At 55.0% G+C, this 142,217-nt stretch overlaps 1 protein-coding gene and 1 pseudogene across 2 annotated transcripts; one reads left to right on the forward strand and one right to left on the reverse strand.

Annotated features, from left to right (window-relative positions):
• Positions 1 to 14,404: 14,404 nt before the first annotated feature.
• PHF21B (PHD finger protein 21B) lies at positions 14,405 to 100,396 on the reverse strand. 2 transcript variants are annotated; one of them, XM_068971812.1, is made up of 13 exons: positions 100,343 to 100,396; positions 99,387 to 99,452; positions 32,723 to 32,815; positions 31,246 to 31,596; positions 29,845 to 29,985; positions 25,779 to 25,830; positions 23,456 to 23,532; positions 21,126 to 21,180; positions 19,501 to 19,523; positions 18,335 to 18,493; positions 16,787 to 16,862; positions 16,327 to 16,430; positions 14,405 to 14,623 (listed from the first exon to the last, which is right to left on the reverse strand). In XM_068971812.1, exons 1-13 carry the CDS (start codon positions 100,394 to 100,396, stop codon positions 14,405 to 14,407), a joined length of 1,470 nt encoding a protein of 489 aa, XP_068827913.1. The 2 variants fall into 2 exon arrangements, with proteins under 2 accessions (XP_068827913.1, XP_068827914.1); XM_068971813.1 differs by lacking the exon at positions 100,343 to 100,396 and adding an exon at positions 99,613 to 99,630.
• A 19,240-nt stretch (positions 100,397 to 119,636) lies between these two features.
• Positions 119,637 to 119,748, forward strand: LOC138079435 (small nucleolar RNA SNORA11; annotated as a pseudogene).
• The last annotated feature ends 22,469 nt before the right edge of the window (positions 119,749 to 142,217 follow it).

A 142,217-nucleotide genomic window follows, 5' to 3' on the forward strand; every position in this document is an offset into this window, starting at 1 on the left:
CTTCAGGACTTGCTTGGCAGGTATCAGGCACCAGGGTGGCTGGGGAGGCTCCACCCTCCCGCAGGCGCTGCGTTTCCGCTTGATGAATGGGCACGCATTCCCTGGACACGAGCCGAGCCCAAGCAAGAGCACCAGCACAGCGGCTTCCAAGCTTGGGTGGTGTCACTAACGCTCACACCCTGTCAGCCAAGCTGGCCTCAGGGCCAAGGCCAGGGTCACAGCGGAAGGGCAAAGCGTGCAGATAAGAGGAGGGGGAGAAACGGGGCCGTCGGCTGCCCGAGGGCTGCAGGACGTGTCCTGCCCTGGGCGTGGCGGGCCGGTCCTGTGTTCCCAGCGCCCCATACAGTGAGGAGCCCTGAAAAGTCATGGCTCCACATTCCCAGCAAAGAGCCCCCAGTGTCCCTGATTGGCCGAGCCGCGGTCTCACCCTGGACGGGCGCTGTGTCTGGGGCAGGCACCGGTGGGCTCCCAACAAAGGAGAGCTGGTGCCCGGTGGGTCAGTGTGGGCAGGCCCCCACAACATACACCACTGGCCAGGGTTTCAACAACAGGCCCTTCTTTTCTTGCCGTTGTGGAGGCCAGAAACCCAGGGTCAGCATGCCAGCAGGCTTTACTTCTGGCGAGGGCGCTCCCCTGACATGCAGACGGCCACCTCCTCTCTGTCCTCAGGAGCCAGAAGGGCCAGCTCTCTGGTGTCTCTTCCCGTAAGGACACACGACCTGGCGGGCCCGCCCCGCACTCGTGACCTCATTTAACTTTAACTACTCTGTGAGGAAGGCTTCCCTGGTGGCTCAGACGGTAAAGAATCTGCACAAAGCAGGAGAGCTGCGTTCCATCCCTGGGTGGGGAAGACCCCCTGGAGAAGGGAATGGAAACCCACCCCAGTATTCTTGCCTGGAGAATCCCATGGACAGAGGAGCCTGGCGGGCTACTGTTCACGGGATCGCAAAGACTTGGACACAAGTGAGCAACTAACACTTTCACTTTATCTTCCCAGGTGGAGCTAGTGGTAACGAGCCTTCCTGCTAGTGCAGGTGACACCAGAGATGTGAGTTCAGTCCCTGGGTCGGGAAGACCCCCGGGAGGAGGGCACGGCAACCCGCTCTAGTATTCTTGCCTGGGAAATCCCATGGACACCTGGGGCTACTTCCTGAATGCGGAGGGTGTGGGCGCCGTGCTCACCTCCTGCCTCTTCTCACCTCCGCATTCACTCCACTCACCCGCGGCTGCGGTCGCCTGCCTGCCTGTCCTTGTCTCTGTAAGGGAGGGGACGTGTGCCCACTGAGCCGTCTCCCAGCCCCCAGCAATGAGTGGGTGACACCTCGTTTCAAGGATCCAGCAGACTGAGAGCAGGGGAGCATCCTCTCGTTTCTCTGACGCAGGTTCCATGTCGTGTCCAGGCCAGAGCACAGCGTCCCCAAGTCCCGGCCATTCAGGTGAGGAGGACATTGGTCCTCCTGTGGCTTCTGGGGTGGAGGAGGGGGAGCTGGTGGCAGGTGCTGGAGAAGAGACCCTCCCACTGACACAGCACGTCCTCCTGGGGAGAGGCAGGCCCAGCCCCAGCAGGGTGGGCTATGGAGTCCCAGTCCAAGGTCACAGGTGCGAGGCCTTGCACCAAGGCCACAGACACAGAGCCCAGAACCAAGGTCACCTCTAGAACTGACTAAGCCCCTTTGTAACTGCTGCCAAAAGCCCCCCCTGATCATTACCAGCCGGTTTCCTGACCCCAAGTTAGGCAAAAATGCCCACCCTGTGCTCACCCTATAGCCCCTAACCATCACCTAATAGCACCCTTCCAGCAGGAATTTTCTTTGTCTTGAAGCTATAAAAATTGGCTACTAACCCACAAAAGCTGTGACAAACCTAGACAGTGTATTAAAAAGCAGAGACATCACTTTGCCAACAAAGGTCCATCTAGTCAGAGCTATGGTTTTTCCAGTAGTCATGTATGGATGTGAGAGTTGGACTATAAAGAAAGTTGAGCACTGAAGAATTGATGCGTTTGAACTGTGGTGTTGGAGAAGACTCTTGAGAGTCCCTTGGACTGCAAGGAGATCCAACCAGTCCATCCTAAAGGAGATCAGTCCTAAATATTCATTGGAAGGACTGATGCTGAAGCTGAAACTCCAACACTTTGGCCACCTGATGTGAGGAGCTGACTCATTGGAAAAGACCCTGATGCTGGGAAAGACTGAGGGCAGGAGGAGAAGGGGATGACAGAGGATGAGATGGTTGGGTAGCATCACCAACTCAATGGACATGAGTTTGAGCAAACTCAGCAAGTTAGTGAAGAACAGGGAAGCCTGGCGTGCTGCAGTCCATGGATTGTGAAGAGTCAGACACGACTGAGCGACTGAACAACAACTCACAAAAGTGTCGGCTCTCGCTGGAGCCGGCCCGCTGTTCAGACAGCATCCCGTCAGCTCTCCCTGACGGGTCAAGAGCTGGGCCTGCCGTGCTCGCAGTGCCCACATTGTCTCTGCTCTTTGTTCTTAATGAACTCACTCCGTTCTGCAGTGCCCCATGTCTGGAAGTTCTTTTCCGACCTGCGCTGGGACGGCCACCACACGGACACGGTCAGGGGCTGCGCCGGGTCCCTCCCGTGGGGCTCTGAGGATGACACACGGCCGCGCGGACGGAGACTTTGCCGTCCTCACTGGTCCCTGCGGTGTGGGGGCTGCTGCAGAAACACCTCCCACCTGCCTCCGCCTCCTGGTGGAGCCCAGCCAGGTGGGCGTTCATGGTTGGGGCTTGAGTGGCTTTAAGTAACAGCCCTCTCCCTGCCCAGACTGAGAACACTGAGGAAAAGGCAGACTCAGGAGCCACTCTGGGGGTCAAAGTGTCTGCTTCGAGCTGGCCAGGGCCCTGCCTGCCTGTGCTCTGTCTGTGGCCAAGGGCGCTCGCTAACTAGTCACCCTGATTTTGACAAACACCGCCTGATCGCTGAGCCTGGGAAGGATGCGGGCCAGAGGCCATGTGTTCTGCAGGCATTTGGCTCCAGACCTCCGAGTTCCACCGTCATAATATTCCCTCCTCTTCCCACGGGAGGGGCGAGGGGGCGGGGAGAGAGGCCGGGGGGATTAGTCCTCCCTGGTGAAGTCCCTCCCCAACCTGGGGCAGGTGGGGCTGCTCCGGTCATCTCATTTCTCTTCTACAGACGAAGACCTGGAGGACCAGAGAGATAAAGGAACTTACTCTAAGTCACACAGCTTGCGTGTGGCAGAGCAGAGATTCAGATCTGTGCAGCCCTGTGCTGTGGAGGCCAAAGAGAGGGGTCCGGGCCTCAGTCTCCCCACCTTACAGTGGAGGGGGGTGTTCACACTCCGCACTCCCCTCCAGCTGCCAGGACACCGGCTCAGAAGCCACAAGACCTGAGACTGAATCAGCTCCACCGCAGGTCTGATCAGATCCAACCTCCTGGCCCGGCTTCCTGTCTGAACACATTTGAACAATCCCATGTGGACATCAGGGTTTGTCTGCCCAGTGCTGGCAACAGCCAAGGCTTGGAAACCACCTGTGTGCTCCTTGGTGGATGAAAGGACCCGGAAGCTGTGACCATGTGCACAGGGGAGGATTATCTAGCTGTAGAAGCAAGGAAATCCTACCACTTTTGACAACGTGGATGGACGCTGAGGATGCTGTGCTAAGTGAAAAATTCAGGCAGAGGAAGAGAAAAAGTCCTATGATCCCATTTAATATGTAGAACAAAAACCGAACAAAAACCACCAGTGTCATAGAAAAAAAAGATCAGATTTGTGGTTACCAGAGACAGGAGGTGGGGAAGGAGGAAATGGAAGACAGTGATCAAAAGTTACAAACCTCAGCCGTAAGATAAATAATGCTAGGAATATAACTAACAATTTGATGACTAGATACTAAGCGTTCTCATTACACGGAGAAATTGTTTTCTTTTTATTGTGTCTATATGAGATGATGAATGTCAACTGAACCTATTATGATAGTCATATCATGATACACGTACCTCAGACCCACAGGCTACATGCCTTAAACTTAACCAGTGGGTGGGAGGAGGGTTCAAGAGGGAGGGGACATACGTATACCTGTGGCCGATTCCTGCTGATGTATGGCGGAAATCATCACAATATTGTGAAGTAATTATCCTCAAGGGCTTCCCTTGTGACTCAGTTGGTAAAAGAATCCACCTGCGATGCGGGAGACCTGGGTTTGATCCCTGGGCTGGGAAGTTCCCCTGAGGAAGGGAGAGGCTACCCACTCCAGTATTCTGGCCTGGAGAATTCCGTGGACCATACAGTCCTTGGGGTTGCAAAGGGTCAGACACGACTAAGTGACATTTACACACACAATTATCCTCTAATTAAAAATGAAATTTAAAAAAGAAAGGAAAAAGCTTCATGATGTATATCAGTTAGTTCTTAATAAAACTGGAGGAAAAAAAGGTTTGTCTGCTGCCAAACTGTATTTTGGACACTTCCTGGCTGGACAGAATCATCTACATCTTTGGGCTTAAAACAGGTCTTGGTCACCCAGGTGACAATGGACAGTCGTCCACGCTCCTCCCCAGCCCACACCCAGCCCTGGGCACACCTCTCCAGCAGCTGCAGTCACCCTAAGTAGATGGCGAATGTTCACAAAAGCAGCGGAAGTTCAGGCCTTCCGAGCTCGGCGGCCTTCCGCTCGGGGTGGACTCCAGAGGCTGCAGCCCGTGCTCGCTCCATGCCAGCCTCCCCGAGCTGGGCGGCCGCAGCCTGTGCCCTCATGGCCCCAGGTTCCGGCCCCATGTCCTGGGCTCCAGGAGCACCCCAGGGCCCGCTGATCTGAGCAGCATAGCCCGTCTCTTCCTAGCCCCTGTTTCTCACCCGTCTCTCCACATCCCTACTCCTGGTTCTGGTCTGGCTCCCCACTCCCTCGTGGCTCAGACAGAAAAGCGTCTGCCTGCAATGCGGGAGACTCGAGTTCGATCCCTGGGTTGGGCAGATCCCCTGGAGCAGGAAATGGCAACCCACTCCAGTACTCTTCCCTGGAGAGTCCCATGGACAGAGGAGCCTGGTGGGCTACATACAGTCCATGGGGTCGCAAAGAGTCGGACACGACTGAGCGACTTTCACCTTCTTGTTTTCTTTCCCTCCATCCTTCCTTACCCATCTTTGCTGTTCCTTCCAGCTTTCCCTCTCACAGCCAAGCACAGCCAGAACGGTGCTCTTAGACAACTTGAAAAGCATTATTGTTTCTTTTCTATCCCCTGCAAAGCTCTGTTTCTTTTCTCGCACATCCTTTTTTTAAAAACACAACCTTCCAGATCCAGCCAACCACAGTCAGGCACGAGGGGGTGGGGGGTGGGGCTCGGACCAGCCTGAGTGGGCTCCCCGGATCCCGAAGGGTTCAGTTCGGAGCCCAAGGCAAACCCACCGCCGGCCCCCCGGCCTCTGGAAGCACAGCTGGCATCTGCACCTCTCGCCCCCAAGAAGGCGTCTTGTTCTCAAACACTTCAGAACAACATGAAAACAGCCTCAGAGTTGTGCTGCCAGGAAAAGGAAAAAAAGTCTGAAGTAAAAAAAATGATGGCTCCCTTAAGAGCACACCACTGTGAACACCAGAATTAACAACGACATTAAATCAAATCTCATGCATTATGCAGAAAGGTTTACAGTGCTAAGCGCATTTGTGAAATATATGTTTCAAATTTTCTGACTCCGAGAGGTGGCCCCAAGACACTCTCCTGTGGCTGCTTTGATAGCAGCCTCCCTTTCACAAGCGATAATTGCGGAATCCCAGCGCCAGCACCGCGTGGTCCTGTCACCCTTCCCTTGTATCAAAGCACCATTTCCACGGCAAGAGAAAACAATTATGGTGATAATGTGTTGGAGACCCACGCGGCACGTATCAGCCTGAAACAATGAGACGTGATGCCGGAACGAGGGCCCCAGAGTGTCTCTATTGACAAGGACGTGTGAAATAAATTGCCCAAACATTCACTTTTGCAAAAATGACAGAGATTTTAAGTAACTCCAGAGATTAGGCAGGCTGCCCAGGACTTGTAGCTGACATCTACCAGGAATTAATGAATCCTGCCCAGAGTAGAAGCATCTGTAGGCAGAGAAAGTGGCTGGTCCATTCCAAAGAGCCCAGCAATGGGGGGCTGCCATCAGCCCAGACTGCCGTCACAGGGGGAGCAGGCACTGGGTTCCCCGATTCTGGTACATCTCAGACTCACAGACCTGTGACCCTAGGTGAGTCATGTTGCCCAGCAAGGGGAGTCCAAAGTGAGGAGGCTCAACTTGGGTTTCTGTCCTCCATGTAGGAGTGTGGCTGGGGTAAGTTCTTGGAGCTGTTTCTCGGTTGCATAATGGGAAGAACAGTCTCCACTCTGTGGGTCTCTGTGTGCTTTGCAGCATCTGTTTTGTGCCAGGAGTAACAGTCTCACAGTTATAGAGGTTGGGTGGTAGGGCGGTGGTGGTACACTTCTTGCCTTCACAGGGCTTGTAGAAGAGCTGGGGAGAAAAGCAAATAAAAACACAAAATATGCTTTATTTCTAAAATTATTTTTCATTTATATTTTTTCTTCCAATACCTTAAAACATTTATTTACTTATTTTTATTTTTCCATTTTTGTTTATTTGGCTGTGCTGGGTCTTAGTTGTAGCAAGTGGGAGCTTTAGTTGTAGCATGGGAACTTGTAGTCATGGCTTGTGGGATCTAAGTCCCTGACCAGGGATTGAACTGGGACCCCTGGGGTTGGGAGCTCAAGGTATTAGCCACTGGACCGCCAGGGAAGTTCCCAGCTATGTCTTTTTAGAGCTACCGCAGTATGAACAGGACTCAGGCAGGTGCAGGAGAGAGGTGGGAGACAGGGGACGGTCCTGGCAGCTCCCAGGCTTGAGTGATTTGGGCCCCGAAGTGGGGTCCTCCCCAGAAATAGACGGGGTGGAAGAGGCAGGGCAAGCCCTGCTGTTGGTTTGATAACAAAAAGCTTTCCTGTTTTGTTATCAGAAAAATAATTACTCAGGAGGAAAAAAAATTCACTGACAGAAAGTGCAAACAAAGGCAGTGAGCATCATTTAAAACTTTACCACCCGGGGAGAAGCATTGTTAATATTTTGAGGAACTGGCACTTTCCTACGCTGCTGGTAGAGATGTAAATTGGTACAATCACAATTTAGCAAGCTGGTGAAGTTAAAGCTGATCCAGCACCTGTGAGTCGAGAGAAATAAACCCGAAAGGGAGGTATGGAGCATTACTGCAGGGTTATCGCCAGAGCAGACAATCAGAGGCGACCTGAGTGGGTCCGTCAGTAGAAGAAAAGGCAGATGAAGGGAAGTTACTTCCATGAGAGTGAACAGTGTCCTGCAGGTAGAGTAAGTTGGGTCTGTACGTTTCCATGTGACTGAATCTCTGAGTATTATGCGGAGAGGAGATGTCGCAGGATGATAAATAGAGGGTGCTATTGCTTGTGTAAAGCTTTAAAACGCCCCAGTCCTATATAGTTTATGAACTGAAACTATTACACGTCTGAACAATATACAGAAGGCGTTTTCAAGTTTCATTTAATTTCTGACTGCACTGGGTCTCCGTTGCTGGGCTCAGGCTCTCTCTAGCCGCGGCGAGTGGGGGCTGCCAGCCTCTGGTTGAGGGGCACAGGCGTCTCACTGCAGCGGCTTCTCCTGTTTTCGAGCGCAGGCACTAATGCATGTGGGCTTCTATAGTTGCAGCGCATGTGGGATCTTCCCAGAGCAGGGATCGAACCGGTGTGCCCTGCGTTGGCAGGCGGATTCTTAACCACCAGACCACCAGACAAGTCCCAAAGGAGTTTTTAAAAAACTGAGTAGGAAGGTGGTCTTTAACTTTTACTTCGGTCTAAGTTTTTCTAAGGGGCTTCCCAGGTGGCTCAGTGGTAAATAATCCACCTGCCGAAGCAGGAGACACAAGAGACGAGGGTTCGATTCTTGGGTCAGGCAGATCCCCAGGAAGACGACATGGGGACCCACTCCAGCATCTTTGCCTGGAAAACCTCCATGGACAGAGGAACCTGGCAGGCTGAACCCGATGGTCCATGGAGTCACAGAGGGCTGGACACGACCGAGCCACCGGACACACACATACATACAAGCTTTTCTAAGGACTCAGTATAAATAAGTGCTCTGCTTCCAGTATGGCTGAATAACTCTCTTGGGACTTGACTTTTCCACAACAACGTCTGTAAACTCTAGACAAAATACAAAAGGACATGGGTAAGCAGAGAGAAGATCGACAATGTGCAGGCCCTGGGAAACGAGTGAGGATGGGCTGGAGGGAGGGACACGCTTGGAAAGGGACGGCCCGAGATGAGCGTCCTTTACGTGGCGTTTAATCTGATCTGGGCCAAAGTCGGCAGTTCCATTAGAATGGCTACATTGACGATAGGAAACAGCGGTCTGGCTCAAAGAGCAGAGGTTAGCATTTGGGACAGTCACTAGAAGGTGGGTAGGGCATTCTGGACAGGAGAGAGCCAGACAAGGAGAGTCTGTATTTTGACCATTTAAACCCTGTTTAAAGTTCTACCTGATCACTGAGTCACAAATGTGGGCTAGACACCAGCTAATGATAAAAGAACTGAACTGGGGTTTGAGCCACCAACTGAGTTTGCAGTTAGGGCCCAGTTCAATGCCTGCTAAAGCAAGCAAAAACCAGCACTCTTCAAAGGACTATAACAGAACCCAGGGTCTCTACAACATAATATCCACAACATCCAAGATGTAATTAAAAATTATTCATCATACAATGAAACAGAAAATGCAATCTAGTCTAAAATAAACAATGATGTGTGCACGGTAAGTCACTTCAGTCGTGTCTGACTCTTTGTGACCCCATGGACTGTAGCCCGCCAGTCTCCTCTGTCCATGGGATTCTCCAGGCAAGAATACCTGAGTGGGTTGCCATGCCCTCTTCCAGGGGACCTTCCTGACCCAGGGATCGAACCCACATATCTTATGTCTCCTGCATTGGCAGGAGGGTTCTTTACCACTAGCGCCACCTCAAAAAACAATCAATGGAGACCAAACTTAAAATAATGCAGGTGTTGAAATAGCAGTCAAGGATGTTAAAGCAGCTATTATACACACCTTCAAGTTCATAAAGGAAAATATGCTTAAAGTAAATGAAAAGAGAGGAAATCACACTGAAAAAACAAAAATAAAAATCTTTGAAAACAGGGAAATTCCCTAAGAGTGAAATACAGTATTTAAAACTATTTTTTACAAACAGAAAAGAAAAAGAAGCCCATTGGTGATGTTTAAGAGGAGAATGGAGGTGATAATACAGGAACTTTCATTATTTTTTTTATTTGAGGAACTTCCCTGGTGGTCCAGTGTTTAGAACTCTGTGCTTCCTCTGCAGAAGGTGCAAGTTCTATCCCTGGTTGGGGAACCAGGATCCCGCGTGCCACATAGCGAGGTCAAGAAGTAAACGTGAAGTCAGTGACTGTGGATTTGGAAGTGACGCACACAGTGATTCTCTGGGGCTGATGTGAGCCTGCTCTGACACCAGTGCCATGCTTCCAGAGGTGGCCCACCCCAGGCTGCCCCTGCCCCCCGCTTTCTGGGCAATGCCTCCACCTCGAGCCCCCGCAGTGGAGGTGGCAGGGACCCCTCCTCCTTCTGACTTAACCCCGTGTTGTAGGGGAAGCTGGGGGTGGAAGCACCTTTACACACACCCTCCTGGGGCCAGCCTTCCCCCGCCTGGCTGCCCAATCCCGCAGGGACCTGCCCGATGCTACTGGAACCAGTGGGTCTCTGCCACCTGACGACAACAGGGACCCGATCAGAGCTGCCTGTGGGTAGGTGGGAGTCCTTCTGTTCTGTCTGGAAACCAGGGATTCTTGGAGTGGGTGCTGGGGCCTCGCCAAGCAAGAGGTAGCCAGTGAGGGTAGCAGAAGCCACGGCCAGCACCTAGCTCTCTCTGTGGCCTGGTGTGGGGTCCTCCCAGCGGGACCAGAGGCAGGGGGTGGGGATAGGGTGAGCAGCAGCCGCCCGAAGCAGGACAGGCTGAGGCTGGGGTGGCCTGGCAGAGTGGTCTCACAGTCTTAGATTGCAGCCACCTCCTCCTCAGACTTCTCCCTGGGGTGTACCTGGGGAGCCCCCCAGCCACACCCTGAGCTGCTGCACAGGGGAGGGCAGGACATCGAGGTGGGGACCAGGAACTCCCGAGCAGCATCACCAGACCCTTCAGGCGCTGTTCTCGGGGAGCCCCGGGCGTCTGGGAGATGGGTGGGGGCACAGCAGAGTCTGGTTTAAGGAGCGCTGCCCACCACCATGGGACCCGCAGTCTGGGCTGAAAGTGCGGGGAGGGGCAGCGTGTGGTCAGAAGCACTTGGCCAGCCTGTGCCCCTTCATCTGTCCCCTCACGCTCGGTGAAGTCACCCGGGGGCCAGGTCGCCATCTGCAGCCCCCGACTGGCCAGCTAGCCAGGTCTGGAGTGCAGGTGCCTGCGACTAGGTTGGGGCAGCTTCCAGCCATCCACTCGGGCCCCACGTGACCAGTGTCCAGCGTCCAGAGAGGCAGAGTGTCCGGGAACCACGGACTGGGATAAAGCCACCTGCTGGCCGTGAGACCTGGGTGTGTCCCCCTTTAGGTCCTGGCACTTCAAGTCGCCTGGGAGGGGCTGACGTGTCAGAGCAGGTCCCAGGAAGGAGCCAGGTGGGGCAGGCACACAGTCGGGCATCGGGGAATGGGGTCTTGGGCAGGATGCCACTACGTGGGCTGTGAGGGGGTAGACGAGGCCAGGGAGGCAGCCCTGGCTGGTCCTGCGGGGAGAAACCTCCGAGAAGCAGATCTCAGAGGACCTGTGGAAGGTGTCTGTTATGGGTTGTGTCCCCCACAAAAGACGCTGAAGTCCCTAGCCCTCCAGTATCTGTGAACGTGACCTGATTCAGAAGTAGGATGACACAGTTTATGTGTGACCACTGGGGTGGAGCTTCATCCTGTACAACTTGTCCTGATGAAAAAGGATGATGTGGACAGACACCCACAGGGAGAAGTGTCAGGCGGAGCAGGGGACGGGTGATGCGTCTACAGCGGCCGGAAGCAGTCTGTCCCGCAGCCTCAGGAGGAACCAGCCCTGCCGCTGACACCTTCATCTCGGACATCCAGCCTCCGAGCTCCCTGCCTCCGAGAAGCGGACAAAACCACAGGAAGGTGACTCACGGCAGGTCAGGAACGTCCCGAGTCAGACCCAGGAAGGGGAGGAAATGCGGGGTCTTGGTCAGGAAACCTGGGGATGGCTGTCCTGAGAGGGGACTGTGGTCAAGTCCCCAAGTGGGGGAGCTACTCAGGGAGACGGCGGGGGGAAGGGGCACCAGGGTGAGCACACCGCATGTGCAAAGGCCCTGAGGCAGGAGCAGGCCCCATGGGTTCCAGGTGGTGTACAGAGGCCACGTGGCCAGAACAGAGCCGTGGAAGTGGAGCGGAGTGGGAGGGGACGCCGAAGGGGCTGGAGGAGGCGGGACCTGCAGCCTTGAGGACTTGAGCTTTTGCTGAGCAAGGAGGGAAAGCCGGGGTCTAACGGAGGTGCTGTCGCACCGGCCACGCGGGATGGAGGAGGTGACTGTGCAGAGGCGGTGCTGGCGGTGGTCCAGGCTGCAGACGGTGAGACCGAGGCGGCGGCGTGGGGGGCGAGGTGTTAATCAGCACATCCTGCTGCAATTCGGGAAGCGCACCTGACAGGTGGCCACTGACCGCAGTGAAGGGCCAGCCCCCGTTACTAGGAGGCTGAGCTCCCTGGGACGGAGGGGCTGGCCTCTGAGACGTCAGCTGTCCTGGCAGATGGCCTGGACAGCGGAGACCAGGCCGTCCGAGATGCCCGCTGGGGCTGGCCGTGGGCAGCAGGAATCCACGGCAGAGGTCTGGGCTGGAGACGAAGGCTGGGGAGATACCAGCACAGATACACGGAAAGCCAGGAGGTGAGGCGAGGCCCGTGAGAACACAGGAGGAGTGGGGGCCGCACACACGGGACCCACGCGCAGCGTTCAGAGATTGCCCCAAAGCAGAGCCAAAGCCGTCTGACCGGTCTGGGCCAGGGCAGGGCAGCGGGTGGGGGTGGGGAGCAGAAGCCTCTGGCTGCAGCAGACCCCGCTGGGGACTCCATTCTCTGGCCACAGCTGACTGTCCGTCAATGGGCTCCTCACCCAGCTGGACCAACCAGAGGCCTCTACATCAGATGTGGAGCAAGGATGCAGGCGGTCTGGCTTCCCGGTGTGACTAAGACCCAGGGCAGTTGTGGGACCCTGGGGCCATGCTGCCCAGGAGGCAGAGACAGCAGTCCTTTGGATCCTGATGGGCGGGGAGGAGGGGGGAACAGTGTGCACGTGGCCCCGGGCTCCGCACAGAGCCTGCTCTGGGCTTCTGTTACTTTCGATTGTCAATCCTGGCCCTAAAAGGGCCAGGGGTTCGGGGATCTGTGTGTGGTAGCCCTGCCCAGGGTTCTCTCTTCCCTCCTTCCCTTGAGGTGGGCTGAGGGCAGGACCCTGACCTTTACCCCCTCCAATCCCCACCTCCCTGCCCCCCAACCCCGTGCTCCCCGAGGCCTCTCTGTTGAAGGCAAGGAAACAAACCACAGGGCTCTGAAACCATCCATCGAGTTTAATGCATCGTATAGAAGGAAACTACATCGGGATACTCAAGACAAACACGGTTTCTCTATCCTCACTAGCCATCGGACGGTCCTCCCTGGTCCAAAGAAAACTAAGTCTCAAGACACATCGGCAGCTACCCCTCCCGGGTCCAACCTTTCACATCCTCCCATTAACAATTTTTCAAAAACATAATTCAATCCATCCGAGAAGAAAAACCAACCAACTGAAAAAGAAAAAAGGAACCTGAAGACATTTACATCTCAAGCCACGTGGTAATGTATAATTGGCATCTAGAGTAACCAATATATAAGACGTGTGTCTCACAGTTCACTTTGTTCATCAATAAAAGAATATAAAAATCTTGTTCCACCCAGTGTTAAGTGTATGAAAATAGATCTGTATCGTACAGCACAGTTTTCCCGGAATCATGGGAATGATAGGAGGGGCCGTGAGCGGACCGTGTGGGGCGCCGGCCAGCCCCCTGGCTGTGCAGCTGGCATCATGCGTGCGTGTGTGCGTGTCTGGGGCCACGTGTGCGCATGCACATGTGTGCACTGCGATCGGCACCATGTGATATGCTGGGGGTGGGAGCCCGTGGCTCCCAGATGCTCATCCTATTGTGCTAAGTTCTAAGTCCCTCGGGGACTGGAGAAGCTGCAAGGCTTGACAAGCCTGCACAGCCTACCCCAGATGCAGGAGCCCTTTGACGATGGCGGGCGCCCTCCCTCCACTTCTGGGGAGACTGCAAGAAGAGGGACCCTCCAGTCTCCCGAGGCCACTGGTCTCTCCCTCCCCCCTCCCCCCACTTCTTAAAAACCGCTCTGGGTCCCTCCAGTTTGGCAGCCTCCCCCTCCGCCCGAGGGGGCTCCTGTTCATCCCTGGCAGCGGAGACCCCGGTGAGCAGGAAGCAAAGTCACCAAGTCCCCTTCACATTAAATCATCTCACAATAAAAACGCCATACAAAAATGTAAAGTTATTTTTTGGCATAGTGTCTGTACTGGCAAGAAAAGAGGAATGGAATACTTTATCGGCTCTTCGAAAGGAGAAAAGAAAAGGCTTCGGTCGTTAGGGTGAACGATTCAACCCCAGATGGAAAACCTGCCAAACGCCTCCCCAGCATGGCTGCAGCTCCACCTCGCCCAGAAACTCCGTGAGAAAAAGACACCGAGGGCAAGAGGAATCCAAACAGTCAGCAAAGGCGGGGAGGAGGCGCGTGTTGAGGGTACCCCCCGAGATCAGGGGCCAGACAGAGGCCCGCCGACAGCAGCGTCTGACCCCTCGGGGGCGTCCTTCAAGTTAAACAGCTGCAATTCTGAAGGCTAGTAACACGGACGTGGGGGCGTCTGGAAGGCCTGGCGCGCGCCGGGCGGCCCGTGAGGGCGGACGGGCGGCGGAGTCTACCTAGAGTCTACCACCTCTCGCTCCAACTAGCTCTACTACTCAGCTACGTCGTGTCCCCGGCGCCCCTCCCGCAAGCACGTGGGGCGCCTCGGCCCTTCTGTCGGGCGCGGAGCTGACTCGAGGCCGAGGAGGCAGCTGTGCCCAGAAACCCGAGGCCTGGACAAGCCCCCCAGCAGCGGGGAGCTGACTGTGCGCCCCCAGCTGGATTCCGGGCGTCCTGTCTGACCGGAAGCGGGCAGGACTCCATCCCCAGAGTCCTGGCTCCGGAGTCTCATTCAGCTCCTCCTCCCTTCGTTCCTGTCTCTGTCTGGTTTGTCTGAAATTCATAGTGTGTATGAATTAAGGCTGACAGAACCCGCAGGTCTCGCGAGCAGGGTCCCAGTGACTTTCCTCGGCTGTGAAGACCGGTCCCTCGGGGGTCAGTTGTGCCCCTGGGGGTGCTGGAGGGCAGAGTGCATGGCTGCTGCTGAGGGCTTGGTCCAGGGCCCTGCCAGCAGTGGGGCGGGGCTGGCGGTCGTCATGGTGACCTGGAGCATCTGATCACCCTGAATCAGTCTAAGGAGGGCCCGCAGGCGGTCCAAGGACGACTGGGTGCCCCTCTGCCGGGCCAGCAGGCTCGTCTTGAGCTCCAGGCATTTCTGTTCGGGGAAGGTGTCAGAGAGAAAGGTCTCAGCATTTAGCAATGCATGCCACCCAGGGCAGCCCCTTCTCCTAAAGTCCCTCCCTTCCCTCGCAAAGGCTGAAAGAAACCAGGAACAGGGCATCACACACCAGCCAGAAGCAAAAAATGGAATACAATGGCAGTCAGATCCACAGGAGAAGCTGGTTTAAGATTCAGGGCTGGAACTGGTATGTGTGCAGCGATGTGGGAGCGTGCTCCCTTGTGGTTGGGGCTCCCAGCTGACCACACCGTTCCCTCCTCCTGCTGGAGGAAGCTCGGAGTCTGCTCTGGCTCAACTGCAGCCCCTCGGAAAGACCTTGAGCTTGCTGGCCAGTTCTCTGCTCTTTCTCTTGCCTGCTGTGTTCATGGCTTTTTCTAGCCTTTTAGGTTTCATGGCATCACAGTAAAGTGGTTAAGGACTGATGCCTCAAGTTAGAATTTGAATCATTTGCTGCTTGGGCAAATAACTTCAACTTCCTGAGACTATGTCCAAAATTCCAAGATAGGAATAATCACAGGGCCTCTTCATAGAGTTATTGAGAGGATTAAATGAAATACAACATTTAAGAAGTTTTTACCAGGTCCTGACACTGCTGTCACCATCATCACCACCAAATTCATCACATCACCACCAGCATCACCACCACCACCACCAGCATCACCACCACCACCATCACCATCATCATCACCAGCATCACCATCATCACCACCACCACCACCACCACCACAACCATCACCACCACCACCAAAACCACCACCACCACCAGCACGACCACCACCACCACCACCACCATCACCATCACCACCATAACCACCATAACCACCAACACCATCACCATCACCACCATCACCATCACCACCACCATCACCACCATCATCACCACCATCACCATCATCATCACCACCATCACCACCAGCACCACCAGCACCACCAGCACCACCAGCACCACCACCACCACCACCATCACCACCACCACCACCACCATAACCACCACCACCACCATAACCACCATAACCACCACCACCATCACCATCATCATCACCACCATCACCACCATCACCACCATCACCAGCATCACCAGCATCACCACCATCACCACCACCATCACCACCACCATCACCAGCACCATCACCAGCACCATCACCATCATCACCACCATCACCATCATCATCACCACCATCACCACCATCACCACCATCACCACCATCACCACCACCACCACCATCACCACCACCACCACCACCATAACCACCATCACCACCATAACCACCATCACCATCACCACCATCACCATCATCATCATCACCACCACCACCATCACCACCATCACCACCACCACCAGCATCACCACCACCATTTACCACCACCACCATCACCACCATCACCACCATCACCAGCATCACCACCACCATTTACCACCACTCTACAGAGAAGAAACCATCATGTTCCTTTTATACAAGAAGAAACTGAGGTTCAGAGATAGGGCCTTGCTGAGGTCACAGAGCTGAGAAGGAGCAGAGCCAGATGTCCGACGGCTTGCTAACTATGTGCTACTTAGCCACAGAGCTGCCCTCCCCACCTGCCGAGTCCGTCCCCTTCTGGGGCGTCAGTGACCAGACAGAAACACTTTGATCTGCGACACCCCGTGGCCCCGGGCAGACCCCGCCCGCCCCGCGCACCTTCACCGCCGTGGCCAGGCGCCGGTCTCGCTCCTCCAGTTGCTGGTGCTCGCTCTGCAGCTCACTGCCCCGCTGCAGCAGCTTCTGCTTCTCCTCTTCTTTGACTAGGAAAGAGGAAGGACTAGGAGAGGGCCTGGGTGCCAGGCCCCACTGGGAATGGCAGGTAGGCCGGAGCTGGGCCGTGGCTGAGCAGGAGGGGCAAGAGGAATCCTAGGTCCATCCCTAGGGGTCACTCTGGCCACATTCTCCTGCAGGAGCCAGAGGCTCTTGCCAGATGCTCAGGGGCTGAAATTCCACCTCCGCAGTAACTGCCCTGCACTCAGGATTAGTCCCAGGCTCCCTCTTTTCAGAGCTTTGGATCAGAACAGCCTCTGCTGGGCCCAAAGTGAGTACAGCAGTCCGAGGGCGGGGTTGAACAGAAGGGTGTCGCTGCCTCTTCCCAATTGCCCCGATGTCTCACCTGTCTTGTGGGTGACGTAGGAGTGCACGATGGCCAGCATCCCGGTCCAGGGCACACCTCCGTCTTTCTTTAAGGCCTGGAGGGCAGATGGGGGACTGAGCCAGCGGGCAGCCCAGGGCCTGCCATGCTCCGGCTGAGGAACCTGGGGCGGGAGGACAGGGAGACAGGGGCACGGGCACGAGCTCTCTGGGCTGCCACGCCCCCTCTCCTCAGGTCCCCACAAAACCCAGTATGATGGGAACTCAATGTTTTCTAAAATAAAGAGGATTCCCCCCGGCATTAAGAGTCTTCCTCACTGAAATGAAGAGGATTCCCCGATGATTTTACAAGTAACACATTCTATAGAATAGCACTGAAACGTCCCACCACCCAGCCACACACAATATTAACGCTTGCAATTATTTTCACCCAGGTTTTCTGTTCTGCACCCTGTTTTTCTCAGTCAGCTGGCTGATGGTCAAACTAAACAGCAGCTACAAAACCTGTTTTCTTTTTTTAATTTCTATTTTTTAAAAACGTAATCCCACATAGTGAACAAGTCCCAAAGAATTCCAAATACCTTTTAAAAAAAAATCATTTTCAGTGACCCCATAATCTCTTACTGAGTAAAGTGCCGGAATCTATTTCACCAACTCTTTGTGGGGAAGCCAGGTGTTCCTATTTTCTTCCCTTTTATAAAGAAAAGCTGAGGGACTTCCTTCTGCACAGAACTTTACCTGTATTGAACTATTCCGTAGGTTCTACTACTCAAAGCAAGACACTGGGTTTAAAAGGTGTACACAGTTTTAAGGTAACGTCTAAGAGTGCTCATTTCACCACATCATTGCCAGAAGGGAATGTTATCATTTCTGCTAATTTGATGGTTTTTCATCTGCATGTTGCTATCAGTGAGAACTGGGTTTCCCTTGTGGCTCAGCTGGTGAAGAATCCGCCTGCGATGCGGGAGACCTGCGTTTGATCCCTGGGTTGAGAAGATCCCCTGGAGAAGGGAAAAGCTACCCACTCCAGTATCCTGACTTGGAGAATTCCACAGACTGTATAGTCCATGGGGTCGCAAAGAGTCGGACACGAATGAGCGACTTTCTAACGTGTTAACTGGTGCTATTTTTTGTGGTTTGTGTTATTAGTACACTAAGCTGGAATCGCTAAATCAGCTGCAGAGGGACACCTCTGCTCGCTCCACACCCGTGGTCCTCAACTGGTGGTGTCTGACATGGCCACGATGGGGGCTGTGATTGGCATCTACTGGGTGGAGGCCAGGGACACCACTGAACACCCTACAGGGCACAGGACAGCAACCCCCAACAGATTATCCTGTTCCAAAGGTCAGTTGTGCTGAGGTTGCAAAGCCTAGTTCTCTACCCAGCCCCTCTGCCTCTCACCCCGCCCCAGCCTGGCCCTCCCCGTCTCCACGGTGGGGATGACCCAGGAAGCAGGGACGGTTTGAGAAGCCTCAGATGTTGTGCCCAGTGAGTGAGGGCCCTGCAGTTCAGGGAGATGGTGAAGCTGAGGGCTGGGTCGCCCACACACAGACACAGCCTCCCATACCTTCTGCTGGCATTTGGGGCACACCCACATGCCCTTGGGTGCTGTTTTGAGGGGCGGGTCCAGGCAGCTGAGGTGGTAGGCCCCTGGGCACGTGCCACACGGCTGCAGGTTGGCCCCTCGCTTGCAGGCAGCACAGAGCTCATCGTGGGTGATCTCATTCTGGAAGAGACAGGACAGTGGGAGGCAGGTCAGGGGGCTGGGAGCAGGGGCGGGGGGCAGGCAGCTGCCACCTCAACCTGCCTGGGACCCACCTCTTCCGCCAAGGTTTTCAGCAGCTCTGGGAGACAGGACTAAGCCCCAAGGACGGGGGATAATGAAGTGAGCGCGGGCCTGCAAACCAGGAAGAGGAGCATCCCGGTCTCCTGCCTCAAAGCCAAGGCCCCCCCAGGTCTGTGGGCTCCACGCAGCAGGACTCAGGCTCAAGGCACCTCCTGTCCCCATGCCCCAGCTGGCCAGGCACAGGGTGGCTGTGGACAAACGCTCCCCCTGCCAGCACAGACTTGCGACACCGCACAGTTAGGGCTGCAAACAACATGGTCTAATGGAAATGTCATCTCATGTTGCTTTTTAGTGGCTTGACTGTGGCATGAAGGGACTGGAAACTTAGAGTTAGGTCTGAAACTGAGTAAAGAAAAACACTGATTAAACCGTGAAGACATGCCCACAAGTAAGGCTGTGACCAGCAAGCATCCTGGGAAGCAGGGACGTAGTGTTTGCATGCTGTGTGGGGTTTCACAAGGTCATGGAAATGTAGGTGTGTGGCGTGGGACCCTGAGACCCGAGTCCAGTCCCTAATGGGGTGGGGAATGAGGCCCAGAGAGGGCCAACTCTGCCCAAGGTCACACTGTGAGGCCAGACAACCCCCTGGCACTCAGCATCAGCTGCTTCTATGCGGGCTGTCACAGCTCCAGGGGTCCCTGTGTCCAGAGGGCTCCTGCTTGAACTGTGGGCTGAGCCCTGTGGTTTTGCCCAACTCTGTGGGACAGGCTGGAAAGTGGACTGGTGCTGTACAAAGCCCTCAGCACCGAGCGTGGAACCCAAGGCCCTCTGCTCCATCTCAGAGCAGCAGGCCAAGGGGCCCCGGCCCCTTGCCAGGAGTGACCCTACCTGGACTCTGTGGAAAGCATGTCCCACCCACCCAGGTGTGAAGACCAAGGGACACATACCTTCCAGCAGGGGTCCTCATTGGCTAGCACAGGGAAGAAGGGCGGAGAACATGTTAGTGGCCAAGGGGAGCACCGATCAGGACTAGAGTCCACAAGGCCCAGGGTGGAAGGGAGTGTCTCAGGTCCCAGTGACTCCTGGGTCCTCACCCAGGGCATGCTGGGAGTATCTCAGGTCCCAGTGACTCTTGGGTCCTCAGCAGGGGTATGCTGGGAGTATCTCAGGCCCCAGTGACTCCTGGGTCCTCACCTGGGTCATGCTGGGAGTATCTCAGGCTCCAGTGACTCCTGGATCCTCAGGGCATGCTGGGAGTATCACAGGCCCTAGTGACTCCTGGGTCCTCACCAGGGGCATGCTGGGAGTATCTCAGGCCCCAGTGACTCCTGGGTCCTCACCAGGGGCATGCTGGGAGTATCTCAGGCCCTAGTGACTCCTGGGTCCTCAGGGTATTCTGGGAGTATCACAGGCCCTAGTGACTCCTGGGTTCCCAGGGCATTCTGGGAGTATCACAGGCCCTAGTGACTCCTGGGTCCTCACCAGGGGCATGCTGGGAGTATCTCAGGCCCCAGTGACTCCTGGGTCCTCACCAGGGGCATGCTGGGAGTATCTTAGGCCCTAGTGACTCCTGGGTCCTCAGGGTATTCTGGGAGTATCACGGGCCCTAGTGACTCCTGGGTCCTCACCTGGGTCATGCTGGGAGTATCACAGGCCCTAGTGACTCCTGGGTCCTCAGGGTATTCTGGGAGTATCACGGGCCCTAGTGACTCCTGGGTTCCCAGGGCATTCTGGGAGTATCACAGGCCCTAGTGACTCCTGGGTCCTCACCAGGGGCATGCTGGGAGTATCTCAGGCCCCAGTGACTCCTGGGTCCTCACCAGGGGCATGCTGGGAGTATCTCAGGCCCTAGTGACTCCTGGATCCTCAGGGCATGCTGGGAGTATCACAGGCCCTAGTGACTCTTGGATCCTCACCAGGGGCATGCTGGTAGTATCTCAGGCCCCACCAACTCCTGGGTCTTCACCCAGGGTATCATGGAAGTAAACATCTCTGCCCTGGTCATGGCCAGAACCCACCAAAAAAGAGGTTCATCATGGCCTCTAAGCTTCCTGAGGAACATGGCAGCAGCGAGCTGTCCAGTGGAGAAAACATTGTTCCAGGGATCCCTCAAAGTGGCTTACTGTCAACTCATTTTCAACCATAACCCACTTCCATTCCAGTGAGGGATGGCCAAACCACATAATTTAATGATCACAAAAATAGTTTTCCTTCTAATTTCTGGAAATTATATAGTCTAGTGGGAAGAACAGCTCGTGTGTGTGCACTGCACTCGACAGTTACACAGAGCTGGCACGTTCACCCTATTGTCCCTGGCCCAGCTCGGAGAGGCCAGCACTGTCACAGGCCGGTTTTATACAGACCAGCAACCCGAGGCTCAGGGAGGTCACGTGGCAGGTGAGGGTGAGGGCAGCGGGGCGCAGAGGGCCCAGGGAGCCGTGACGCGCTGCCCACAAGAGCAGCTGTCCGGCCGCGGCTCCGGACGGGACAGGCTGGGTAGCCAGGCGGCAGTCAGGGGAGCAAGGTATGGCCAAGCCCAGCCCCACAGCAGCCCTGCAGGAGAAGCGCTTACCTCTTGCTGTGAGGAACAGGGGTGTGTTGAGATAGTTGGATGCCAGTCGCTTCCTCTGCAGAGACAGAAAATCAAACCTAATCACAGGGGGCCCTCCTCGGTTGACACAGACCCAGCCCAGGACTCACCTGGGACGGGGTCCCCACCTTGGGCTCTGGACTCCAGCTGGACACCCGAGACCAGGGGCAGAAATGGGGACAGATGTGGGCATGGGGGAGGGAGAGGCAGGTCAGCCAGAGCAAAAGCCAGCAAAGGCTCTGCCCGACAGCCGCAATGGCTCAGCCCCATCTCGGCTCCTGTGGGCACGCCTGCTTCTTTCAGGAAGGATGGCTAGAGGTGTCCAGGTGGGGCAAATCAGTAACAAAGCAGGCATCTGGCCGTCCATCTGTCTGCCTCCTAAGTCTTCTTTCTCAGCAGCTTCTGGGCTCAGGTGGGAAACGAGGCATATTAGGGACTGACTCCCCAAACCCCACTTCTTAGCATGAGTTCCAGGAACCTAACAACAAACAGTGACCCTTGGCTCATCACGTGTAAATGAAGAAGTTTCCAGTACATTCCAGAAGGTGACTTTAGTCCTGGGCTTTAGCAACTACAGGCCACATGGGTTCAGACCCTGGTGGTTCAAGGTGGCTTTGGCTGTGGCAAGACAACGGCTATAGACTTGAATGACAGGTTGTAAACCCGTCTCCCTCAATGTGTTTGGGCCATGTTCAGGGTCGAGAGAGACCCACGGAACTACATGTTGTCAGGGCTCAAGGTCACAGGGCTTTGCACCAGCTCCTGATTCGTTAATCAGGTCATTTCTGGTCAAGGCCACAGACATCGGAGACAAGGGTATGGCCTGGCCCCCAGAGCAGGGGCCACATCCATCGTGAGCACAACCAACAGAACAGTGCCCGTCCTGTACAGAGGACATGTCGTTTCCGTGGCTGGAGCTGGAGGAACAGCTCAGCCCCTCTCACAAACGGGGCCCAGTGCTCAGAAAGTCAGGGAGGAAGTGAGCGGGTGTGAACATGCGTGTGCTCTGAGCAGGAGTCGGGAGGGTACCAGTGAGGGCAGGCAGGTGGGCTGGGGAGCATGTGACAGGGACACAGGGTGCTCTCCCCACAGGGTGCCCACGGGCGTCCCCTCCCGGTGAGGTCCAGCTGGTGAGCCGCAGATGTGGGACAACTGGCCCCCACTCAAGAATTCCCCGGGGGGAAAGCAAGCGCAGCATCTTCCTGTCCTCCTCTGGGCCCCTCAGGGCCTCGCTGGCCTCAGCGACGTGCCAGGGCCTGGAGCTCTGCAGACTTGGCTCCACTTCAGGAGGGCCACCCAACTCCAGAGCCCTCATGAAACAGCTTCCCTTTCAAGGCAAGATTCCAGGGCGTTTTTCACAGGAAAGCCCAGAGCATCTGCAGCCCCAGCAGACCTGGCTTCTGGGAGATGACATCTGGGTTCTAGCCGAGACTTCTGGACTCTGATGTGCACGGGCAAGGTGATCCCATTCTGGATTCCGTGCCTCCCTGGGAACGTGATGCTGACAGGGGCTGGGTGCTCCCTGAGCTGCATCCTTAAAGGGCATCACTGACTGGCGTTTGGTGACTCTCATCACCTCCTAGGGGGCTGCAGCCAACCTCGGGGCGGGGGGTGGGGCAATGGTGTGTGTGTTGCATGGGATTTGGATGCAGGGGGCATTCCCTCCTTTGGAGTTAACTGTCACATCCTATTTGACCAGTTTCGGCTATCTGAGGGGAGTGCATGCTGCCCATCATAAGAAGCAGTCTTAGAGCTGGGGTGCCACTACGTGACGGAACTGGGGCTCAAGGGGTTAGGGGGAGGGGAAGGTGGGCATCCCAGGCCGGGTCTCTCCTTGTTGGCCTCATGTCTCCACCCAGAGGGAACTCAGTGAAGTCACGGTCTCTCCCTCTCGTCCTCCAGCCAACCCTCTCCCCAGCTTCGCTTGGCCCAGCCCCTCCCAGGCTCTCCTCTCTGTGGCCTCTCTTGAGTCAGGAGCTAGGGCTGAGCCCGCCGGGCTCCAGTTGGGCCCAAGGGGTCCAGGAGGACCAGAGCCCAGCACTGCCTGCGACCAGACCTCATGCCGGATCGGCGGGACGAAGAATCAGGCAGCTGGCTGGGACCTGCCTCCCGCCCCAGCCCCAGGGCAGCCCGCCTGAGAGCCCACTGACACGGCGGTCCTCTGCCTCCGTCTCTCACCAGATTCTGAGCCCAGGAGGTCAGGGCTGTTCACTGCCATGCCCTGAGCTCTCATCAGGACGGGCAGGTGAGGAGGCCAGCCCCGCGGAGCCTCCCCCACCCCTCGCCCCGCGTGCGGCTGGCGGGCCCCTCACCTCTGGCTCCAGGAGGCCGCTGTAGGCGGGGTTGGCTGTGCTTCTCCGCTTTCGCTCCTGGCGTTTGCTCTGGATCTCTGGAAAGGCCCAGATGCAGCGGTTACGGGAGTCTTCCTGCCCTGGGAACCCTGGACGCTTCCTCTACCAGCCCTGGCCGCTGCCTCCTGCCCTGCAGCCCCTCTGCCCAGCATCTGGGCCCCAGAGTGGCCCTGAGTGGGCCGGGGGCCCCGGAATCATTCGCTCTGAGGCAGGACAGAGCTGCTGGCCTCATGGTGAAGGACCGACTGGGCAGAGGGTGGGGGATATCCAGAGTCCAGGCATCCACTCTCAGCACGGCCCCATGTGCCATCCTCCAGCCTGGGGACGCCTCTTTTGGGACCTTAGGACAGCTGGTGCCTGATGGTCAGACTGTGGCCAGACTGAGCTTCAGAGTGAGGCTGAGGGCTCCTGGGAAGGCAGGTGCCTGCTCTGCTCAGCCAGCCTGCCCTCACGACAACAAACACCGTCCTCCCTATGGGGCCTGGCGTGGCGAGCCTCCTGCAGTTCGAGAACTGGGTTTTCCCTCCCATTTTTCCCCCCTTTTGCTTTGACTGCCAGGTGGGCCCTGCCTCTCTGTCTGTAGCTGTTTTGACATTATATCCTAGTCTGTTTCTTGGATCTGACTTCTCCTTTGATACTGTCCCAATATTATTTGTGTGTTTCCCATAAGGCACCTCAGACCCTCTGCAGAAGAAGTTAGGATGCAAATAAACACAAATAAAAAAATATTTGGGGTATCATGAGCAGGGGGGAGCAGAGTTTGTAAAATGAGGACTGTTCGTACAAATTATAACAATCACAAATGGATTCGCAGAGTGCTTTTAGCTCAGTTGCCATGACAACCCTACAAAGTCCGAGGAAGTGGCTTTCCTCAAGTCGTAGATGAAGAGAGTGAGGTTCCGAGTGGGGAAGGAGTTGGCCCGAGGTCGCCCAGCTCTAAGCAGCACGGCCAGGACTTGAACACGGGACTTCTGACACGACTGTTCGGGCCAGTTCCCCCACCCCAGGCTGCCTCCACGGCTCCAAAGACAGAGCAGAAATGGCTCTCAAAGGCCGCCATGCACAGCCGGATTCCCTACACTCAGGTTCAAGCAGGAGGATTCAGACATGAACAGAACTCCTTCCAAGAAGGCAGGGGGGGGCATGAGAGGAGGGGTCCTTGCATGGGACATCCCCACCAGGGTCAGGTCCATGTAGCAGGGTATCTGAGTGGCCAGACCACGCCCCGTCCCTTCCCACCACCTACACCCCAGCTGCTTCCAGAGAGCAAGTCAGACCCAGGGAACGCAAGGGGAGGTGGACGTGGAAAGGCCTGGACCCACCTCCAGGGCACGTTTGACTCGGCCGTGCATGGGGTGGTCTGGCCAAGGCCCTTCCCTCCCCCGGCTTCACGTGCTGTCCTGGAGACAACCTTCACCTGAGGTGAGAGCTGGTCCGTGCCTCGGGCGCCGGGGTATTCAATTCCTTCCTGAATCCAGGTCTCTCGGAGGTGCAGGGGTATTCTCACTTTATAAAATGTCTTTAGCAATGAGGTTGGAATCGTGGAAAAACACTCTGGGTCATGAGTCAGGAGACATGGATGCCATCCTGGGCCTGATAGTGGCTAGTTGCATGACCTTGAGCAAGTGAATCAATGTCTCTGGCCTCTGCTTCCCCACACGTGCCACGAGACGGTTGGTTCTATGCTTTCTAGGCCCTGAGATTCTGTGACGACGCACAGAGATCATCTGCAATCGCTCTCATCAGTGAAGTCAAACGGCACCTGTAGTGCCACAATGATCTGTCTGTTCAGTGTGCTGATTTCCACCGACCGGTCTGGGACGGACATGAGTCCACAGGCCAACTTGACAGAAGGGGAGGTGGCTGCTGCTCCTCTTGGTTCTAGCCAACAACTCCAGGAGGAAGAGTTGGCTATTATCCCATTTTATAGATGGAGAAACTAAGGCCCAGAGGAGCTGGGTGACTTGCCCAAGCTTGAGCCGTCAGTCATGGCAGAGCTGGGCACCCCGATCTTATCACTTCACGGTGCTGCCTCCAACTGTGGGGCAGAGAACCCACAAAGTCCCTCCACTGACACACAGAGGTTTCTGTGCAGAGTCAAGCCGGGAGAGCGGGTGGGCTCCTTGGTCTCAGTGATGACAACCAGGCGCTCAGCACCGACCTCGCGGAAGGTGGGTCACATCTGACCGAGAATCTGAGACCCACTGCTTCTGTCTGATGCCCAGTCAGCCACCTGACCCACCCACCCGGCAGCCAGGCCCAGCCCCACTGCGGGGGTCCTCACCTTCCAAGTGTTCCGTCGTCACCAGGCCCAGTGCCACCATGAAGGCGATTTTCTGAGGGAAGGCAACAGAGAAGGGTTAACCCAGCTTTTCTATTTGGGGGTTTCCTTAGTTTTCATCTAATGCTCTTTCGCTGTTCCAGGATCCCACAGGACATGAGTCATCCTGTCTCCTTAGCTCCTCTGGGCTGTGACGGTAATGACAAACTACAAATTTCCAGTTGTGCGATAAATAACGTACAGCATTGTGGCTAGAGCCAGTGGTACCATACCGTAAATGTGAAGGCTGCTGAGAGTAGATTTGAAAAGCAGGTGTTCATCACACAAAAATAAACAACCGTGGAGGTGACAACGGATAACACAAAAATGGATAACAATGGATATGCTAACTGCAATTCCTGCGGTGCTCCTGTTGCAATATATACATATCTCAGATCATTATATTGTGAACCTTAAACTTATGCAAGGTTATATGCCAACTACATCTCGATAAAGCTGGAAAACATTTTTAAAAACAAAGGGTGGTGACTTGGTTATTTCTGGTGAATTGTAGGAAGATCCTTCTAGCTGCAGAGGGGAAACATCTAGGGGCTGGGAGCCTGGGCAGAGGGGAGGCAGGGACAAGGGCTGTGGCAGCAGGGGTGGCAGAGAGGGAAGGAGCATTTGTGTGCATGGGTCTTGCGAGACAGGTGGCCCAGCTGTGGCTGGGGGTGTGGCCTAGGCTGTGGTTGGGGGTGTGGCCTAGGCTGGGGGTGTGAGCTGGGGCATGGCCTGGGCTGGGGCTGGGGGTGTGGCCTAGGCTGGGGCTGGGGGTGTGGCCTAGGCTGTGGGTGTGAGCTGGGGGTGTGGCCTGGGCTAGGGGTGTGAGCTGGGGGTGTGGCCTGGGCTGGGGCTGTGGGTGTGGCCTAGGCTGGAGGTGTGAGCTGGGGTGTGGCCTGGGCTGGGGCTGGGAGTGTGACTGGGGTTTGGCCAGGGCCGGGGTTGAGTTGTGGCCAGGGCTGGGGCTATGTCTAGGGCTGGGGCTGAGGCCAGGCTGGAATGGGGCCAGGACTCCTACTCTAGCTGCCATTCCATGGGGAACAGACTAATCTGAGAGTGACCAGCTTGGTCAGATGCTGCCCGAGGCCAGGGAAACGAAAAGCACAGAAAAGGCCAGGCTCTGTCCTGAAGAAGGCAGGGACTCTGGGACAGGATGGAATCTGCTGAGCCTGGGGCAGGAGCCGGGCGTCCAGGGTCTGTCCCGGCTGAGTGCACAGCCCAGAGACCGCAGACACGCCGACCTCTCTGAGCCCATCTTCTCGTCTGTGTAGTGAACGCTGTCATTTCTGCCCGCTTTGCAGAGCGGTTGGGAGGATGAGGGCGAGCAGGGGAGGAAGCGTAGTTAGTGATGGAGGGTCGCTTGTCAGGGAAGCGGGGTGTTACTGCCCCGGGTCCCTTCGATGCCTTGTGTGGGTGCTGTCCCGTCGTGTGCCCGAGCCCAGCTCATCTCACAGGCAGCCTGGCTCCTGCCCCAGGCTCGGCGGATTCCATCCTGTCCCAGAGTCCCTGGCTTCTTCAGTCAGAGCCTGGCCTTTTCTGTGCTTTTCGTTTCCCTGGCCGTGGGCTCCAAAGAAAGTGTGTATGTGGGTGTACAGACACTGGTACCTCAACGGCCACCGGAAGCCACCACACACCTGAGCCTTACCAGCCCCAGTCAGTGTCTCTTTAGCCCCAATCCACGCCCACCCCTGGCCCCCCAAGTCCGTGACTGGTGCATCTGAGGACATTTCTGGGGCAGCTGCTGCTCTGGCTTAAAGCGCTCTTGACTTAGGTTCTTCACAAACAGGTTCAAAGGCCACTGGGAAGCCTGCGTCTATGCAACACAACAGCTCCCAGCCTTCTTCTAAAAGCAACTTTAATAAGGATTTTTACACCAGGACGTGTTGTGACTGCACGTTCTATTTAAACCATTACATGTATTTATGCTAATTATGTAGTTAGATGTAATTATACTAATTGTATAAACGCACAATAATTGACTAAGATATACTTTGAAAGAACAAAGAGAAGCCACCCAGAAATCCTTCCTGAATATTAAGGGTGCAGAGAACCTCATCGGAGGACAGAAGGGTGCTCATGGGAGCTTGACCTGTGAGCTGGCCCCTCAGCCCCACCTCGCACACAGTGGGTGCTCATTCATTACCACCAAATAGAATGGGCTGTCTCTCTTGGGACAAGATTGGGCCTGAAGCCAAAGAGAAGACTGGCCGCATCTCAACCTTGGTGAGTAGTCCACTCTACCAACTCCCAGCAGGCTTTCTGGATGTGTCAGAGGACAATAGCCAAGTCACTCTCCTGCTCAAAGACATTCCATGGCTTCCTACTACTCAAGGAATGAAGTTCCCCCTTGGCCACCTGCATCCGGGTCTTCCAGAATCAGCCTCCGCTGTCCATCTTTAACCCCATGTTGAGAAGTTCTCTGTAGCATCACTGACTCTGGACGAGTTTGAGCAAACTCCAGGAGATGGTGAAGGACAGGGAAGCCTGGTGTGCTGCAGTCCACAGGGTTGCAAAGAGTCGGACACGACTGAGTGACCGATGAACAACATCTAGAAATTCTCACCCACACGTGCTACCCGGGGTCCAGAGACCGGCCAGTCTTCCGGGCGTGCTGAGTCCTCTCCCCACGTCCACGTGACTGCCTGGGCAGTGTCCTCCAGCTGACATGCCACTCGTCCTTCTCCTGAAACCCTCTCTGTTCCCATCTCCGTGATCACACCCCTCCCCTCCAAGGCCTCCTCCCTCTCCCTGTGTGTTAAGTCGCTTCGGTCGTGTCTGACTCTGCGATCCCACAGATTGTAGCCTGCAAAGGCGCCTCTGTCCATGGGATTCTCCACGCAAGAATACTGGAGTGGGTTGCCGTGCCCTCCTCCAGGAGATCTTCCTGACCCAGGGATCACACCCGCCATTCTTGATTTCTCCTGCACTGGCAAGCAGGTTGTTTACCACCAGCACCACGGGAAGCTCGCCTTCCTGGATCTCCCACAGCTCAGAATTTGTAATTCTCTGACGACACCTGCCATTTATTCTAACCCAGATTCACGTCCGAATGGCCGTGCCTGTGTCTGGCGGTAGGAGTGAGCGTCCTCGTGCTCGGACTAACTACGTCTGCCCTGTCTCACCGTCGCCATCCTCAGCCCAGAGCCTGGCCTGCAGCAAAGGCTGAGCTGTGATTGACAAATAAGCGACTGGACGAATGGATGAATGACTTCTTCAGATGACAGCACTCTGATAAACAGAATCAATGGGAGCTGGAGGAGCCCAGGGGGATCTGTTGGTGGTAGGTGGTCAGGGAAGGCTGCCTGGAGGAGATGGTTTCTGAAGGTGATCTTGTAAGACGGAACAGTCAGTAGGGAGAGGAACAGGGGCCAGGTAGGGGCAGTCACAGGGAAAAAGGCCCAGAGGGGGTGATTTTGGCCCAGGACAGCTGAGGATGCCAGCAGGAACACAAGGACACCACCTGCTGTGACTAAAAGTTCAATAAACAGCTGACTTTTAGGGCCTGCAGGGTCGTCCTGGGCTGCCTTCAGTCGTTCAGTGAACAGTGGGGTGGAGGGAGGAGCAGGACGGCCTCAGGGTCACGTGCTGCCAAGAGGAGGACTGTCCCCTGGACAGGGGGTCCTGAGGACAGGGGGACGGGATGGGGGGGACAGCCGGGCTCGGGAGTGCGGGGCAACAGCCAGCAGCGCCCAGGCTCACTTCCGGGACCCCAGTGGACACAGACCGTGAGATCCTCCCAACAACGCTGCCGGGAAGGCAGACTCACCCCTCCCATCTCACAGACGAGGAAACGGACGTGATGCCCTCCCCTCACCCGGCATCAGGACTGGGAGGCCTGTGGGGCCCCATCCGGACTGGGAGGCCAAGCCAGGCAGACTGGTCCAGGGTTGGAGCTTAGCACTGCCCCACACGGCCCCTCAGCCAGCAAGTCTGGGGCACGCAACAGCGGGACCTCGGCTCCCGGGGCCAGTCTCCGCCCCAGCCCCTGCGGGGCACGTCCTACAGCGGCCCATACACCACCGCCACCCACCTCGGGGTTCTCCTGGCTCGAGGGCAGCTCTTCCTTCCTCTTGCTGCTGGCCTGAGCCCCCCGAGACGGCTCCTCTGTGGGCGCCTGCGACTCTGCGGTGTTCTCGGGCTGCGGCTGCACTTGAGACTGAATGATGATGACCTAGAAGATGGGGTGGAGGTGTGAGGGGCCGCTGGAGGGGCCCCGCGGGCAGGGACTACGGGGTGGAGGGGTGAGGGGGGCTGGAGGGGCCCCACAGGCAGGGACTATGGGGTGGAGGGGTGAGGGGGGCTGGAGGGGCCCCGCGGGCAGGGACTACAGGGTGGAGGGGTGAGGGGGGCTGGAGGGGCCCCGCGGGCAGGGACTACGGGGTGGAGGGGTGAGGGGGGAGCCTATGGGATGGAGGGTGAGGGGAGCTGGAGGGGCCCCGTGGGCAGAGACTCCGGGGTGGATGGGGAGAGGGGAGCTGGAGGGGCCCCACTGGCAGATTACAGGTGGAGGGGTGAGGGGGGCTGGAGGGGCCCCGTGGGCAGATTACAGGTGGAGGGGTGAGGGGGACTGGAGGGGCCCCACAGGCAGATTACAGGTGGAGGGGTGAGGGGGGACTGGAGGGGCCCCCACGGGCAGGGACTATGGGGTGGAGGGGTGAGGGGGGCTGGAGGGGCCCCACAGGCAGGGACTATGGGGTGGAGGTTGAGGGGGAGCTGGAGGGGCCCCCACGGGCAGGGCTGCGGAACTGGGGGCCAGGTGTGTCCACCCCCTTTGGGCACGGGGCCTGGAATTGCAGGATCATAGAGGAATGAGGAGGGGGGCATCACAGAGTGGGCAACCGGGGCCTATAAAGTCCTCGACTCCCTCCCTCCATCAGCAGGGACTCTTCCAGCCACCCACTCGGCCACACATTTTATTAGCTAGTTAATTATTCCAACGAATGAAATACTTCATCCGTCGAGGCATTGTTCTTTTCCCACGGGTACTGATTCATTCAGCCACACGGTCTTTTTTTTCCTTTCTTGGGGGAGGGGGTGCACACCGCAAGGCATACGGGATCTTAGGTTCTGACCAGGGATCGAACCTGTGTCCCCTGCGGTAGAGTCAAGGAGTCTCAACCCCTGACCACCTGGCAAGTCCCTGGTCACACAGTCTTCCACTCACACTCACTCCCTTTGCAGCCCACCTTCTTCCCACACCGATTCACTCGCTTGACTCCTCTTTCATACACCATTTATCCTCCCACCGGCTCACCCACTCACATATAACCCCACCCCATCCGTTCCCTTACCGACTTGTCCAGTCTCACTGTCCATTCACTTCTGCTCTCACTCCATCCATTCACTCGGCCACTCGATCATTCCGCCAGCCGGTCGCTCATGCTGCCCAGCCCCCCTCCACCTGGCCCGCGGGGAGCCTGTCCTCCCTCACCTTGTTGTCGGCACTGATGAGGAGGGGCTGGACTTTGACGCTGTCGCTGACCACGGACACGGCGGTGCTGGGGGCCAGGGCGGCGGCATTGCTGGGGGCGGTGGAGATGATGGCGTAGGCCACCCCGGCACCGCTCAGAGGAGAGCTGACGGCGGCGGGCTCAGGCAGGGCCCGCGGCTGGCTGCCGGGCGCTGGCACATGGCTCACGGTGTTGTTGGCGGTGGGGAGCGCGGGGCTGGGGTTCTTGATACTGACCACGGTGGCCTTCTGGAATGTTGGGGGCTGCTTGGGTGGCCGGTCCCGGCCTGGGGTGACGGGGAGGCTGTCTGGGATCAGAGTCTTTGGCCTAACCTGGGGAAGGGAGGGTCGGGGACATGATTAGATACACAGGGGGTTGCTGACAGGCCCAGCCAAAGAGCAGTCCTGAGCAGAGCCAGGACTTGGGGAAGACTCCAGAGCAGGGGCAGGGACGTGACCTGGCTCAGAGACCCCCGTGTTAGAGGAGAGGGGATGGCGGTGTAGAGACTGGGGACCTGCTTCCAGTACCACCTCCTCCAGGAAGCCCTCCCTGACCCTCAGGCAGGCTATGAGGTGCTATTCCCACAACACCCCGGGAATCCTTCTAACTCAGGCCAGTCACTCTGGGTTCACAGCGTCTTGACTCCTTGTCTGTCCCCCTCCTGGAATCTGAGCCTGCTGGGGACAGGATCCTGGTGAATTCAGCACAGATGGGCATTCAGAGGGGCTGCCACGAGGACAAGAGGGCCCTGGGCCCCTGCCCCTCACTGGGTTCCAGCTGAGGGGGTCTGTGCAGCCTGCAGCCCCAGGACAGGCAGGAGCCAGCATCACCTGGGCAGCTGGCAGCTCAGCAGCAGGTGCCCCACTAAGCTGAGTCCCCACCGGCAGGCTTCTGCTCCAGACCTGGCCCAGCTACAAAGGCTCTTGTGTCCCGATTCAGCCCTCAAGGCCAGGGAGGCACTGGCAACACCCCCTCTGCAGAAGAGGAGACTCTGCCCAGGAAGGTTAGAGGTCAGTCGACTGGTCCAGAGTGCTGAGCCCAGTCTCAGAGGCCCCAGACTGAGCCGGGGGCACCTGGCCCAGCGTCTCCCAAAGGCACCTGCTCGTCCAGAGTTTCTCACGCTTTTCTTAACCGTGGCCCATACTCAAAAGTCTTCATTACATCGTGATCCAGTCCGGAAACAAACTCTGCCCACAAAACAGTGTTTCCGATGCATCTGCTCTATTCTAGTCAAGCACAGTTTATTCCATTAAAAAAAAAAATCCTGGTCATGACCCACTGAACTGATTTCTCAGTTCTTCAGTGTGTGAAAAATGGGGTCTAGTCCAAACATCTCCTCTGGAAGGTGGGCAGAGGAGGCAAGAGAGGAAAGGGACTCCCTTGTGGTTGCACCTAAAACCTCAGTGCTGAGGGGCTGTGGACAGACAGACACCCCAGGGCCCGCCGCAGGCTGCTCACCTGAGGTAGCACTGCTGCTCCTTGCCCGGCCAACCTCTGCAAGGAGCTGACCTGAGGACCGGTGACAGGCACTGCAGTGATGGTTCCCAAAGCCTGGAAGACAACGGAGGGCAGCACTCAGATGGGACGGGGCGCGGGGACGCGACATGGGGGGAAATCTGGGGGCTGTGGTTCAGGCACAGAGTCTTGGATACAACACCAAAGATACACCCCACATAAGAAGAAATTAATCAACTGAACTTCAGAAACAACTGAAGTTGGAAAGACAGTTTTTAAGAGAATGAAAAATGAGTCACAGCCAAAGGGAAAAAAAACACTTTGCCAATCACCTATCTGATAAAAAGACTTGTACCCAGAATATATAAAAGAACTGCCAAAATGCACTAATCAGAAAACAACCCAATTAAAAACTGATTCGAACAGAACAGTTCACTAAAGAAGATACGCTGATGGCAAATAAGCCACTGAAAAGATACTAAATATCATGAGTTATTAGAGAAATGCAAATTAAACGATAGTAAGATACCACGACACACCCATTCAGAGGGTGACGATAAGAAGAGCTGGCCGAGCCCAGGGCTGGTGAGGACGGGACGCAGTCCGACCGCCACTCTTGGGAGCATAAACTGGTATAAGGAACAGTTTGACAGTTTTGTAAAAAGTTAAATATGTGTATATTGCTATGGACTGAATGTCGGTGTCCCCCGGAACGTGCGTGTCGAAACACTAATCCTCAGTGTGATGCTTTCACGGATGCAGCCTTTGAGAGTGACCAGGTCATGAAGGTGGAGGCCTCTTGATGGGATTGTGCATGCTCACTTAGTCATGTCTGAGTCATGAGACCTCGTGGACTGCAGCCCTCCAGGCTCCTCTGTCCATGGGATTCTCCAGGCAAAAATGCTGGAGAGGGTCGTGATCACCTCCTCCAGGGGATCTTTCCAGCTCGGGGATCAAACCCACACCTCCTGCATCTCCTGCATCGGCAGGCGGATTCTTTACCTCTGAGCCACTGGGAAGCCCTTCAGACAGACACAGCAAGAGGTCTAGCTTCTTCTCTAAACCTAGTCTTGAATCAGATGTCACAACATAAAACTAATTGTAAATAACAATTGAAATAAGAACATTTTAAAAGGCTTCGTTCCCTCCCCCACTTCAGTTTCAGGAATTAGAGATGGTCTAGATAAGCACTCCAGAATTAGTGCCCTCGTAAGGAGAGATTTGAGAGGGTTTCCTTCCCGTCTCTGCCACGTGAGGACACAGCAAGGAGTCTGCCGTGGTTTGAATGTTGGAAGTGAAAGTGTTAGTCACTCAGTCATATCTGACTATTTGTGACCCCATGAACTGAAGCCTGGCAGGCTCCTCTGTTCATGGGATTCTCCAGGCAAGAATATGGGAGTGGATAGCCATTCCCTTCTCCAGGGATCCTCTCAACCCAGGGATCGAATCTTTGTCTCCTGAATTGCAGGCGGATTCTTTACCGTCTCAGACATCAGGGAAGACTTTTGAATATTAGCGTCCCCTTAAAATTCACTTGTTCGAATTCTAATGCTCGAAGTGATGGTGTTAGAAGGCAAGGCCTTTGGGAGGTCCTTCAGCCAGGAGGGTGGAATCCTGGTGAAATGAATGAGATTCCTGCCTATAAAAGAGGCTGCAGCAACTCCAGCCCCTTCCTCCAGGCAAGAAGTCTGCAGCTGGAAAAAGCCCTCACCTGGCCAAGCTGGCACTCTGCTCTCCAACTACCAACCTCTGGAACTGTGAGCAATAAGCGTTTCCTTCTTTTTTTTTTTTTTTTAACATCATCTCCGCTGGATGTCTCAAAGACACTTGGTGTAGTTTAATACTCATTCAAAGAAACACTTGTTTTTTGTTTTTGTTTTTGTTTTTCAGTTTTGGCTGCACTGTGTAGCATGTGGGATCTTACTTCCCTGACCAGAGATAGAACACAAGCCTCCCACAGTGGAAGGGCAGAGTCTTAACCACCGGACTGCCAAGGAAGTCCCAGTAAGTTTCTATGTACAATAACCACCCAATCTGTGGCATTTTGTTCTCGCAGCTGAAATGGACAAAGGTAACATCCATCTGCAAATCAGGAAGAGGGTTTGCACTGCAAACCAGATCAACCAGCACCTTGATCTTGGACTTTGCAGCCTCCAGAACTCTGAGAAATACGTGTGTGTTGTTTAAGCCCCCAAGTTGATGGTGTTTTTCTTGCAGCAGTCCCAACTAAAACATGCCGCCTCTAGACATTACTCAAGGGAGATGAAGGCACATGTCCATACAGAGGCTTGTTCAGGAACATTCCCAGCAGCTCTACTGGAAACAGCCCGGATGTTCATCAACGGGTCCACAACAGGTCCACAGATGAGCAAACTGTGGCATATCCACCCAAAGGAATATTACTCAGCAATGAAAAAGGAATGAGGAATATGCACAGCATGGATGCGTCTCAAAGTGGTTTTGCTGAACGAAAGGAGCCAGTCAAAAAAGGGAGCACATATTATTGTATGATGTCATTTACATGAGATTCCAGGAAATGCAAACTCATCTAAAGGGATTAGAGATTGTATCAAGATAGGGGATGAAAGGAAGGGACTACACAGGCCTAGGGAAACTTTTGAGGGTCAAGGGTGTGTTTTCTATCTTGATTCTAGTGATGGTCTCACAGATGGACGTCTATGTCAAACGTCTTGATTCTAGTGGTGGTTTCACAGATGGATGCCTATGCCAAACACCTTGCACTTTCATTTTATTGTATATATTGTTCTAATATATCCAATATAGCTGCTAAAAATAAAATCCCTCCCTATTTCCCCCTTTAAAGTTCTCTGTCCCTGGAAGGAGTATCATCCTTCCCCAGATGAGACGACAGAGGCCCCACAACCCACAGAGCTGGTTCTCCTGGTCACGATGGGGTGGTCCCTCCCTCCTCCGGAATTTCCCACCTGCCCCAAGTGGACAAGCTCTGAGGTTCATGTCCTTCCAGCCAGCTGCCTGCCTCTCTGCATGGAGCCAAATTATCCACATTTAACTGGAAATTCACCGTGGACATTTGCTGGAATAGAGCTTTATACGCAATGCAGAGAGCATCCACGCAAACACGGTCACTCTATGAGGGAGTGTCTCAATCCACCGTGCCGTTTTTCCCTCTCCAGCACAGTGTAGCAAGACCTGTCCAATGCCCGTGTCTTAGATTCTGCCCGCCTCTCGCAGAGGGATGCACATAGAAGGCGGTGCCCTCAGCTGCCCCTGGACCCACCATTGCATCCAGCATCACCTGTGGAGTCTGTCTGCTGTCAACCCTGGGCCCCAGCCCAGAGCGGCACAGGTGAGCGGCAGGCACAAAGGGGGCAGCATTTGATTAAATAAACTCCCAGGTGATTCTGCCAACCTGGGGACTGTGGGCCGAGAAGAAACCAGCCTGTCCCTCCAGCAGGTTCTGCCGTAAAAGGCCCACGTGGGCACTCAGCTCCATCCGCGGGTGGGGCCGTGCTGCCCCCTGGAAGCAGGGGTTCCTGCGCGAAGACCCCAGGGCCTCGGGACCACAAAGGCAAATCCACGCCCAACGCCTACAGAAGCCAGAGAACAGACACAAAGCTGCCTTTCCTGGGGACTCCCTTCTGGCTAAGATCCCCGAACAGGCTATCCAGGCGAGTGCTGCACGCCACCTGTGTGTTTTTCCAGTCCATGCGTATCTGCACGGAAAGGCGTGAGGGTTGCCGTGCATCCGATTCTGAGTGTGTTACTGCACCAGCTATTTGATTCTCTGGCGTCCACTTGGGCACATGCGTCCTGTGTTTCTATATTAATTCCTCTCTGGGTTCCTCTTTTGCTCTGTGTCCGTGTGTCTCACATGCACCACCGTCCATCTACGCCTTCATTGCAGGTCGATGCTCAGCCCTCTCTCCTGACCTGAGACACACTGGTGACTTCTGTCCACGCACTGAGAAATTCACAACCAGGGAGGGGACTTGGGGGAGGGGACCACGATGGGGACGCATGGGCAGAGGCGGCTGGAGGGGCAGAGCCTCCGAGGCTGGGGTGAGTCAGAGGATGAAGGAGACGGGGAACTTTACTTTGACCTCACTCTCAAATACTCGGTGAGCAAGAAAGAAACCTGAGCCGCCACGGGGGAAACAGTGAACACCTGTGGGACAATCACAGAATAAAGGTCATCCACTCGCTGACTCCACGTTTATGCCACTGCCTGGGACTCGGGGTGCCCGCTGACTCTTCAGGGAGCACTCTGCAGGGTGTCCTGGGTGCCAGGGGAGCAGGAGAGGTAGGGAGGGAGGCTTTGACTCCCTAAGTCAAAGTCCGAAGTCCTAGCCTTTGGGAAGGAGTTTATCAAACAGGCTGCTGAGCAGGTTTCCGGGAACTGCGGGTTTCCTCCAGGAACACCAGAGCCCCCTTCCTCCCCTGTCCATCCCCCCATCGCCAGGTATCTGTCTGTTCCCCTTCGCTCCAAGGCTTAGCCCAGAGCACGTTCTTCCACGTCCTTATAAACCTTTAATTAACAGGCTGAAGAGACAGTTTATCTGGCAGGGGCTGACCTTTCTGCTCCGTGTTGGAATTTATCGATAGCAGCAGAAACAATCATCTCAGGGGCTATTCCACCAGCCCCGGATAGTTTATGGCCGCACTCTGGCCAAGATAAATGAGCTCCTTATGATGACAGTTACAGCTTTAAGCATTTTAATAGGGAAAAAGGGGCCATAAAAGTCAAAGATAACTTCATGTGTTTTCCTGCATCGGTGGCGTCCCCGGGGCAGCCTGGGAAGCCTCGGCCAGGCTCAGTCCTGGCTGAGGTGGGTGGGAGGCGCCCAGCAGACAGGTGTGTCTGACGGTGCCTGGGCACGGACGGGCTGGGCTCGGGTTCTGGTACCAGGTGCATGTGGCCCCCAGCTCTCTGCGCCGTCTTCTTGTCCACGACGGGGAGCGTCTCTGTGGCAGGGGGCTAACGGGAGTGGGCGCCCAGGATCCGCACAGAGCCTGGTGCACGCTTGGCTCTGCGAGCGCCACGTAGAGGGAGTGGGTCACACCTGGCTGGGCTGGCGCCTGGAACCGGGACACCGAGCGTGGGAGGGAGGTGCAGCCTGGCACTCCAGCAGGGACGGCCTTGGGGTCAGCCCGTCCAGGAGCCAGTCCTGCAGAGGCCCCTCTGGTTGGGCCGACCTGTGGAAGTCCGCTCTGCTCGCCAGCATCGGTCTCTCCGTCTCGCACGTGGGGCACACGTGCTCGTCTCCCCGCAATGACGAGAGGGAAGCACAGGAACGTGAGGAAGTGTGACGATGCAGAAAAGGAGACCAGAGCCCGGTGTCCCGCGCTTCCCGCTGTGTTCGTTTCAACAGCTCTTCCTCCGCGTCAGGGGACAGACCCCGGAGTGTCTGGGGACAGTCTGCATCCGGGGCTCACACTGAACCCCCAGCACCCTGCACGGCCTGGGAACTGGGGTGCTGGGCAGGATGGGAAGCTCTCACCCAGACTCTGACCGGATGGATCAGGAGACTGGCAGTCCCAGCCAGCGGGACAGGAAGCAGCAGGACCGGAGGGCATGCGCAGCGGGTCAGGGCACTCAGTCCTCTTTCCTGGCGGCAGGAGGGCAGGAGCAGGGTGGGGGTCATCGCGAGCCGCGTGGGGGAACAGAGTGCACGGGGTGGAGCTGAGGCAGAGAGGAGCGTGCACCCTCTAAGACCCCACCCGGACGCCCTTTTCCAGAACTTTCTCCACTCACAGGACTCAACTCAGGGCTGACCTTGCCCCTGAACTCAACTCCAACCCTGAGCACTGTGGGGGGCTCCTAAGCCCCTCTGTGCCTCAGTTTCCACAACTGCCAACCAAAGACAACCCCACACCCCCCCTTCCCAGGACAGCTGTTGGCGTGTCACAGCGAGCGGGAAGGCACCGGGTAGACCCAGCTTAGCCCTGGGTCGAGCACGCCACGCATGGCCTCTCCCGAGGCCTGCAGTGAGCGTCCACTGCAGAACTGGAAATGTTCACAGGTTTCCAATTCAATGCCGGCCGCACAGAGGGCTTCCCTGGAGTGTGAGTTTGGGAGGCTAGTGGATGGTGGGTGGGTGGGTGTGTGGGAGGTTCCTACAGACTCCAGGGCTTCCACACGCTTTTCCCCAGCCTGAGCCCCCAAACCCAAACCACCAACCCTCAGACAGGTGCCCCAGAGGTGACCCAACCCTGCCTCCGGTTGCACTCGGGACATCAGAAGCTATTTTTCAAAACTCCTCTTGTTCCCACTCAGGACCGGCAGGGCCCGCCTCACAGAAGGGTCTTCTCATGTGACAGCACCAGAGGGGTTGCCATGGCAACGGCTCCTGGGGGTGCTATGCGGGGCAGATGGCTGTGTGAGTACACATGCGGTCTTGCACTGCCTTCTGCCGGACACTTGACCCTCCTGCTTCCTGGGGGGCCCTGGGGTCCTGTCCACACCTGGAGGGGGCGGAGTTCAGCGACTCCACAAGCTCCAACCTTGTGAAGGAAGTGACCGTCCTTCCCCATGGTCACCAGACACTCCTGCCCTCTGACCCCCCACCTGCACGTCAGGACCCAACCCCTGGGCACAAAGGACCACAGGCCACCACTCAGAGGCTGCGGGATCAGGGTCCAGGGAGCTTTTCTATCTTAAAAAGTCTGAACCCGGAGGAGAGACCCTTTCCAAGTTGGTGCTCAGGGGGCTTGCAAAGGGAGCTCCGCTCTCCCTCGAGAGAACCGGACGATGTGAAGCACGTGTCTGAACCTGGGCACCATGCAGCTTCCCCTCGGTTTCCCGACAGAGCCACGTGGGCCCAGAAGCTGAAGGCGTTCTCCCCCAAGGCCACGTGACTCTCAGCTGAAAGCTCACGTCTCTTCTGGGTTTTGCTGGCCCAGAGCAGATGGTGCCCACAAGGAGAGAAGGAATGTGCCTCTGCAGCAAGGCCGGGCCCTGCCCTGCCCCGAACGGGCCACGCCAGGGTGCAGGACACACAGCAAGCCACACCGGCTCCTTGCCCTCTGACCCCACTCAGACCCGAGCGCCTGCAGACCCGGGAAGCAAGGCCATCAGGAGGCTACGATGATTGGCCAAGCAGTGGATGATTCAGGCCTCAAGCGATCACCCAGCCAAGGAGATGCTCGGGTGGGGATGGGAGGAGCCAAGGAGGGCTGAAAAAGGCCCGCTCCCGCAGGATGCTCCCAGGTCCTGGACACGAGTGTCCAGCTAGGCCAGGTCCCTCCTAAAGGACTCCTGTGGAGAGGGTGCAGCCTGTACTCCAGTCCCCCACCCTCAAGGGCTGCCCTGGTGACCTGGGACTCAGTTTCCCCATCACAGAAATGGGAGCATGGCCTTCCCTCTCATCAGGCTTCTGAGGACTTGGGAGTGATAGCCGTCAGTGTTCAGAGTGGGTCCCAGGCTTCCGCGGTGGCTCAGGCAGTAAAGAACCTGCCTGGAATGCGGGAGACCCGGGTTCGATCTCAGGGTCAGGAAGATCCCCTGGAGAAGGAATGGCCACCCACTCCAGTGTATCCTTGCCCGGAGAATCCCATGGACGGAGGAGCCTGGAGGGCGGCAGCTCACAGGACTGCAAAGAGTCGGACACGACTGAGTGACCAACACACACGTGGGTCCCAGGGCCCCTCCGTGCAGGGGCAGTACCAGCACGGGCGTGGTGATGAAGCCACAGAAACTGGCCCCCAGGTCCTGGGGAGGGAATGGACAGCTCAGTGCCCCTGGTCTCCAGAGCGCCCCACCCTGGGCCGCCACCTGGGACACTCAGGACAGCTGGGTTTCTCTGCGTCTGTATGAAGACCATGTTGACATCCACACAGATAAACGGATGGAACTCTAGAAACACTGACAGGGAGCCCTCCTAACGACATGACACCCACACGGCACGTTTCTTGTTAAGAACAAGGTGGACGCGGCTCCTTAGGCGGCTCACCTGCCATGCCGGGGCAGCCCACAGCGCATCTCTATCCACCGAGGCCCCAGGACTGGACAGGGCGCCGTGGCCCCACTGCTGACCCAGAGCATTTGCCCTTCCCTGAGGAGTTAAGGGGAGGTCCTCTGTGTCCCCAGGATCACCCCAGGATGTGGCTCCCGGTTCCTCCGGGAAAGCCCGCACTCCAGGCGAAGGAAAGCAGCTGCCGGGCTGGCCACCTTCAGTCACCCCCCACCTAAACCTCCAGAAGCTCAGCCCCAAATCGGCGCCCGTGAGAGGTCTGCATGCTGAGCGGCTGGGGATACGGTCTTGTGCCTGGGAGCGGCTTGTCTTTGGGTCCAAGCAGCAGCATTTTTGTCCAAGCTTGACTCAGGCAGGCGCTGGGCCGGGGCTTCTGTCTCCTAGTCACTCACCAGGAAAGAGAAGCAGAAGCTCACTTTGGCTATAGGGAGCCGTGCAGGTGTTGCCAGTTCCCCTCCGGGTTGCCAGAACATTCCGCCAGGCCTCCCCCACCCCCACACCGAGGCATGAGATGGGGGCTGGTGTTACACGGCCAGCCTGCGGTGGGACCCGGCTCTCGCCACGGCCTGAGCCCTTGGCCGCCACGTGCAAAGCCAGACATCTGGCCGGGGGTCGGGGGGTGGTTTCTGGGCCCACCATGTCCTGAGCCCCTAAACGTTCCCATAGACCCGTCTGCTGGCTTCATCCTGGGGGCTGCCGCCCCTCCCTCGCATCACCCTGCTCAGATGCCCACTCACACCCTTGTGATGCGAGCTGAGTCCTGAGCTGAGACTCTCAGCCAGAGGGGAGGGTTTGGGACTCGGAGTTCAGGACGTAGGAGGGGCCAGGGAGCACGGCCTGGGAGCCAGGTGCCCATGGCCTGACCGGCAGGCGCTGGAGCGTCTCCGGGCTGGGCGGGGAGGGCCCAACCTTACGGAGCTCAGACTCCAGCACTGCAGTGGCGGTCCCCGAGGAAGGAGGCTACCCTGTTGATAGCACACATCTGTCCGTCCGTCCCCTCCATCTGACCCGTGTGGCTGGGCTCCAGCCAGCGCCGTGGACACAGAGCAGGAGCCACCTGACAGCCGGGCTCCCGGCAGGAGGAGGAAGCCCCCTGTGTCCGGGCACAGTCCCTGTGACCTCGACAAGCCTTGTCTGGGAGGCTCGTGGGGTCCCTGGGGTCGGGGCAGGGCAGCTGTGGCCCCAGACGCTCCCCGGACGCTCACCATCGGCTCTGCAGCGGCTTCGAGAGCTGCGTGGAAGGGAGAATCCGCTTCCCCAGCCCCTCTTCCCGGCCGGGAAGGTGCGTGCTGAGCTGACCAGAGTGGGGGCCCCTGCTTTCTGCACCCCGTGAAGCTCCCGTCTGAAAGGGGTGCAGCAGCCCCAGGCCCCCGAGAAGCATGAAGGGCTCCCCAGAGAAGGTGGCCAACTGCCCGCTCTGCGGCGGCCAAGCGGCTTCCCAACTTGCAATTTTCCTCACATCTTTATGGAACCGCTGTGACAGTTCCATAACAACGGAGCTCCAACATCCGTAAGTGCCAATAAACATTAACGTAACCTAAGCACCACTTTTACGGTCGTGCAAAACCAGCTTGTTATTCACAGATGAAATCTGACTGCCGCCTCCATCACACTCAGGAATGCCGGAGACGTCCTTCCCTGTGCTGAGGCGAACTCTGCCAGCCCCAATCGCCCCCCAAGCCCGTGGCCCACCTCCCCTAACCCCAAGCTCACCCACACAGGACCATCAAGGGGCCTTTGGGGGTGCCTGTGAAAACCCAGGGAAAGGCACCCCCGCCTCTGCGGTCTCCTCCCAGCCTGCGTCCTGTGTCTACAGCTGGGACCCAATGCATACCCGGAGCCCCAGTTACTGGGGGTGGGGTGGGGGTAGGCAGCCAGCCTGCACTCGAATTCCACTCCCCTGCTGGCCTAGGTCATGTCAAGCACCCATCCTCACCCTCGAAGCTGGGGCATCGAGAACCGCCTCCCCTGTTCCCAGGACCAGAGGGTCAGACACTGGGAGGCATCTGGCCCTGAGCTGGCAGTGTGACTCACGCTGTGGGTCCTCCAGCTCACTCACGCACATCGGGGACCAGGTGTGGAGACAGGGAGGAGGAGGGAAGGATTGCAGGGGGACAGGGCTGGCGGGAGGGCCGCGGGGGCTCCTGATGGAGTGAGGATCAGCTCGTCCCCGCCTGGAGCCACTGGGCTCACATGCATGGGCACCATTCAGCGCCTTCAACGGGCAAGACTAGGAAGAGCCGACAGTTGGTCTGCAGGGGACGGATGGACGGAAATGTTCAGAAGACGGGAAACCTCCCGGCCGCCCGAGTGCGTGAACCACCGCATACGTGTCCACGAGCAAACAGGGCCTTGGATCCCCACCCAGAGCTTGGCTGTTCCCTGAGACCGACCGGGAGCCTGGGAGGGCTCTTGGCTGGTGTAGCCGGCCAAGCAGAGCTGCTGTGTGCAGGCAGGACCTGAGGTGCCCACTGTGGGTCAGGTGGGGACCTTCTGGGGGTGGATTTTCGCCTCTTGAGACGTGCCAGCTGCCCTCTGGAGGGGCAGGGTGTCCAAGTGGCCCATGTGCCGCAGAGGCCGCGGTGATCTCCCCTCCTGGGGCTGGCCAAAGTTTCGAGGCTGTTGCCCACAGGTATCCACTGGCCCCCCTGCCCTGAGCACCCTGCTCCTTCCTGGGCTTCAAGGGCTGGTCCCCAGGGCACTGCAGCTCCTGGGGGAGAGGAGGCTACACCCCAGGGTCTCTCAGGAGACCGGAACACTGGTTCTTTAAAACAAGAAACCTCTTCTAAAACCTGCGTCCTCACGCCCCACAAGGGGAGTCATTTTCTAAAGCCCTGTTAGGAGGCTCTGCAAACACCCAACTCGAGGCAGAGCTGTTGACTGCGTGCTTCCGGGGAGATCAGCTGCTGGCCCAGATCCTCTGGCCAGGCTGGGTCCCGGTGACCCCGACCGCACAGGGCTGGCCGAGGCGGGCTGCCCAGGGCCACTTAACCAACATAGAGGTCTTTACAGGCGAGGCCATCCTTAACCAGAGAGCCCCAGAGAACACACGCGGCTACTCCGCGCTGACATTTAAAACATCCTTTCAGCAGCCCCCAGCGTGGCAAAGTGGTTTAATTAACTTGAAAGGGTGTAATTTTATGCTATTTAGTAGGAAATACACACACTAAATGGCATTGTGGACTAAGTATCGGGGGCTGCGATCTTCAGAGTGCAGGAAAAGAACAGCCCCGAGTCCCGGGCAACCGCAGGTGTGCGGTGGGCGTGCGGGGGCGGGGGTACGCCGGCCGTGTCCCCGCAGACGGCAGCATCTGAAGCCACACAGGATCCGGGGTTGGGGGTGTCCACAAGGCCAGCGAGAATGGCCACCTCCCATCATCTCAACTGGGAAACCAGCGCTGTGTCTGAGAACCAAACGTGGGGGAGGCTGGAGCCAGTCAGGGCCCCTGTTCCCCTACTCGGGCGCTCTGGGTACCCGCACCCTGAGAAGGAGGCACCCCCGTGCTGCCCAGCTCTGCCTGTGGACACGTCCAGAGTAACGGGGAGGAGGTGGTCTTGGATGGCCGCCTCCTGACTGGAAGCTCCCCCCCCCCACCATCCCCAATGAAGGGGCTGCCTCTTCTAATGAGGCGCCTTAGGGAGGAGGCCAGCCCCTCGGCCCTGAGGATGGATGGGTGAGGCGGTGTCAGTGCAGAGGACCCAGGGGCTCCGGCTGTGGCCTCGCGAGCACCCTGGGAAGACCCTGCACCAGCTCTCCTTCCCCTGACCATCCCCTGGAATGATGGAGCAAATCCTGTGGGAAGGACGTGGGCCCGTGTCCAGCGCTGCAGGAGGCAGACACAGGGGTCACTTCCCTCCCAGCACAAAGGGGCCGCCTCCGGGGCCTGGGTGAGAAGTGGGCAGCGTGCTGGGCTCCTGCCTTCCCCGACCCCCGGCCCCCAAGGACCACCTGGCCCCCTCGCCTCATGCTCCCTGGCTACCCCCGGACTTGGGGCACAGTAGTGTCTGTCCCCCTAACAGGAGGCCCCAGAGCTGCTCCCCAGCCCCCCAGGTCCAGAGGCCGCCACCAACCTCCGTGCACCTTCAATACCAGCCTCAGTGATGGGAAGATGCCATCCACAGGCGTGTCCTAACTGCCTCCCGCCACCGACCCCAGGCTTCGGGAAAATAGACGGTCATTTAGGAAATCTAATTTCCACGTGTGATTGGCAGGCACCCACGCCCACTGGCCCTGGCCTCATTAGCCTGCCACCTCCGATGCCCTGGAATCTAATTTAAGGGGAGCGTGTCTGCGCGGCACCCCAGAGAGCCCGCTGGCGGCCAGGACACGCTCCCTATGGGGAGAGAGGTCCCCTGCGGTGAGCCTCTCATGGGCGCTGGTGGGGAGGGGCGGGCCCCGGGCCCCCAGAGGTGCCTGGCGCTCCAGAGAGGCCCCCACCCTGGTAAGACAGAGAAACGGTCAACTGATAGTGAGCATGAGGCCTGAGTGTGTGGCTTGACGATTTCAACAGGTGTCCACACTCAAGTCACCAACACCCAGGCGGAGACACAGAAAGCGACCCCAGAGGCTCCCAAGAGCGCCTCAAAGAGGGTCTGCCTGGGGGAGCAGGATCCTGCTCTTGGCAATGGGCTCCTGGCTTGATTTCCTGACCTTGCAGCCAATAGGAAAACAGGATTAACCCCCCACTACCTTTCACGTCAAGGCTGTATATTGTCACCCTGCTTATTTAACTTCTATGCAGAGTACATCATGAAAAATGCTGGGCTGGAGGAAGCACAAGCTGGAATCAAGATTGCTGGGAGAAATATCAATAACCTCAGATATGCAGATGACACCACCCTTATGGCAGAAAGTGAAGAGGAACTCAAAAGCCTCTTGATGAAAGTGAAAGAGGAGAGTGAAAAAGTTGGCTTAAAGCTCAACATTCAGAAAACGAAGATCATGGCATCTGGTCCCATCACTTCATGGGAAATAGATGGGGAAACAGTGGAAACAGTGGCAGACTTTATTTTGGGGGGCTCCAAAATCACTGCAGATGGTGACTGCAGCCATGAAATTAAAAGACGCTTACTCCTTGGAAGAAAAGTTATGATCAACCTAGATAGCATATTCAAAAGCAGAGACATTACTCTGCCAGCAAAGGTCCGTCTAGTCAAGGCTATGGTTTTTCCTGTGGTCATGTATGGATGTGAGAGTTGGACTGTGAAGAAGGCTGAGCGCCAAAGAATTGATGCTTTTGAACTGTGGTGTTGGAGAAGACTCTTGAGAGTCCCTTGGACTGCAAGGAGATCCGACCAGTCCATCCTAAAGGAGATCAGTCCTGGGTGTTCATCGGAAGGACTGATGCTGAAGCTGAAACTCCAACATTTTGGCCACCTCATGCGAAGCTGACTCATTGGAAAAGACCCTGATGCTGGGAGGGATCAGGGGCAGGAGGAGAAAGGGATGACAGAGGATGAGATGGCTGGATGGCATCATGGACTCGATGGACATTAGTTTGAGTGAACTCCAGGAGTTGGTGGTGGACAGGGAGGCCTGGTATGCTGTGATTCATGGGGTTGCAAAGAGTCGGACACGACTGAGTGACTGGACTGAACTGAACTGGACTGAACTGAACTGAACTGGACTGAACTGGACTGAACTGAACTGGACTGAACTGAACTGAACTTGACTGGACTGAACTGAACTGGACTGAACCGTTCTTACCAGGTAGTCCTAGTGGTAAAGAGCCCACCTGCCAATGCAGGAGACATTAAGAGGCCCGAGTTTGATCCCCGGGTGGGGAAGATTCCCTGGAGAAGGAAATGGCAGCCCACTGCAGTAGTCTTGCCTGGAGAATACCATGGACAGAGGAGCTTGGCGGGCTACAGTCCGTGGGGTCGCCAAGAGTCGGACACGACTGAAGCGACTTAGCAGGCTCCTTTCTGACCCGTGGGCAGTAACTGGGCTCAGCACCATCTATCGAGAGCCGCTCTGTGCCAGGCCCTGTGTGGACAGAAGCGAGCAAGGCAAGGTGGCTGTCCCCATCTTTGGGGTCAGGCTCCGAGCAAGTGCCAGGCCAGGATGTGAGGATGTGAATTGGGATCTGAGGCTGCTCAGACAGTGGAGACGCAGGTCCCGCCAGCACAGAAGGGCCGGGGGTGGAGTGCTTACCGTCACCGACAAAGCACCATCGTGTCTAGGCGGCTTCCATGCTTCTGGGAGCTGAGCTCAGGACCCCAGTGTGGACAAGGAAAGTGGCAGGAAGCAAAGTGGCCTGCCCCAGCGGAGCAGCTGGGGAGGCGCCAGCAGGAGGGGACCCCAGGGCGGCCCTGTCCCGCAGGATGAGACGCGGCCACAGGAAGGGGAAGGACACAGAGAGGTGCACCAGGTCCCCAGGGCTCAGCACGGCGAGTGGGGCCCTGCTGTGGCCCACGTCCCCCGGGCACAGGAGGCGCTTAGAGCCCATCCGAAGCAGGGCAGAGGGGACTGCAACACCTGGCAGTGCCTTGGGACCTGGGAGCCAGTGGCCGTGGTGAGTCCCGGGGATCCCTCTTCTGCACGTGGTCCTGTGCGGGGGAACCACACTCAGCTCCAGAAGAGAGGGGCCCAGCACCAGGCGGCCCCCCTCCTGCCCACGTGCCAGAGAAACAACCCAGACTCTAGACCAGAGCCTTCATCTCCGGACTCAGTTTCCCCACTTCTAGGACAGGGCCACTAGCACCCGGGGTGGGGGGAGATGGTCAGGCAGGTCCCTAGAAGGTATCTTCTGAACTTGACACTGAGGTGACCCAGGCCCAGGGCAGGGAGTGTGGAGGAGGCCATGGGAGGCTTGGCCGCAGGGCGCCCTGTGTGGCAGGTGCTTTGCAGACCCGCTCATTCCACAGGAGAGAAACCCAGCGATGCTCAGTCTTCCCCATGAGGTTGCTGGGTGCCAGACCCATCTTATGCTACGGGGCGGGGTGGTCTGAGAGCTCGCCTCTGTAAAGCGTCCTGGCCTGGCTGCAATTCGCGCAGAGCGCAGACGAGAGGACGCGGGCGAGGCCAGCCATGGTGGAGCCACGCAAATGGACGCTGGCTGGCTCTCAGCAGAACCAGCCTCCATGTCCTCAGGATGACTGTCTGCCCAGGGCAGGTTTGTCCTGTGGCCACAGGCACAGGGTGGGAGGAGACGCCTCTCAGGGAGCTTCACCGGGGCCAGAGGCCCTGTTGCCAAGCTCCCTCGAGGTGCTGCCTAACAGAGCCCAGCCCAGAGGGCATCCCGGGAGTGCTAATGACCCTGCAGCCCAGCAGGCAGCATGAGGGGCCAGGGCCACCTCTGCGCAGACAGACACGCGCCCAGACACAACGCGCTCTCCTGAATGGCTCCTTCCCCCACCGCCTTGGGGACGGCTGAGCAGACGTTTCAGGACCTTCCCTGTGTCGTGCACACCCTGATTCACCGTGGCCAGGCTCCACAATGCCCCCAGGGGCAGTGGTCTGCTCCATCCCAGTGTAAGTTAGTTACCTGCGTGTGTAAACTGTCAAAACTTATCTAACAGTACAATGAAGACCAGTGAATGTCAATGCATGTAAATTATATCTCAAAGCAAAAAGTTATATATTAAAAAAATGGCAAGGGCTGCAGCGCCAGCCCTTATGGGAAGGAAGGGAAAGGGGCGCCTCTGGAAGGGCACCTGCAGGAGCCCAGACCCACCCCCCAGAGGGGGGAACCTGGGTCCACACCCATCCCCCTGCCACCTTTCGGCAGCTTCACAGTCAGCGTGCTGCTTTGGGACAGGAATTCGCAGTCCTATCTAGGTCAGTTAAGGCCTGAAGAGCGTGTCCCAGCTTCAGGGGGCTGGGGGTTGGGGGGAAGGACTGAGATCGGGAGAGAAATCGGTATGCTCTCTGGGTAGCGCTGAGCAAAGTCCGGACTGGACAAGGTCATCTATGGAAATAAAGCGCGCACAGGCCTTACCACCTGGACAGGGTTTGTTGCTGTCCTGTTATAGACTTCTGTCCTCACATCTCTGAAAAGCACCTGGAACTTCAGGGAAGGGGTGGCCTGCTGCGGGCTACGAGGGACAGAGGACGTTCGCTAACCTCAGTCAGGCTCCTGGACCCGGCGCCACGGTGCCCACAGCAAACGCACAGAGCTGCTCCCGTCAACGGTGGTAAGCGACGGGCGGATAGCCTGGAGATTCGAGAGGGCCCGGAAGCTGCACTAGTGGAGGCAGGGAGGCCAGGCAGGAAGTGCAGGGGGCTCCAGGGAGGCCCTGGATATGAGTGACAAGGCATGAAGACTGGGACAAGGGGGCCGGTGGTTTAATCAGGGCATGACACGAGTTGTGAAAAGCCCAGAGGTCACTGGTGGGGAAAGCTACCTTAAAAGTGGGCTTCCCCAGTGACCCGGCGGTGAAAAGCCCGCCTGCCAGTGCAGGGCACACGTGTTCGATCCCTGGCCCGGGAAGGTCTCACGTGCCACAGAGCAACCAAGCCCGTGCAAAAACTACCGAGTCCACGTGCCTAGAGCCTCTGCTCTGCAACAAGAGAAGCCGCTGCAGTGAGAGGCCGGTGCACTACAGCTGAGAGAAGCCCCCAGTCACCGCCGACTCTTTGTGAGCCCGTGGACTGCAGCCCACCAGGCCCCTCTGTCCCTGGGGATTCTCTAGGCAAGAATACTGGAGTGGGTTGCCATGCCCTCCTCCAGGGGATCTTCTCAACCCAGGGATCAAACCCAGGTTTCCCTCATTGCAGGCAGACCCTTGATTCTTTACCGTCTGAGCCACCAGGGATGCCCGAGTCCCCAGCGCAGTTCTAACTACCAGCATTAGCACTGCTGATACCTGCCTCCTGCGAGTGACTTCCCAGGCCGCGTGGCCCAGACCGCATCCCTGGGTTAGTGAGCCATGACAATTAGGCCTCACTGAGCAGCAGGGCCCACAGGATACAGAGATATTTTAACTTCAGATTTGGGGTCTCAACTTATGAGGGAGGCCAGAGGAGGAGCAGGACAACCCTTCGGGGCTGGAGCAGGAGGCTGAGACGCTGTCCGGGTCAGTCAGGCTGCTGAGGATGGCGCAGACCAGGCTGGGATGCGGGCAGGGCCCTCAGGGTAGGGGGGCATTTCTGTTCAAGCTGCACAGGCATGCGGGCCTCTCACTCCACTCCTGCCCCGGGTTTGCCAGAGAGGCACGGCTCACAGGGAGCCCATCTCATTGGCCCTCACTCGGCAGGGAGAAGGAGGGGAGATTTCAGCCAGGAGCCCCCACCCTCGGCCAGAAGCCCCTCTGAGTGCGCCCACACCTGTCCCCAGTGCAGATGGCGGGCGCCCTGGAGTCCCCTGGAGTGCTGAGAATAAAAACAAGCAACAAGCTGCACTTGAGGAAGGAAAACGTCGGAAGGGAGACCAGGGTGGAACAGACAGACTCTCATGTGAGGCCTCCGAGCACCTGGACACCTTCTGAGGAGGCCTTGGCTGGGCAGGGGCAGCCGCAGACACATGGGGTTCCCTGCCCTCAGGGGTCATGGGCCTCCACCCACTCACATCAGCCAGGCCGAGGGTGGGGTGGGGCAAACCAGGGGCCGCATCCTCCAGGGAGGATGACTCATGGGTCACCCGAGGGCCACAGGCACAGAGGGGTGGCGGGGAGAGGGAGGGTGGAAGGTGTCCACCTGAGCTATGAAGTGGGGGCTGGCCGGCTTACTGCCATTCATGGAATTTAATTTCCAGCATTTGATGCCTTCCCTGGTGGCTCAGAGGGTAAAGAACCTGTCTGCACTGCAGGAGAAGCAGGTTCAATCCTTGGACCAGGAAGACCTCCCTGGAGAAGGGAATAGCAACCCACTCCAGTATTCTTGCCTGGGAAATCCCATGGACAGAGGAGCCTGGCGGGCTACAGTCCCTGGGGCCGCAAAGAGTTGGACATGACCGAGCTGTTAACACTTTTCACTTTCACATGTCAACTTCTAAACATTTCAGCTCATTCCAGTTTTTAAAAGCTCAGCAAATATGTGTTGGATGAGCAGAGGGATTAGAGAATGATGACTCCAGCATTATCGAGCCCTTGCTGTGCACCACACGGGCCTGACTTCAATTGACTCCTTCAGCACCCTGGACAGAGCTCACAGCTACTATTCCCTTTCAGGCAGGAGGACTGAAGGGCTGAGTGACCCGCCCAAGGTCAGTGAGCTTCGAGCCTGTGACCCACGCGAGGGAAATCCCTGAGACCTCGGTGGAGAGCAGGGGAGCGTGTGGATCACCAGGTCCTGGCTGCAGGGTTGCCTCCTGACCCCTCCCCATGTGCCCAGCCCCAGGCCTTCCCACAAGCTGCACAGCACTGGGCTCACAGTGAGTAAGGGCCAGGAGGGGCAATGACCTCGGCCGGCAGGGGCCGTCCGCCCGTGTGGGCCAGGCCAGCCTGCCCCCTTGTGACTCAGGCCCTGCTCCTGCGGGCTCACCCTCTCCTGCAGCTCTACTTTTCATAACTGCTCAGAACAACGGCAGACCCAGGCAGTGGGGCTAGAAGGTCCTGGGAATTACAGATCCCACGGAAGCGGAGAACGGCCTGGTTTTTTTGACCTTGTGGTAGGTGAGAGTGTAAAATGGTGAAACGCAGCCAAGTCCACCATCCAGGCTAATGGTTGGGTGGGAGTGTGCCTTCCAACCTGGACTCTCAGAACCCTTCTCCCAATCAAAGACCTGCACTGCCCACCTAACGTGTCAGACCCGGGGGATGAAGGCAGGTCTTTGGTCCATTCGGTGGTGATAGGCCAAGTTCAGGGCGCTGGGGGCCGAATCAGGGGCGGGGAGGAGGCCCACCCAGCCTTTGGAGCTGCACTCACGGCTGTATCCATTCCTTCCTTCTGCCACTTAGCATTTTGTTCCAGGCATGAATCTGTGAGGCCTGTCTTGGGGAGCTCACAGTTCAGTGGGGACAGACCGTCTGCCCTGTTCGTGGAGGGGCGGTGATGCAGAGGGGACAGGTCACCTTCTAGAGGAGGTGCCCCTGAGCCTGAAGAAGAGAGCACAGGTGAGCAAAGGCTTGGCCAGGAGGAGGGGCTTTGGGGATGGGGCCTGACGGAGACAGAAGCGCCACATGTGTGCTGGCACTGGCTGAGGGTTCACGCCCCTTTCCCAGCTGGACTCCAGAAAGAGGCCGACACTCACCTGAAACCTGGCCACGGGACCTGATCGCACAGAGCCAGCACCAGCCAGGAGGGGCAGCGGGCCGCCCCCACGGGTGCCCTCGGCCCAGCACCACAGAACAGCCACAGGGACAGCGGGCCCAACAGCGTCCATGGGGACACTCGGGACCGCGATGGGCATGGCTGGTCTCACACCAACAGCCCCGTCTCACAGACTCCTCCCCATGCACCACACAGGAAACTGGGCTGGGGCACTTGTCCAGGCTGGGAGGGGAAGGCGGCGGGGGCCGAGCCGGTGCCTGGCCATAGGGCCTGAGCTCCGACTCCCGTGAGGAGCGTGGGGCCCAGAGAACACATAGCTCACGTCTCTGTGGGCCAATGCCTGAGGTCCAACTTGAAGGCTCACCACAGGAGAAGGGGTGTGCCAGGCTCCCCGTCCACCCTCTGAACCCCAGTATTTCACCTTCGGTAGGTAACAGGCTGAGACCCTTCGAGCCCCGGTTTCCCCATCTGTGAATGAGCGACACCACCACCCACTGGCAGGAACCACATGGAGATGGGGTTGGTGAGGATGTTCTGCGGCCTGTGAAGGGCTGTGTACCCAGGAAGCTTCCACCTACTGCTTGCATCACTGGACTGCAAAAGCCCAGCAAATGTGCTCAGAAACCACATCTCTGCAAGGGAAGTTCAGGGAAGAGATGGGCTTAATTTCCACGTGCATCTCACTTCCAGGCCTTGGAGGCGTCAGGGGCACCCATACTGTGGCGGGGGGCAGGGAGAGGGCTGTGACTCCAGCCCGTGTGTTTGCCTCTGAAATCCTCTTGAAGCTGTTCCTCCTCCTCCCCAGTCACTTAAAAGGCTCTTTGGATTCTGGGAGTGGCCGTGGCTTAGTGATGGCCACCAGGAGGCCTTGACATGCGCCTGGCCATCAGTAACGTTTGTGTTCTTGCCTCAGCTTGGGGACAACCTGGGGACCCGCAACAGGCACCAGCAGAGTTGGAAGACGTACGCACCGCCACCCAGGAGGCCCAGCCAACCCCGGCCCCTGCCTGCTCCACATCCAGCCTGCCACCCAGCAAGCCGACCCGGCACCAGGCTCGGCTGGCACACCTGGCTCCCCATCGGGGACGTGGGCGTGGGGACACGGCCTGCCAGGGGATGTCCACGTCGGGAGAGCGTCCTCGGGGCAGGGCTCCTGAGAGCAGTGACTCGGGGATGACACCTTCTGAAGCCAGAAATAAGGCCGTGGATCCGGAAAGAAGCATGTGGGGAAGAGTGCGTCAGGCTCAGGGGCAGGCAGAGCAGGACCCTCGCTCACTCCCTTTCCACCTCCCTGAGCCTCAGTTTTCCTCTGCCATAAGCTGAAGAAAGACGCTCACCTCACGGGATGACAGATTTCTGTATCAAGGGTTGTCTGTGTGTCCAGAAGCTGCTTACTACTGGCCTGCTCCCTCCTCCTGCCTTAATTCCTGTAAATTCCCGGTGACAACACGTGAATAGACGTAAGTGCACACGCCCTCCGTGCGTGGAAAGAGGGCTGGGAGGAGGGCTTTTATCAAGCTCTAGTTCACAAGCAAATTCTTTCATATTTTTCCCACATCTTAGGAGGCCCGTGGGCTCCATGCTTCCCCGAGAAGAACGGGCAACCTGGTTTTTGCAGGAGCCAGAGGGTAAGACAGAGACAGGGGTCTGACCTGGCTTCTTACCCCACCACCTCGTGAAACAGGGCAACTTCATTCCAGCCAGACAACGTATCTGGTGCGTCCCATGCTAACACATGCCTAAATCACACAGACACTCACCTAAATCACGCAGACACACGCCTAAACCTGCACCCTTTCCACTCCCGAGAGGGAACGCAGAGCTCACGAAGCTTCTGCTTTCCACGAACCCCTGCTCCGTGAGTGAACATGGGCTGGGTCCCAGGACAGCGGCCGGCAGCTTGGGTTTGTCCCCTGTCCATGACCCAGGCCCCCGATCTTTGCTGTACTCAAGGCTCCTTCACCTTGGCTCAGGCCGAACCCCTGGGAGGGCGGGAGCCGGGGCACAGCCAGTGATGGGGGTTCCGGGCAACCTCTTGTCTCCTGCCACCCGACAAGGCTCCCCCCAAATACCGATGGCAGGATGGGGGTGGGTAACCAGTTCTCGCTTACTGGACCGTGGCAGGCAGCTGTGGGCAGGCACGGGAGGACGCACCAGAACCCAGGGCCTCCACTGAGGCTGACGGTCCAGGTGGGACCAGGACTCTCTGGGTCCCAGCAGCAAGCTTGGGGGGAGATGCTGGAGCCCCCTCTGGAGGCACAGACATCTTCTGCCCCTTCACTCCGTCCTTCCCCTCGGCCTACGTCACCCATTTATTCAATCCACGAGGCGGTGGGCTTGGTCCTGGGGACCCTGCACCTCTCAGGGCCCCCTTGGTCAGTCCTTGGGAAAGCTGACCAGCCCACTGACCTGGACCCTGCCCCCCCTACTCTGGAGATCCTGGGGTTTCTTCTGTAGCAGCTCAGGGAGGCTGGGGGGTGGGTGGGGTGGGTGTCAGGAGCCCACCTTCCAGGCCTGGTTCTGATCTCTGGAAGCAGAGGAGACAGGCCCCACCTCGCCCTCCACAGGGACCGTGAGGATCCCCACTAGGGAGAGACACTGCTCCCCGACACCGAACAGAAGGCACTTGCTGGTCTGGGTGTGGTTTCCCAGGTTTTTTTAAGCAGAAGCTCAACCAGTTTGACATTTGACGTTTCCAGTTTGACGCTGGAAACTATAAAGTGCAGCGGCTCCACCTTGGAAGCTCCATGGGCCCGTCCCGTCACCCCCAAGTTCTGCAGACTGGGCCAGTCACGGGCGCCACTGGGCTCTCATGCTGCAATCACGTCTTGCTTTCCCATGTTCTCTTTATTTCTCCTGCTCCAATTTATTAATTAGCCTCTGCTCACAACACAATCTCAGCCCTGGATCTTCTAACCCAACCATGGTCTCTCAATGTGTTCTCTTCCGGTGTGTCCTGGAGGGGGCGGGGGAGTGGCGTGGGAGCCTTCCTGCTACGATGGAGCCTCCCCAGGGAAGCCCCACCCCACACCCGAGACCCGCAGCTCCCAGGTGTGCGGGTTTGGTCCCAGGGGTCACACCGACCTCTGAGCTCTGACTTTATCGTATCTGTTTTGGAACTGAGGCTCTACGGGTGCCCCTCCCCCATCAGCTGGAGTTCCCACCAGAGCCACCCCCTGCCTCCTCCCGGGGACTGGCCCTCCTCTCAGGAGTCAGGCTGGGTGCTCCAGCTTCAGTCCCTCTTAGAAGGAGCCTCCCCCAGCTCAAGACCCCACCCCAGTGGGCGTGAGCCGCAGCTTGCTCAGCCCTGGAGGGTCCACGCTTTTGCGGGGGGGGTGCAAGTTGCTGCACAACCGACAAGGCTAAAGCAGTGGGTCAAGTTCTTCTCTGAACGCACCGAACGGCTACAGTTTCTTTCTCTCTTTTCAAATTCCCTTGGAAGACACGCAGAGGGCAGTGCTCATTCAGCACTTTCCGGCCCCTCGAAGAATCCGCAGCCACGATCGGCCCCCCTTCCCTGGGCCAGAACACCTTCCTCTTGAGATCCCCACTGACTTCCTGAGCCTCTCCAGAGCCTGAGTGTTCCAGAGACTCATCTTTCCCTCTGAGCCCCCCACACACTGGATTCTCACTGAATTCTTTCCTCCCATCCTGGGAAGATGCCAGTTATACTGTGTCAGGGAATGAAGATGCCCCCTCCCCAGCAGAGTCTCTGGGGCCTAGGTCTCTGGCACCAACCCAGCCAACCTGAGCCACTTGGGCTGTATCTCTGTGCTGGGTACCAGCTTTCATCTGGTCACACCTGAGTCCCTGCGAGCACCCATCTGGCCTCTCTGGGGTCACATCTGAGTCCCTGCAGGCACCTGTCTGACCTCTCTGGGGCCATTCAGGTCTCCACATGACCTGAGCAGCAAAATCACGACCCACAAAACCATCCCTGCACCAACAACAACGCCTTTCCATTGAGTTTATTGCTGGTCAGGTTCAAATCCTCCCGCAGTTTACCTGTGGACCACACCCGGGAGAGCGAGAGACCCTCAGTCTGATCTGCTCCTTCCGTCTTTAACAAGAGGGTCCAGCTCCCCGGAAAGCCCGCGGGCCTCTACGGCTCACTGGCCCAATCGAGCCTATTGCCTGTTTCGGTACAGCCTGCCAGGAGAGGAGATCAAATAGAGGGCAACATTTTGTGTCATGTGGAAATCACGTGACAGTCACACGTCAGTGTCCAGGAGCGAAGTCGCACTGGAACACGGCCACGTCCGTTTCCTCTGCACCGTCCACAGCTGCCCGACGGCTGCTGCACTGGGTGGCTACAGCAGACACTCTACGAGCCACAAAGCTCAGAAGACACACCGTCTGGCCCTTTCCAGGAAGACTGTCGAGCCCCCAGCTAGGCGATGACGAAGGCCGTGTCCATATCCAAGCGTGTATATACACGTGTGGATGCTGTGTTTCTTCCTAGGCCTGCCGGTGTCCCCAGAGGACACTCGGAGGTCGCACGGAGCTAAAGCTCATGTCACTAGAGCTCACTGTCCACCACATGAAGGAGGAAGGGCCTTGACTGGACCAAGGGCCCCAGAAAGGGCACCCAGAGGGACAGCTCCCCTACAGCGCAGGTGCAATTGCACAAAGGTCAGCTGACTCGGAACCCAGGGCGCTGGGTGTCAAGGAGGGACATGAGGGGCGCGTTTCGAAGGCAAACACTAGCACAGCTGATGAAGCTGGAAGCAGAGGCGGCTCCAGAGCAGAGGAGGGTGGTGGTCTTTTCACACAACAAGGGCGGCCGGGACCAAGAGGTGAGGGGGGCTCAGGGCCCGGGCTAAGCATCCCATGGGCCCAGGTCTGAATCCCAGCTCTGTCCTTCGATAACTGGGAGGCTCGGATGGGGCACATACCCTCTGGACCTCATCTCCCCCAGCATCTACTCTTGAGGGCTCCAGTCAGGAAAAGAGAAGGTTCGCGAAGCAGCCGGGACCGACTCCAACGCGGGGCACGTGCTCAGGACGTTGTGAGCTGGGTAATTATTTGCTACCGAAATATAACTGACATGTAATGTTACATTAGTTTCAGGTGTACACAGAATGACTTGATGTTTGTCTATATTGTGGAGGGGTCACCAAAATGCCTAGTGAACATCTACCACTACACAGTCAGTTTCTTTTCTTGTATCTCCAAAGTCATTCCTGTCTTTCCTACTCGGCTCCTCTCCAGGCAGACTTGCGAAGCCTGGTCCTTCTCCGGGGAGACGGCACCTCAGTGTTTCCCCGAGAGGAGCCTGGATCTCCGGCCCTCGGGGCCAGCCTGTTGGGACGTTGCTTCAGGACATACATGGAGCCTCTGCTCCCATTTCCACTTTTAAGGTCCACTCGGTTGGTATCTTTCATATATACCATACAGTAACAACATCTTTTCAAATAGACACAGAGAGGTGATATGACCTGCCCGAGGCCATCCAGCAAAATGCAGCTGACCTGAACAGACCTGGGCCTTCTGACACCAGATCCATTCACGCGTGTGCCCTGGGGAGGGGGCCTTCCACCCCCACTGAATGGGCGGTGGCAGAGCCAGCCTCCTGGAGGGGGGGCACCAGATCCGGCACTTCAGTCAGGCTTTGAAGAAGGGGCCAATCTTGACAGAAGGTGCAGGGGCTACCCTCCAGGGATAGGCAGAGGAAGCCCAGGGCAAGGAGGTGTAAGCGGCACAGGGGACAGCAAGGTCACGGGGGAGGTGGGCAAGCAGTCAGGGTGGGGCTTCCAGCCCGGCAACCACAGTCACACTAAGCTCAGAGCAGCCCCTGAATAGACGGGCAATCCAGCTGGGGTCAGGCCTGCATGGGCACAGGGTGGTGGCACAGTCCCTGCTCAGGAGCAGGGGTGGCTCTGGGCTTGGACGGCCTGGCACCGAGTCCTGCTCACTCCTCCTCGGCTGTGTGACCACGGGAAGGTCCAAAACCTGTCCGGGCTTCAGATCTGGGTAATCACGACCTGTGACCACAGGGCGGCTGTGACCACGAAGTGCGATATGGGAAACAGGGGCACAGGCTCCGTGCATGTCCCGAAGCAACGTCCCAACAGGCTGGCCCCGAGGGCAGAAGATCCAGGCTCTTCTCAGAGGAACACTGAGGTGCGGTCTCCTGGGAGGAGGAGGACCAGGCTTCGCCAACCAGCCTGGAAAGGAGCTGAGCAGGAAAGACAGAGAGCTGACCCAACCAGCCTGGGCACCAGATTGATGGGGCGGAGGCCTGACCCGGGGCCAGAGTCGAGACGTGTCAGCATCGCGAGGGCATCTTTTCCTCATCACTCAACTCCTAACGGGATGACAGCTGGGATTCAATACAAAGTCATCTCCAGCCCCATTACGGCCCCAGCAAGATGGCTCCAAATTAAATCTAACAGTCAATGAAATCGTCAATATTTAATTTACTCATTGCAGGTGGCAATTCAGCCCTTGCAACGCTATTGTTTAATGGCAGAAATATTGGGATTTATCACGCATTACGGGACTTGGAATTGCCAGGCTCTCTCAGTGAGGCTGCCGCCCAGGGTGTGGAGTCCCGGAGGACCCTCCAGGCAGGGCCACTGCTGGACCCTCCCAGGGCAGGGCTTCCCATTTCTGAATCCACTGGGCCCTTTTTTTGGCAAGAATTAAGGGGTGGGTGGTCCCTCCTGATCATCTCAGCCCCCGCCTCCATCCCCTGGCCTGGTCTCCCCTGAGCAGGGAGCACGGGAGGAAGTGCTCTCCTGAGGGCAGCACCCCAGGTGCCTGGAGCGTCACTTCATCACCCCACACTCTGCTTCCCACGTGGGAGCCGTGCCTGGAGGTGCTGCCCCTCCGCCTGGCACCCTCCCTACATCCTTCCTGCCCACTCCCTCCCTGGGCTTCCTCCCGCCCTGCCCACCACTCAGGCCGCTTCCCTGGACCTACAGTCACCTGCAGGCCCACCTCTGCCATTCCGCAGAGGGACCACACCCCAGGTCCCCGGGCTGCGAGCACAACCAAGTCCCCATCAGCGCTTTCGTGGGTCAAGCACAGGACTGAGTTCTTTACAAGGGTTAAAGTGAAAGGGAAGTCGCTCAGTCACGTCCAACTCTGTGCGACCCCATGGACTGTGGCCTACCAGGCTCCTCCATCCATGGGATTTTCCAGGCAAGAGTACTGGAGTGGGTTGCCATTGTCTTCTCCAGATCTTCCTGACTGAGGGATCGAACCCGGGTCTCCCACATTGCAGCAGGCACTTTACTGTCTGAGCCACCAGGGAAGTAACTCTCTTTAAAAAGGTTTTCCCCCTGATTGCGCACGTGCATGCTCAGTCGCTTCAGTCGTGTCTGACCTCTCGTGTGACCCCATGGACTGTAGCCCACCAGGCTCTTCTGTCCATGGGATTATCCTGCCAAGAGTACTGGAGTGGGTTGTCATTTTCTCCCCCAGAGGATCTTCCCGACCCAGCAATCAAACCCGAGTCCCCTGTGGCTTCTGCACGGGCAGGTGGACTCTTTACCACTGAGCCACCTGGGAAGCCCTTCCCTTGATTACTTGCACGAAAAGCCTTATGAACCAAAAGCAGGTTCACGCAGGGAGTGGTGGGAGTCTGGGGACGGGCTGGTGTGCAAGGCCCCAGGCGCTTTGCTCCTGCCCCTCCACGCCACCTCCGGGGGCGTCTAAATAAACTTCTGTTGTGGTCTGGTCACTAAGTGACGTCCGACTCTTTGCCACCCCATCGGTTGTGGCCTCTCAAGCTCCTCTGTCCATGGGACTTTCCAGACAAGAGTACTGGAGTGGGTTGCCATTTTTCCTTCTCATCTCCTGCGTTGGCAAGAGGATTCTCTACCACTGAGCCGCCTGGGAAGTCCCCCAAATAAGGATGTATTTGCATTTAAATAGCGCGTGTCCCCTCAGAGTCCCTGGACTGCAAGGAGATCCAACCAGTCCATTCTGAAGGAGATAAGCCCTGGGTGTTCTTTGGAGGGAATGATGCTAAAGCTGAAGCTGAAGCTCCAGTACTTTGGCCACCTTATGCGAAGACTTGACTCACTGGAAAAGACTCTGATGCTGGGAGGGATTAGGGGCAGGAGGAGAAGGGGACGACAGAGGATGAGATGGCTGGATGGCATCGATGGACGTGAGTCTGAGTGAACTCCGGGAGTTGGTGATGGACAGGGAGGCCTGGCGTGCTGCGATTCATGGGGTCGCAAAGAGTCGGACACGACTGAGCGACTGGACTGAGCTGAACTGATGATCAAGTCAACGCTCCCTCTCACAACTGCTTTTTTCCTGCCTTGAGTTTTCACTGCCTTGGTTTTCTATGATCCTCTTGCTACCTTTTCCTAAATTCCCTGACCGAATTCGAAAACCCTTCTCTGTACAACCAGGTGCCAGTTCCTTTTTTTTTTTTTTTTTTTCCCTTCTGGAAGCTTCCATCTCCTGCTCCAACCAAAATGGGCTTCTTTCTCCCAAGGTTACGAGGCCCCCCTCCCCTGCACTTAGATGTTCTGAAGATGAGGAAACTGAGTTCTCTGGTTGCAAGTTGCTCACTCCAGGCCTCACCTCACCACAGAATCGAGGTTTTGCTCGAAGCCAAGCGCCCCCTCCTCGGGGACCCTCTGCCAGCCCCTGCTTCATCTGAGGATGAGAAGGGAAGGGTCATGTCAGCTGGGACGTGGCCCAGGGAGTGAGGCAGCTGCTGATGAGCAGACGGTGGAGGTCACAAGGGAACACGGCCACGCAGGGCACTCTGGATACAGCGACTCGCTGTTCCAGCACCGACGGATTTGTTTGCATCCAGCAGGAAAGTACGAAAGCGCCTGCAGAGAGCTGGTCTGGTGGCCCCGAGGTGGCTTGATGGGGGTTTCTCTAAGCCTCTCCCGGCAATCATAGTCATCACCATCACGGCCACCGTCCTCCCAGGTCAAAAGGGCAGCTCATGGAAAGAGTGATACCAAGGTGCTTCCTAAGCAGCCAGGCAGAGTTCAGTCGCCACCCGCTCGTGAAGCACAGACTTCACTTTAATTTCAGTGCCCAAGGCCTTTCCCTGACATCAGGACCATCGCAGGGGGCAGGGTGGGGGGCAGGCACAGAGGGGGGTTTCTGACTGATGTCCCTCCAGGCCCAAGCCCCAGAAACATGTATGGGGTAAACACCCCCAAAGGTCAAAGAGGGCCCCCCAAGCCCTCCGCTCGGGGCTTCTCTCTCCACGTGGAGTAGGAGACAGAGGACCAGCCCCACAAGGCATTTTTAGAGATTAACTCTGTGATCGTAAGGGTGACCTGCCCTCAGCTCAACTCTCTGGATCCCTGGTGATGGAGAAAGGCCTGGCAGACTGAGGGCACCACAGTTCTTCCCTGAAAGGGCACTGGCTCCCACCCCGAGCCCCGCCGTGTCCAGCTGTGTGTCAGAACCCGGAGGGCCCGGCTTCTCTTTAGCACCAGGAAGTCAACGAGGAGACATCTGGCCAGACTGCGGCCGTATTCTACGATTCCTGACGGAGGTCCCGGCCCCTTGTCCTCCCTACATGGTGTTTACCGTTATTTTCCTTAAAACACAGACCACCCCCCACCCGCCCCCTGAGACACGCTCCACAGTCAAGCCGCGCTTCTAACAGAATGCTCCCTCCCCGAGAGAAGGTGAGGACCCTGTGTGGCCTGCCTGCAGGTCCCATGAACTGCCCACCCTCCCCACTACCCCGGCCCTCCTCACCGAGGCTCAGGCCTGACCCCTGGGCATCCCTCCCATACTCGCTTCTCCAGCAGGAAGACAACGACCCCTGCCCCACTCCACAGAAGAGCCCCGTTCCCTGTGCCCACATTTAAATGAACCCTTTATGCTAATGTCAGCCTTGATGATTAATAACTACATTTTAAAGGGAGATACCTCCCAGGGTGAGATCTTTGGGGGACAGTTCTTGCCTGCAGGCAAAGTTCTAATGTGGCTTTAGATAAGAAATGTGTCTTCTTGATTTATTCATTTGTGTGGGAGTTGGGGGGGGGGTGTATAACGGAGAAGGCAATGGTGCCCCACTCCAGTACTCTTGCCTGGAAAATCCCATGGACGGAGGGGGTGGGCTGCAGTCCATGGGGCCGCTGAGAGTCAGATACGACTGAGGTACTTCACTTTGACTTTTCACTTTCATGCACTGGAGAAGGAAGTGGCAACCCACTCCAGTGTTCTTGCCTAGAGAATCCCAGGGACGGGGCAGCTTGGTCGGCTGCCATCTATGGGGTTGCACAGGGTCAGACAGGACAGAAGCGACTTAGCAGTAGTAAGGGGGGATAAAAGCCGCCAGCATCTCCGGGTTTGGGCCTGAGTTACCTGCGGCCCCCAGGGAGAGACCCCCTGCTGGGCCTTTTGGACCCGCACTGATCGCTGAGCTTGCAGCCACCTCTCTGGATGGTTCTCACAGCACAGCTTGTCATCTGCACTCACTGCTTTCTGCTGTGTGAGCCTGGACAAGCGCCTTCAGCTCTCTGATCTGTTTCCTATCCGTGTGCTGGAGACAAAGTGACTGGGAAAGGATGCACCCCCACCCCACCCCCAACTGCCCCCCACCCCGCACACACCACTTCCTCCCACAGGAGTGGGAGCCCCAGCTGGAAATCTAATTTCCAAGGGCCTCGCTTAAACAGGCCCGTTCACCTGTCCATCAGAAAGGCAGCGCCGTCTTCAATGGAGCCAAGCCGCACGGGGCCGGGCTGGGCGATTCCAGAAATAACTTCACACGGCCTTTGAGGACAACCGGGCAGGTGTTTCGTAGGAGGCTCTTTGTCTGGGGTTTGTCTGCTCTCTCTCACCTCTTTATATTGGGGTCCCATGTATTTGGGGGATGAACAGAGATGAGGTGCCCTTCGCATCCCCTCCCATCAGGCACGTGCCGTCAACCTGACCCAGCTCTGTGATGCTGGCCTCACTCACCTGGCGGAGGCGTGACTGTCCGGCATCCGGCGCTGCAGAATCAGGAAGGGTCACGACACGCAGAGCTCGTGCTGTTAAGGGGTAGGGGGGCCCACCTCCTCCAGGGCAGAGTATTGATGTAATTTACTTGGCGTTCCTCTGCCTGGGGCAGAGTTGTCTTTTCTCGTTCACTGTTTTAATCTTTCTTTATTTGGCTGCATTGGGTCTTCGGGGTGGGGCACAGGCTCTAGAGAGTGGGCCCAGAAGCTGTGGCTCACGGGCTTAGTTGCCCCGCGCCACGTGGGATCTTCCCAGATGGGGATCAAACCTGCGTCCCCTGCATTGGCAGGGGGATTCTTAACCACTGGAGCACCAGGCAAGCCCCTCTCCTTCATTCCCTTATTTAGTCACTTACTAACATTAGCACGGACTGACATTTATTTCACACTGAGGTTTATGATCCCCAAACCGTATTTTGTTACTCAAACAGCCCCAGCAGTAGCCCCGGGATGCTCTGAATCAGCTCCTGCATCCCCTGGACACACCCCCATCATGACACTGTTTCTGGGACTGCACGATGCTCAGCTGCCAGATACCCATCGCCGGATGTTCTGAAGGTCGAGGAAACTTGCTGTGGTCCCAGTCACCCCCGGCTTCATGGAGGCGACGGACAAGGGTCTGAGCTCCACGGGCTCCACGCAATGGTTGTGTGCTCTGGCCTGGCTCCCATCAGGTAGCAGGAGGCCTCTAGACACCGCGTGTCTCCAGCACCAAGGACCCCCTGCAGGCAGTGGCACCAGCTAACGACTGAGGGGTTCCTGTGCCCTCGGATCCCCCACTGCCCACAGCGCCTGCTCCGTCACAGGCTGGACACGGCACATGAGCCATGGAGTCAGAGGGTCCAGGCTTCAACCTCCAGACCTCTGCTCACCAGCAGCAAACGGAGCTGCTTGAGGCTGACAAGAGGTCAGCGTGTGGCGGCCGGGAAGCCAGGAGGAGCTTGACGATAATCAACTTTAGTGTTTGCTTGCCTTGTGCACCTGTATGGGCTAAATCTCCACCGCCTTCTTTGTTCCTTGCCACAGTCCCACAGAGCAGGGGTCCCCGACATCTGGGGTCTAACATCTGATGATCTGAGGCAGAGCTGCTGTAATAATAATAGAAATAAAGTGCATAATAAGTGTAATGCACTTGAATCACCCCCAAATCAACGCTCCCCCATACCTGGTCCGTGGGAAAACTGTCTTCCACGAAACCAGCCCCTGGGGCCAAAACGGCTGCGGACCAGCGCTGCAGAGGCCGAGTCACAGACAAGGGAGGGGCACAGAGAGGCTGACCAGCTGGCCCAAGGACATCCTGCTGCTCAACGGCAGAGCTGAGACCTGAACCCTGCCTCGTGTCTCTGTGAGCTCTGGAAACCACTGGGGTCACGATTCTGTGGCCCTCACATACCCTGGCAGCACAAGCATCTCAAGGAATCGCAGGAAGTGAGCAGAGGCCTAGAGACCAGTGTCTGATACTCAGGAGCCCAGAGACACTGCGCGGCTAGCCCGAGGGCACCCAACCAGCACAGCAGAAAGCTAGGAGGGCACGCCTGCCTCACCACTCAGCATGCTCACCTCTAAGAGCGAAGATTAAAAGGGTCCTAATGGCAATCTGATCCCATCACTTCATGGGAAATAGATGAGGAAACAGTGGAAACAGTGTCAGACTTTATTTTGGGGGGTTCCAAAATCACTGCAGATGGTGACTGCAGCCATGAAATTAAAAGATGCTTACTCCTTGGAAGGAAAGTTATGACCAACCTAGAAAGCATATTCAAAAGCAGAGACATTACTTTGCCAACTAAGGTCCGTCTAGTCAAGACTATGGTTTTTCCAGTGGTCATGTATGGATGTGAGAGTTGGACTGTGAAGAAAGCTGAGCACCGAAGAATTGATGCTTTTGAAGTGTGGTGTTGGAGAAGACTCTTGAGAATCCCTTGGACTGCAAGGAGATCCAACCAGTCCATTCTAAAGAGATCAGCCCTGGGTGTTCTTTGGAAGGAATGATGCTAAAGCTGAAACTCCAGTACTTTGGCCACCTCATGTGAAGAGATGACTCATTGGAAAAGACTCTGATGCTGGGAGGGATTGGGGGCAGGAGGAGAAGGGACGACAGAGGATGAGATGGCTGGATGGCATCACTGACTTGATGTGAGTCTGAGTGAACTCTGGGAGTTGGTGATGGACAGGGAGGCCTGGCGTGATATGATTCATGGGGTCACAAAGAGTCAGACACGACTGAGCGACTGAACTGAACTGAACTGAACTGAACTGAATGGCAAAAAGGGGCTTCCCTGGTGGCTCAGAGGTTAAAGCGTCTGCCTCCAGTGCGGGAGACCCGGGTTCAATCCCTGGGTTGGGAAGATCCCCTGGAGAAGGAAATGGCAACCCACTCCAGTATTCTTGCCTGAAGAATCCCATGAACGGAGAAGCCCAGTAGGCTACACAGTCCACAGGGTCACAAAGAGCAACTTCACTCAATGGCAAAACGATTGGCAAATCCTGACCCACCCCATGTTCGAGCCCCTAGACTCCTTTCCTGCACTCTATTTTCTCAGAATGGACTCCAGCAGTCCCCAGTCCACTCTGCAAGGCTACTGGGAAGATGCTGGTACAACTCCAGAGTCAGCATCTGAGACAGGTGAGGGTGAGACTGGGCAGGGCCAGGTGTGCAGGGAAGCAGGCCCCCACTCCCCCCCACCCCGCCCTGCCGCCTGCTGCAGAACCACCAATGACCCAATGACTCACCAACGCTGGCCCGTCGGGTCAACTCAGGACGGCACCTGCAGGCCACCTCTCACTGCACAGACAAGCGACCTCTGTACCGCTGCCACGCTCAACAGCAGCAATTGCCCCGCTGGACTCACCCGCCCGACCTGCAACTGTGGACTCAACAGGTAGAGGTGGGCTGGGCACCTGTGTGGTCAAGGCTCCTCTGGACGCTCTGACACACCCACTCTCAGAGCAGCTCTGGGGACGACGCCCGACCTCTGCGCTCTGCCTCAAGAGTTCCCCGCCTTGCCCGGGGGCGAGTCAGGATGGAAGGGACTCCTAACACACCCTGGGAGACCTTCATTCACTGTGTTCCCTCATTCAGCAGCCCCACTCCGTGCCCCAAGGCCCATTCACTGTGGGTGCCTCTCAAGTCCCTGGGAAATGGCCGCCCCCTCCCCACACTGCAGCTGGTTTCAGGATTTCAGCCTCTTGCCGGGCCCAGTGAGGGCTGGCCAGCCTGGGGGCGGCTGGAGGCAGTGTGCCTGAGGTACCCTACGCCCAAGGCAGACCCTCCGGCGTCAGGAGGATGGAAAGAAGGGGTGAACCACCCTGAGCGGCGTGTCCACTGTGTGTCCACCACTGCCCCCCGGAACCCCTGGGGGCCTCCAGGACCCAATACAGCCCTGCTCACCTCCAGGATGCTCAGTGTCTTTGGGGAGTCTGCTCCCCCGCTGCTGGAGAACACAGGTCCTCCTGGGTCTCTGTCTCAAGAAACCCGTCCCTCTGCCACCATACGCCCAGTCGACAGTCTGTTCCCTGGGACACTGTCCCTTGTGTCTGCGCTGACCCTTCCCACACAGGGGCTGGGTCTGTCTCCCTGGCTGGACCGAGGGCACCCTAAGAGGTGCTCCATCCTACACGCCTTGCGCCCCACCTGGGCCCTGAACAGGTGCCCCACAGCTGCTGACACACAGAACCTGCGATGCTAAGCCATTGCCAGGTGAGGGTGGGGTGGGGGGTGAGGGGGAGGGTCCAGTGAGCTCACAAAGGGGAGCTTTGGAGCCCGATGCCATGTCGTTCACGTTCTCCAACTCCCTGAAGGACTGGGGCAGGCAGTGGGGTCTTAGGGGAGCCCCCAGAGCAGAAAACATTAATGAGAGAGAAAGGCTGGGCTTTGAAATTCAAATGCCTCGGCATTCTTCATCAACTTCTTCCAAGATGACTATGATTCAGATTGCTTTTTCCAGACCTAATCGCTTGGATGCTGGTAATGAAAATATGAAAAGGTGATTAAGAAGAATTCTTTTTTTCCCCTCTCTCTCTCTCTCTTTTTTTTAAACTTTGGGGAAACGTATAATGAGTTCTGGATGCGGGCATATTTTGGTCTATTCTGCATTTCATCATTTTGCTAAGGGCAGGGGGGTGGGGGGAAACTTGAAAAGCCAAAGAAGCCCGGACCCTAGCCCTGGCTGAGCTGACTTTCCGAGTGGAGGCAGGAAACAGGTGGGGGCTCCTAGGCCCACCTGGTTTAAGGCCCTCCACATGGCTCAGCTCAGGACTGCTCAAGCGAGTCGGTACAGAGCTGGCCTGTGCAAGCCTTCAGTCAGTCACTCAACAAACACTGAAAGAGCACTTCCTTGGTGCCTGGCCTTGGTGGAGCTGACCCCCTGGGACTAACATGATCCCAGCCCTTTCCCTCTCCATCAGTGCACACCAGAGTTGTGTGGGTGTTTGTTTGCTCCGACAGACAGGAAGCTCCTTACTCAGCAGTGATGGTTCTTTGCTGCCAGACAACTGGGGCCCCAGGAGAGGCTGGGTCCTGACAAGTCAAAGAATGGGGGGCAAGGGATGGAGGCAGGAGGCTGCCTGGACAGACATACAGGTAGCTCCAGAGAATCATGGCTTACCAGGAGCAGAAGCTGGGCAATTGGTCACTGGCAGGAACGCTTAAATGGTAACTTCAACAAATTGCTGGAATCTCACTGGAGAAGAACTTCAGAGTGAAAAGCTCCTAGGGGCCAGTCTAAAAAAGGAGGCCCCATATTTGGGGATTCTACCTCCAGGAATCCCATCAGGTTCTCACAGCAAACCTGAAGAAATATCCTCTCACGCCTGGTGAGGGGAGGAAAGAAGTAACTATCCTGAGACACAACATACGTAAAGCACCTACTGCGTTCCCAGCTTTGGCAAGGCATCTTGAGAGGGACGGAGTGTCATGGGAGGAGGGTGTGGCCCTGCTCCCAGAGCCAGGCAACCAGCTGGGGAAGACCTAGCCCAGCATGGTGAAGTCAGGGAAGCCTTCTCGGAGGAAGTGCCAAAGCCAGTTTTTAAAGGGTTAGCAGGAATGTTGGAGGAGAAAGGAAAGGACGACACAGGCAGAATGAGCAGAAACAAGACCAGGTGCATATGTTTTGGATACTGATGAACTGTCCAAGGCTATGGCTTGGCAGGAAGAGTTGTGTTCCTGGAGCCCTGGCCTAAGTTGACCCCTTCTTGGCCAGAAGCACCATAAGCGTCGGGTTGGGGTCACAGCAGGTGTGAGAACAGACAGGCATGAAACATCAGCTCCATCCTTGGCCCCACAGTGTTGGTGTATAATGGTGTTAACACGGATATGTGTAAGGACACGGGGTCTCATGAGCATGCCCTGATGTCACCCACACTTACACTCTCACAGACACAACCTGCACACCCAGATGCGCTGGTGCCATGCAGGATAGGCCCCCATAGCCCTGGACTCAGGTTGAGTTTTGTCGCCAGACAAATGCACTGTCCCCACAGCTGGTCGCTTCCAGCCCTTGTCACCACCTCCCCAGCTCTGACTCCAGTGTATGTTATGTCAGGCTAGAAATCAAGGAGAAAGAAAGCTAGTTCTCAAACAGCGGGAATCCTTCCATCCACGCTGGGCTCACAGTGCGAAACAGAGCTGCCCAGTGTGAATGTGACTGAGACTTAATAAGGCCAGGGTGGATATGGAGATGTAGCTGCCAACCCATCTTGTTTCAGTTAATGGTATGTGCTCCTTGTTATCGAGTTTAGATCACATAACACTCCCAGTACCCAACTGCTAAACAAATAGAAAAGAAACATGTCAACAAACGGGTGTGCCCGGGACTAGAAGCAAGTGCCCCAGAATTTATTTTAACTTTCTGACCACACCACACAGCATGCAGGACCCCCCGACCAGGGATCGAACCCGCACCCCCTGCAAGTGGAACCGCAGAGTTTTAACCGCTGGACTGCCAGGGAAGTCCCGAATGCCCCAGAATTTAAAAGGAGAGAATCCTCTCCTGCACGGACGGCTCCCCACGCCACCTCTGTCCTCAGGCCTCCTCCCAGCCACGCAGGAGACAGAGAGCTTGCTTCCTCGCGTCACTAAGGAAAAATAGAGCTTTTCAGAAGCCGCTGCCACCATCGCCACGCGCATCAAGCCACCCTCTCCAGAGTCTGAGGGTCAAGGGTCTGAGCTCCTGGCGGAGACACCTCTGCTCCCCGTACGTACCCCACACCTGGGACAAGCCTGAGGTGATGCTGCCACCTGTTTGGCTTTGCCCCCTCTGGCCACCCTGAAGCTGGTCCTGAGCAGGAAGTGCAGGTGATGGATGGGCCATAGTGGGGTTCCTGTTTGCCCAGCCCGCTGTGCCAGCAACCTAGGAAGTCTGTGACAGGCTTGATGACACCAGTCACCACTCATGGCACCTGCTCCCCCATGTGACATGAAACCCACAAGCAGAACGAATCTGGCCTCTCCCATTCTGACCTGCCCACCCCAGCCCCCTTGCCCACCCCCAGAGCACACGCTGGGGACCACGGCAGTAGCCTCCTTGCTCACAGCCCCCTACCAGGAAGGCAGGAGGGAACTGAGGCTCCAGGGCCCTGAGAATATGCCCGAGCCCACACAGCTAAGAATTCCAAGAGGCAGGATTCCAACCCCGGACTCTAGGCTCCAGCCGTCCTCCTCCGGCAAAGGGGCCCCACCCAAAGCGGCTGCGCGAGCGCTGTCCGCGGTGCTGAACCAGCGCAGTCACGGCCGCCCTCCTACCGGGCTTGCAAAGGTTCCTTCTCACCTTGCCCAGGAGGGGGCGCTAATCAGTTTTGCTTCATTTCCAGAATTCCTGTTGGTTAAACGTCTCAATTGTGGACTTCATGCTACTTTGGGAAAAAAAAGCAAATTGATGACTTATGTACCACCACAGGGCAGGTGCCCCACAGCTGGCTTCGTACACTTTTGACCATTCTGTCTTATCTCCAAAGTTACACAATGTTTTTCCTCTAGTAACCAGGAGCTGCCCTGTTCCCCAAGGTTTTATGGCCAAGGACAGCCCTGACCCGTTTGCATAAGTTCACAATCTCATAGTGGGTTTGAGGTAGGAAGCCCCATACGGCAGTACACGTTTAGAACACGTGTGTGTTTTTATTAAGCACTGAAGAGATATTAGAAATAATAAAATGTGTGGCATTTAAAGAATAACAGTATCATCTGTGTACAACATCCCAGCTTAAGAAAAGGAACACCAGTTTTGAAATACTCCTGCCTGCCTTCCCTACTTCCTCTCACATCTGAGTAACTTCCATATTTATCCTTCCCTGACTTTTCTTTAGAGTTGAACAAATACATTTATTTAAACATACATATATTGTTTTGGACGTTTTGAACTTTCTATAAATGGACTCATACCAAAGCATTTTTCTGCAACTTCCTTTCTGGACTCAAGTACAAATGTATTCTTGCCTGGAGAATCCCATGGACAGAGGAGCCTGGCGGAGCCCACTACAGTCCATGGGGTTGCAAAGAGTCTGACACAACTGAGCATGCGCATTCCTTAGTTCACTGTTATCACTGACGGCCTGGGAGCCACGGGGGACAGGGAGGAGCTGAGGACTGGGGGCTGCCTCTCTGGGTGGGTGCTGCTGCTGAGGCCAAGTCCACCTGTGATGCAAGGGAGAGGGGGCCCCACTCAAGAGGCTGCCGTGGTCTCCATCATGCCTGGGTAGCCTGGGGGCATCAGGGCAGCCTTCCCCTGGACATACAGATGGCACACACTGCCCTGCCCTGCAGTCCCTGGAGAGCAGCCAGAGGCAGACAGGAAGTGTGGTCTCACCTCTCTTCACCATCCCCCAAGGGCTGCTGCACCCGAGCCTGGGTCTTCACCTCACCCCAGGCATCACAGACACACCTCTCCCCTCCTCACCCTTCTGGCTCTTTCCAGCCTCAGAGGCAGACTCAGCATCCAGGATCATCTCCATTTACCAGCTCTGAGTTTTCAGAAACTTTGTCTCACTACAGATAAACTTATTCCACTGAATTCTCTGAGATGTACCCAGTTTACAGTGTCTGGGTTTCCAAACTTTCTTAGCACTTCGCTTTTTTTTAAAAAAATTGAGGTGAAATTGATAGGACATAAAAATAACCATTTTAAAGTGAACAGTTCAGGGGCATTTAGTCCATTCACAGAGCTGGGCAGCCACCACCTCCCTCCAGTTCTGAAACATTCTCATCGTTCACCACAGCGCCCTTGGCTACGTCTGCAGGATGGATGCTTGTCTGGCGTCCCCATTGAAGTCTGGAAATTCCTGGAGGACGGAGAGTGTCAGTCATTTCCATTCCATCCTCCAACCTTGTTCAAAGTCACTGACAACATACGCTCAAGTCAACTAACTTGCAAACGCGTGGTCACAGAGTTCCAAGTGTCTCCTGAGTCTATGCCAACACCGTAAGGCACTATTAGCGTGCACCACTCATTAGCAAAGTACCCCCGGGGTCCTTGCTGCAGCCCTGGCTGGGCGCTGGGCATGGGGAGCGAGGCCACAAGAAAACCTCAGTGAACAGGGCTGGGAAGGGCTGTGCTAAATCAAGGACCTGTAGAGAGATGCAGGTGTACAAAGCCAGCCACTGCTGCTGTCATTAGCGGTGCCGACTCAGGGCAGGCTGGGAGGGGCTCAGGCTCCCCGCAAGTCAAGCCCACTGTCCCCCAACATCACAAAGTCACTTTACACAGTACCAGGAGGACCCACACACACGTCTCTGTGATCCAATTAATCAACTATTACTCAAGACTTGCTGACAATAGGGCTGAGGTCTCAGGCACCACTCGCCCCCACCCCACCTCCACCCTGGAGCTGAGTCTCTTCACAAGGGTAAAAGTGCCCTCTCCGTCTAACCTGGGACCAGGAAGCAACATCTGCCACCCGACACTGCCACCCAGAGTCATCAGCACAGCTAATTACCACTAATTGTAATATCGTTTCTGTCTCGCTGCTAATACATTTAGACTTGCTAATCAAATCAAACCATTCCACCTTGCCGCGCTGCTTGCCAATAAACATTTCTGCAAAGCAAGAAATAAATAACCCAAGCTTTGTTCTCTCCTCTCTGTCGCCACTCTCTGCAGAGACATGGCGGGTGGGGGGGGGTGGTCATTTATTTATCTCTGGGACCAAAGGCACAGAAGGAATCGGAAGTGGAGCCAGCCTTTACTGTCCAGAGCTTCCAAAGAGAGAGGGAGACAGGGGAAGGCATGCCTGGGGACTTGGAAGAGAAGGCGGGAAGTAGACGGGGAGAGGGGGAGGAGAGAAACTCACGCTGGAGTGGCAAGGTCTGTTCCCATTCACCTCCTCCCTCGCGGGGGCGCAGTCTCCTGCCACCCCTGGCTGGACTGGTGGCTCCTTCGCAGGACCCCCTCAGCTGTCTAACCCCCCCTACTTCCACTCACCAAGTTGGGGTGCTCTGATCTGCCACCAGGCCCGCCCGCAAGTTTGTCAAGGGCAGGGGCTCTGTGCTGTGGGGCTGCTTCCCCAGCGTCTCACATCTCAGGAAACACTCCCAGGCACCCAACACACGGCCTCACGAGGAGACAGGTGCCACTCTCCTCGAGGCAACCAAGGCTCAGATGCCAAGCGCCCGCCGAGCCACCTGTGGCCAGTGAAAAGCACGACCTAAGAGTCAGTCCTGGGCCTGTGGTCCTCCAGCAAGCGGGCCGGGGAGGAGGCTAAACAAGAGCCTCACGGGCAGCCCCGAGAAAATGTGAAGGCCACAGAGCGCTCCACTCGAGGCCACGCCGGACTCAGTCTGAGAATTCTGGAACGGAAACTGACAAAACGTTGACCGTAAATGCAGCTTATAAATGCGTCCAGTTACTATAGCAGTCGTGCAGAAGAATTTCCTCGCCCTTCACACTGCCCCAGTGCTCAGAGAGGGGCTTGCTCCAGGAGGGCAGGCGATCGCAAGCTCTGCCAGCCCCCTTCACCTCGGCAAACACTGACCCTGACTGCCCTGCCAGCCTCACACACAGGGGCGGGGGAGCGGGGAGGTGGAGGAGACCCTCATCCGGGTCTGCAGGCCTGGACCAAGACACCTCCCCACCCCCAGGCCAGCGCTTTTGCCCAGATGACAGCAACTGCCTGGTGGCCCTGCCCTCTCTGCTTCCGGTCTGCTTCTGTTTATCTGGTGGCAGCAGCGAGGGAGGCAGGGAATGAATGAAGCAACTCTGGCAAGGTCGGTTTGCAGAAGGGAGAGCGAGGGGGAAGACGAAGGGAGTAACAAACCCTGAGCGCCGACTCCAAGCCAGCATATCCGCACCATCACGACCAGCGATTCTGGGAGGTGGCTGTTGTTAATAAAGGGCTTTCCCGGTGGCTCTGCCGGTAGAGAACCCACCTGCTAATGAAGGAGACACAAAAGAGGTGGGTTCGATCCCTGGGTCAGGAAGATCCCCTGAAGAAGGAAAGGGCAACCACTCCAGTATTCTTGCCTGGAAAACTCCATGGACAGGGGAGCCTGGTGGGCTACAGTCCACAGGGTCACAAAGAGTCAGATCTGACTGAGTGCACACATATGCACACTGTTCAGTTCCGTTCAGTCCAGTCGCTCAGTCGTGTCCAACTCTCTGCGACCCCATGAACCGCAGCACGCCAGGCCTCCCTGTCCATCACCAACTCCCGGAGTTTACTCAAACTTATGTCTATTGAGTCGGTGATGCCATCCAACCATCTCATTCTCTGTTGTCCCCTTCTCCTCCTGCCCTCAATCTTTCCCAGCATCAGGGTTTTTTCCAATGAGTCAGCTCTTCACATCAGGTGGTCAAAGTATTGGAGTTTCAACTGCAGCATCAGTCCTTCCAATGAATATTCAGGACTGATCTCCTTTAGGATGGACTGGTTGGATCTCCTTGCAGTCCAAGGGACTCTCAAGAGTCTTCTCCAACACCACAGTTCAAAAGCGTCAATTCTTCGGTGCTCAGCTTTCTTTATAGTCCAACTCTCACATCCATACATGACTACTGGAAAAACCATAGCCTTGACTACATGGACCTTTGTTGGCAAAGTAATGTCTCTGCTTTTTAATATGCTGTCTAGGTTGGTCATAACTTTTCTTCCAAAGAGCAAGCGTCTTTTAATTTCATGGCTGCAGTCACCATCTACAGTCATTTTAGAGCCCCCCAAAATAAAGTCTGACACTGTTTCCACTGTTTCCCCATCTATTTGCCATGAAGTGACGGGACTAGATGCCATGATCCCAGTTTTCTGAATGTTGAGTTTTAAGCCAGTTTTTTTTACTCTCCTCTTTCGCTTTCATCAAGAGGTTCTTTAGTTCCTCTTTGCTTTCTGCCATCAGGGTGGTGTCATCTGCATATCTGAGGTTACTGAGGCACACTGTTACTAAACCCATTTCACACATGAGGGGCCTGAGGCTCAGAAGGTCATCCAACAACCAAAAGAGGAGGCAGGGCTGCCAGCCAGGTCAGGGCAGCTCCAACCCACGTTCTCCCCGCTCCTGCACAGCGTCCTCCAGCAACCCCCTTCCTCTTCCCACCTGGAATCTCCGAGCCACAGTTTCGGCCCGAGCAATATCCACACACAGGCTCAGACACATAACTAAAAACATGAGAAGCACATCCTGCATCCAATGAGGCTGTCGATTTTAATTAATTTCAGACTTTGTGTGTTTCTGGCAATTATTTGTAACAAGGTTTACGGAGGGCATTTAAAATTAATTGTGATTTTTATCTAGAAATCAATGCTGATTTTTTTAAGTAGCTCATTAGGGGCGAGTATGTACTACAGGGGCAGCAGGCTCGGTGGCAGGAGGGAGGCACCTGGGGTGAAGGAGGAGCTGCCCACGGAAGACATCACAACGGCAGCGACAAGATCAAAGCCAGGGGAAGCAGGAGATGAGGTTCTGGGGGACAAAACAGAACCCGATTCGGATGGGGCCAAGTGGGAGGAAACTCATTTAATAACCTAAAATGGGAAAAGAGAACCAGGCTCCTTCTACTCCGTGGCCTTGGCTGGTGATTCTCGGGCAGGTGCAGCCACCCGGGCCACTCAGCCCAGGGAGCTCAGCGACCCTGGACGCCAGCGGCAAGCCTGGAAGAGCCAGGACTGGGGACCAGGGACCCGGCCACAGGGCCGGTGATGAGGACTCTGAGGTTATCTTCTGCCCTTTCTGGGATATATATATTTTTTTAAGTTTTAAAAGAAATATGCGTTAAAATTCATCCTGAAAGGATCAATGCAGATGAACAGAAATGTCTAACTACATCAAAAACAGGTGAAAACAGCCTGACACCAGACTATTCACCGTTAGCCCTCCCTCCACCTGGACATAGAGAAGTCACAAGACGAGAATCCAGTGTCGTCTTCTGAGTTTAAATAATAAAACCGCTGATATTTGCAGAGGCCTTACAGCTAGTAAAGGTGTTTGCTTGCTTCCACGTTGCAGGCAAGGAAAATGAGGTTCAGGAAGTTTCCATGTCTTATCCAAGTGTGTGAGATGAGTAATTGGGGCCGGGTCTCTCCCTCCAGGCTCCAATATTCTTAATCTTTCCCTGAGGTTGGCAAGGGCTGACAACCATCACCTCCAGCATCACAAAATCACTGTCGTCACCACCACCACCACCATCATCACCATCATCTCCACCACCATCATCACCAGCATCACCACCACCACAAACAAGAAAAGGTTCAATAAGGCTGAAGAAGCGTGCCGTCCATACCTCTCTGCTTGGACAGGTGGCCAGGGAAAGGGTGACCCTCACCCAGAGCCCTGGTCCTCGAACTCCAGGGGCCCCAGAATCTTGCGGGAGTGTGCCCTGGGCCCAGTGGCGGGGCTCCTGGTTCCACAAGTGCGGGGTGACGCCAGGTTTCTGCTGGCAGACGAGCTCCTGGGAGATGCAGATGCAGACGGTCGGGGGGCAGCCCCTGAGGACCCTGACTGAAGGTGGAAGCAGGGCCCGAGTCTTCGCAAAGTCTGAAATTACTAGTGGAGAGGAAAGGGCCACCCGAGGGTTTAAAAAAAATGTATGTTGCGTGGCCATTACATCCGTGGAAGCACTTCACACATAGACTTAACTGTATTAAAACTCACTCCACAGTTTACCACATACATTTTTAAGGTGGCAGGATTACTTAATCTTGTCGTTTTTCATTAAAAGTTTTAAATTTCAAGAAAAGTCATGTACCATCTCTGGCACCTGTGATTTCCTTCCCGAACATCAGTGGTACCTGCTGGAGGCCAACAGAACATAAGAGGAGCAGACAGCTTCCAAGAGCTGACCCAGGATGCTCAGACCTACGGAGTGACATCAGATGTCACAAAAATAACTGCCTGGAAAGACATACTTGTACTGAAATGTGGTATCTAAGCCTCACAGCTTTTAAAAGTAGTGTCAGCAGCATTTTGTGCCATCTTGTTATCAACTCTGGATGGGTTCCCAGCTGGGACACAAGGCGCTCTGCTGTTTGGGTACCAACTTCAGGAACTTCACGACTTTTAAAGCTTTTTGCTTCTTTACACAAGCATCTTGTCTTCTTGTCTTTAGGGAATAGCACCAAGAGCATGTCCATCCCGTTCACAGTTTTTAAGGCACATCCGCTATCTAGCAATTCAAACGTCACTGCCATGAGCCTGTGTGGAGACACAGACACGACCGAGCGGCACCGGCCCCTGGGCCACATCTCTGCTTCTCCAGGGTGTAGTGGGCATGGCGTGTCCTCATAGAGACGTGCTGTGATGGCAAGTGACACTGGAAACACTCAGACCTGCCACAGGAAGTGGCTGACGGTGAAAACCATGATCATCACTGATGTCATCATTGTAACCATTATTACCATTATTATCACCACAACCACCACAACCTTTACCATCACTAGCATCATTACATCAGCATCCTCACCACCACTTTATCACCATCAGCATCACCATGCTCACCACCATCACCATCCTCACCACCATCACCATCCTGACATCACCTTCATCACGATCCTCACTTCATCACCATCCTCACCTTCATCTCCATCCTCACCATCCTCGCCACCGTCACCTTCATCACCGCCCTCACCACCGTCACCTTCATCACCATCCTCACCACCGTCACCTTCATCACCATCCTCGCCACCGTCACCTTCATCACCATCCTCGCCACCGTCACCTTCATCACCATCCTCGCCACCGTCACCTTCATCACCGCCCTCACCACCGTCACCTTCATCACCGCCCTCACCACCGTCACCTTCATCACCGCCCTCACCACCGTCACCTTCATCACCGTCCTCGCACCATCACCTTCAGCTCCATCCTCGCCACCGTCACCTTCATCTCCATCCTCACCACCATCACCTTCATCTCCATCCTCGCCGCCATCACCTTCATCACCATCACCTTCATCACCATCACCTTCAGCTCCATCCTCGCCACCATCACCTTCATCTCCATCCTCACCACCATCACCTTCATCACCATCCTCGCCACCATCACCTTCATCACCATCACCTTCATCACCATCACCTTCAGCTCCATCCTCACCACCATCACTTTCACCATCCTCGCCACCATCACCTTCATCTCGATCCTCACCACCATCACCTTCATCACCATCCTCACCATCACCTTCATCACCATCCTCATCACCATCCTCACCACCAGCACCTTCATCACCAGCACCTTCATCACCAGCACCTTCATCACCAGCACCTTCATCACCATCACCTTCATCACCATCACCATCACCAGCACCTTCAGCTCCGTCCTCGCCACCATCTCTACACTTGTCACCCCTTTTTTCCCCATCATCATCATCATTGCTGCCACCACCACCACTGTGACCATCATTACCTCCAACCTAAATGAAGCCAGAGGTGTCTCTCCAGAGGGTAAGGATCTGACCTGGGCTTTGGGGGATGAGCAGTGTCTTGTTCAAAAGAAAAGGGTTAGTCCAGGCAGGAGCAATGCCCTTGGCTAAGACCAGTGACCCACAGGCATTTAGTATGTCGGGGAAATAGTCAACAGCTTTGTGTGAAGAGATGAGGCTGAAGAAGTGATCTGAACCCAGAACATGAAAGGTCCAGTCTACTGACTACAAACATTTTCTGAATCTTCTTCCTTAAGGCACTGACTTACAGACCGTGTTCCCTGGTGCCCAGGGTGTCTCCCACCTGCCAGTGGTCCTGGAGTTGAGGCCAGAGGGCAGACTGCAGGGTAGGGCTCCAGGCCTGGCCCCAGCTTCTGCACAGCGGCTCCTCTGACTCAACTCACTGGGGCAAGAGGCTAAGGCGGACGTGAAGCTCTTGCTGTGGGCGGTGGGGACCGGGAGATGGTTTTCAAGCACAGAAACCTCATGTAAGGGCTCTGCTTTAAAAAGACAATCTTAGTGAGAGTATGGAAGGCAGACCCGAGAGGCAGTTAGGAGGCTGCTGAGAGTGAACCAGAGGCGCAGAGGTGGAGAACAGGGAGGGGAATATGTAGCAGGCGAGACGGGTGAGATGATGGTAGGGAGCTGGGGGAGGGGATGAGAGCTGAGGCCAGGGGCACCCAGGGAGATGGGTGTCTCGGAAGCTTCGCAGTGGAGGATAATGGTCTGGCCTCAAGACACAGGGGGAGAACTCGCCTCTCTGGAGCCCCCACCATGCACCAAGCTCTGTGCTAAGCACCTACCACCCTTCACTCTGCCTCACCCTTCAAGTTCTACAAGCAAGTGTTGGGATTACCTCCACTTCTCAGGTGAGTAAAAAGGAAGCTGAAGGATCGTCAGTAACTTGCTTAAGATCATAGGATGAACAAGAGTCAGAGAAGGGATCTGAGAGCTGAAACCACAAAGAAATTTTCAGGGTCAGAGTTGCTGTAGAAAACAGAACTGCAGTTATCTGCGCGCGCACACACACACACAAAACAAACGGAACACTGGCAGACGTCCTCCGAAATCTTCAAAATAGTCACAGCCAACTGCACATTTTTGTCCACTACTCTTTATGTCATTTTGTCCTCTGTGGGAGCCCAAACGACAAAAGTTTAAGAAATATTAATCCAATGCCAGAAGAAGAAGTCTCACCAAGAAGAGTCCGCGGATCACTACTCTTCCTTGCACCACGGGAGGAGCCTGGGTTGATCCACCCCAGCGCCAACCCAGACCAGCAAAGAACGGGGGCTACTCACAGAGCTGCTTGGCTGCTCGATTGGCAGACTGGGGGAGCCTGTCAACAGACATCCTTGAACCCTTCGGGTCAGGGGATGAGGAAGACTCGGATGTGGTGGGGGGCAGTGGGTGACAGTGGCTCCAAGAAGCAGCCTCCCAAGCCCACAGACCTCCTGTCTCTGGGTTCTCATCCGTGGGGCCCATGGACATGGCTTTTTCACCCATGAAACATGACCTTCCAGTGGGTTAACGTACATGGAAATACCAGATACGCAAACACGCCGCTATGTAACGTGAGCTGTTAGTGAGTGAAAGGACTCCGGGGAATCGGTGCCACACCTGCATTGACTGACCATCATAAGAGACAAAACGGAAAATAAATCACACACTATGACACTACAAGGTCTGGACAAACTACCACGAGCAGGTTACACTGTTAGTGTCCATGTTTTTAATGTCAACACAAAACTCTACGGGAGCGCCTTGCAGCTGCGCCCACCCTTTTGTAAAGCTGTATATGAACCAGCAACAGGCTTGGTGGCTGCTTCTGCTGCATGTACGTGACCCACACCCACGTCACTCACGCCCACGCCCACAGGGCAGAGATCCGGCAGGAGCCGGGAAGCCAGCAGGGACACAAGTTCCCTGGAAGATGATGGTGTCAAAATTGGGGATCCCAGGGTCACGGGATGTCAGTCTGACGGAGGGGGCTAACCCTAGACTGTCTCCACTCGGGGACGACCTGGGAAACCCCACAGGCTTCTCTCTGCCACAGGCCTGTCTAGGGTGTAAAACAAACGTGCAACCCAGCAATCCCACTTCTGGATGTGCGTTCAAAATAAGTGAGAACAAAGACCCGAACAGACACCTGTCACCCCACGTTCACAGCAGCTTTATTCATATGAGTGGAAATGACTGCACTGCTGATCAGAGGGTGAATGGATAAGCAAGAGGCGGCGTAGTCACAGGTCGGAATGTTATCCAGCCACGGAAAGGAATGGAGCCCAGCACAGGCTGCCACACGGATGAGCCGCAAGGACACGGCTCAGTGCGGGGAGCCAGGTACAAGAGGGCAAGCACTGGGCGGCCCACTCAGATGAGGGGCCGAGGGCCGCCAGTTTCAGAGACAGAAAGCAGAGCGGTGGTCGGCAGGGCCTGGGGGAGGGAAACTAGGATTTGGTGTCTGTTTAGTAGGGACAGAGTTTCAGTTCTGGAGGAGAGGAGGGTGATGGCTGTACAACATGGGGAACGTACTGAACGCCACTGACTTGCCCACTCAAAAATGACTGAGATGGTAAACTTTATGTAATACGTACTTAACCACAATAGAAAATTCAGTGCTGCTTAACAAATCTATGCTGTTAAGAACAGAACAAGCAAAAGTCCTCTAACTGTTCATCCAAGATGAGCTCTGTGTGCCCCTGAATGGAAGCTCCAACAGTCAGTGGTGAAGCCAACAGAGGCTCCCCGCCTACGTCCAGGCCAGGCCGTCACAGGGGACCTTGGCCACTGTCCAGGCAACGCAGCCGGGCTTCACCGCAGCCGGGGCACGATTCAGTCGGGAATGCTGGTGCTTTTCCCCTCTGTGCAACGCGGAGGTGAAGTGAAAATGAGTGAACTTCCCCAGAGAAGGAGAGAGCCATCCCGGGGCCGTGTTCCGGCTGGCAGCTCCGTGTGCCGCTCATCACCTCCCCCACCTCCACGACCTCCACTACCTCCCTGACCTCCTCCACCTCCATCAGCTTCTCCACCTCCCCTCCACCGTGACTTCTCCCACCTCCATCACCTCTATCGACTCCCCCATGTCGCCCACCTCCACTAGCTCCCTGACCTCCTCCCCCTCCACGCCCTCCCCCTCCTCCACCCCCTCCCCCTCCTCCACCCCCTCCCCCTCCTCCACCCCTCCCCCTCCTCCACCCCCTCCCCCTCCTCCATCACCTCCCCGCATCTCAGCTGGGCCCCATGGACTGCAAGCTGCAGGTCCCTCCTGCCTCCAGGAGGCAGGACTTGCAGCCTGCCTCTTGGCTCTGCTGGCCTCTGCGCTTGCCCACCACAGGAGGACTCATCTGGGGACATGGGACGGCAGCCCCATGGGTTTTTCTGAGCTGGCCAGGGGGTGGGTGGGAAGGGGCTGCCAGAACCCTGAGCTTCACCTCCTTCGGGGCCTGCCTTCTAAAATGCCCTTCGTAAACGTGTCAGTGAGCAACCTAAAAGAGGGAGCCGTGGTCGGGTCATAGGACAGACTGCTGGGCCGAGTCGGAGAGGCTGACTCCTGGGCAGAGGGGACCTCACTTGGCCTGGTGAAACCCCCAACATGCAAACACCCCAGCATCCCTCACTCCCAACGGGAGCTTGTCACCTCCTGGGGCAGTGGGCTCTCTCCACACACTCTCTCCTGATCCTTAGAAAGTGTGCTTCCCTGGTGGCTCAGAGGTTAAAGCATCTGCCTCCAATGTGGGAGACCCGGGTTCAATCTCTGGGTCGGGAAGATCCCCTGGAGAAGGAAATAGCAACCCACTCCAGTATTCTTGCGTGGAGAATCCCATGGACTGAGGAGCCTGGTGGGCTGCAGTCCACGGGGTCACAAAGAGTCAGACACGACTGAGTGACTTTACTTAGAGGTTAAGCCAAAATTCAGCTCCATGTAACTCCCTCCAGCCCCACGCTCTCTGCGGTCTTAGGAAGGAAGCACCCACTCCAGGGGAGGATTCTGCAAGAGTTTGGACAGAGCCACCTAGCGCAACAGGTCAGGACAGTGCTGCCCTGCCTGCCGAGTCAGAGCAGAGGCTCAGGAGGATGGTGGTGATGGGTACAGAACGATGCTAACGAGCCAGGGCCTGAACCAGACTCTGCGAGCTGGTGGGAGGGGGGCAGCGGGAGGGGAGGGAAATGGGCAGTGGGACCCCCACCCGTAATCTGAGGCAGGCGTGACTAGCTCCCACTGGCAGACACAGTGGGTTAGTGTCCATCCAGAACCTCAGAGTGTGACCTTAGGGCATCAGGTCTTTGCACATATAATTAGTTGAGGTCATACTGGATGGAGGGACCCAAAATGTAAATAGTGGGGTCCTTGCAAGAAAGTGAGTCGCTCAGTCGTGTCCGACTCTTTGAGACCCCATGGACTATACAGTCCATGGAATTCTCCGGGCCAGAATACTAGAGTGGGTAGCCTCTCCCTTCTCCAGGGGATCTTCCCAACCCAGGGATCGAACCCAGGTCTCCCACATTGCAGGCGGATTCTTTACCAGCTGAGCCACCAGGGAAGCCCCCGTAAGAAGGGAGGACACAGACTCAAAGAGAGCTTGGCCGTGCGGAGACAGAGGCAGAGACCAGAGGGATGCCGTCGTGAGCCCAGGAGCCCCTGGAGCCCCCAGGAGCCGAAAGGGGCAGGAAGGAGCCTCCCCTGGACTCTGGAGAGAGCACAGCCGTGCTGGTGCCTTGATTTCAGACTTCTGGCCTCCACATTGTGAGGGAGTACGTTTGACCTGCCTGCCATAGGGCGCTCTGTTACAGCGGCTGCAGGAGCCTCACCCAGCAGACACGAGAGTTAAGACTTGGGAAGGGAAAGGCTAGCCAAGGTCCCCGGGCTCAGGAGCAGCCAGGCTGGAAGGTCCCTACCCTGGCCCTGCTTCTGCTCCTTGCCGGCCTCTGCCACACGCGTCTAGAACACCTCCCATCTCCACTTACAGGCCTGCTGATTACAAGGAAAGATCTGTAAATGTCCCCAGTTCCGCGGTAGCCAAATTAGTATCATTACAGGAAAGAAGTCCAGATAAAAATACCCAAACCCAGGGAGCACCAGGGAGAGCTTCAGCCCATCCCCAGGGCAGCCTGTAGCACCCAGTCAAGCTGGGCAGCTGCCCACCTTCCAGGCCGGAGCTACCGTCCCCCTCCTGCCGGCCAGCATCGTGCGTGCGCACCGGGCACCCCGTTTGCCTTTTCCATCAACTAAACAAAGCAGAAGAGATGCGAATACAGCCTTGGAGAATCGGGTCAGCACATTCCTCCCTCCAGTCGCCAAAGAAAGTCAGAGGGGGGGTGGGGGAGAGCTGGGGGTGGATAAATTACTGTGCCCGAGTCCAGCTGCACCAGGATGTAATAAAATGTGTTGCTAAGATACAAGTGCCAAAGAAGTTCATTAAAGGACACTTTAAACCGAGCTGCCAGACTCTTCTCCCTTTAAATGCTGCTTATTTGGTACCGTCCCTCGTGTTTATAATTAGATCCGCAATATGAGAGCGCGGCCTCCATTCAGGCCCACTCAGCAGACTCATTAATAAACTAACTTCAACAACCCACCGGCTTCGGCCAGGGCTTGGGAAGCCAGGGAGAGGGGGCAGGGGCAGGGGGGTGGGACTGTTTTTATTTACAGAAATAGATCTGAGGGCCACTTTTTATCTAAATGAGAAATGAAGACTCTTAAGGAACGTCAATGGCCCTCCAGCCCCACTATCAACTGTTTTGTTCTAACAGCGCTGGGGGTTCCAAGGTGGGGGTGTCAGGGGGAGCAGGCGGCTCGGGGTGGGGGGGCTCCAGGGTGGCGGGCTCGCTGGACCTCAGGGCTCACCATAGGACTCCGACTCACCCTGGAGCGCTGAACGTCAGCATCACACAGGAAATGACTAGGTCACGCCCCAGCCTGATGGAGCTGGCGGACGGACACCAGATCCCGTTGGGAGGTCAGGACAAGTGCCTGCTTCGGCTGGGCCTGGACGATGAGAGAGGAGCCAGGTGTCCAGGGCCTGGGGAGGGGCCGCAGAAGGGCAATCAGAAGAGGTGGTCCAGCCTGTGGGAGTGTCCTTCGGGCCAGCCCATTTAGAAAAAGCCTGAATGTTCCGCCCACATCTAAACTGCAGATTTCTTCTTAGCATGGGTTTCTGCCTCTCTTGGGGAGAAGGAAATGGCAACCCACTTCAGTATTCTTGCCTGGAGAATCCCGTGGAAAGGGAAGCCTGGGGGGCTGCTGTCCATGGGGTCGCACAGAGTGGCACATGACTGAAGCAACTTAGCAGCAGCAGCTGCCTCTCTTGAAAAAAAAAAAATTTAAGAAGCAGGCTGCCTGGGGCCCATGCCCCACGACACGGGTGCTGCCGGGCCTGGCTGTCCCTGGGCCCAGGGCGCTCACCAGCCCGCCCGCAGGGTCGGGGTCTTCACTCCCGCAAGAGTCAGGGCATCTCAGGTGGTAACTGGGCCAGGACCGGACTCCAGATGAGCCTGGGCATCTCTGAAACACAGAACCTCAGCACCAGCCCGGCCTCCCATCCAGCCGCTGCTGGTGCCCGCCCCTCACTTTACTGTGAGGTGCCGGACGGGTGGTCGAAGGTCTCAGAACAAACAATCCCCAGGCAGAGCCCTCAGGAAGAGAATTCTCCAGCCTGGGAGCTGAAATCCGCCTTCTAAACGTACCTTCCAGGTTCTACTCTACATTCTGCCCCTTGAAAGGGCAGCTTTGGGACTTCTACGGTGGTCCAGTGGCTAAGATTCCACGATTCCAGTACAAGGAGCATAGGTTCAGTTCCTAGTCAGGGAACTAGATTCCACAGGTTGCAACTAAGACCTGGGGCAACCAAACAAACAAATATTTTAAAAAAGAAAGAACCATTTTTTTGTTCTTCATGGCAACCAGTTGGTGGTTTAAAGGCAGGGGCAAGCTGTCTGGAGAGGTCGGTCCCTGCCCTGTTCCATCTACTCTGGGACCTCCTTGCTTAGCTGTCACTGATTTGCCTGGCCACACTGGCCTTGACTAGAAACGCCCGGCACAACCCGTCTCAAGGCCTTTGCAGAGGCTGTTCCCTCTGCCCGGGACACTCTTCCTGCAGAGAATCATAAGGGTCCATCCTCCAGCTTCTTCTGTAGGCCTTGAGCCACACCTGAGGGCCCTCTCGACCCCCCTCCCTCCCCCCGTCCCCTCTTCCGGAGCACCCATCACCTTCCCCCCGACCCTGGGACTCATCTATGACGCTTCCTGCCTGTTATCTGTCTCCCTTCTAGGACTGTGAGCACGCCTCTCTCCACCGCCGTGTCCCCAGCGCCCAGCACATGGCATGTGCCAAATTGTCACCATTCAGCCCTCAGCGGAGGCTGCCGCCCTTACCATCTGAGCGTTCTCTCCTGCACGTGCCAGTGGGCACGCCCCGGGAGAAAACACCCAAGAGCCCGAGACGCAGGGCTCTGCCTCCCTGTTCCCTTCCAGCCCCAGATGCCACACCTGCCTGGCCCCCAGGTCCAGCTCCTACTCTCAGCCCCAGGCAGGGGCTCCCTGCAACGTGTCCACCACCCAGCGCCTGCAGCTGTAACAATGTCCAGGGCCCCCCTGACCTCTGTCCACGGCAACACGGGCGACTGTTCTGCCCGATCTCTTGTCCATCCAGGACAAGCCCAGGGAAGGACCTTCCTGAGCCCATGTCCCCTTCACAGCGACAGCTGGGAGAAGGAGGTTGGGTGATATAAGCAGATAAGGCTCGGTGAGGGCTGTCAAACTAGCTTAAGGAATAATCCTGCGTTCATCTGGGTGCATTTATCACTCCGAGACGCATTCATCACAGAGGAGAGTTGGTACCACTGATTGCAGGGAAGGTGGCTTGTCACTGAGTAACCTGCATCTCACATTAAATTCTGGATCACAGTCTCTAATATGTCTATATTTTTAATTGCATTTTCAAGTTCATTTACATGTGCAGATTGGCTTTCCGCCTGAGTGACATCAAAGGGAAACGCAGCGCCCTCCCTTCCTCTTCCCAACCCCACCCCCACCCCCCACCCCCCCAACCCCCGCCTTGTTTTCTTTCCTGGAGCAAAAAGCTTCCCCCCAAGTTGATGATGGCATCCCCCACGGACAGCCTGCAGGTATGCAGCCCCCAGGGAGGCCCCAAGAGACACCCCACATCTGCCATCTCAAGAAACTTTCTGAGGCCTCCACCCAAGAGCTCGAAAGGAAGCCATCATTTCCCCTGAAGACTGAGCTACACGTCCCCCCTCTCCGAATTACTGTCTTTTATCGCCTTTTCTGTGTTGGAGGGTGACTTGGCAAACCCCGACAGACGCTTTCCTGTCTGTGAATGCTTCTTTACTTCCAAGAGCGGGGTTACATGCAGGCATGGACCTTTCTGCAATTTACCTCCACCTACAGATCAAAGGTCAATCTGATAAGACTGATAAGACTACAAAACAAACAGTTCCAGAATGCACCGTGTCCTGCGGAGCAACTGCTCTGAAAGTCTGATCACCTTTTGAACACCACCGCCTGAAAACCACTGCGTCGAGCTCCCCTCAGCCCAGCTGTTGGCACAAGGACATCATGTGTGGGACCCCAGAACGTCTCACCCAGCAGCCGCCCGTGTGGGCAAGCCGCCTCTGAAACAGCACCGAACAGAATTCAAAGCTTAAACAAAAAGAGTGGACTTCCCGTGGGGCTGCGCTGCAGTCAGGACGATGGGGGGTGCCTGAGTGCCATCACCCCCCTGACTTGGGACCAAAGTTTCAGCTGGGAGAAGGGGGCTTGGGGAGGCACTCTGCGAAGTCCTCCTGGTCTCGCCTACCCTACACTTTATGCCGTCAGACCACGTCTGGGGGACTCATGCCCTCAGTCTCTACCGAATCTCAAGTTTGGGTCCCAGTCCCAGCTGTGGACACACACAAATCCCAGCTTCATCCATGGAGACAAAGCACAACTCGGGGCTTCTGTGCCAACAAAAAGCCACAGGTGCCCGGCTGCTTACCCAGGCAGTAGTGTCTCGGGGACACCACCAGATTCCTGCTTCTCATATGACTGTTAATATCCTGTTGATAACATCTCCCTCTAACAGCTATCCCAGTAAAGGCAGGAATCACACCCAGCACACAAGACACGTGCCCTCAAGACCCTCAGGACAGCCTTGCCCGGGAAGCAGCATCGCCCCCATTTTAAACCAAGGACCCAGACAACTGGCTCCTCCTAGGCTACTGGGGGCTGACGACCACTCAACCCTGAACAAAAAAAAGAAAAATATCCCCCATGGACGTACTTCTTTATGCTGCGCTTTAACAAGACCACCACAGGTGCCAAGCAAAAGAAAAAAAAACAACTAAAAGCAAAACGCAGCCCATCTGAGACTTCAGGGACGCCCGCTGGTGGCACTCAGAGGTCATCACGGGAAGGAAGCTGTATCAGCAATTTCTCACCACACTCAGGAAACTGCAACACTCAGGAAACAATAAGTAATGAACCCAAAGAGGCGGGGGCAGAGGGGGCCGGGGAACCCAACTCAAGGAAACATGTTCGTTCCCTTCGAGAACAGAGGCCATTTCAAAACGAGAAGATGCCTCCCCCTTACAAAACAACAGCAATAATATTAAGAAGGAAAACTGAAGCGGCCAAGCAGGGAGGGGCTCAGGCCACAGCAGGATGAGAGGGCAAGGCTGCAGGTGCACTTGCTAGGGGTCAAGTCCAAACCTCCCACCGTGGACTCAGCTTCTCCACTGCGGAGACCCCTCTCTGCAGCCAGCCTGCCCCAGGCTGCCCAGCCCCTCCAATGTTCCATGACTTTCCACCGCAGTGTGAAGCTCCCACCCGTTATCACCAACGGCTGAGAACTCGCGGGCGGTTCCCTCTGACGTCCTAACTCCGTTTTCTTTTACTGGGACCTGCGCCCAGGCATGGCATGACTCCGAACTCTTCGTATGCAGAGCCAGAAGGGCTGTCCAGCATAGGGGCTAAGACTGAGAGGCCACAGTGACCCCGAGCTGGCCCACGGCTCCTCCACTTGCCAGCTGTGTGACCTTGACAGGCCACTCAACCTCTGGGCTTCCGCCACCTCCCAAACAAAAAGGCAGGCCCCCCTCCAAAGGGCGGGGCGAATAGGGACCCAGTTGGTCCATGGAGACCACTGGCAGGGTCTTGCCCAGGGTCAGCATTGGATGGGAAAGCTGCGACCTGTGATGCCCAGGTTCCGGTTGTTGAAGACTCACCGTGGCCAGAGCTTCACGTCTCGTCTCATTTAATCCTGGCGGGTGCTGCGGCCCAGTTTCCGGAGTGCTCCCCACACACCAGCACGTGGCTGCCTCCCACGCTGCGCTGTTGGTTATTTCATTTTACAGCCCTCGAAGCATGGAGTTGGGTTTACAACTCCAGCCCGCCCCATTGTAGAGCCTGCGCTCAACCCGTTTTTTACACGCCTCTTGGAGACAAAAGCTGAAAGCCTTCTGAGGACTTCCCTGGCAGTCCAGTGCTTAAGACCCTGCGCTTCCACTGCAGGGGGCACAGGTTCAATCCCTGGTTAGAGAACTAAGATCTAAAGAAACTCAGAGACTGCAAGGAAAATCAAATCCAGAGTCCTATTTCCTTAAAAGCTATAAATTCCAAACAGGGTGGGGGAGGTGAACAGTAGCTGCCCCCCCTCCCCAGAAAGCTGTCTGTTTCCCCAAAGTCCTTCTGTGTCTGGGGAAGGGTCTCAGAGCGCAAGCCAACACACAACCCTCAAGCTCCTCGTGTGTGACCTGAGACGCTGCCCCCGCGGAAGGGCCCCCACCACGAGCACGGCCCCGTGATGGGTTTCAACAGGCGGACCAGGTGGCGGCCACGTTCAACATCACTCACACAAATGGGGTGAAAACCTGCAGTGAGCCCACGATTCAGTCCTGGAAAGACAAAGGCGCTGGAGAAAAAAACTTGCTAAACCACAGAGCTGCTCATCGTAGCCAGCAGCTCTAATGAGGCATCGTGGGATTACCAAAGTTATTATCAGAGTCATCGCAGTGAAAAAAATTCCAAGTTAATTGAAATCAATGGTACCGTTCCGACAGCAGGTGTTTTAAGAGGCTCACGAAACAAAGTCGGCTCCTTGGACTGGGAGAGACGGCACCGCCATCGTCCACCTCTACCAGGAGTGACAAGCGGCAAGGCTCCAAAGGGCGACCAGCAACAGAGCGAAGGTTCCAGCCCCACAGACACAGGGCAGGGTGCGGCAGGCGTGTCCTGGGGGCACCAAGGCCGCCAACGCATCCTGAGTCATTTCAGTCGTGTCCGACTCTCTGCGACCCCTTGGACTGTAGCCCCACAGGCTCCTCTGTCCGTGTGATTCTCCACGAAAGACTACTGGAGTGGGTTGCCATGCCCTTCTCCAGGGGATCTTCCCGACCCGGAGATCAAACCCAGGTCTCCTGGCAAGAATACTGGAGTGGGTTGTCATTTCCTTCTCCAGGGGATCTTCCAGACCCAGAGATGGCACCCACGTCTCTCACGCCTCCCTGCATCAGCAGGTGGGTTCTTTACCACTAGTGTCACCACAGCCAACACAGTTCTCTTCCAATCAACTCCTTAGCTCTGCTTGTTCGTTTACATCCACTTGCTCATCTATGATCCAGATTCATTTCAACAACCCGGCGAGGCAGTTTTAACCACTACACCCGCTTTATGGAGGACACACAAGGACTTGCTGGAAGCTACTCCGCCAGAGGCAGGGGGCTGGGAGAGAAACCCTGGTGTCACCTCCAGCCCTCTGCTCTCCCGGCCACACCGTGCTCTACTCCAGAGGCAGGGAGCCAACTAGAGGCGGGGCAGGGGCTGAAACAGAGGGCACCCTCTCGGGGCCCCGAGCCATCTGACCCTGAGGAGCTGCCCTTCTCTGACCTGTGCCACAAGAAAGACCCACCCACCCAGCCTGAGCCAAGTCATGAGATGACCCCGACAAATCACAACATGTGTATCAAAGAGGTGTCGGAAAGGCTCGCTGGAGAACATGAGTGCTGGACACAGCCGGGTGCTGGGTGTGCGATCAGACTCTTGCTTCTCGCAGACGCGGATGTCACCTTCTCAGGATGACCCCGGGCACCTCATCACAGCACATCGCCACCGGCTGAGCCCGCTGTGAAGCCTCTCCAGTGCAGAGAGCTCCCGGGACAGGTCACGGGGGTTACACCTGTCTCCCAACTACCTGTGAGACTTGGTGTGAGCAGAGACCCAGGGAAACCACTTTGGAAGGGTGAAGCCTCATACCGTGAGATGTTGCTGTTACTAACAACATCACCCCCGCACCCTCACCAGGCAGGGGCTCGTGAAATGCTTGTGGAATTAAACCGAGCTGTTTCCAAGAGGTGCCCAGCACACGATGTCAAGGGTAACAAGCAAGCGTAGCGGTAGTATGCTCAGGAGTGTGCCCACGAAGCATGTTTCTCCGTGCTACACAGGCTGCATGTGCACAGACCGCAGCCTACAAACACCCCGGAGCCAGTGCTGCTCTGGTCCATATGCCCGGAGCGGGCAGAAGAGGGGTCACGGTCTACGAGCCTCACACCCGCACTGTGAAGTTTCCCCCCAACAAGCAGGTGTTGCTTTTACACTAAAAAGTTTGTGAAAAACAGAATTCTCCCTGAGCTCCTAATGTTACAGAGATGATAGGAAGGATGTTAACTGCTGCCTTCCTCAGTAAGAGTCTACTGTAGCGGGAGAAAGGTAGATTATTTTTCTTCACAAATCCTTCCTTTAATGTTCGTAATATAATCCTGGACAAATGATCAACTGATTTTATACAGACTGCATGGACAGCGTGCATATTTACTGGCGCAGATCAATATGGCCCCTGAACACTGTGGGTTTGAACAGCTTGAGTCCACTTGCACACATATCCTTTTCAGTAGTAAACACTGCAGTCCTACGTGGATGGCTGGTTGAACCCGAGGATACCGAGTCCCTATCTTATATGGAGGACCGACTACATGCTGACCCCCCTTGTTCAAGGGTCAACTATACTATTCCTTATTATACAATTTATAAATAGTTTAAATAAGATCAGTAATAAAAGTGCAACCATGTGTTATGTACACACATACGCACTTTTCCTCCTTAAACCAACTGAGCAGAGTTGCCCCAAGTCGCCTTCTAGAAACATCCCCCACTCACTTCTGAGCTGTAAGGAGCTCTGTGGAAGGCAGGAGGAGAAGGGTCCGCACACTGCCCCCTGCCCTCAAGCCTGTCAGCCTCCTCTCCACATCACACATGGGTGTCACTGTCCCCGCAAGAACCTCCCACACAGGTGACAGACACCAGGGTGCGCGTTTGGCCGGCCGGGCCACACAGGGAGTGAACTCAGCCCTCCTTCACCCTCCTCCCGACTTCCCTCGTGGCCCAGATGGTAAAGTTCAGTTCAGTTCAGTTGCTCAGTTCTGTCCGACTCTTTGCGACCCCATGAATCGCAGCACGCCAGGCCTCCCTGTCCATCACCAACTACCAGAGTTCACTCAGACTCACGTCCATCGAGTCAGTGATGCCATCCAGCCATCTCATCCTCTGTCATCCCCTTCTCCTCCTGCCCCCAATCCCTCCCAGCATCAGTCTTTTCCAACGAGTCAACTCTTCGCATGAGGTGGCCAAAGTACTGGAGTTTCAGCTTTACCATCATTCCTTCCAAAGAAATCCCAGGGTTGATCTCCTTCAGAATGGACTGGTTGGATCTCCTTGCAGTCCAAGGGACTCTCAAGAGTCTTCTCCAACACCACAGTTCAAAAGCATCAGTTCTTCAGCGCTCAGCCTTCTTCAGAGTCCAACTCTCACATCCATACATGACCACTGGAAAAACCATAGCCTTGACTAGATGGACTTTAGTCGGCAAAGTAATGTCTCTGCTTTCGAATATGCTATCTAGGTTGGTCTTAACTTTTCTTCCAAGGAGTAAGCGTCTTTTAATTTCATGGCTGCAGTCACCATCTGCAGTGATTCTGGAGCCCAAAAATATAAAGTCTGCCACTATTTCCACTGTTTCCCCATCTATTTCCCATGAAGTGATGGGACCAGATGCCATGATCTTCGTTTTCTGAATGTTGAGCTTTAAGCCAACTTTTCACTCTCCTCTTTCATCAAGAGGCTTTTTAGTTCCTCTTCACTTTCTGCCATAAGGGTGGTGTCATCTGCATATCTGAGGTTATTGATATTTCTCCCGGCAATCTTGATTCCAGCTTGTGTTTCTTCCAGTCCAGCATTTTTCATGATGTACTCTGCATATAAGTTAAAAGTATCTGCCCACAATGCAGGAGACCTGTGTTCGATCAGGAAGATCCCCTGGAGAAGTGATCAGCAACCCACTCCAGTATTCTTGCCTGAAGAATCCCATGGACCAAGGAGCCCAGCAGGCTATAGTCCATAGGGTCGCAAAGAGTCGGACACAACCCAGCGACTAACACACCTTCTCGCTCCCCCTCCTCTTAAACTGCCCTAAAGCCCCAGGTCGTCTCCCAGACCTGGCACACAACCCAGGCCCTTTGCTCGGCATTCAGCGTCTTCCTGGCTCCAGCCCCAGCCTTGCCCTCTCTGCTGTCTGCCTGTCTCTCTCTCTTCCGTGCTTCAACTGCTGGAAACTCGCCCACACCTGCAGGTCTCCTTGGGCCATTAGCTCTTAGCTGGGACACCGGCTCCTCCCGAACATGACCCCAGGCTTCCTGGAAGCCCCTTCTCCCCCAGGAAACTGTCTCTCATCTCCAGGGGCCTGCACAGTATGGTTTTCACAGGATTTTCTGGAATTCCCTTGACACATGGTCACCTATACCTCACTCTCTTGTGAGGCTTCCGAGACCAGAGGAGCTGCTGGTCTCACCTCTATGCTGCTCATTCCAAACGCAGGATTTTAAAAACCTGTTTCCTGCACGCCTACAGAGGACAACTCCTGGGACTCCTCTGGGGCTGGTTGCTGGTCCCCGCCAACCCACACACCCATCTTCTTAGTCATTTGCCCGTTCCACCAACACACATCCAGCACCACAAGGCACTGCTCTCGGAACCTGGGGAAGAGGGTGGAGAGCGCAGCCCCCGCCCCTCAGGGAGCTTCCGGTCTAGCAGGGACAGTGGACTTCCATGAAGAGATGAGGATGGTAATGGCCAGCGGTCTCCAGAGCGGAAGATGCTCATGGTACCCGAGGCCCCTGCTGTGGAGCAGCCCAGGAGCAGCACTGTGGGGGGGTGGGGGGCAGGTGAGGGTCCCAGTGCAGAGGTCGAGCAGGGGCGCAGGGCCAGCCCCCCATAGAGCAGCGGGAAACCACCAGAAGGGCTTCCTCAAGGAGCACTGTGATCTCGATCCGGTTCCAAGATGCTCACGCTAACTAAAGATGAACCAGAGACACACAAGGAAACGTAGTACACTGTTCCCAAGAGCCTGGGGGTGGAAACCACCCAAATGCCCATCAGCTGGTGAACGGGCACAGGACGAGATCTCCCGTACGACAGAAGGTCATTCAGACTTAAGAAGGAACCAAGTCCAACACGCTACAACTTGGGTGGACCTTGAAACATTCTGCTCGGTGAAAGCAGCCCAGCAGACAAAACCATATGGTATGACTCCACTCGTGCGCGGGTGCAGAACAGGCAACTCTGCAGTGACAGAAAGCAGGCCTGCAGACAGGAAGCGAACGAGTGGACGCCTGCGGCCTGGCGTGGGGATGCAAGGGGTGAGCCCCAAAGGCTTTCTCACTGAGAGGATGAAAACGTTTTTTCTTGATTTTTGTTGGTCGATCTACAACGTTCTGCTAGCCTCTGCTGTACAGTGAAGTGAATCAGTTATGCTGCTTTTGTGGTTTAGCCGTCGCTAAGCCGTCTCCAGTCCTTGTGACCCGTGGACTGTAGCCCGCCAGGCTCCTCTGTCCATGGGATTTCCCAGGCTAGAATACTGGAGTGAGCTGCCATTTCCTTCTCCAGGGGATCTTCCCAACACAGGGATGGAACTCGCGTCTCCTGCATTGGCAGGCGGATTCTTTACCAACTGAGCCACCCGGGCATCAGTTTTATATATATATATAGATATAGATATATATATATATATCTCCACTTTTTTTTAGATTCTTTTCCCACACAGGTCACTATAGAGCACTGAGTAGCGTTCCCTGTGCTATACAGCAGGCCTGATTAGCTATCCATTTTATACATACACTTCCCTCTCTAGTAACCATAAGTTTGTTTTCTACATCTGAGACTCTATTTCTGTTCTGTAAAGAAGTTCATTTGCATCAATTTTTTAGATTCCACATAAAAGCAATATCATATGTTTGTCTTTCTACTGATTTTTCACTATGACGATCTCTAGGTCCATCTGCGTTGCCGCAAGAGGCATTATTTTGCTCTTAGAGACATCACTTTACCAACAAAGGTCCGTCTAGTCAAAGCTAGTCATGTATGGATGTGAGAGTTGGACTATGAAGAAGGCTGAGTGCCAAACAATCACTGCTTTTGAACCGCGGTGCTGGAAAAGACTCTTGAGAGTCCCTTGGACAGCAAGGAGATCAAACCAGTCAAACCTAAAGGAAATCAACCCTGAAAATTCACTGGAAGGATTGATGCTGAGGCTAAAGCTCCAATACTTTGGCCACCTGATGCAAAGAGCCAATTCACTGGAAAAGACCATGATGCTGCGAAAGATTGAGGGCAGGAGGAGAAAGCAGCAACAGAGGATGAGATGGTTGGATGGCACCACTGACTCAGTGGACATGAGTTTGAGCAAGCTCCAGGTGATAGGGATGGACAGGGGAGGCTGGTGTGCTGCGGTCCGTGGGGTCACGGAGAATCAGACACAACTTGGCAACCGAACAACAACGGCTGCATAATACTTTGAAGTAATACTCTGGCCACCTGATACGAAGAGCTGGCTCACTGGAAAAGACCCTGATGCTGGGTAAGACAGAAGGCAAAAGGAGAAGGGCGAGGCAGAGGATGAGATGGTTAGATAGCAACACCAACTCAATGGACATGAATTTGAGCCAACTCTGGGAGATAGTCGAGGACAGAGGAGCCTGGTGCGCTGCAGTCCATGTGGTCGAAAAGAATCTAACATAACTGAGAGACTGAACAACAATATTCTGAAAATATTCTAAAACTGATGGTGGTGATCACCTGCAAATATCTGTGAAGGTATAAAAAATACTTGACTGTACACTTTAAATGGGTGAAGTACGCAATATCTGAATTCTATTTCAATAATGTTTTTTAAGTGGTTGCAGTGAGAAGGCTACTGCAATCTTCCAGCTAAGAGATAATGGGGGAGGGACCAGAGGGGTGGACAGATGGAGGGGAAGAGAGACTCCGGGAAAACGCAGCTTGGATAAAAGTGTGGGTCCTAGAGAAGTGTGGGTCCCCTTGGCTGTGGCGGGGGTTGGGGGGGAGTAAGGGGTCACGGCCAAGCAGGGGGCACTTGGGGAAAGCCAGGACTGAGCCCCTTCTGCCCCAACCCTGTGCTCGTTTCCAGACTGTAAAAGATGGAGAGAATATGTTTTCTTCTTCCCATGTAAAGGTGCTATTTGAAGAATGACATCTTGAACTCTAGGTGAGGGAGACTGACATTTAGCCTCCTGGATTAGCACAGACTCGGGGTCAGAGCCTGGAGAATGGAACATCCTTTAATGGAAGGGTTGAAAGCAACTGGGAAGCATTCAGAATAGACCCACCCTGCAGTTCTGTTCGGTGAACGCCTCCACCGTGGGACCCCTCGGGTGTCCACCAGAGCTAGTGAATCACAGTGAGGACGTGATTCAGCGCCTGAGCGAATGCCACATACATAATGCCTTTCAAGAAGACATATTTTTATTGCTGCACTTGAGGACAGCCCCTTGGAATCCAGAGTTCATCAAATCGATGCATCGGGCAGCATGCAAGGCCCCAAGTTCACTGGGCAGTGCAGTGGGGGGGGGGGGGGGAAGCGGGGGAGTAAGGTCTCTGCCTGACCAGCATGCCCTGCAGTTCATACTGGAGATCCTCTTACTCCAAGGTGAAGCTGAATTTGGGTGAAGATGCCTGCTTCACATGGCGTTTGTGTTGTGCTGAGAACTCCAAAGAAGGGAAAAAAAAAAAACCCTGCGGTATTTATGATGGGCCTGTTATTTACGCGGAAGTGCTTGTTGCTTGACAATTTAGATAAAAATGTTACTGCTTCTCTGCATGTGCTGCAAATTCATGGCGTAAAACCACTGGAGCAACTAATGGAGTCTTCACACATCATATCTTGTTAAAGACAAGAGGTCCTTCCTCCATGGGGGTCACAGCCCACTGGTGGGGGGGCCACCCCCGGAACGCAGCCTGGCCACCGAGGGCTGCTGACCAACTACCCACAGCTCTGGCTGTGTTTTTCAAAAAGAAAAAACATGAACTCTGTTTTCAATTAGCCTGGCCACCAAGGGCTACTGACCAACTCCTACAGCTTCCTCTTTTTTAAAAAACAAAAAAACAAGTGAACTCTGTTTTCAAACAGCAAGGTCCTACAGGTGCTGGTTTCCCATTTATCCTCTAGCCCAGCAATGGTGGGAGAAACGCTGGACACTCACACACAATTTGTATCTCTCTACTTCTGACCAAGGAACAACCTATCTACTCCTAGGAAGTCCTGGAAAAACATCTCCAAGCCCTCGTCCGTGCTTCCAGAAGTAACTGAAAAAAATTCCAGTGCCAAGGGCACAAATGGGAAATTGATGGCTAGGCACCAAAAGATATTACTCGATGCTATTGTATTTCTAACAAATGTGGATAATGAGGTCATCCGTCCATTTTACTATCCAGTTCATCACTTTCACGGGTGCACTTTTAATTGAAACTTAACCTTTATATGCCATCGTCCAAGCGGCAGCAGGACAGAAACACATCTCCGGAGGGGAAGATGGTGTGAGTTTTTCCCCCAAGCAAATCTCTCAAGCAACACTACCCTTACTTTTCTGTTGAGTTGAAAGCAAACTCTGAAACACTACTGGCTTTTTCAGCTCTGATCGTCCATTCCAGCTCCTTGGGCAGGTGCTGCAATAACCAAGCAGAGCCCATCACCCCTCTTCGAGAGACCCCCGGTGCAGCACTTAATCACCTCCAAGGGCTCATTCCTCCGACCCTTTCCCCAGCCAAGCTGCCAATCTCCACCAAACTCTCCCAAGGAGACAGAGGTGAGTAAATGTTAAGTCTACTAACTCATTTCATAGGTGACCTCTGAAAGATTCCACCGCGGAGCTCGGGAGAGCCGAGGCAGCTTTATTAGCATGCTACACCACGGCCCCAGCTCCCTCCCTCCCTCTTTTATGAGCCCCTGCTATATAAAATGCCACAAAGGAAAAAGGAAAAACAACCCGCTCACAGTGACAAACACAAGTTCCTATGGCCAGGACAAACGCTGGCCGCTTCCCAGACGTTATTTTTAGTCATCTCAGACAGAAATATTTTTAAAAGGTCAGGGAACAAAAGTTTTCCTTGTTCTCTTTCTTCCTTTTTTTAAACACACACTCACACACACAAAAAAGATGGAGGTACATTCCGTTCAGCAGCATCCTTCTCCGAGTTCAGATTTAAAGGCAAAGGCAGACCGGCGTAGGACGGCTCCTCCCCGCACCCCCCGCCCCCACCAGCGGCACCCGCAACCTTCAAACACGATTTTCAAATGTTTCTCTCCCCGGCCTCATCTAAATTCAGGCATGACAGATAATAAATAGCTACTCATTTACTATCATCATAAAAATTTAAACAGCCTGGAAATAGTTGCTACAATACAGAAAGGAGCAAACCTAAGCTCCGAAAAGCCACTCCAAATAGTGAAACTATTGCCACGTATTGTAGAAGCACACATAAAGAGACATTGTTGCGAGGAGAGCTGCCGGCTTCGTGGAATTTTCTCTTTTAAACCTTCTACTCGGAGCAGAAGAGTCAACAACTTGCCGTTTTACCCAGTGGGGGGGGGGGGATAAAAAAGGAGCTTAGGAACCCTCATCTATCACAAGGTACCAGATTTGGTGATGGATTTTTTATTTTTAAGTATGTGATTTGATTTCACACAGTGATTAAACATCTTTGTGCTCAGCGCAGAAGGGTCTCCCAACCCCTCCCCCTCCAAAAATGGCATCAAAGCAATCAAAATGGTAATGCAGGGCCTGGGTCCCCTCCCCCGCCCCCCCTCCCCCCCGCGAACTCCCCGACTTCGCCGGAGCCGCGCGCCGGGCGCCCCCCCTTCTCCGACGGGAATGGAAGCTTCCACTCCCGGGCGGGGGCGCGCGGCCGGGGAGGGGGGCCGCGGCACCGCGGGAAAGGGGTTAACGCGTTCGTCCCCACCGGCGCGTCCAGCCCGACGCCCCCGACCAGGAGCCGACCCATGGCCGCAGCCGTCTTTTTTTCCGCAGCCCCCGGCCCCCTCCTCCTCTTCTGCACGCCCCCCCTTCCACCACTTTGCAACTTTAAAAAGATTCGAAACGCACACCCGGCCTCCGAGTTCTCCCTCGCCGGGGTCGCCGCCAACCCCCGCCAGCCACGTCCACGTCTCGCCCCTACACCGACCATCCCTCCGGGGAGCAGGGGGTACTTCGGATCTAGCCCGCCCCCGACCCGGAGTTGAGGGAGCGAGAAGGGGACCAGATCGGGGGGCGGGGGCGGGGGCGGTCCAAGTTTGAAGCTGACGCCGGCGGCCGGCATTCCGAAGGAAGCGCGATCGAAGGCCCGGGGGGCAGGAGGGCGGGGGGGGGGCTCGGCGAGGCGGGGCGGGGCGGGGGGAGCGGGCCAGCGGGGCGGGCGGAGGGAGGGGAGGAGGGGGCCGCGGGGACGGAGCCGGCGCCCCCGCCCCCGCCAGCCTCGGAGCCCCGAGAGCGCCATTGGCTGCGCCGCTCAAAGTTCTCGGCTTGGGAAAGGGGCGGGGGTGCCAGTGTGGGGAGGGGGCGTGGGGGGAGGGGCGCTGAGGGGGAGGGGCGCGGAGGGGGAGGGGCGGGGAGGGAGAGGGGGCGGGGCGCGCGGCTGGCCGCGCTCCGGCGGCGGCGGCCTCTGTTCGCGGTGCTGAAACCCCTCTAGCGCTGAGCTCCGCGCAACTAAGTCACAATGGACAACTTTTCCTCACCGAGGGGGCCGGGAGGGGTCGGTGGCCGGGCCCCCCGCCCCCCACCCCTACGGCGAGCAGCTCCTCGCGGGCCCCAGTGGACACCCGATGCCCGAAGACCCAAAGTTGGGCAGAACCGAGGGGTCCCGGGGGCGCCTTTCTTTTGTTCCCCGGGAGCTGGCTGGCGTCAGGTTCCGAGAATAAAAGTGATGCCGGAGAAGTGGGAGGGGAGGGGGGAGCCCGGAGGAAGAACGATTTCTTTAAGATTTGCGCCGTAAACCACCCGCCCCCCAAATCCACTTCCAAGGAGTTTGGTGTCCAGGCCCGAATGACCGCCGCCCCCTCTCTCCGCCCCCTGATGCCCGGGGGAGGCCGGGGACGGGGGCGGTTGGGGAGGGGGGGGACACCGAGCGGGAGAAATGTCCACATTCCAAAAACATGTCCACCAACTCAAAATGGACGCCGGGCTGCTAGCCGCCTTTTAAGGGCAGCTTCTCTCCTTCGGCCACGGCAGGAGCCGCGCTGCCCCTCGCCTCGGCCTCCAAGACCCTGGCCCCTTCTTCCCAGAAGCAGGGGATGGGCGGGTAACTTTGAAGACCGCAGAGACTCCTTTGGGAGTCTGAGCGCGCGGCGCCGAGGCCAGCACTTTTTAGGGTGCTACCCAAGTGCCCGGTGACCCCCTCCTAGTCTCCCCACCCCGCCACCCTGGACGGGGGACAGGCTCTGGCTCGCTTACTTGTTTGTCGCTGAGCGCGGCGATCCGCGGCTGCCGCTCGTGCAGCTGTTTCTTGAGGTCGCCGTTCTGCGGAAACACGGAGGCGCGGGCTCAGGCCGGCCGCCCCGGGGTAGGGGGGTCCAGTGCGCCCGGGGCCCCGCGGGGCCGCCGCCCCCACCCCGCCCGACTTCTCCCGGCCGCGTCCCGCACGCGAGGTGGCCGGGCAGTGCCGCGCGGGGCCGCTTACCTGTGGCTGCCGCCTCATCGGGGCAGCTCGCGGGGCGGGGCGGGGGCCGCGGCCACCCGGCGGCGCGCCCCGAGCCGTGCAAGTTTGCAGGCCGGGGTGCGTGTGCGAGGGAGTGTGAGTGTGTGCCGGGGGTAGGGGGGAGGAACAAAGAGCCAAGTAAACACGGCGAGTCCGTGTCGAGCAAAGCTCATAAATATTCAAGTCGCGTCCTAATCTCCCCAACACATACACACACACGCGCGCGCGCGCGCACGCCGCAACACCGCCCGGGCTCCGGCCGCCGAGCCGCTGTTCACCCAAACAACAACTGCCAAAACTACTTTTGCAAACTGTGCAGGATTGCACCGGGGGGGTGGGGGCGGAGGGGGTGGGCGTACTCACTCACACTCACACACACACATACCGGGCAAGCGCACGCAGGGGGCCCTCTCCCGGGACGTCCCCCTCGTCCTGCAGATCCTGCCCGAGAAAGAGAAGACACTGGGTTCGGGTCCCACGTGCTCCCGATCCCTCAAACTGTGCAGGATTTCACGAAACGGAGGGGGGCGGCGCAGAGAGGAAGCCCAAAAGGGAGTCCGTTCATGTACACACTCCCCCCATCCCTGGGGCAGCAGGCTTAAAGGAGGGGGCTTCTCCAGCTCTGCGCGCCCTGCGACGAAAAGGACGCCGGGCTCCGGACCCCGGACCCCGGATCCCCGGCCCCCGAGGCCAGCAGCCCCCGACCGCCTACCTGGTGGCGCGCGAGTTCCACGGCGAGCGCCTCGGGCCGGCTCTGCAGCTCCATCTCGGCAACTTGGGCAGCACTTTGCGCTCACTTTGGCCCCGGCTCCCGGGGAGTTGCGCGGCTCCGCGGGGGTCGGCACGGACGCGGGCAGATCGGGTCTCCCTGGATGGTGAGGGGGGACGCGGGGGGTGGACACGAGCCCCCTCCCCCACGGCCGAAAAGGGAGGGAGGGGGGTCTGGAAAGCGGAGGGGGGAGAGAAAGGCGGCCGCGCGCCCCCTCAACTCCTTAGGCAGCCCGGCAAGTTGCGCCGAGTTCCGGGGCTGCGGGCGCGGCCAGCCGCATGGCCCCCCGACTCCCGGCCCCGGCGCCGGGAGCCCCCGCGCAGCCCCTGCGCGAGCTGCGGGGCGGCAGGGACTATATTTCCTCCGGCGCGCGCCTGGATCTCGCTGGGGCCTCGGCAAAGTTGTGCCTCGGCACGATGCTAATTCGGGCAGTGCCCGGATGCAGCGGGCCGGGGCGGCGGGGGGCGGGGCCCGACCGCGAGCCCTCCCCTGCTCGGCCCCGCCCCCGGGCCTCGCCCCGCCCCCAGCCGCCCCTACCCCGCCCCGCCCGCGCTTGCGCACTGCCGCCTCGCCGCGACCGGGCGCCGGGATCGCCGAACAAAAGTGGCTCCTGGCGGCGCTCCCGGCCGCTCTTCTCCGCCCCCACCTCCAGCCAAACCCGCGGGAAACGGGACCACGTCAGCCCGAGGTTAGGGACACTTTCCAATGGGACGGGAGATGGCCCACTTTCCCATTCCTGGTCTCCTCTGGCTCTCGCCTCATCCCTCTTTGCCCGTCTTCTCGTACTTCGTTTAAGTTGGCTTCCATCCACTCCTGCCCCCGGTACACTAAGCGCGGCCACTCAGGAGATTAACTTAGTCATGTCTCCAGATTCCTCCACCGCCTGATGGCCACCGTGTTGTTTAAACAGTCTGAAAATTGATCTCTTGACTGTACCTTGAATGAGTTTTTTTTTTACACTCACAATTAAACTCTCAACAGATGTCATTGGAATTTTTTAAGACTGGTGTTAAAAATCGTAGACGTGCCCGGTCAATGTGACATGAAACAATTATAACCACAGCTGCGGAGATCCCATTTTAGAACTCCCAGCCCCGCAGCCAGGAGGTTGACGTCTATGAGTGGACATAGCATCGTGGAGTTACCATCTTCATCAATTAACGTTGGAAAGCTTTGTGCCGTGTTGGTAGCATCCTACTATGTTTGAGAGAAGCTGGGGAGAAAAGGTGCAATTATATTACTCAAACTAAACTGTTAAACGTTTACACTGATAAATTACTGTAGGTTCACATTCCTCTGCAGCACACAAAATACCCCAGCGAACACAGGCAACAAATGCCCCTTTCAGCGTATGTCAACATGCCGCTCCCTTGCTTCTATTGTCAGCAGAAGTTGTTGGAATTTTTTTTCAAGTCAGGACCCTAAGGTCCTTCTGGCCTCCTATTCAGGGCATTTGGCGGTGACTTCTGTGTTTGTTGGGCCTTGAAAGTGTGGGGGCTTCTTCTCCCCGACCCCAGTACTAGCCTTTAGGAGGCCCTTAAGTGAGGAATCGCTGTGATTACTTCGTGAGCTTTGCTGAAGACTCACAAAACTATGGCCTAAGTACCATCATGGGTTTGGTCGAGCAGGGCTCACCAAATGCAATCCAAAAAGGCTGGCTCTGGCTCCTTCCATTCCAGGTTCAGCCCAGCTTGGATGGCGGCTACCTAGTGCTTTACCTGGGCAGCCAGGTAAAGTGGACTGCCCAGGCACCTGTGTTCCAAGAGCCAGAGTGACAGGATTCCTACTGTAATCTGTAAATGTCACTGGGTTTTAGTAAAATTTCATAATAAGTTCATTGGGCATGTATGTAATTGAATCAACAGAGAGGACGTTCAAGTTGTCCATAACCTGCACAGACTCTGGGAGATGCTGGTCCTGTTTACAAGTTTACATTATTTAATCCAAGTTACCGTGATGATCCTGTACATGCCCCTCTGTTGTTTTCAGAGTTACCCAGGTCCTGAGCCAGCAACAAATGCCAGGGGCTGGGTGCTCTCCGAGAGAGAGGGCATTGGTTACGTGGAGGGAGAGAAACTTAGCAAGAATCCTTGGCCGCTGCTGCATACGCACTTCACCCTGAAAGTGACCAGCACATGAGCCCATCCTCCCTGGGCCCATGTTACGTGCCCCATCAGAATGCTCTTTCTCTCAGAACCTGCCTTTTAAAGTCCTCTTGGTTCTCCAAGATTGACTTCAAATGCTGCCTTTTCTGGGAACTTCTAACTTCTACACATCAGTTCTTTACTCCTCCCTCTCACCATGAAGAACTTATGTACAAGGGGGACTTCTGCCCCATAACCGAGGTCATGGCTTCCCTCCTGTGGCCTGAGCTGAACCTGAGCCTGGCGTGTGGGCAGAACACAGTACAATAAGCCCCTACTTAAGAACCTTCATGGCGTGAACTTTCAAAGAGGTGAACATGCGTGCCATCAACATCAGGAATGAGCAAAATTGCAGCTTGCCCTCTGTCTTCTTTCCCAGGTGGCTCAGTGGTAAAGAATCCACCTGCTAATGTGAGACACAAGAGACTTGGGTTTGATCCCTGGGTCGGGAAGATTCCCTGGAGGAGGAAATGGCAACCCATTCCAGTGTTCTTGCCTGGGAAATCCCATGGACAGAAGAGCCTGGTGGGCAACAGTCCATGGGCTCTCAAAGACTTGGACACAACTGAGAAGGCACACAAGCCTCTGTCTCCTATTGCTGAAAATCATTCAGCTCCACCATCTTACTCTTCTTGACTGTTCGATGCCAGCCCCTGTGTGCCAGCTGTTGTACTGTACCACTGTACTTTTCAAGGTACTGTACTGAAAGATTAAAAATGCTCTTTATTTTTTTTAATGTATTATTTGTTTGATAAGTATTATCACCCTATTATAGTACAGTACTATGTAGCCGATTATGTTACTTGGGTACCTAGGCTAACTTTGTTCGACTTACTAACAAATTGGACTTACAGACATGCTCTTGGAACATAACTCATTCATGTGTAAGGGACTGACTATATATGGATATTGAAGAGAGGAACAGTAAGTAGGGGCTAGAGCCAAGTAGATGCTTCCCTGATGAATAAGTGAGTGAGGGGATGAGTGAATGAATGAATGCTAAAAGGGAGATGTGCTTAGTTGCTCAGTTGTGTCTGACTGTTGCGACCCCATGGACTATAGCCTGCCAGGCTCCTCTGTCCATGGGATTCTCCAGGCAAGAATACTGGAGTGGGTTGCCATTTCCTTCTCCAAAAGGGAGATACATTTCATTTTTGGAAAGGTGGGCTGTTAACCATGACCACAGATGTGAGCAGTGTTTGCAGTTCAACCCGGCCTCCAGATGTCTCTTCACTTGCACTGTGGTCAAGTGTACTGGGCACCTGAACAGGAGCTTGGATATCTGGGTTTGAGCCTTGGGTCTACTCCTTAAGAGGCTCCAATCTTGGGCAAGTTTCTCAACATCTCCTAGCCTTCGTAACCACAGCTTACCCCTAGACTCACTCAGTTTCTCCTGGCCCTGGATGTTGGCTGCTTGCTCACTGGAGAGCCCCAATCACAGCCCCCACCCCTTAACTGGCCTTAAAGTGAGAAAACAGAAAGAGAAATTAAGGCAACAATTCCATTCGCCATTGCAACAAAAAGAATAAAATACTTAGGAATATATCTACTGAAAGGAAAAAAAACGACCTATATATAGAAAACTAGAAAACACTGATGAAAGAAATCAAAGAGGACACTAATAGATGGAGAAATATACCATGTTCATGGATTGGAAGAATCAATATAGAGAAAATGAGTATACTACCCAAAGCAATCTATAGACTCAATGCAATCCCTATCAAGCAGAGCTAGAACAAGTAATTTCACAATTAGTATGGAAATACAAGAAACCTCGAATAGCCAAAGCAATCTTGAGAAAAATGGACCTGAAGGAATCAACCTGCCTGACTTCAGGCTCTACTACAAAGCCACAGTGATCAAGAGAGTATGGTACTGGCACAAAGACAGAAATATAAATCAATGGAACAAAATAGAAAGCCCAGAGATAAATCCACGCACCTATGGACACCTTATCTTTGACAAAGGAGGGAAGAATATACAATGGAGAAAAGACAATCTCTTTAACAAGTGGTGTTGGGAAAACTGGTCAACCACTTCTAAAAGAATGAAACTAGAACACTTCCTAACACCACACACAAAAATAGACTCAAAATGGATTAAAGGTCTAAATGTAAGACCAGAAACTATAAAACTCCTAGACGAAAACATAGGCAAAACACTCTCTGACATAAATCACAGCAGGATCCTCTATGACCCACCTCCCAGAGTAATGGAAATAAAAGCAAAAATAAACAAATGGGACCTAATTAAACTTAAAAGCTTTTGCACAACGAAGGAAACTATAAGCAAGGTGAAAAGACAGCCTTCAGAATGGGAGAAAAGAATAGCAAATGAGGCAACTGCTAAATAATTAATCTCAAAAATATACAAGCAACTCCTGCAGCTCAATTCCAGAAAAATAAATGACCCAACCAAAAAATGGGCCAAAGAACTAAACAGACATTTGTCCAAAGAAGACATACAGATGGCTAACAAACACATGAAAAGATGCTCAACATCACTCATTATCAGAGAAATGCAAATCAAAACCACAATGAGGTACCATCTCATGCCAGTCAGAATGGCTACTATACAAAAATCTACAAACAATAAATGCTGGAGAGGGTGTGGAGAAAAGGGAACCCTCTTAAGCTGTTGGTGGGAATGCAAACTAGTATAGCCACTATGAAGAACGGTGTGGAGATTCCTTAAAAAACTGGAAATAGAATTGCCATATGACCCAGCAATCCCACTGTTGGGCAGACACACCTAGGAAACCAGAAATGAAAGAGACACGTGTACCCCAATGTTCATCACAGCACTGTTTATAATAGCCAGGACATGGAAACAACTTAGATGTCCATCAGCAGATGAATGGAGAAGAAAGCTGTGGTACATATACACAATGGAATATTACTCAGCCATTAAAAAGAATACATTTGAATCCGTTCTAATGAGGTGGATGAAACTGGAGCCTATTATACAGACTGAAGTAAACCAGAAAGAAAAACACCAATACAGTATACTAATGCATATATATGTTAGAAAGATGGTAACGATAACCCTATATGTGAGACAGCAAAAGACACACAGATGTATAGAACAGACTTTTGGACTCTGTGGGAGAAGGGGAGGGTGGGAAGATCTGAGAGAATAGCATTGAAACATGTATATTATCATATATGAAACAGATCACTAGTCCAGGTTCGATGCATGAGACAGGGTGCTCAGGGCTGGTGCACTGGGATGACCCAGAGGGATATAATGGGAGGGAGGTGGGAGGGGGGTCCAGTATTGGGGAGACATGTACACCGTGGCTGATTCATATCAATATATGGCAAAAACCGCTACAGTATTGTAAAGTAATTAGCCTCCAACTAAAACAAATAAATTTTTAAAAAAAAATAAAATAAAATAAAGTGAGGGGTGGCCTTCAGCACAGCCTCCTCTATCCCATGCTGACCACAGGACAAGCTGCAGTGTTTCCATTACCATGTGGTCCAACTCTGGGGACCCCAGGTGACCCTGCAGCTCCCACCTCTTCTGGCTTTTGTTTCTTTTTTTTTTTTTTTTTTTCAGTTTGAAACAATTTGTTAAAACAGGAAAACATTTCCAGGAAAAGATCCAATCTGGAAAATGAAAAATGCAACCCATGGTAAGGAAAATAGAAGTCATACACTGAACACAGGAGAACAGAAAAGGCAATCATGCTTTGCAGAAATCAAGACAACACCATAGGCTTATTTAAAAAAAAGCTTCCTAAACATGTCCATATTATCATGTGTAGAAAACTGTAATTAAAGTAAGGTAGCTTTTATTTGTTGTATAATCTAAAAGTACAAGTAAATTTTGGACTTTATCTCCAAAAGGGCCTCACAGTTGTCACTGGAATACACGTTTCTTGAGACACTGGGCAGAGTTCCTATTTATGGGAAATACGTTCTTTTTTTTCCACACAGTGAAAATGAGAAAAATTATATCAAAGAGAAATCTTTTTCTCTAATCTCTTTCAATACCTCAGAAAGGCAGTACTTATAAATTTTCAACTCAGACTTGAAAAGTCTTATTGCTTGGCATCAGATTTTTCAAAAAGTGAAGAACTATTTGAACCCCCATACTATTCTCAAATCCTGTTTCAAACTTTTCCACATAGTGCTGCTTTGATTTTGTGAAGGTAGACATCAATCCAGTGACAATCTAGACTGGACTGGAAGGACATCAAACCAGTCAGTCCTAAAGGAAATCAGTCCTGAATATTCACTGGAAGGACTGATGCTGAAACTGAAGCTCCAATACTTTGGCCAGCTGATGCAAAGAACTGACTCATTGGAAAAGACCCTGATGCTGGGAAAGACTGAAGGCAGGAGGAGAAGAGGACGACAGAGGATGAGATGGTTGGATGGCATAACCAACTCGATGGACATGAGTTTGGCAAGCTCCAGGAGTTGATGATGGACAGGGGGGCCTGGTGTGCTGCAGTCCATGGGGTTGCAAAAAGTCAGACATGACCAAGCAACTGAACTGACTGAAGATACTCATCAGAGACCCCTAGGCACTGAGGCCAGGATGATACCTTGAAGGCTCTGACTTGCACAAAGTCTCTAGGGATCCTTGAGTGATTATCCTCTGACCTGTAAGGGTCCTTCCTGCACCAACTCTCAAAGGAAACCCTCGCTCAAGGTCAGGGGAGCTAGCCCAGAGCTCCGTCCTCCTGGGTTCCCCTCTCAGATATCAGCCAGACATTGATTGACTGCAGTTTGACATTTTTGTTTCAAATATGGTTATTCTAAGAAGTCTCAAAGCTTTTGCCTGCAGAAACTTTTGCTGATCCACATCGCATTTCTAAACTACACACTTATTGATAAGTTGGCTGAAGAGGAAGGATGGGCTTCCCTGGTGGTTCAAACGGTAAAGAATCCACCCGCAAGGCAGGAGACCCAGGTTCCATCCCTGGGTTGGGAAGATCCCCTGGAGGAGGAAATGGCAACCCGCTCCAGTACTCTTGCCTGGGAAATCCCACAGACAGAGGAGCCTGGTGGGCTACAGCCCATGGGGTCACAAAGAGTCGGACACAACTGATTGAATTTTACTTTCACTTTCATTTATTTGGCTACGATGAATCTTGGTTCCAGCATGCGGGATCTAGTTTCCTGAAAGTGAAAAGTGAAAGTCACTCAGTCGTGTCTGACTCTTTGTGACCCCATGGACTATACACTCCATGGAATTCTCCAGGCCAGAATACTGGAGTGGGTAGCCTTTCCTTCTCCAGGGGATCTTCTCAACCCAGGGATCGAACCAGGTCGCCTGCATTGCAGGCAGATTCTTTACCAGCTGAGCTTCCCCACAAGGGAAGCCCCTGACCAGGGATCAAACACTGGGAGCATGGAGTCTTAGCCACTGGACCACCAGGGAAGTCCCTCGCCTGTCTCCTTATTAAGTGCATATTTTCATTTACTTTTTGCTTTCATGGTGAGGACACGTGACACAAGATCTACCCTGCTGGCAGAACTTTGTTTTCAAAGCAGCATTGCTAACTACAGGTCCTAGGTTCCGCCACAGAGCTCACGTTGGTTCCTCTGTCTCAGCCCCAGCGAATACCTCTGTTTCACTCAAAGGAATGTCCAGTGGGCTGCGGTAGAGTATTGGAACCAGGAAGGTGGTGGCTGGGTGGCAGAGGAGACTAGAATTAGTGCTTGCTGAGGGCTTTCAAGTGCCTGCCCTGGCTTGGTGTGTTAGCTGCATTATTTGATTGTCTTTTCACAGTAGCCCAGGGAAATCGGGACATGATGCCCCATTTACAGATGGGAAAACTGAGGTGCAATGATGTTAAGTCACCCAGTCACCTCTCTTGTGTGTTGGGAGCCCTGTATTTGAATCCGGCCTGCTGGATCCCAAGATGCCAGTTCTCAGTAACTCAAGATAGGAAGCCCTGAAGGAAGACTTTCAGAACCCTCAACGGGAGGAGAGGGTGCTGAGCAGTGGGAACCTGCAAGCCTGCGGTAGTCTGGGAGGTGTGGCCCTGGTCTCCATGTCCCCAGTGGAGCATCTCTGCACCACCTCCCAGCATGAAGTTCTCTGGGAAGGATAGAGTGGAGAGGTGATAACTGGCCATCTAAGAAACCAGTTTCAAGGCCTGGCAGGTGCCCACAGGCTCCTGGTTTCACCTCTGGGAGTTTGGGGGGCTTCTCTGTTGGCTCAGATGGTAAAGAATCTGCCTGCAATGCAGGAGACCTGAGTTTGATCTCTGGGTTGGAAAGATCCCCTGGCGGAAGAAATGGCAACTCACTCCAGTACTCTTCCCTGGAGAATCCCATGGACAGAGGAGCCTGGCGAGCTACAGTCCATGGGGTCGCAAAGTCGAACACGACTGAATGACTTTCACGTCACACTTTACTTGGTAAAAATGGTTGCGGTGGCATCAAATGAGAAAGTGGCCGGGAAAGGACAGAGTCCCCCACCCCCGGGGTGTGTCCCCGATGGCCCAAGCCTCACTGTGGGTGCCCTGAAGGCAAATTCCACCCCCAGCTGAGAGTGCTTCTGTCCCAGAGCCTCTATCATTGGCGTCCATCCTAATTAGTGCTTTGACATCCACATCTTCAGCGGCTCTAAGTCAGCTGTGTGGTTCCTGTTGGAGACTGCTCGTGCATGAAGGATGCCGTTTGTAAGGAGGAAGGGAACACACAGTGTGGGGGGTGGGCAGGAAGGGGGACAAGCCCCTGGTCTCTCTCACCCTTGCAACAAACCCAAGAGTGGAATTTGTTCTCTGGTTTCCTCTCTCATTTGGTGACAGCTTTTGAAAATTATTTGTTAACAGTTGTGTGCAGTCTTTCTCCAGTTGCAAAGAGCAGGGCACAGTCTCTAGCTGCAAGGCAAGTGTTTCTATCGCAGCGCCTTCTCTTGTTGCAGAGCCCAGGCTCTAGAGCAGGGGCTCAGTACTTGCGGCTTCGTTGCCCCATGTGCCCTGAACTGGCAGGTGGATTCTTAACCACTGGACTACCGGGGAAGTCCCTGGTGATGGTTTACTTCCAGACTTCCAAGCCAGCAGTGATTCTGAGCCTGGAACCTTTCTGCAGAGCAAGAGTGGAAGTTATTTTTCACTTGTCTGACCCTGAGTCTGGTTGCTCTTTCCGTGCACAAGCCGAAGTGCACCCAGGGGAGTGAGGGGTGATTACTGGGGAACAGAGTGAGAAAGGGCTGGGCCCTGCTCCACGTGACGGAGGTCGCGCGGGAGGAACGACACCGCCAGCCCGCCACCCCACAGGAGGTTCCAGAAGAGACGCTAGAAGAGGCATACGCAGGGTGGGAGCGCCGAGGAGGGAGCCCCCCTCCCCACTGCTGGCTTCACACTCTGTCATCTCATTGGCCCCCACAAGACCCTGGGGTAGGGGTGGGGAGATTGCTATCACCTCCACTATACATGGGGAAGTGCAGTGAAGTTCAGTTCAGTTCAGTCACTCGGTCGTGTCTGACTCTTGCTACCCCATGGACTGCAGCACTCCAGGCCTCCCTGTCCATCACCAACTCCTGGAGTTTACCCAAACTCATGTGCATCGAGTCGATGATGCCATCCAACCATCTCATCCTCTGTCGTCCCCTTCTTCTCCCGCCTTTAATCTTTCCCAGCATCAGGGTCTTTTCCAATGAGTCAGTTCTTTGCATGAGGTGGCCAAAGTATTGGAGTTTCAGCTGCAGCATCAGTCCTTCCAATGAATATTCAGGACTGATCTCCTTTAAGATGGACTGGTTGGATCTCCTTGCAGTCCAAGGGACTCTCAGGAGCCTTCTCCAGCACCACAGCTCAAAAGCATGGGGAATACATGGTGGGGAAGCCAAGGCTCAAAGCAGCTGGATCACTTACAAGTCACCTAGTTGGTAGATGTCAGTGAGGATTGAGATCCTTGAGTCTGAGCTCTGTTGCTTTCCAGTTGTAGCTCTGGGGACAGGGCCTCGCAGGGCAAGGTCCCCAGTGAGCCCTGGAGCGGAGGCAGGAGTGCACAGGTAGGTGTGGACACGGGCGCGCCGGGAGAGGGGAGAGGCGGTAGCTTAGCTTGGGTTTGAGCCAGAAGCTGACCCTGAACTAGGATTCCCATGAAGGAGTTGAGCCGGGAGGTGATCCCTGGGGGTGATCCCCTGGGGATGATCCCCGGAAGTGCCTGTGGGGCGTGAGAAGAAATCTCAAACAAGGTGACTTAAGGAACAGGTTACCATGGAGGGCCACGGGGCTCCCAATGGTGAGAGAGCAGGGCGAACCCACAGGTCCTGAGACAGGGGCCTCCCCAGGCAGTCACAGAAGCCTCGGGTGCACCGGAGGGACAGAGCAGGGCGGCATCTCCATCCAGAGAGGATCAGAGATGTACAAGGAGCAGAGGCAAAGTCCAAGCGCTTCCCAAGCAACTGGGACGGTCGGCAAGCAACGGGGAGCCGTGGACGCACATGCAGTGATGGTGTCGGTGTCTGCAGACTCCAGATGTGGGGAGAGGCGGGCCAGGGCCCCTGGCGAGGATGCTGCCCCAGGAGGACGGGCCGGTCCCAGCCCAGGGCAGCTGGGCTGAGGATGGGGTAGGGGTTAGGGTGGAGGCCACCAGGCCAGACTGCTAGGACAGAAAGGGTTCCCCAAGACTCTTGTGCATCCAACCTGTGAGCCCGGGCGAACAGCGACTGTGAGACAAACCGGGCTGATGGGCTGAGGGGCAGGTCTGGGAGGGACTGCAGTCAAGGGGGCACCCAGGGGGACCTGGAGCAGCAGCTGCAGGTCTGAACACGTGGAGAGGAGCTCAGTGCATCTCCATGGCCCCTGAAGTGCTGCCCCAAGTCTGCCCGGACACTGGCTCTTGGAGGCTGATGATGGGGCCCCACGATGACCCTCTGGGGTCCCTTGCCTGTCTTTCCTGAGCAGGAAGGGCAGCTGGCTGAGGCTGGGTTTTTGGTTTTTTTTAATGTCTTTTTTTTAAGAAGAATTTGTTTTTTGATGTGGACCATTTTAAAAGTCTTTACTGAATTTGTGATAATATTGCTTCCGCTTTATATTTTGGTTTTATGGACTCAAAGTATGTGGGATCTTAACTCCCCGACCAGAAATCAAACCTGCACCGCCTGCATTGAAAGGGGAAGTTTTAACCACTGGAGTCCCCTGAGGTTAGGGGTTTGGGGCTTGGTTGTCCCCCACTGGCTGCATGGCGTAGTGCAAGCTATTGCTCTGGGTCTCCCCCTCCATATAAAACCGGGCTCATCCACCTGTAGACAGTTCCAGAGTGCTACATGCCAGCTGAAGTGAGTATTAAGTGAGTGAACTTCCTCCCTATTGGCAACACAAGTGAGCCATGTGGCAGGTGCTTGGACCGACAAGTGCCCAGGGTGTCACAGGGGGAGGCAGAACCTGGTCCCCCCAAACTGCCAATGCTGGGTTCAGCTGGGTCCCCAACACCCACAGGACACCATGGCAAAGCAGCCACCTGGAAGAGGTCCTGGCATCAGGCGCCAAGAGGAGGGGCCTTGAAGGTTTGGGGTGAGGAGCAGCCAGTCATCAGTGGTCACTCAGCCACCACTGGACGCAGGGGTCTCAGCCTCCGACCCTGGAGGCTGGGACGGTGACTCAGGGTGGAGCCAAGCAGTGGGGCCCTCGGGGTGGGAAAGGTGAGCATAATGCAGGTAGACAGGGGAAGGAGCGGGTGAGAAAGAGGAGGGCGTCCAGGACAGCCTCGGGTTTCCAGCCTGGGGCACTGGGTGCCGGAGTCGGGTAGGGTGAGCCGGAGAGGGGAGGCTGGGGACATGACAAGGTCGGCGGTGTCAAGGCCCCACCTTCCCCCAAGCTTCTGGGGACACTTTGTGAACCCCAAATGGCCAGGTCCAGTACAGGGGCAGGCAGGGGGAGTGAGGCTTGTGGTCAGCCCTTTCAATCTATCTCCCTTCACTTTCCTTCCTATATGGGGTTGGATACATCCTCGAAAAATTCACAACCTCCCCAGAACCTCAGAAGGTGACCTTATTTGGAAATAGGGTCATTGCCCATCTCACTGAGTCAAGATGATGTCATCCCAGGGTAGGGTGGGCCCTTCATCCAATAAGACTGGTATCATAATGATAGTGGGAGAGACACAGACACACGCATAGAGAATGAGAGAGAGGAGGGCGTGCAGGACAGCCTCACGTGACCGTGGGCCTAGGACTGCTGGCCACGTGGAAGCCAAGGGGGAGGTGTGGAGCAGATTCCTGCCTGGAGCCTTCAGAGGGAGCACGGCCCTGCCAGTGCCTTAATCTTGAACATCTGGCTCCCAGAACCTTGAGAGGACACATTTCTGCTATTTAAAGCTGCCCAACCTGGGACTGTTACGGCCACCCCAGGACACCAACGTGCTCCCCATCTTTCCTTCTTCAGTCAGGCCTCATCCTATTGTGAATTCCACCTCTTTCTCGGGACCATCCCAATTGAAGTCCTAAATCTCCTCAATTGGAGGGTTGAAGCTGGACCTAACTCTCCTAATTAGTAGCACCCCAGCCTGACTCCGTCTTCCCTGGTGGGTCAGACGGTAAAGAATCTGCCTGTAATGAAAAAGACCTGGGTCTGATCCCTGGGTCGGGAAGATCCCCTGGAGAAGGGAATGGCAACCCACTCCAGTACTCTTGCCTGGAAAATCTCATGGACAGAGGAGCCTGGCGAGCTGCAGTTCATGGGGTCGCAAAGAGTTGGGCACGACTGAGCAACTGACACGCACGCAGCCTGGCTTTATCAGATGGCGCTTCTCTTATTCCCCAGGGAGTTGAGTTTCACATTCTGCCTCAGGTCGTGATGGGGGAAAAACCTCTTCAACCTTGGTGCTCCATTGTCCTCAAATTCAACTACTCAGCCTTCAGTGGCTGGTGTCTGCAGGCATAGAAAGTGAGCTCAATTATTCATTTGCATGTTCAGCACAGATTTTTTTCCACAGTTCATTGAAAACTTTCAAGGACTTGCAAAACAAACCTCTTTTATTCTCCACCCTTTCAGCTAGCTGAATGCCAGAGCATCAGCAGAGCGCCTCGCTTTCTACCCTGCACCCACCCTGCCTCCCTGCATCTCATCTGAACCTATAGAGTCCAAATCAGAGAGTCCTTGTCAGCACCCTGCACGCGCCAGGTACCCGACAGGCATTTCAAGTTGTAATAACGAGGGGCTTGTGGGGCAAGTGCATATTAAACGGCAGACATCAAGATAAGGGCTTTCTGTGCTGTCTCATTTTAATCCTTCACCCTTCAACCCCATTATATAGATGAGGAAACTGAGGCCAACTCATCTAACAATTTAGCTAAGGAGGTACAGCTGACACGTAATGGCCGGGAGGCTGGCCACTGTGGCCAGTGGAAAACACTGTTGGCTGGGAGGCAGGGGTCCAGGCTTCCAGGCCCAGCTTTGTCGCCCTCTGCGGAGGACACAGGTGAAAAATCTTTCAGCCGTCGTGTGGCTGTCACTGGTGACATAGAACTTAAAGAATTATGCGTTATTAAGAACACTTGCAATGATGAAATGAGGATCATTACTATTGCAATGAGAGAGGCCAAGAACCAGTGTTAACGGCAATAATGACTCATCTATTGGGGAATTAGAAGATGGTTCAAGGTTTGTAAATCAGGGAGGAATGAGAAAGGTAAGGATGCAAGAAAAATGTGAATTTGAAAGTTCTGAAGATTTGCCTGATAGCGGCGAGAAAAGAATTTCAACACAGCTGTTGACCCAGGGCTAGACAGCTGCTGATGTATCCCGTCTCCTAAAAACGCAGAACAGGGCTTCCCTAGTGGCTCAGTGGTGAAGGATCCAGCTGCCTACACAGGAGACATGGGTTTGGGCCCTGGCCCGGGAAGATCCCGCACACCACGAGGCAACGAAGCCTGTGCGCCCCCATACTGAGTCTGTGCTCTAGAGCCCGGGAGCCACAGCTCCCAGAGCCCATGCACCTACGTTCCATGCTCCAAAACCAGAGAAGTCAGAGTGAAGAGCAGCCACCCACTGCAGCCAGAGAGCAGCCCCCACCCTCTGCAACTACAGAAAAAGCGCACGCAGCAATGAAGACCCAACACAGCCAAAAATTAAATACATTAATTAATCAAATTAAAAACAAAAAAGAATACTGGAGCAGGTTGCCATTTCCTACTCCAGGGGATCTTCCCAACCTGCATCCAGATCAAACCCGCATCTCTGGCGTCTCCTGAGTTGGCAGATGGATTCTTTACCACTGAGCCACCTGGGAAGCTTGAGGCTCTCAACTTTCTGTGAGGTAAGGCGTCTGGAATTCTTTCCTTCTACCCTCCCCCCTCATCCAAGGGCACTGAGATCCTGGGAGTTTGACACCTCCTCTAAGTGAGTGGACGGTGGAGTTGGGCCCTGATCTGGCCTCCCCTGACCCCATACCCCTGTCCTTCCCTTGGACCACTCCCCCCACGAACATCAGCCTTCCCAGAGCCTGGGTGAGTTTCCTAAACTTCCAGCCCTAGTGTCCACTCCTGCAAAATGAAGTCAGTGGGCAGGGAGCCTGTTGCATAAGAGGGTCTCATCAAAATGTCAGCTTCATCTCCCTTTGGGGGAGGGAGGGGTGCTGAACCCCATGGCACTCAAAGATGTGGAGCAGACGCTGAATTCACATCCTGATGCCCAGCAAGGGGGGAAGAAGGACTGGGAGCTGAGCCAGGCCATCTTGGGCACCCGTGCTCGTGGCATCTGTAGGCACTTCTCTTACCCAGTCATGGTGGGGTCTCACCTGGGGGCCGGGGCTCCCAGCTGCCCAGGACACTGCAGGAACTGGAACAGGAGCCTCTTCACCAGGAGCCTCCTTGTCAAGAGCTCTTTCTGCTCGGCGCACAGAAGGAAATTCAGCTCTGTCCACATTCTGCAAACTTCCTCCAAGGAAGCCGGATAGCTGGCCCCACTCCCCGTCCGTCTCCAGTCCCAGTGCCAAGAACACTCCTCAGCAGATGCACGCCGACCCCCGTTCCAGGCCCTCTGGAGAACGACCTTGATCTGGGCCATGTGTCCAGGCCGTTTTCCTTGGCGGCCACAGAATGTGCGTCATGCCTGCAACTTGCGGGGTGGCTCATCCTGGGTCTCCTTGACCTGTGGTTTGCAAGAAGAAAACGCTCTGGTTTGCCAGGGACACCCATCTCCCTCGGGAACAAATGTTTGCATTCTCTCTTGTTCGATTGCTTCTAATGGAGGACATGGCCGGTCCCCTAGTCCCAGCTGAGTGAGCCGGAAGCCAGTCCCTGAGAGGAGGACTGGATGGGTTCGATCTGGAAGAGGCACCTCACCTGGTCTGATCCCCACATGACCCTGTGAGGGCAGCAGAGCCAAGGGGCCTCTGAGCCTCTCTGCCCAGGTGAGAGCACCGAGGTTCAAGAGGTGAAAGTGTCTGCCAAGGTCCTTGCCCATAAGAGGTGTGGGGTGGAGCCACGTCCAGCTTTTGCCAGCTCAAGGCCACCGTACCTCCCACTGCAGGACACGGCTGAGGACGGAGGGGGCTCACCCTGGGCTCGAGTGCCCCTCGGGTCCCTGTACCCTCCTTGCTCTGTTCTCCTCCCCAAGCCAGGCTCCCATCTGTAAAATGAAGGGGAAGGGATCTCAGCCACCAGCCTCCCCTTGTCTGCAGCCATCCCGCCTTATTTTCCCAGACCAACCCGCCCCCTAAACGCACCTGCACTCGGAAAATCACTGGCTGCCCGCTCCCCAGCCCTGCAGACCAGCCCTTTATTTCTCTCACTGCCTGGCTAACGACAGGGAAACTGAGCTCAGGAACTGCCAAGGGGCACCCTGTGCTGGCCCAGTGGGACCCACAATAGCTACTTTCTAAAAATGTATTATTCAATTTCATTTTTACAGAAAGCATTGATTTCTTTTTTTTAATGTGCTTATTTTTAATTGGAGGATAATTGCTTTACAACATTTTGCTGGTTTCTGCCCCACAGCACCATGAAGCAACCATAGGTAAACATGCGTCCGCTCCCTCTTGAACCTCCTTGCCACCTCCCACCCCATCCCCTGCCTCTAGGCTTTCACAGAGCGCCTGTTTCAGCAAACTCCCACCGGCCCTCGGTTTTGCACATGGTAACGAGCACGTTCCCATGCCACTCTCTCCATGTGGCCCACCTCTCCTTCCCCCACCGTGTCCACGAGTGTGGTCTCTGCGTCTGCATCCCTATTCCTGCCCTTGCACATAGGTTCGTCAGTACCATTTTTCTAGATTCCATATATATGCGTTAATATACAATAGTTGTTCACTGATTCCTTATATCAAATTCTGGCCGCCCTGAGTTTTTTTTAAGTAGTTCGTTACTTGGGGCTGCGCTGGGTCTTCGCCGGTGCGTGGGGCTTCCTCTCGTTGGGGCGAGCGGGGACTTCCCACTGCAGTAGCTGCTCTTCTCGCGGAGCGTGGCCTCTAGGGCATGCCGTCTCAGTCGATGTGGTCCTCAGGCCTCGCCACCCTGTGGCACGTGGAGTCCTCCTGGGCCAGGGATCGAACTGGTGCCCCCTGCCTTGGCAGGTGGACTCTCAACCGCTGGACCATGAGGGAAGTCTAACAGCTATTTTTGAATGAAAAAGGAAAGGGAAGAGACACCACCCACCAGCCTGTCTCCCATGGCCAAGGAGGACAGCGCTGCTCCTACCCACCAGCATCTCTGATGATGGACGGGCCGTGGCCAGGTGCGGTCCTGCCCACCCAGGTGAAGAGATGGCCCTCCTTGTCCCCTGGCGTCTGAGGGTCCCCCACATACAGTCTCCCCGGGGATCCTCTGTGAAGCCAAGGCTTCAGTGGTCAGCCACGTGCCAACATCCCTCCAATCCCCAGAAAGCCTGCTGCTAACCATCTCTGTCTGGATGTCCTACACGAGTTTCAAGGCCAACCCATCCTAAAGAACCTCTTTTCCCTCTGTGCCTATTCCTTTGTGCCGGGGTTCCATTGGCAAGTGATGTTTCATCCATGGATGGTACCGGTCCATGGGTGGGTGTCAGTGATCTACTGGGGTGGGTGATAGTGTTCCTGGGGGCAGTGGTCCACTGGTGCTGGCAGAAGTGCCCAGTGCTGGAAAGGATCCCGGCTGGTCCTGAACTGGACAGGCTCAGCATGCAGTCCCACTTACCCCACGAGACTACAAACGAGGGACTCAGCCTCCTGGCCTTTTACCCGAAGATGCTGATGCCAGCTCACCCAGGGCATGATGGGCCTCAGTGGGGGCGTGTCAGCAGGGCAGAGAGAAGTTCCTGCAGCTGGGCCTTCTACTGAACAGCGGTCTGGCCTGGCCGATGGGGGCACAGCCCCAGGAGCTAGCCTGGATGCAGAGACGACACGGGTGGCAGCCTGCACACAGCAGTCCCAACGGGCACCTGCTGAGGGGGCACGGAGCAGCCCTGCTGCGCAAGAGCCTTGGTTTTTAAACTGGTCTCTTCCTCTTTTTTTAACTTTTATTTTTAATTTTTTTTTGGCCGCATCACAAAGCTTTCAGAATCTCAGTTCCCCAATCAGGGATTGAACTCAGGCCGTGGAGGAAGCGAGGAGTCCTAACCACTGGCCACTGGGGAGCTCCCAGGCTGGTCTCTTTACTGTCATCGCCATGGGCTTCTTCCTGACCTTGACCGTGGACTGTGCTCCAACCTCCGTCCCTCCCCAGCCTCACTTCCCATCTTCCCACAGTGCATCAGTAGCCACAAACCTCCCTCCCTCCAGGGCTGTGCTCCTGGCCTGCAGGGTCCATCCCCCCGGCCAGCCCTTTGCCTCAGCCTGTCCCTCCTGCCGCCAGGCTCATCCAGTTTCACATTTAACTTTTCTCTCCTGGCCTTCCTCCTGAGTAGTGTCTCCTTCCCCCACGCTAGAAGCTTCCAGCAGCATCAGCTCTCAGAAGCCTACTGGGACTGGCCGGGTCTCTCTCCTGGGATCCTCATGCCTGCACCCGGTCCAAGTGACTTGCCTGCACATTCAGCCATAGACCTTCCCTCCAGCTTTGATTTGGAGTAGGAAATGGTAGGATCCACTCCAGTCTCCTTGCCTGGGAGAGCTCATGGACAGAGGAGCCTGGTGGGCTACAGTCCATGGAGTCACAAGAGTTGGACATGGCCACGTTACACACGGGGAACCTTTCTCAGGGCACCTCCCGCCCCCGAGTCTCCCCGCGTTCCAGCTTTGGTGCCCCCTCCCAGGGCCTCTGCCTGCCCGGGTCCACTGCTCCGCTGTCTGACGATTGTTAGAGGGCCGCTCTGCCGCCCGCAGCTCCGGGATCCTGAGCTCTGACCTGCCTTCCTGTGGGCAGTGATCTCCCCACCTCGTGGCTCCGGGGCTGGCGCGCCTCTCTCCTCTCTTCCCTAGGCCTGGCTCCTCAGACCAGCAGGAGGGCCCATGTTGTGCTGCCAACCAGGCCTCTCCTCTGGGGACCCTCCCCCAGACGCACTGCCCGGGGCCTTCCCAGAGTCCCCCGCCCACCTGCCCACCTGCAAACCTCAGCCCCTTCAAGGATCTTCCTGTCTCTGGAATTCCCATTCCTGCCGCTGCTCCAGGGCATCCTACTGAATCTCATCTGCCTGCATCTTCACTGCTTTGGGTGACCCCCCAGCAGGCAGAGCTCCTCCGAGAGGAACCGCCTTCCCCCACCCTGCCACAGCACCTCCTGAACCCTGCGGGGCCGGACCAGAGCAGGGGCTCAGGGTGCGCTGGTTCCGTGCACAGACCTGAGAAGCCTGCGTGTAAGTAATTTTTAATACGTTGAAACACATTAAAAATGCATTAGGAAAGCCGGCTATTTAAGGAATTCCATACGGAATGCTTTTCTGAAAACAAGAACCTCTTCTTAATGGGAATAATCATTCCCTAATTCAAACGATGCCTGTGTTTGAATCTTCATCGACAATATTGCCTCTTTTAATAAAAAGAACATCTTACAAGGACATTCTTTGTTGCCAGAAACTTTATTCCCAGGGCAGTAATAATGCCTATGAATGGTTAGACCAGAAAAATACACTGGGATATTAGCTAAAATTATGTCAAGTGTCCAAAAAAACTATGAAGTCCATTTCTAGGTGTCTTTGCTGGAGGTGATAGGTTAGGGCTGAGTCAGAACCAGCTACATAATTTAGAGCTTGGGACAAAAAGAAAATGCAAGCTGCTTGTTCAAAAATGATAAAGATTTACAATACACTGAACAGGAATCTGGGTTCATTGTAAGAAGGGGCACAAAATTTGTGGGCTTCCTACGAACAAATATCCAACACGTGTCCCTCTGCCCCTCCACGTGGCTGCTAGGCGGGGCCAGCGGGACAGGGCTCGGTATTGGGAGTGTTAAGGGGGGGATTTGCCACTTAGAGCCTGTCTGGCGGCATGGGGGGACCAGGAGTGGTCTTGTAAAGGATTTGTTCCCTTGTGGCTCAGCTGGTAAAGAATCCGCCTGAAATGTGGGAGACCTGGGTTCGATCCTTGGGTTGGGAAGATCCCCTGGAGAAGGGAAAGGCTACTCACTCCAGTATTCTAGTCTAGAGAATTCCATGGGCTGTATAGTCCATGGGGTCGCAAAGAGTCAGACATGACTGAGCGACTTTCACTTTGCGAAGAAAAAGAAAAAAATAGGTTCTGACTATGTTCCATTCTGGAAAAGACAAGACTATGGAGACCATAAAAAGACCAGTGGTTGCCAGGAGTTTGCAGGAAGATAATGCACAGAGTACAGAAGGTTTCATGAGCAATGAAACTACTTCGATGACATTATAATAAATATATGTCGTTATACTGCTGTCCAAACTGAGAAGAATGTGCAACATTACCATCTTCATTAAAGTGAACCCTAAGATGAAAAAAACTGATAAAGAATTTCAAGACAGTGAGAGCAGAGAGTTCAATCCAGGGTGGACTCCTTCTGAGCACCAAAGCCTATGCCACTGTCCAGGGCACGTACCCAAGAGGCAGGCCGTTGACCAAGAAAGGAAGAGAATTTTTTTTTTTAAAGTCTTTATTGAATTTGTTAAAATATTGTTTCTGTGTGTGTTTTTTTTTTAACGTTTTGATTTTTTGGCCACAAGGTATGTAGGATGTCAGCTCCCCACCCAGGGGTTGAACCTGACCCTGTGCATTAGACTGGACCACTAGAAAGTCCCAGGAAGAGATTTCTTCCAGGGCCCCAAGAGGGGAGTCCCGCCATGGCTGGGAAGCTGCTGTAGGCACCCTTCTGTGGCTCTCAACCCTAGATTGTGATGATGGTGAATGTCACGTGCCTTGAGATGAGAGAGGGGTCTGAGCGGACAGCCTTGCCAATGCCTTGCCTCTACCCAGTGAAACTGACTTGACTTGTGACCTTCAGACCTGTAAGAGAATATATTCGTGCTACTTTAAGCCACTATTTTGGATAATGTCTTACAGCAACCATGTTGTCGTTCAGTCGCTCAGTCGTGTCTGACTCTCTGCGACCCCGTGGGCTGTTGAACGCCAGGCTTCCCTGTCCTTCACCATCTCCCGGAGCTTGCTCAAACTCACATCCATTGAGTCGGTGATGCCATCCAACCGTCTCATCCTCTGTCGCCCCTTCTCCTCCTGCCTTCAATCCTTCCCAGCATCAGAGTCTTTTCTAAACAGTCAGCTCTTCGCATCAGCTGGCCAAAGTGCAACAGCCACAGGGGAGGAATACAGAGCTGGGGCCAGGACTGGACGCCGGCTGAGAGGGCCCGTCTTGATTTCAGGGTCACTCAGCAGCTTCTCCCTTCTCGATCGCCAGTCTCTGCCTTTGGACGCCGAAGCGACTCTTCTGTCCCAGGTTTGCCAAATGACCGTTTGCTGCCAAATCTCTCTCTGTTCAGGTGGCCTCCCTCAGCCGCACTGTCCAGATACCACTCTGTGGGGTCGTCCACCAGGAGAAGTGAACAGAACAGAACCCCAGCCCCACGCCCTCCCCTTCCCTTGCGTCAGGGGGCCTGGGTGAATGGCCCCCCCCATGCTGTGCTCACCCCCACAGACAGCCGGTCCCCGGGCCCCACCACGAGATGGCTCTCCATGCGTCCACCACTACCTGGGCACTTCTCTCCCCTGGAGGCCTCCCATGGCCCTGCTGCTCCAGCCCTGCCTCCTTTCAGCTCATTCATCAAACAAGGCACTTGTCCCTCCCCGGCTCAAAGTCGTCGGCCCCTGGATGGAGAGCTCCTGAGAGCTGGTGCCCTCCCTCCCGGCCTCCAATCACTCCTGCCACGTGGACCACCAGCAGTCCCTCACAGCTCCCAAGCTCACCCGTGCTCACCCCCGGGCCTTTGCACTGCCTCTCTCCCTCCCCCGCCTCCTGCCTGCCTGGCCGCTTCTATTTTTTGATCTCTGGCTAAAGGGGTGGTTTTGTGGCAGAGCAGAGAGGTCTGGGTAACCCAACAGCATGGGACAGCTATATTTAAAATGGGATCACCAACACGGACCTACTGCAAAGCATAAGGAGCTCTGCTCAGTGTTATGTGGCAGCCTGGATGGGAGGGCAGTTTGGAGGAGAATGGATATGTGAATATGTATGACTGAGTCTCTTCGCTGTTCACCTGAAACTACAGGATCGTTAACTGGCTCTTCAGTTCAGTTCAGTTGCTCAGTTGCGCGAAGAGTCGGAAAAGACTGCAGCGCGCCAGGCCTCCCTGTCCATCACCAACTCCCGGAATTTGCTCAAACTCACGTCCACCGAGTCGGTGACGCCATCCAACCATCTCATCCTCTGTCATCCCCTTCTCCTCCTGCCCTCAATCTTTCCCAGCATCAGGGTCTTTTCCAATAAGTCAGTTCTTCACATCAGGTGGCCAAAGCACTGGAGTTTCAGCTTCAGCATCAGTCCTTCCAATGAATATTCAAGACTGGTTTTCTTTAAGGATTGACTGGTTTGACCTCCTATATTCCAATATAAAATTAAAAGTTAAAAAAAAAAAAAAAACCAGCAGGGATGTGATTAAGGTCCTTCCCAGCTCTGAGATCCTTGAATCAGAGCCTCACTGGGGGATGGAGGAGGGCATGGGCTGGCAGGTTTAGTTCAGATCCATTCAGCTGTGTGACCTTAAGTAAATTATTTAACCTCTCTGAGATGTCCATCCCCAGTCTCTCTCAATCTCCCCCTACTCCAGGAATAATAATCCCTGGCTGGCAGAGGAGATCTGGGAAGCAGAGAGAGTGGCTGTGAAGAGTCTAGGAGATTACTGGTGCTAACTAAACAGCAGCTATAATTACAATCATTATAAGAATTCTGAGCTACTTCAACTCCACAGTTAAAGGGGGACATTTTAAAAGTTCAAAGCCATTTAAGATGAATCAGGTACAATGCACACTGCCACTGTCTCCCAGGGTGAATTATTTGCCCTGAAAGGGGTGATCGATAGAGATTACTGGCTTGCAGAAGGAAATAAGTTTCAAAGAACCCCATCAGCACGTCTACTCTTAATTAGGTGTCATTTTTCTCTGTTCACCTAGAAAGAACTAACGCCTGGGTTTGCAGGGGTGAGATGGATTTTGAGGGGGTGACAGCTTAGAGGATTCCTGCAGATTACGGAGAAGGGGAGAGGGTCAGTTGAGAAGCGTCAGGAGGAAACACTGACCTCCTCCAGGGGTGGGCGCTCCAGCCAGGCCAGCATCGTCCTCCTGAGTCACCTCTGGTCAGAGTCACCTCTGTTTTGGACACCACTGCATTTCAGACTCAGGACCAGGCTCTGTGACACGCACAGTTTGCAAGCCCCTTGTTGACTGCCAACTGGCCCCCGAAGTGACAGGCACCCAGAGCCTGGGCTGCAAAGTAAGCTGCTGGTCCGGCGGTCAGGCAGCTCGGAGCAGGAGCTGGCGGAAGTGTGTGGATAGGGCAGGCTCTGTCTCTTTCCCCGACATCTGGCTCCTCCGCTTTCAGGGCCATTCCTCAGCACCTCCCTCATCCACCTTCAACCGCCTTCATGGCCTCCCAGGAAAGGGACACGCCCCCTTCTCAGGGCTCAGCTGTGCCTGCCTGTGCGGGGGGCTCTCTCCCGCTGTCCTATCATTACCCCACTGCAGCGCCGTCGGCCACGCCAGGCTGTGGACCCGTGGAGCACTGTGTCTGCAGCCCCTGGCCCAGGGCCTCGACCATTCCCAACGGTCAGAGAGGGTTTCCCCAGGGGAGTGGCATGGAAACTGAGATTTGAAATATGAGAAGTCTGGGAGAGAAGTTCTGAGCAAAAGAACAGAAAAGGAGGACTTCCTTGGGGGTCCAGGGGTTAAGACTCTGAGCTCCCAATGCAGGGGGCATGGATGCCATCGCTGGTTGGGGACCTAAAAAAAAAAAAAAGAACATGAAAATGAAATTCTGAAGTGAAATTGAGAATGAGGGTTTATCAGGGAAAAACACTGTGGGTGGCGGGGGTAGGGGTGGAGCTGGGAGAAAGGAGAGCCTGGACCCTCGTCCTAAGGCTGTGGACAGACCTGTCGGGGACAGAGGCTCGGTCTGTTCAGAAAGAGGGGCACTGGGAGGATCAGAGGCCAGCGGGGGTGGGGGGTGGGGGTGCAGGGGGTGGCGGGGAATGTGGCTACAGGACCTCCAGGTGTAAGAGGCCCTGCTGTGGGGCCAGTTTTCCAGCAGGCAAGAGACAGGACCCTCCCTGTCTCCTGAGTCTAAGATTCGAAAAGTTCAGATCCATTTACACACTCGGCTGTAACACAGACTCCATCCTGGGGACCCCCTTGTCTATGAGGAGAGCCCCCCTGGGAGGATATACTGGGTTGAGAGTGCTGGGGGCTTCAGAAAATCCCAGAGGAGTCTGTGGACCAGGACCATCCGAGGCTCCAGTCCAGCAGGGCCTTTGCTCAAAGGGTAACGTTAGAAACACATCCTTCACCTGAAACAAAACCTCAGATCCCCCAGCGCCTCTCCCCGCTGGTGTGCCCTGGGGCATCTCAGTACATCCACAGAGTTTTTATCTCTCCTGTCTCTCCCTGTGACTCGCCCGCCAGGTCAAACCTCAGACGCTGGAGTCCTTGAGTTAAGACCACTGACTTTGCCATATTCAAAAGGAAATGAAATTGGTTTTCAAATAACACTGTTAGGGGTTTTATGAAGATCACACGCTACAGCACACATTAGTTCTCTTGGCTTCCAGGGGAATAAAAACACCCGAGGGGGCTGTGCTTCGCCAACTCCCCAAGGTGGGGGTGGGGGCTGGGGGGGAGCGAAGGGAGAGCAGAGGACGGTGGGGAATGCTTGCTCAGCGTTAGATGCGACAAGACAGCACGCTGACTCCAGCCCGGCTGCGCTGAGCAAGTAGCAGCTGGGTGTGCGGGGCTCTGGGATTCACACCTTTCCGTGACCCACAGGGGAACTTCCCAGGTGGCTCAGTGGCGGTAAAGGTAGTGATATAATATGATATAATATCTTTGTGCAGTGGTAATTGGCAGTGGTAAAGAATCCACCTACCAATGCTGGAGACGCTGGTTCAATCCCTGGGTCCGGAAGATCCCCGGCGGAGGAAACAGGGTCTTGCCTGAAAAATCCCACGGACAGGAACCTGGCAGGCCCACAGTCCATAGGGTGGCAAAGAGTCAGACAAGACTGAGCAACTGGGCACACATGTGACCTGCAGGAGCTGCTCAGGTGATCAGGCTGCCAAGGGCCTGGGGCGGCCGCTGCCTGGGGTGCTGCCAGCCTTGTGAGGAGGTCAGACCCTGCCCTGCGCTGAGCCCACTGTGCAGGGCCCTGCCTCTCTGCACACACGCACCTCCGCCCTCCCCAGCATCCTGGGATGTTCACTTTTCTTCCTTTGGCCTCCTTTTGTCCTCTAGGGCCCAGCACGCACATCACTTGCTCGGCTGCAGGCCGCCTGCAGGACTGCGGAGCAAAGGGCCAGGGTGACCAGTCCCCGCACACTGCTAATCCTCGCAGATGCAGAGGGAAAGGAGGTAACTGGGGTGAAATGTCACTGCGTGGACCCGTCTGTGGTGCCCAGGGAGGCAGGTCACAGGACACACTCCCAGGGCCCAGGGGACAGCCTAGCATGTCAGGCTTATCACCAGAAGGGAACCCCAGTGAAGCAGTGGACCATTCAACCCTGCTGTTCCAATGGACGGAGCCGCCACTAGCCGTGAGTCTGGACCGGTCGTTGATTGACCTGCTCCTGGAAGCTTTCACAAAGACACACGTGGCGGTATTGCGTGTGCGCTTAGACGCCAGGCAGGGAACGTTTCTTCCTCTAGTCCTGAAATTTCCACCGCATCGTAAATACATAACCAAGACGTGTAAGGACCAACAGTGTTTTCTTTTGCAACCCCTTGGACCTGCACTTGGGCAGTCTCCTGAAGCTTGTAACAATCTGAACACCTGGGTTTTTCTGCAGCAGATTCTAGCCGTTGGCAGAAGCACAAAGATATTACATCAGTAAACAAAGAAGGACTCCAAGCTGCCCGAGTCCACTAGGAGGCAACCTAGTGGACTGGTGTGGGCCTGGCCGTGACCACCTGTTCACTGTTGTGTAGACTGTCTCACGATGAGCCTTTGAGCACCCTGGCAATTGATCCACGGCAGGAGGCTTGCCTGACAGCTGGCCTCTGTGCGCCAAGCGCTGATTGAGGATTCACAACAATCTTGACAACAGCCATCGCTTGTAAAGAGGCCCTCTGTGGACTTCCCTGGTGGTCCAGCGTTTGAGAAGCCGCCTACCACTGCAGGGGACATAGGTTTGATCCCTGATATGGGAAGAGCCCATGTGCCGAAGGGCAACTAAGCCTGTGCGTCACAAATACGGAGCCTGTGTGCCCTAGAGCCCGTCCGTGCTCAGCAGGAGAGGAGCCCCCGCAGTGAGAAGCCTGTGTGCCCAATAAAGAGCAGCCCTGCTCTCTGCAAACAGAGGAAGCCCTTGGTCAGCAATGAAGACTCAGCGCAACCAAAAATGAAATGGAAAGAGGTCCTCTGTCCCAGCAACACTGTACAGATGCAGAGATGACCCCACCGACGGTAGGAACCCAAGGGCCAGAGAGGTTTAGTGATTACCCAAGGACACAATATGAAGAAGACAGTGCAAGCCCAGGAGTGGAAGTTCAGTGACTTTAACTCGCCACCCCTCTGCTCTGCCGCCCTTCCCATCAGGATGCTCCACTGGGAGGGAGGGGAAGGGAGGGAGAAGAGGAGTACAGTGAAACCCCGCGGGATGGGGGCGGCGTGGCTACGTAAGAATGCTGCTTCGCAGCTGGGAGACCCAGTGGAGAGATTCTGCAGGCGAAAGAATTTCTGGGCGTGAAAATAAAACTCGCAGTAAGTAGAAGCTGCTCAGCTGTGTCCAACTCTTTGTGACCCCATGGACTGCAGCCTGCCAGGCTCCTCTGTCCATGGGATTCTCGAGGCCAGGGGTACTGGAGTGGGGCCATCTTCCAGGGGATCTTCCCAACCCAGGGATTGAACCTAGGCTTCCCACATTGCAGGCAGATTCTTTACCCACTGAGCCACCAGGAAAGCCCAAGAATACTGGAGTGGGTAGCCTATCCCTTCTCCAGGGGATCTTCCCAACCCAGGAATCAAACCAGGCTCTCCTGCATTGCAAGTGGATTCTTTACCAGCTGAGCTATCAGGAAAGCCCAGAAACATAGGTCTCCTTATCTCCTAAAGAAGCTATTTAGAGGGCTTTCCCTGAGGGAAATTCAAAGAAATAAAAGAAAAGAAGTCAAGGAAGACATAAGCTGCAGGATTTTCACCATGGCACCATCCTGGGAGCTGAGGGAAATGCCATCTTTTATGCCTGATTTACAAACTGTGGCTTTTATTAACCAAAGAAAAACACACTGAGATCAGAAATGGTACCTATGAAACAATGCTTGCATATGGATTTCCAAAAATAGTACAATGAAATACACAAACTCCAAGAATCTGCTGACGAAATCTAACTCATACATGTAAAACAACGAGGTTAGAAATATACAGTCCTTTCAAAGAACAAATTTTTTTTTAAATCAAAGGAGATTTTTTGTCTGGAATTTTTACCAAAGGAGACTCAGGAACGAGTGAAGGGGACAGTGGTGGATGCTAAAGTATAGAGATGTGAATTACCAAGGTCATGGCATGGAAATATCCAGAACGCAAAGGCGTGTCCTTCCGGTCTGATTGTTGAAAGTTAGCCACAGGCTATAACGTGTGGAGTTCACAAAGCTCTGATAGTGTCACCCCAGCCCCAAGCCTAGCAGGGGGCCTCCACCAACCTCCCCCGTGTGGGAGACCTGGACAAAAGCCAGGGCCAAGCAAAGCAGGACACAGGCCTGGAGCCCAGCAAGCTGACCCAGATCCCAGCCCTGGAGAGCCTGGGGTTCTCTCAGCCCAAGGTTCGGGCCTCAGTGTCCGCGTCTGTGCAGTGCAGCTGGTAACAGCCTCCAGGCTCACAGGAGAGTGAAAGGTTAAATGAGTGATCTCACATATGGAGCATCAGACCGGGCCTCCTTCACTGTCGGCTGCCACAGTCAATGTCAACGTGTCCACTTTCTTCCTGAAGGCTTCAATACTCACTGTTTTTGCGAAGTCAGTCAAGTAAGCAGAGGTGCAGAGCAGAGCTTCCCAGCCACCACCCCGTCGCCTCCCCACCACACGCACATTTGGTAACCAGCTCCCCCTCTGACCTCCCAGGATTTATATAGAGGCAAATACAGACACCCACGCCCCTTGTGGAGGAAGTGCTGGTCTTCGCTTTCTAGTCCTCTGTGATGAATCCCACAAGCTTGGCAGAGATGCTTGCGCTGACCATCTCACAGCTTCTGTGCAGGAGGAGCCGGCTCTGTGGCGGTGTGGGCGCTGTAGTTGGGTCTCCCATCAGGCCAGGGTCCTCCTCCAGGCCCGTTCAGGGCTCTGCGGCTGTGGGGCTGGAGTCCTGTCTTCTTGTTGGGTGTCAGCAAGGGTTGCTCTCGGCTCCCAGAGGCCCCTGCCCCTCTTACCACACATCCCCCTGCAGACCCTCTCAGCTCGGCAACCCGTTTCCCCAAGGCCAGTGTGGGAGGGTCTCCCACTGCCTCTGCCTGAGGGGGTCTCAGGCAAGGGGGTGCAACCCAGGGCCATCCCAGCACCTTGACAAGTGGCTGTCCTAACACAGCAGGGACACGGGCTCCTTTGCCATATTCTGGGGAGAAGCCCAGGGCACAGCTACACCCAAGGAGAGGGGATCCCACTGGGCGATCCCACTGGGGTCCCCTCGGGAGAGAGGGTCCCTCCTCAGTCATGTGTGTGGAGTTGTACACCTTGAGTTTCTTTCCCATCTGCATCATCCCATTACATTATCCACATTATTTATTCCCCCATGTCACACCTACCCTCCAAGGAAGACCTGACCGTGAGCAGACCAGCTGAATATGCTGCAGGCTCTGTACGGTCCCCTGAGCAGGAGCAGAGGTTGGTGTGTGTGCATGTGGCTGTGTGTGTTTGGGGGGGGGAATGGATCTCAGTGGCCCCCAAACTTCCAACTTGGAAATTCCAGGACTCCGAGTTGCCAGCTTCTGGTCTGGAGTGTAAACACCTTCCCTTCGCACGTGCAGAGCTTGTTTTAATGCCATGCGCTGTGTTCCAAGGGAGCTGGTATACTTCAGAGAAAGGGGGAATCACGGCACAGAAGACACCGCGCCCTATAAATAGTGCGAGACGCTGACAGCACGAGCGCTACAGGGACGGCACCCCCGCACCTCAAACCCATAAAGCTGGTCCCTCGGGCCTCTGGCGGCCCTGGCTCTCCTGCCCCTGAAGGACCTGCGTGGCAGCTGGATGGGCGCTGGCTGCAAAGGAAGAGCCAGGCAGGACCCCTGGGGCCATGTCAGAGGGGTCCCTGCTGTTATCAGGTGGTGAAGCACGAACTGGGTTCCCCAAAGGGGACACATTTACATAGAGGGGAGGGGACCCCCAGAGGTTTTCTTCTTTATCTTTTAAATACAAGTATCAATACACAGAGCTTCCCAGGTGGTGCCAGTGGTAAAGAACCCACCTGCCAATGCAGGAGATAAGATGTAGAGCGCAATTTCCCGGGAAGGCCCCCGGGAGGAGGGCACAGCAGCCCACTCCAGTACCCTTGCCGGGAGAACCCCACGGACAGAGGAGCCTGGCGGGCTGCAGTCCACAGGGTCACAGAGAGTCAGACACGACTGAAACGACTCAGCGCACAGGCATCAACACACAGGGAAACGCACAGATCTTAAGGGAAGGGTACTGTGAGTTTGGGCCACCTCATGCGAAGAGTTGACTCATTGGAAAAGACCCTAAAGCTGGGAGGGACTGGGGGCAGGAGGAGAAGGGGACGACAGAGGAGGAGATGGCTGGATGGCATCACTGACTGGATGGACGTGAGTCTGAGTGAACTCCAGGAGATGGTGATGGACAGGGAGGCCTGGCGTGCTGCGACTCATGGGGTCGCAAAGAGTCGGACGCGACTGAGCGACTGACTGAACTGAACACACTCGTGGAATCCACAGCTCAGTAACGACCTGCAACATTCCCGTCATCACAGAGAGTTTCCTTGTGTTTCTCAATGCCGGCCCCTCCCCCGAAGGGGCAATCACTGTTCTGATTTCTGTGCCCATGGTTCAGTCTTGCCTGTTCTGGGAAACTTACATCAATGAATAAAAGAGTGCACACCCTTCTGTGTCTCGTCTCTTTCATTTGACATAATTTCTTGGAGATTCATCCATGTTCTTATGAAGATATTTAGATCTTTTCTTGAGTATGTTACAATGTTATGATCTATTGAGCATAAAGTTCTGTTATCTCATGGTTCTCAGAGTCTAATGTGAACAGACTTTTTTGACTCTAAGCACTTGAAAGCACGTTAATGCTCTACCAATTGTCAACAGAAAATCTCACACCAGAGTGTGACACGCTCAGTCGCTCAGTCATGTCCAACTCTTTGTGACCCCATGGACTGTAGCCCACCAGGGAAATGGGATTTTTCCAGGCAAAGATACTGGGTGGGTTGCCATTTGCTCCTCCATCGAGTATGTACAAGACCTTCAAAATCTATGTGTCCAGACTGGACGTATCTCTCACCAAAAGTTCCTGCGTCCAGGAATGGTGCTGCCCCCCAAGCAGTGGTCCTCTTAGCTGGACACGCATGCAGGAGGCACCGCATACGCAGGAGCGCCCACTCCAGGGCGCGGGTCCAAGCCCATGCCACTCCCACGGCCAGCACCCAGAGTCCAGCCTCCTCCTCCTTCAGGACAGCCTCTGAATCAGGGTGTCCACTCCCCACCAAGGACCAAGCAGGGGTATTTCTAGTCCAACCATCAGCCAGAGAGGGACCAGAAAGGCACACGCGTGGCTCCCGGGTGTGGCGGACCCACTTACCCCGCCCCTTGTACAATGGGAACATCACGTTTTCCCCCATGACCTTCACCGAGAACATGATGACGTGGTGTGGAAGGGCTTTCACACGGCATCAGGAGACACAGACCCTTCTTGTCCGCGTGCCCGTTCAAGGAACAAAAGTTTGCTCGGCGTTTGCAGGTACCGGGCAGAGTCCTAGAAAGAAACAAACCCCAGCTGGGACTCAGGACAGGGGCAGAAATAAAGGGCTACCGTGGCCAGAGGAGGGGCCAGGGGCCAGCTTCAGAGCCACACTGGCTCAGCCTCAGGCCCTCCTCCCTTCACATCGTTCTGCCTGGCCTCCCCAGTGTCCCCAGCTATGAAATAACAGGGGCGCGGGCAAGACGCTCTCCTAGGGCACTGGCGAGCCTGGTCCCCTGCTCTGTGTGCTGCCTCTGAGTCTTTAGAGCTGTGTTTTTGTTTTTGAACCGAATCTAATGACTGTGAGACCAGTCAATCATAAAGGAAATCAACCTGAATATTCATTGGAAGGACTGATGCTGAAGCTGAAACTCCAATACTCTGGCCACCTAATGTGAAGAGCCGACTTATTGGAAAAGACCCTGATGCTGGGAAAGATTAAAGGCAGGAGAAGACGGGGAAGACAGAGGATGAGATGGTTAGATGGCATCACTGACTCAGTGGACATGAGTTTGAGGAAACTCCAGAAGACAGAAAAAGACAGGGAAGCCTGGCATGCTGCAGTTCATGGGGTCACGAAGGGGCAGACATGACACAACTGAGCAACTAAGTCACCACAACAATGACTCTGAAGCAACGTGCAGCAACATTGATAGCTTACGGCAAACAGTGTCGGATTCGTGCTCTCGGAAGGAGGAGATTTAACTTTGGGACCAGGGACCAGGCTTGATCACTCAAGAGCTTTTGTAAAGCGGAGTTTTATTAAAGTTAACAAAGGACACAGAAAGCTTCAGACATAGACATCAGAAGGGGGATGGAGTGTGCCCCCCCTGCTAATTTCAGCAAGCTGCTTTATGTCTGTCCGAAAGCTGTTAATCAGATAAGGGAGACACCTCAAGGCTGATGGAGTTTCACCAGGTCCCTCTCCCACAATAGGCATTTTTGAGACAAGGATGACAGGAGGTGTGTCATCCCCCAGCCATAAAGCAATTGATAGGAATACTGGTTTGTTGAGCTATTATTAGCCCAAGGTTTGAGAAAAGAAAAAAAGTTAGTCTTTAGGTGGAACAATTTAGAAGAAAGACAGATGCCAACAAATACAGTTTCATTAACATAGCTTAAGAAAAACACTTCCGCAGAGAAAGCTCCTTTTGATTTTGTATGGAGAAGGAAAAACATCGGACACTCGTAGTTTCTTTCTTCCTGCCGCTTGAGGGAGAGAGAAAGATGTCTGACTCTTGCAGCCTATTTCCTCCGTTTGGAGACCCCTGGCTTTCCTGCCTGTTACCCTCTCAATACGATAGTCAAACCAGACTAAGAAAATCCTGAGTCTATTATTGATCAAATAAATACACCCACAAGAAAGACACTCAGGACTTCCCTGGCAGTCCAGTGGCTAAGTCTCTGCGCTCCCAGAGCAGGGGGCCCAGGCTCCGTCCCAGATTCTGGGACTAGATAGATCCCACATGCAACTAAAGATCCCGAGTGCCACAGCAAAGATCAGGCAAACCCAAATAAAGAAATTTTTCTTTTAATAAAAGAAAGACATTCATCTTCTTATCAACTACATTGTGGAGACTGAAGTTTTAGAAAAGAAGTTTCTGGAAACCAAGAAATAATGATTTAGGCTACCTCCTTTTCTCTGTCTCACGCACATTCTCACACACACACACACACAGGAGCTAACACTCAGCCACTAACCAACAGAATGATGCTGGACAATTCATTTCATGTCTCTTGAGCGTCAGTTTCCTCATCAGCCTGATGGCGGTCACAGTGGATGTGGAGGTCACAGTCAGTTCAGTTCAGTCGCACAGTTGTGGCTGACCCTTTGCGACCCCATGGACGGCAGCACGCCAGGCTTCTCTGTCCTTCGCTGTCTCCTAGAGTTTGCCCAAACTCATGCCCATTGAGTCAGTGATGCCATCCAACCATCTTATCCTCTGTCGTCCCCTTCTCCTCCCGCCTTCAATCTTTCCCAGCATCAGGGTCTTTTCAGATGAGTCAGCTCTTCGCATCAGGTGGCCAAAGTAGTGGAGGTCACAGGGTGGTCTTTAGTCAGACTGAATTTGTGAACCCAGGAAAGCTCTAGAGCCTGCCAGGCACACAGCAATAGCTGAATGAAGATTAGCAACCGCCGGTGTTAAAGTCGTCATCGTGCCTGGAGACAGCGTTCCGATTACTCCCCGAGTCCTGCGCCTGTCCGCTTCCGCCACCTCCCCTGTTCCCCCTCTCCCTTTCGCTCCTTCTGCTTCACACAATCTTCTCCCCATCCTGCTGCTCTGTCTGCCCCCTGCAGCTTTGTTCTAGGTAATAGTCTGACTGGTTTTATTACTAATGATCAAAATCTTAAAATGACCCTGTTTACTAAAGGTGAGAAAGGAGATCTTACAACCCAAATCTTCCAGATTTTCTCCAGGAAGGAGGTCAGGGTGTGGGTCGTAGCATCAGGGAGCCTGGCGGGGCTCAGAGCCACACCTCTGCATCCATTAACAATCCCGCCCCACAGAGACTCTGAGGTCACCGGGTCCTCAGAGCCACTGAGTTACACTTTTCAGTACTTCCGTGGCCGTTGTTCAGTCTCTAAGTCGTATCCGACTCCTTGTGACCCCATGGACTGCAGCACACCAGGCTTCTCTGTCCTTCGCTATCTCCTAGAGTTTGCCCAAACTCATGTCCATTGAGTCGGTGATGCCATCCAAACATCTCATCCTCTGTCGTCCCCTTCTCCTCCTGCCCTCAGTCTTTCCCAGCGTCAGGGTCTTTTCCAATGAGTCAGCTCTTCGCATCAGGTGGCCAAAGTATTGGAGCTTCAGCTTCAGCATCAGTCCTTCCAGTGAATATTCAGGACCGATTTCCTTTAGGATGGACTGGTTGGATCTCCTTGCAGTCCAAGGGACTCTCAAGAGTCTTCTCCAGCCCCACAATTTGAAAGCATCAGTTCTTTGGCGCTCAGCTTTCTTCATGGTTCAATACTTTATTCGGCCCTTTATGAGGAAGGTCTGTGCTGGCCAGGGCGCTGTGTATTCCCACGTGTCCTGCCCCATGGGGAGGACCCAGGTTGGCAGGAGCCCTTTCCATCTCCATGAGGAGAGGACACGATGCTGTCCTCAGGTCAGGGAGCACCAGGAGGTTCCCGTCGGGGCGGGGGTGGGGAACGTGGGCAAAAGACTGCTTCTTGGGTGACGTGGTGGCCCCCATTTCCCACCCATCAGATAGGTCCGCAGTCAAGGACAGGACAGTCGTGATAAAGAGGTTTACAGGTGGGGGCTGATAGCACATTATTCCTCCTTCACAAAACACATCCACCCTGGAAGGCAGCCTGGGGCCGGACTGGAGGCTGCTGGACTGTACGTGGCATGTCCTACATTGCACAGTCAATGTGCCACATCACCACAAACTCATGCCGCCCTCAAGTGGGAGGAACGGGCCTTACCACGTGGAACGGACCGGGCTCCAGCCACAGACGCCCATCATGGGACCCGAGGGCCTGTGGGTAATGAACAAAGACAGGCCTGAGATTGCTCATTCCAGGAGAGCCTTCTCTCTGACCACAAATAAACTGTTGCTTCTTCGTTTTGCTCGCAAACGGCTGTTCCCGGGCCAACATTCCTTTTTTTTTTTTCTTGGAAAGTTGGGAGGTGGGTGGTGACATTTTCAGCTGCTATTTTCAAGCATCATTCTTAGTCACCGTGGGCAGCTCAGAAGCCAGCAGAAAGCCATCCCACGGCCTGCGGCTGGTTACTCCCAACTCCCCGGGGCTGGCGCCACTGCCAGCTGAAGACAGGCACGAGTTCCTCCTCTAGGGGCCTGTGAGGACAGGGGCCGGAGCCAGGCCCCCAGCGCAGGCTCAAGGCCAGGCCAACCCCTAGGGACCCCTGGGCTCAAGAGACCCGCCACAGGCTCCCTCACTATCTGGAACATCCTCTAGAACCAGAAATAGCAAAGACAGGTTCCTAAACATCCAAACAGATGCCCACCCCCAAACTCCAAGACTCGCACACGTAACTCACAAGAGGGCTCCCCCCTCCGTTGGCTCCTACTCTAAGCATTTATTTTTATTTTGGGTGTAATTTAACAGCTCCGATCTTTTCGAGGACAGCAGTTTTCCCAGGCAACAGATCTTAATGCGATGGTCCTGCATGCCTGCTGAGGAAGAGATGAAATCTCCGAGTGAGCGACTGTAGTAGGTGCTTCCTGGGTTCCTCACTCCATGTGCCCAGGATCCTTGGCAGACGTCACAAAGGAAGAGGTTGACACAACACACAGAGTTTTGTAACTCATTTCTCACCCTCCAGCGAACCAAACGTTTCCACAAATACAGCTTTGATTTCAGGGGCTTATACGCTCTTTGTCTTCTCTCTCCCTGCTTAATTTTTTTTTGTCTTTCTAGAGAGATAGTTTTGTTCCACCACATCAGATATAAACCACGTGGCTTTGCATTCATCATCTAATCACTCCAGGTTTGTCGGCTGTTTGTAGAGATTCGTGCAGCCACCAGCACTGACTGAGCAAGCACTCTGTGCCAGGAGCCCTTCCAGTCCCCGAGGATGTGGTCTCTGCCTGATCACAGCCTGGAGAACACGGGGCAGCATCCATGGGGGCAGCGGGGCAAGAGGATTTCACGGAAGAAGGCAGGTCAGTGGGGAGGGAGAGGGTCAGGGAGGCGGGGCTGAGCTGCGGTCACAATGGTCAGAAGGAGAGCTGGGGGCCTGTCCTCCAGGCAGATGGTCAGCAGGGTGGAAGTGAGTGTGGGGTGTGCAAGGAGGAGGAGTGAGCTGGAGGAAGGGCGAGGAGGGGAAGGGAGGAGGAGGGAGCACACAGCCTCCTGAAGACACCGGCCCGGAAGCCCCACCCCGTCCAGCTGGCGGGGGCAGGGTGGACCTCAGTGTCCAGCCTCTGAGATGGTGGCCACTCCCACCCGCCCCCTGGGGAAGGCGCCCTTTGGCGGGTTTTGCAGGGACAGGTGGCAGCGGCAGCTGTAAAAGGTTCTTCTTGGCAGCACCTCCCGGTGTCGGGGGGCGTAGGGGGTGTATGTCTGGTCAGTGTCCTTGAAGTGGCAGAAGGGGAGCCAGAGAGGAAAAATCTGCTCTGGGCAGGAGTTGCACGGTTCCATGGGGACGAGGAGTGAAGCCATGCGGGCTGCCCAGGTTTCCAAGAGAACCTCTGCAGTGCTCGGGGAAGGGAGCCTCTAGGCAGGAGTTTGGTCCAGTTTCTAGAACCAGGACAGTTCTAGAACCTTCCGCAGAGTTGAGGTGGTTCCTTAGCAAAGCACGAGGCCATCAGAAACACATAGCTGTCCCTGCCTCCCTCCCAGCTCTTCTCTGTGACCAGAAACCCTGCTCTTTCTTCCAGTGGCCTCAGGACAGAGTCTCAATTAGGTGTTCCTCTCTTTGATGATTCCCAGGTGGTTCAGACGGTAAAGCATCTGCCTGCAATGCAGGAGACCTGGGTTCGATCCCTCGGTCGGAAAGACCTTCCTGGAGAAGGAGATGGCAACCCACTCCAGTATTCTTGCCTGGAAAATTCTATGGATGGAGGAGCCTGGTAGGCTACAGTCCATGGGGTTGCAGAGAGTTGGACACGACTGAGCAGCTTCACTGGTTCTCCTTGATGCTATCACAGTCCTTCTGGAATAAGGGCTGGGACCCCTCCCCCTTCCCACTCTGCCCCTCACAGTTGTGGGGGTTGAGGAGACACCCCCTGAGTCAGGAACCCCGGAAGCTCCACAGCTTCCCCTCCACTGTCTCTTCCTTCTAGTCTTTGTGGATTGCCTCCAAGACTGCCCGAAACCAAGCTCGGTGCTTTCCGCCCATCACTTCTGCTCCCTCCTCCCCTACTCTTCCCACCTCGGTTAAATGGAGTGCCACCCACCCGGTTACTCACGCCAGAGTCATCCTGACGAGCCCCCTCCTGTCCCCTGCCTGGCCCTAAACGACCCTGGATCCGCCTGCTCCCCACCCCCATGGCTGCCCCTCCCCCAGTACACGCCCCCCTCCCTTCTGCCCTTCCCCTTGTCCAATCTGGTCCCATCCACTGCAGCCAGAGGATCTTGTTGAAGACCGAGGAGGGCCTCGGAAGAGGCCGCTGCAGCTGACGTCACACTTCAGAGGACCTTCCCCGAACACCGAGGACGCCCCGGCATGCACCCCAGGCTGCCCCATCCCCAGCTCAGGCCTCTGCAAACCTCCGGCCTTCTGCCCAGCTTCGCTCAGGCCTCGTCTCTCCCTCCACTTGCAAGTGCTGCACGTGGCTTTCGACGGTGAGTTGTTTTTTCCCAATGAATCCTTGCAACAATCCTGCGGAGGAGGGGCGGGCTGGGCTCTGCGATCGTCCCCGTTTTGTGGATGGAGAGACTGAGGCGGAGAGGTAAAGACACACATGGCGGCGAGTGGTGGAGATGAGCATCAAAAGACTGATGCCCCGGTCCCCCCAGCTTAGGGCCGCAGGGTCTAGCCTATGGGGCTCATCCCTGCTGTCAGCCCACTGCCAGCCTCGTTGCAAGTGGTCCTTGAGGCCCTACTGTGTGCCTGGCACCGTTATGGGCAGTGGGCTACTTGAATATCCAGGCTCCGCAGCAGACTCTCGTCTATAACTCTGGTGCTTTCTCCGCCCGCTTGTCAGCTTGTAAACCACGTTGGTGTGTGTGACTGTCTCCTTTCTGGACCGAATGCTCGGGGAGGGCAGAGTTTCCCGGCCAGCCACGGCCAGATGTCTGGATGCCACATACACAGTAGGCACAGAATGAGTGAATGAGTGAATGAACGCACCCTTGATGTCCCCGTGCGTGTAAAAACCCCAATGTGTGAAATACAGTAAGTCCCCTACATACAAACCTTCAAGTTGTGGATTTTCAAAGACACGAATGATGAACGTGCATCTGGGTTCCAGCCAGGAACCAGAACCTGGGCATCAAGGTCAGGCATGAGGGAAACAGCAGCTCGCCCTCCGTCTCTGTTGCTGACGATCCTTCAGCTCCACCATCTCCCACCTCCTCTCCCTCCTCCCGTCAGTAACTCCTCTTGCCTGTTCACTTGATGCCTGCCCCTGTATGTCAGCTGTTGTACTGGATTACTGTACTTTTCAAGATACTGGACTATAAGATTCAAAATGCTTTATTTTTTGTGTTTGTTTTTAAGGTATTATTATTTGTGTGAAAAGCATTATAAACCTATTACAGTACAGCACTATATAGCTGATTGCATTAGTTGCGTACCTAACTTTGCTTCACTTACAAATAAACTGGACTTCAGGTCAGTTCAGTCACTCAGTTGTGTCCGGCTCTTGGTGACCACATGAATCGCAGCACGCCAGGCCTCCCTGTCCATCACTATCTCCCGGAGTTTACTCAAACTCATGTCCATCAGGTCAGTGATGCCATCCAGCCATCTCATCCTCTGTCATCCCCTTCTCCTGCCCCCAATCCCTCCCAGCGACAGAGTCTTTTCCAATGAGTCAGCTCTTCGCATCAGGTGGCCAAAGTGTTGGAGTTTCAGCTTTAGCATCAGTCCTTCCAAAGAACACCCAGGACTGATCTCCTTTAGGATGGACTGGTTGGACCTCCTTGTAGTCTAAGGGACTCTCAAGAGGCTTCTCCAGCACCACAGTTTGAAAGCATCAATTCTTCGGTGCTCAGCCTTCTTCACAGTCCAACTCTCATATCCGTACATGACCACTGGAAAAACCATAGCCTTGATTAGATGGACCTTTGTTGGCAAAGTAATGTCTCTGCTTTTTAATATGCTATCTAGGTTGGTCATAACGTTCCTTCCAAGGAGTAAGCATCTTTTAATTTCATGGCTGCAGTCACCATCCGCAGTGATTTTGGACCCCCGCAAAATAAAGCCTGCCACTGTTTCCACTGTTTCCCCATCTATTTCCCATGAAGTGATAGGACCGGATGCCATGATCTTAGTTTCTGAATGTTGAGCTTTAAGTCACCTTTTTCACTCTCCTCTTTCACTTTCATCAAGAGGCTTTTTAGTTCCTCACTTTCTGCCATAAGGGTGGTGTCATCTGCATATCTGAGGTTATTGATATTTCTCCCGGCAATCTTGATTCCAGCTTGTGCTTCCTCCAGCCCAGCGTTTCTCATGATGTACTCTGCATAGAAGTTAAATAAGCAGGGTGACAATATACAGCCTTGACGCACTCCTTTTCCTATTTGGAACCAATCTGTTGTCCCATGTCCAGTTCTAACTGTTGCTTCCTGACCTGCATATAGGTTTCTCAAGAGGCAGGTCAGGTGGTCTGGGATTCCCATCTCTTTCAGAATTTTCCACAGTTTATTGTGATCCACACAGTCAATGGCTTTGGCATAGTCAATAAAGCAGAAATAGATGTTTTTCTGGAACTCTCTTGCTTTTTCCATGATCCAGCGGATGTTGGCAATTTGATCTCTGGTTCCTCTGCCTTTTCTAACACCAGCTTGAACATCAGGAATTTCATGGTTCACGTATTACTGAAGCCTGGCTTGGAGAATTTTGAGCATTACTTTACTAGCATGTGAGATGAGTGCAATTGTGTGGTAGTTTGAGCATTCTTTGGCATTGCCTTTCTTTGGGATTGGAATGAAAACTGACCTTTTCCAGTCCTGTGGACACTGCTGAGTTTTCCAAATTTGCTGGCATATTGAGTGCAGCACTTTCACAGCATCATCTCTCAGGATTTGAAAGAGCTCAACTGGAATTCCATCACCTCCACTAGCTTTGTTCGTAGTGATGCTTCCTAAGGCCCACTTGACTTCACATTCCAGGATGACTGACTCTAGGTGAGTGATCACACCATCGTGATTATCTGGGTCGCGAAGCTCTTTTTGGTACAGTTCTTCTGTGTATTCTTGCCACCTCTTCTTAATATCTTCTGCTTCTATTAGGTCCATACCATTTCTGTCCTTTATTGAGCCCATCTTTGCATGAAATGTTCCCTTGGTATCTCTAATTTTCTTGAAGAGATCTCTAGTCTTTCCCATCCTGTTGTTTGCCTCTATTTCTTTGCACTGATTGCTGAGGAAGACTTTCTTATCTCTTCTTGCTATTCTTTGGAACTCTGCATTCAGATGCTTATATCTTTCCTTTTCTCCTTTGCTTTTCACTTCTCTTCTTTTCACAGCTATTTCTAAGCCATCCCCAGACAGCCATTTTGCCTTTTTGCATTTCTTTTTCTTGGGGATGGTCTTGATCCCTGTCTCCTGCACAGTGTCACGAACCTCATTCCATAGTTCATCAGGCACTCTATCTATCAGATCTAGGCCCTTAAATCTATTTCTCCCTTCCACTGTATAATCATAAGGGATTTGATTGAGGTCATACCTGAATGGTCTAGTGGTTTTCCCTACTTTCTTCAATTTAAGTCTGAATTTGGCAATAAGGAGTTCATGATCTGAGCCACAGTCAGCTCCTTGTCTTGTTTTTGTTGACTGTATAGAGCTTCTCCATCTTTGGCTGCAGAGAATATAATCAATCTGATTTCTGTGTTGACCATCTGGTGATGTCCATGTGTAGAGTCTTCTCTTGTGTTGTTGGAAGAGGGTGTTTGCTATGACCAGTGCATTTTCTTGGCAAAACTCTATTAGCCTTTGCCCTGCTTCATTCCTCATTCCAAGGCCAAATTTGCCTGTTACTCCAGGTGTTTCTTGACTTCCTCCTTTTGCATTCCAGTCCCCTATAATGAGAAGGGCATCTTTTTTGGGTGTTCGTTCTAAAAGGTCTTGTAGGTCTTCATAGACATTCAGCTTCTTCAGCGTTACTGGTTGGGGCATAGGCTTGGATTACGAACACATTTTTGTAAGTAGGGGACTTATTGTAGATGCATTTCAATAATGGGTCGTTTCAAAACTGTTTTTGGTAAAAATATACCCTATTTTTCCACTGAGCCAGTTGTGGCTGCGGCCTCGATGATAGCAACTTTTGAAGATCTTGAATCAGTGGGATGTCCCTAGGGAGTGGCTCTCAACCACTGTGTCCTGTGCCCAGAGCCCTGAGTCACACCTGAGGCACCTTCTCAGAGTCACAGGCCCAGCCAGGTTGCAAGTCCCCAAACCAAGGTGTGAACAGGCCTGTACTCCTTCAGAAGGTCTTCAGGAGAATCTTTCCCCTTCCTTCCCCCAGCATCTGGAAGAAGCCACGTGCACTTCTTGCTTTATGGCCCCTTCCTGTTCTTTTTACTATGAAAAGAGTGAAAGTGTTAGTTAGTCATGTCTGACTCTCTGTAACCCCATGTACTATAGCCTGCCAGGTTCCTCTCTCCATGGAATTTTCCAGGCAAGAATACTGGAGTGAGTAACCATTCACTTCTCCAGAGGATCTTCCTGACCGAGGGATTGAACCCGGGTCTCCAGCATTGCAGGCATTCTTTTCTGTCTGTATTTATTTATATATTTGATTGTGCTGGGTCTTGGTTACAGCATGGAGGATATTTAGTTGCAGCATGTGGGATCTAGTTCCCTGACCAGGGATCAAACCCAGGCCCCCAGAATTGGGAGCACAGAGTCTTAGCAATTGGACCACCAGGGAAGTCCTCTCTTGCTGTTCTTAAAGCCAGAATCACAGGCTCTTCTGTCTTCCAATCTCCCTTCCTCTCCCTCTTCTCTCTCAGCGCACCTTCTCCTCTGTCTCTGACCCTCCTGCTTCCCTCCTCCCCTGGATCCACCTGGATAATTCAGGATCATCTCTCCATCTCCAGATACTTAATCACGCCTGCAAAGTCCCTTTTGCCATGGAAAGCAGCGTATGCACAAGTCTAGGGGTTAAGGTGTGGGCATCCTCGGGCGGGGGCATCTCTCTGCTCACCATGGTGGCCTCGGTGAGGAACGGGCCACTCGGTGCCTCGTGCCACATCTGGGAAGTGGAGCAGGAGGAGTGATAACAATTGTAAGCAGTGATAGTAAGAGCACCTATCTCGTCATAGAGCCTTGGGGGCTGAATGATACAAGCACATAGAACACCTAGTGAGTGCTCAGTAAATGTTGCCTGTTGAGTATATCCTAGCTGCGGTATCAGCACTGTTCCAAAAGACCTGTGAGCTTTCATGGCCTGTGGAATGTTTTTGAGACTGAAGACAATATCCAGATGCCAAAACATAAGAAGGAAAGGACAAAATCAAAAGAATAATTTAGTCCATTGAGAAAGAGGTAGAGCTCAGCAAGACAAGCACCCTGCAGAAAACAGCGCAGATTTCCAGAAGAGGAGCCCAAGGCGCCCACAGGGAGAGGAAAAGATGCTCAAAGCCGTGGCAATCAAAAAGGCTACAATAACAGTAGTTCACTTCACACC

Source organism: Capricornis sumatraensis, chromosome 4 (genome assembly GCF_032405125.1).
Source record: "Capricornis sumatraensis isolate serow.1 chromosome 4, serow.2, whole genome shotgun sequence".
NCBI classification, from domain to species: domain Eukaryota; kingdom Metazoa; phylum Chordata; class Mammalia; order Artiodactyla; family Bovidae; genus Capricornis; species Capricornis sumatraensis.

Bases quoted from the DNA above. Each gene is read 5' to 3' on its own strand.
- PHF21B (XM_068971812.1), bottom strand. From the start codon at position 100,396: ATGGAGCTGCAGAGCCGGCCCGAGGCGCTCGCCGTGGAACTCGCGCGC. The intron at 21,181-23,455 runs GTGAGGGGCCCG...CTGTCTCTGCAG, and splicing joins GCGGCCTCCTGGAGCCAGAG to AGGAAGCGACTGGCATCCAA. The intron at 19,524-21,125 runs GTAAGCGCTTCT...TCCCTGTGCTAG, and splicing joins CCTGTTCCTCACAGCAAGAG to CCAATGAGGACCCCTGCTGG.